This window comes from Cimex lectularius, unplaced genomic scaffold (genome assembly GCF_000648675.2).
Source record: "Cimex lectularius strain Harlan isolate CLEC.00 unplaced genomic scaffold, Clec_2.1 scaffold57, whole genome shotgun sequence".
Classification (NCBI taxonomy): domain Eukaryota; kingdom Metazoa; phylum Arthropoda; class Insecta; order Hemiptera; family Cimicidae; genus Cimex; species Cimex lectularius.
Genome location: NW_019392642.1, coordinates 502,275 through 646,453, shown reverse-complemented (window position 1 = coordinate 646,453; position 144,179 = coordinate 502,275). Strand labels below are relative to the sequence as shown.

General features: G+C 34.0%; 12 protein-coding genes and 2 long non-coding RNA genes across 20 annotated transcripts in view; 9 read left to right on the top strand and 5 right to left on the bottom strand.

The window, feature by feature from the left end:
- The window catches only part of LOC106661898, a 30,389-nt gene extending 28,616 nt beyond the window's left edge, over positions 1–1,773 (bottom strand). The window contains exon 1 of the mRNA XM_014385633.2: positions 1,588–1,773. Coding sequence (XP_014241119.1) covers positions 1,588–1,589 — 2 coding nt within the window. The 5' untranslated portion in view covers positions 1,590–1,773. The remainder of the gene's footprint in view (positions 1–1,587) is intronic.
- Positions 1–25,043, top strand: part of LOC106661899 (COMM domain-containing protein 4) — a 61,771-nt gene extending 36,728 nt beyond the window's left edge. For both annotated transcript variants that reach the window (XM_014385634.2, XM_014385635.2), the window contains exons 2-8: positions 19,435–19,471; positions 19,559–19,630; positions 19,701–19,766; positions 21,188–21,227; positions 24,364–24,442; positions 24,529–24,791; positions 24,866–25,043. In XM_014385634.2, coding sequence (XP_014241120.1) covers positions 19,469–19,471; positions 19,559–19,630; positions 19,701–19,766; positions 21,188–21,227; positions 24,364–24,442; positions 24,529–24,791; positions 24,866–24,912 — 570 coding nt within the window. In that variant the 5' untranslated portion in view covers positions 19,435–19,468 and the 3' untranslated portion in view covers positions 24,913–25,043. The remainder of the gene's footprint in view (positions 1–19,434; positions 19,472–19,558; positions 19,631–19,700; positions 19,767–21,187; positions 21,228–24,363; positions 24,443–24,528; positions 24,792–24,865) is intronic.
- On the bottom strand, positions 9,877–13,151 carry LOC106661900. Its single transcript, XM_014385636.2, has 2 exons — positions 12,893–13,151; positions 9,877–10,483 (listed from the first exon to the last, which is right to left on the bottom strand). The coding sequence occupies exons 1-2, from the start codon at positions 12,941–12,943 to the stop codon at positions 10,205–10,207; spliced, it is 330 nt and encodes a 109-aa protein (XP_014241122.1). The 5' UTR covers positions 12,944–13,151; the 3' UTR covers positions 9,877–10,204.
- Positions 25,044–27,930: 2,887 nt separating the features above from the next.
- LOC106661811 (integrator complex subunit 11) lies at positions 27,931–30,845 on the top strand. Its single transcript, XM_014385467.2, has 2 exons — positions 27,931–29,686; positions 30,359–30,845. Exons 1-2 carry the CDS (start codon positions 28,152–28,154, stop codon positions 30,615–30,617), a joined length of 1,794 nt encoding a protein of 597 aa, XP_014240953.1. The 5' UTR covers positions 27,931–28,151; the 3' UTR covers positions 30,618–30,845.
- Positions 30,846–32,307: 1,462 nt separating this feature from the next.
- On the bottom strand, positions 32,308–35,497 carry LOC106661813 (transmembrane emp24 domain-containing protein eca). Its single transcript, XM_014385469.2, has 5 exons — positions 35,151–35,497; positions 33,254–33,369; positions 33,028–33,132; positions 32,778–32,924; positions 32,308–32,716 (listed from the first exon to the last, which is right to left on the bottom strand). Exons 1-5 carry the CDS (start codon positions 35,293–35,295, stop codon positions 32,567–32,569), a joined length of 663 nt encoding a protein of 220 aa, XP_014240955.1. The 5' UTR covers positions 35,296–35,497; the 3' UTR covers positions 32,308–32,566.
- Positions 35,422–39,320, top strand: LOC106661812 (DDRGK domain-containing protein 1). Its single transcript, XM_014385468.1, has 6 exons — positions 35,422–35,903; positions 36,068–36,142; positions 38,408–38,529; positions 38,587–38,847; positions 38,931–39,036; positions 39,097–39,320. Exons 1-6 carry the CDS (start codon positions 35,819–35,821, stop codon positions 39,255–39,257), a joined length of 810 nt encoding a protein of 269 aa, XP_014240954.1. The 5' UTR covers positions 35,422–35,818; the 3' UTR covers positions 39,258–39,320.
- A 127-nt stretch (positions 39,321–39,447) lies between these two features.
- LOC106661810 (serine proteinase stubble) lies at positions 39,448–50,114 on the bottom strand. The gene is made up of 11 exons (XM_014385466.2): positions 50,005–50,114; positions 43,499–43,746; positions 43,242–43,302; positions 42,449–42,705; positions 42,027–42,354; positions 41,664–41,816; positions 41,402–41,599; positions 41,042–41,267; positions 40,701–40,978; positions 40,475–40,629; positions 39,448–40,189 (listed from the first exon to the last, which is right to left on the bottom strand). The coding sequence occupies exons 1-11, from the start codon at positions 50,090–50,092 to the stop codon at positions 40,022–40,024; spliced, it is 2,160 nt and encodes a 719-aa protein (XP_014240952.1). The 5' UTR covers positions 50,093–50,114; the 3' UTR covers positions 39,448–40,021.
- Positions 50,115–50,243: 129 nt separating this feature from the next.
- On the top strand, positions 50,244–64,762 carry LOC106661701 (serine protease hepsin-like). Of its 3 annotated transcripts, none has more exons than XM_024229772.1 (9): positions 50,244–50,321; positions 60,593–60,665; positions 61,758–61,981; positions 62,048–62,132; positions 62,209–62,356; positions 63,362–63,507; positions 64,068–64,178; positions 64,243–64,340; positions 64,533–64,762. In XM_024229772.1, the coding sequence occupies exons 2-9, from the start codon at positions 60,593–60,595 to the stop codon at positions 64,698–64,700; spliced, it is 1,053 nt and encodes a 350-aa protein (XP_024085540.1). In that variant the 5' UTR covers positions 50,244–50,321; the 3' UTR covers positions 64,701–64,762. The 3 variants fall into 3 exon arrangements, with proteins under 3 accessions (XP_024085540.1, XP_014240735.1, XP_024085536.1); XM_014385249.2 differs by lacking the exon at positions 50,244–50,321 and adding an exon at positions 52,130–52,246; XM_024229768.1 differs by lacking the exon at positions 50,244–50,321 and adding an exon at positions 57,338–57,487.
- Positions 64,763–65,150: 388 nt separating this feature from the next.
- Positions 65,151–87,828, top strand: LOC106662029 (proclotting enzyme-like). The gene is made up of 10 exons (XM_014385823.2): positions 65,151–65,201; positions 72,136–72,186; positions 79,094–79,407; positions 81,471–81,763; positions 81,831–81,958; positions 82,019–82,211; positions 85,266–85,445; positions 85,516–85,613; positions 85,712–85,851; positions 86,003–87,828. The coding sequence occupies exons 1-10, from the start codon at positions 65,168–65,170 to the stop codon at positions 86,156–86,158; spliced, it is 1,587 nt and encodes a 528-aa protein (XP_014241309.1). The 5' UTR covers positions 65,151–65,167; the 3' UTR covers positions 86,159–87,828.
- Positions 87,829–95,787: 7,959 nt separating this feature from the next.
- LOC106661969 (peroxidase-like) lies at positions 95,788–103,474 on the top strand. The gene is made up of 14 exons (XM_014385754.2): positions 95,788–95,994; positions 96,264–96,471; positions 96,552–96,743; positions 97,060–97,342; positions 97,455–97,663; positions 97,858–98,225; positions 98,291–98,477; positions 98,535–98,732; positions 98,795–98,942; positions 99,731–99,887; positions 100,523–100,693; positions 101,088–101,286; positions 103,030–103,135; positions 103,213–103,474. The coding sequence occupies exons 1-14, from the start codon at positions 95,827–95,829 to the stop codon at positions 103,295–103,297; spliced, it is 2,679 nt and encodes an 892-aa protein (XP_014241240.1). The 5' UTR covers positions 95,788–95,826; the 3' UTR covers positions 103,298–103,474.
- A 1,948-nt stretch (positions 103,475–105,422) lies between these two features.
- On the top strand, positions 105,423–107,242 carry LOC106661992. The gene is made up of 3 exons (XR_001339805.2): positions 105,423–105,633; positions 105,956–106,344; positions 106,873–107,242. It is a non-coding gene; the product is annotated as an uncharacterized LOC106661992 (long non-coding RNA).
- Positions 105,659–124,071, bottom strand: LOC106661991 (beta-Ala-His dipeptidase-like). Of its 3 annotated transcripts, none has more exons than XM_024229865.1 (5): positions 123,201–124,071; positions 114,771–114,881; positions 108,242–108,392; positions 106,792–107,626; positions 105,659–106,315 (listed from the first exon to the last, which is right to left on the bottom strand). In XM_024229865.1, exons 2-5 carry the CDS (start codon positions 114,775–114,777, stop codon positions 105,722–105,724), a joined length of 1,587 nt encoding a protein of 528 aa, XP_024085633.1. In that variant the 5' UTR covers positions 114,778–114,881; positions 123,201–124,071; the 3' UTR covers positions 105,659–105,721. The 3 variants fall into 3 exon arrangements, with proteins under 3 accessions (XP_024085633.1, XP_024085631.1, XP_014241268.1); XM_024229863.1 differs by lacking the exon at positions 123,201–124,071 and adding an exon at positions 121,823–121,926; XM_014385782.2 differs by lacking the exons at positions 114,771–114,881; positions 123,201–124,071 and adding an exon at positions 109,331–109,542 and having other exon boundaries at positions 105,660–106,315.
- LOC106661993 lies at positions 109,393–109,958 on the top strand. The gene is made up of 3 exons (XR_001339806.2): positions 109,393–109,482; positions 109,550–109,597; positions 109,666–109,958. It is a non-coding gene; the product is annotated as an uncharacterized LOC106661993 (long non-coding RNA).
- Positions 122,066–142,730, top strand: LOC106661868 (semaphorin-5B). Of its 2 annotated transcripts, none has more exons than XM_014385592.2 (16): positions 122,066–122,150; positions 129,318–129,413; positions 129,860–129,959; positions 132,854–133,061; positions 133,149–133,487; positions 133,600–133,799; positions 135,018–135,160; positions 135,235–135,376; positions 135,620–135,773; positions 135,857–136,070; positions 136,226–136,558; positions 136,618–136,781; positions 137,094–137,457; positions 140,149–140,301; positions 140,365–140,511; positions 142,181–142,730. In XM_014385592.2, the coding sequence occupies exons 2-16, from the start codon at positions 129,320–129,322 to the stop codon at positions 142,555–142,557; spliced, it is 3,132 nt and encodes a 1,043-aa protein (XP_014241078.1). In that variant the 5' UTR covers positions 122,066–122,150; positions 129,318–129,319; the 3' UTR covers positions 142,558–142,730. The 2 variants fall into 2 exon arrangements, with proteins under 2 accessions (XP_014241078.1, XP_024085624.1); XM_024229856.1 differs by having other exon boundaries at positions 142,178–142,730.
- The last annotated feature ends 1,449 nt before the right edge of the window (positions 142,731–144,179 follow it).

Sequence of the window (144,179 nt, the reverse complement as noted above, 5' to 3'; positions counted from 1 at the left end):
TGGTTGTTCTTTGCATAATTTTTGAATTTAGGAAATATTTGATTTTTGTAGCTCGGTCACGCAAAGGATATACTTAAGCCGATGAATGGGCATACAAAGACACTACTTCAGCTTAAACTATTTCTAGCCTAATGTTCTTTACATATGTGATTTATATATTGAGTAGATAACAAGGAAAATGAGATTGTTATCCCATTTATACATTTAATTGTGTAAAACGATTGATTTTTGGAATTAAAAATTCTCACTTACTGGGAGTAGGAACTATCTTTTTAAAAAGAAACAGAACTTTTACTACGATTGTTGTTTGTTTGTATTATTAAACAAAATATTTGTTTTGATTTCAATAAATATAACGTATTTAAATTTGAAACCGGACGTTGCAAAATATACCATCAGATCGACCGATGTTAAGGAATACTAAAGGAATTAACATACAGCTTCATATGCCCAGAGCATAAAACTGCTTTATTACACCTACACTATCGATTTATATATGTATTTTATTTTGCTTGTACAAAGTATGAATCTCTGAACGCGTTTAACATCAGCTTAAAGTTTTCTGAATTGATTTTGTACGAAATATTCTGAACAACAAAGCATAAATTAAAAATCGACGAAAAACGTCTACTTTTTAAAAAATATATTTGGTATATCTACAGTTTACATTGTTCGTGTATATATTGGAACAATTGGTGAAGCTGACAGTATGGAAGCCGAAACCGTTCAGTTGTGAAGTTGCAACAGGCACCTCCGGGATATTTTTCCCTTGAAAATCGATGAAAACTACTACTTTAAAAATAAAATTGGAATATATTTGGTATTTCTACAGTTTACAATGTACATGTCAAGATATTGGAACAATTTGTGAAGCCAACGGTGTAGAAGACATAGTCGAAACCGTCCGGTTGTGAAGTCCCAATTGGCGTCTCCGGGATATTTTTCACTTGAAAGTCGATAAAAACTAAAATTATTTTTGTTGTTCGATATGTTAGGACTTTCTAGTTTTCATTATTCATGGCATAATTAATGAAGCCAACGGTATCGAAGATATAGTCAAAAATATTGAGTTGTGAAGTTGCAACTTTAGTTTTTTCATATCAGTTTTTGAAGTTTTACAAAGCTTTTGTTCGAATGTGGGTGTGTTTATTACATACAACATTCAACAAATTAATGGAAAAAGAAAATAAATGAATTATAATTGAAATAATGATATGAAACATTTATTACTTTCCTCGACATAAATTCCTTTATTTTATCTATTTTGATAAAATTTGATTATTTATCGTATAAACCTACTTTTAATGTAAAAAATCTAGGCGAATGTTTAAAGACTGCTAGGCTTACACTCCTGAAAATTCTACAGTATGTGAATTACCATATACTATATGATTTAAAATTCATTCAGTTTTCTATGCCTTTATGTGTATATTTTTAGAATAGCGCATTTTAGAACCCGCAGCCGGGTAGAAAATTTTCAGTTTTCGTACGATTGACGTCGGACTCTCTCGAAACCAAAATTTTATCGTACAGATTACGTAGTGTCGTACTTTGTTTGTGTCATACAATTTTTTTATGAGTACTTACATGTCGATGGTTATTGGTAAGTGAGTAGGCTGGTACTGGCGGTCCTACTCGGGGGTTGTCCCATGATATAGGGACCAAAAGGGGGCGTAGCTCCTCCCTTCCCCCGCAAGAGGTGGGAGCTTTTAATATTTAGTTTTAACACATCTCAATTTAAATGGTTAAGTCAAAGACCTGACTGGACTGGCAGTGCCAAGTAAAAAAATAAATAAATAAAGACTTAAAAATTAGGTTTGTTTGAAACCCAATGGTAATACACAAATGGTCTTTTATGATATTCATGTTTTTTAATATGCACAACGTGGATATTTTGGAACGTCCGCATTGCTGAGTGTGCTTGTGAGTTTGACAGTTGGTTCGACTTATTTATCTTCAACGTTGCACTTCATTTTGATTAGTAGTTCTATCTGTTTAAATTGTTTAAATGAAGTCAGATGAAGTGTTGAATTGCTTTAAGGACGTTACATAAGCACATTGATTTTCATAATTTATAATTATATCGTAATCGTAAATGACACCCGACGGGTAGTTGAACGTTAAGCCTTCTCTATGACTGGAATAATTAATTAATCACATCATAAAACAACGCTAACAAACTCTGATTTTTAATTTTTTAAAGGAATGGTAAAACATATTGCCTACAGATGTAAAGATGAAATTTGGGTCTTCTGATAAACTTCATTGTCTTTTTAAACTGTTATTTTCGTATTATATATATATATATATGTGCGCGCGCGCGTGCGTTCTTGTGTTCTATGATCATTTAAATTAGAAAATGGTAGATGGTAGTATGTGTAAAATCTCTTAATTAGTTTGTATTACTGTTGTATGTAAAAACGTTAGTGCGTTCGTGTGTTCTATGATCATTTAAATTAGAAAATGGTAGATGATAGTATGTGTAAAATCTCTTAATTATTTTGTATTACTGTTGTATGTAAAAACGTTCAATTATTTTAAAATGTGAATTTAAAAAAGTCTTTTTTTCGTGTTAATGTTATAAACTATTATTGTATAATTAAATACTTTGTTTCATACTTTACTTCTTCATTGACTTTTGACAACTTCTAAGAAAATTAATGCCACAACCTTCCTTATTGTGTTGTTTAGTCGGAATTTAATTTAATGTTTTGCCTTAATGATGATATAAAATTTGTACCAAAAAGAGGCAAAATTCGCAAATGAAATCTGTAACGATCTAGGTTTTCTGTGTGTTTCTGACGTTAGATTTCTTCACCCGCATGGTTTGCTTTTTGTGATTACTTCCCTTTAGCGGATCGGGACTATGTTTTAATCGCACCCCATTACAGTACATTTCATATTTTTAACATGTTTCTTTTTATTTCAAACAGAGAATATGTTGACATTGCTGAAGATTTCTAACGCACAAAATCCATCTGTTTTCCGGTAAAGAAAACTAAAAAATACATATTTGAATATTTCATTCTTTGATTGGAGACATCTAAGAAAATAACGTATATCGGAAAACCAAATCTATTATTAGTATTTAGTTATTGTAAAAAAAACAATTATTGAGCACAGAAAAAACAACCTTGGACCTGGGTTTGGCCGTCGTACTCGTCGCTTATGTTGGCCCCAAATATGTTCGATTGAGTTCAAAACTGGAAGAATTCAATTCCAACCTCATTCAGGTAGTGATCCACAATACGTGCTCTTGCATTAGAAAAAATTCTATCACCGATGAGGGGGCAAATGGCACTACAATTATTCGATTATGTATTGTAAGTGCCTCTGGTAGTTAGAGATCTTCTTCGCACAACAACCAATTCGGTAAGGACGTCCAAGGAAATGCCACCCCAAAACAACAATGACCACCGTGGAATGCCTCCTGAGGATCCAACAACATGGTGCGTACCTTTCTTCTGAGCCACTCCATATGAAATTACGCCCATCTGAGATTTGAGGTCAACTCTCACCTCATCTGTAAAGAGAACTCGTCCCCAATCTTCCAATGTCGAATTCACATGTTCCTGTACTAATTGAAGACTGGTCATTTTGTGAGCTGTGCTTAAAAGAAGTTCACGAGCCGGGTGCCGTACCATGAGGTTATTTTCACTGAGCCTTCTGCTAATAGTCATGGAGGAAATCAAAACATTACAGACTTGTCTTATCAGATTTCTTATCTCATTTCCCGTAATGCTGCCATTTCGTAGAGCCTGAGGACGGATGAATCTCTCTCGTCTGTAGACCTAGGTCGACCCTGTCCTGGCCATCTAGTGTGAAGCCTTGTTTCACTGAAGTGCCGATGAACCCTTCCCATTGCAGAGTGATTTACACTCTACAGTGATGCGTTAAATTCGTCCATAAGTAATATTAAAAGTTGAGGTTTCTTCTGATGTTTTCCAAAATATATACATGGCCTATTCATTAATATCTTTAACTTATCATTCAGTAATATCTTAGTTTCTTCTATCTTTTTATAAAGCGTTCTGATGTTTTGCCTTATCAAAAGCAAATCAATTCGAAGATTCCTTCCCGTTTTGTGATCCTATTCGTCTGTACATATCCTAGAAACAATTTGGGGAGGGTATTCTGTGACTTGTTCAATCTGGTTTTAAAATTTGGACCCATCTTTGAGCATACGATTTCTGCGGCAATTTATTATTATTTTTTTTACATCTTCTGTTCAGTATTGATGGAAAATCTATTTAAAAGTGTTTTCGATTTGATTTTAAGACCGAACAACCGAGAGCCTTCTTGCTGACTTCCATTATCGCTGGCACATGCTGCCCTCTTACGCTTTTTCGGTCGTTCCTCACTGAATGCTACAACGCAGAACCACGTAACGCGCGTGAATGTACTGACCCAATAAAGTGATCAGTGTCGCTTAGTTCAATGTGACTCCATCCATCTGAACCAACCAAAACCACCACATTGTACCTTCTTAATAAATGAAGTTTTCCGGTACGTAGTTCGGAAGTTTGTGAACCTCGAGGTTCTTGCTTATTTCTTATGAGTCTTCTTTTGTTAGAGCGGTTCTGTCTTAAGTTTTGCGTTGTTTTCCTTGTTTATACTATCATTCGTTGATTGATCAAAACAGCGTGCCTCTATGCTTTACTGAATTATTTTTGTTAGTAATTTGTATGGTTTTCTTTCTCCAAGAGGTTGCACCATAGACAGGATTAATCATACTATCATATTATTCATCATGAGCTAGATGCAGATTGACAACTCCCCCCCCCACCAAGAAAGTGAAAGTACTCGTATAGTACAATATCACATTATAATACGCGCAGGCCAACTATCACCTACAACTATAGTATAATACGTTTACATGCATTTCACTTCTTCTTTCTGCTTTGAGTGTACAATCCAGTCAAGTTCGGTTCATTCCTTTTTTTCCGTGGTGGTTGTTGCTAGGGCTGATTGCAAAATAAAAGTGAGATAGATAGAAAAAACTGATGTTAATGTCAAGATCAACATTGCAGTTTTTATTTATTATGCTATCAATTCTTAAAATAGCTAAATAATAAAATCAATTTAATAGTATCTATTTTATACTACAAACTTAAAGAAATATTATCTGTAATACAACTAGAAAACTAATGTGGCGTTCCAGATAAAACAAATTTTGAGAAGAAGGCTTTGATGATGTCGTGACTTCACAAATTCCAGTAGGACTGTTAAAACGCAGGATTAACGTAACGCGACTTTTAACGGAAGTTTCATTTTAATCCTGATTCAATCGTTCATAAAATCTTAGTTAATTTTCAGTTTCAGAAATACTGTTCGCTTTAATTTTCTCATTCTCGGAAAAATTGTTTAAATTTCAGGCGTGGTTATACATAGCCGGCAAGACCTGCCCGTCGTGAAGGTCTTTTCAAGTTTCGTCATCGGCTGACATTCTATTTTCAATTGAAGAAAATTCAACATTGCCAATTATGTCCTATTTCGCCATTTATAAGTTTTAGGGTCGGTAAACTACATTGGTCATTGCCCGCCATCTGTTCCTGAGTTTTGCATTTCTTTTCTTATCTTTTGAACATTTTAAACCTACTAATTTCTTTTACTGATTCTCCAGCCAAGGTATGATGTCCAGGATCTCTCTTTTCTTTATACTATTTCGTGCCTCTCTGTACCTCAGGGCCTCGACAGTTGTGGATAAAATAACACAAATACACAGAAACAGATGAAAACGTGAGAGTCCTGTTAGCATTCACACTACCACAAAGTACTTCGATACTTCTCGAGGTAATTGGGGATAGGCCTCTCCATTCACGCTAATAAATTACCCCAGAGTACTCGATATTTTTCGGGGTAATTGGACGGGTAAGCCCCTTCATTCCAGCAAATAAATACATTCGTATCAATAAATAATACATATGCTTGCTGTAGCACCTCGAGGCCGCGCATAGGTCATTCGGGATGTTGCATTTCTTTCTTTGCAGACACTTCGCAGTCTGTTATTATTTGCTTTAACGCATTTATAAATCATATTGTTTTTATATAGAAACATAATTATTATTAAGAAATATAGGTATTATTTACTTTAATTTTAAGTGCATTAATTAATAGAAGTTACGATCGACTTTAAACATTTTTGAATAAACTCTTCACAAAAAGGAAATAAATTAGACCACTCAAGGTAAAAAATACTTAAAAAAAGGAGGAACCTGGAGCCATTAGCGCTATCTTTTGAATGTGCATTCCCTTACATTTGGCATTTTCTTATTCATTAATAAAGACTGTAAATAAATTACTTTTCATCGAGTCACGTAATATATTATAGATTGCACTTATTTATTCCGATTACTGCAATCCTCTTTCCTCGATAGCTGATTAAAGAAAACTATGGTATAATTTCATTCGTATGATTCACCTCATATAAAATCCGCTCCCAAACTGTATTCTTTAAATATCCACCGTCTTAAGAGGAAGTTATTTAGACGTTTGAAAGCAAATCACGATCCGGCACTTCGAATTTCTAACTCATAACGACAATCAAATATCTAGATGGCTAACCACCAGTTCTCTAAAAGTTTAACTAAATCGCATCGATTTCGATTAAGACGAATAAATTAGTTTACAGTCTAAAGACGGAACTCTAAACTTCTCACCTGGCATAGTGATTATTAGTGTTATTTGTATTCATGATTGGTTTAAATATTAATTAATTTAATGTGTATTTTCTGGGTCAGTCACCACCTTAAGACACGCGTATGTTTTAACGGATTATATGATTTATTATATATATTATATGATTCTATGACTTTTTTTATAAATATAAATAAATTCAATACAATAAAATATATACCATCACTCTCAAAACACGCTATATACTCAAAACTATCAGAATTATATGTAATGAAACAAACTTGTTTCTTCCAAAAATCGGAACAGGGGATACTCGCTGCCGAGGTCAAGTACGATTCTTATATCGGGTAGATCCTTTCATGCTCACTATATAGAGCCAAGGAGCCGCACCCTTCAATTAGGTGAGGCACATTGGGCAACCTTTCTTCGAACATAGGCGGGCTTTGGCCCAAAAGTATTTGTTAGTGTGACAACGCCGCAAGGCCTATTCTTAATCGGGTGAGGATGACTCCTCTTCTATGAGCCAGATACTCCGAGGGCCACCTATCGACAGTGCTCTTGATACTCGATCCTCCCCACCGACGCTACCACTTTCTTTTAATTTTGGAGATACAGTCCGGAAGATTGGACGTATTTAGCGGTCTCGTCCGCCTTTTAGTCTCAAGACCCAGACGGTAACCACGTTTTGCTGAGACGTATTCCCAGGGGACACGTCCGTGCTGAATTGGCTCGTTCCGCTGTACTTGTACTCGACCGCAGATGCCACTGTTTGGCAAAGTAGTCTCCGACGTTCAGGCAGGAGCCAATGCAAGCGCGATTTTCGGGCTGAAGGATAAGCCATGCAACCATAAAACAAGTCGAGCGAGTCAAACATTTCAAGAAGAATCCCTGTCCTGAAGCGACCGACCAACTTCAATAATGTTATCCTTACTTTCACCCCGACGTCGTCAATGTTTGGCTGCCTCTTTAACTTTTAAACGAACGTGAAGCCGAGGAAGCTCACCGACTCTACGTATCTTACCACGGCTCTTCCAGCCACAAGTTTATCGCTGATCAATCCTCCGATCTCTCCCACGTCTTTACATGAAAGGTTAAAAAGTTATAGTATAAAGTATATCAAAGTAATTATATAAGGTAGATATATTTATTTGTTTTTTTGTTAAATTTATTTTGTTAAATAAATGTAAAATTAATAATTTAGGGTTTATACCGTACAGTATACCGTAAAAATGTGTATTAGCTGATTCATACTTTTGTATATAGAGATTATTTTACCATAGAGAATAGTTGTAATTAAATTAAAAACTCTGAAATGTGATGAACAGCTTAACATTTTTTTCGGCAATAAATAATTGTTGCAATATCACTCGCTAAAAAGTACTTCAAACTTTTTCAGTTCTGGTTGTTATATTTGGTGTGGATATTTGTGAACGTTTCAAGTATCACGAATTGTTGCGATATTTTGTCGAATGATTGGCAAGCATCTGTATTTGAGGACTTGTTAAAAATATCTTGACTTTGACAACTGGTCTTAAGCTTTTGACACCGATGTTGATTTGAGGAGGCGCTTCGCCTCTAAAAAAGGGCTTCCGATCTACTTTCAAGATTACAATTGGAACGGAACTGTACACTGAGAATAAAATTTACCCTGTTCATCTGTTATACATATTAAAAGACTATAAGAATATTTCTTGGTTTCGTCTAGTATTAGAGCGTAATGTTAACTGCTTCAAAACTTTAGAATGTTTTCCATTTTTTTATTACTTAAATTTTTGAACGGTAGTTCAACTTGGAAAAGTAATAAAACATTGACCCGGTATGTATTAGTTTGTAAATAAATAGGCAAAAGCAAATCTAAATTTGTAACTATTATTGGAAATAAAAATATATCTATAATATAGCTAAAACAACAAAAACAAAAATTGTGTTTGCAAATTTAATTAATAATTAGTTTTGTGGTGTATTATTTGCCAGAATGATAAGAGATTCATTAATTAAAAAAAGACAGGAAAACTCTGTTAATTCTGACGAAACATGAGCTTTCGATACACGATTGGTAAACCGATTTTATTTCAGGATTATATATTATATTAAATTTTATTATAAGGGTTTTTTTTATACCTACTTTCCTAACTTCTGATAATCTTTGACAGAGTATGCTTAGCAAAATAATTATTTCAAAATGTTTCCAAAACTTATTGTTTTTAATAGTGGCAAAAATGAAATCATAAAGGTAATACAATTAAAGTGTATTTCTGAGGAAAAAAAACACACCAAAGGATGAAGATAAATGGTGCACGGGGCCGAGTTTTCTACGTTAACTCAATTTATGTGTTGTAGGATTTTTATATAAATCTTCAAAAAACCTGTCGTAGATAAAATTAGTCATTTTGTTAATATTTTATTTAAATAGTTCTAAAAATGTATTATAATTTATTTTATTATTTACACAACGGAACATCTCTTCTGATCACGTGGGTCGGAAAACAAGTAGAATTGATTATGTACATACATAAATTGGTGGATCTGATTATTTAGCAAATAAGTACGATTTGTTCTTCCAATTTCATTATGAGTAACGAATAATTCATTATGATTATTTTTAGGCGGGAGGTATGCATGGGCTGAAGTAAAAGGGGGGTTGGTAGCCCTTACTAATGAACCTGAGGGTCTTTAGGACTCGGAAAGGGAAATGATTGGAGCAATCAACCCAGCCTGGTCCAAAACTTTTACAACAAACCACTTTAATTAATTATCTCGATGTAATCGAATCGAGCAGGGAAACAGGAAATTGACATAAATGCTATTTGCGCCGGAGTCGTACGTTTAAAATGAGCGGACTAAGATTTTGCACGACAAGAAAGATCGGCAGCTCAATTACGACCCACTGATTTCTCACTTGCTCGGAAATAATTATCAGCTATTAAAAGTCCTGTGTCCTTAGGAAATGGCTCGGAAGCGAAAAACAAGTACAATGTAATTCCGAGACGAAAATAGTACCGGTTTTGTAGATTAAACGAAATTTTGCTTCTATGTGTTTATTTGTATTCTTTTTTGAGAGATTTGCATTCTTTCTTATAATGTTTCTTGTACAATTATCTCGGGTCAATCTAAGTGCATCGATGATGTTATAATTGGACTGCAGTTCGCTCGTTGAATCTAGAGTAGCCGTCTGAAATCGAAGAAAAAACACGAGGGTAACGAAAATCAATTTTTTTCATGAAACTATGTCTATAATAAGATTTTACATAGTGCTACTTTGATACAATCGTGATTATGATTCGGGATTGGCATAGAGGATGTAAATAAGAAATACTATATATATTTATTTTGGTTGTTAAATTTTGTTGAATTGTACTTATAAGTGATGATTTATTGTAAAAACTTTCAAAAATAAGGCGGGATAATAACGTATTGCAGTTTTTCAAATTGATGATAAATTAAAATGTTTATACTGCATTACAATGAAGCAAAATATTGAATCAGAAAATAATTTTAAACAATACATCCCATTATCAATAATTAATTTATTGTTTATTTCCTTAAAGGGTTAAATAATTAACACTGTCTATTCCTGTGGCCATTTTTTCCCTCTGACCCATAACGGTTGATCGAGCACGTCTCGTCTCTGGATCAGAAGATACTTCGGCTCCTGGGCGTAGAGTCTCGACGGTACCGGGGAGGACGAGCATGGGATCTGGATGTCACGTCCGCGGTGGGCCCAAAACGGAGGCGGTTGTTCTTCGGAGGAACCACCACGTCTACCACGAGTCGGCCAGAAGCCGGGTTCGGTTTCAGCTCCCAGGACGGCTCTCACGTCGCTACGTCTGTCTTCAGCGCCTATTCCCTGAAAATTTAACATTTCACATTTAGTCGAGAAAACTAGACTAGGATAATCAACTATATCCTATGATAGGATGAGATTTATTCATTTGGTCTATGGGATTATGGGAATCTGTAGTTTTCTTGGAGTAGTTGGACGTTAAACCCTCTTATACAGGGTGTTCGGCTACTCGTGTTACACACTTTTCCAGTAGATTCCACATTCAAAAAGGAACCAAAGTCCTAACTACGGTCCGAACCTCAGCAGTTTCGGAGTTATTCCTCTTTTTCTTATTTTTTAAGATTTTACGACCTTGCTTCAAATAAACCGTGATAACTTCAAAACTAAATGGATTTGAACAAATCCGTTGATACCATTGCAAACTAGGTTAAATTTCCAAAAGATATGAGCAATACTAAACCTGTAAACCTTCGTGAAAATAAGCGTTTTAGTAGCGAAAACTTTGAAAAAACCATTTTTTTTCAAAGTTGAAACACTTACTATGGTGATTCTAAACGACTATTTCCAAACCTAGAGACGAGCAAATTTCAGAAAAGTACTCCATTTAATATCCTTTTTTTTGCTTTTATAATTAACTTTTTTTGTAACTTTTTCAAAAATGAAGAAATCGATGAAGGAAAAAAAACCGTGGTTGAGGATGAGGTAAGTCGAAAATACATTACGGAGGGTCATTTCGAATCAAAATCAAAAATCGTTTAATAAATTCATTCAAAATTTCCTTAAGTTTTTTATTTTTTATTATTATTAATCTTTCCACCTTACCAATCCGTCAAACACGATTTTTCCTTTCCTTCGTCAATTTTTTCATCTATGAAAAGGAAATTAAAAAAGCAATTACACAACTAAAAAGCATATTAAACGTAGTACGTTTTCTGAAATTTGCTAGTCTCTAGGTTAGAAAATATTAGTTTAAAATCACCATAGTTAGTTTGTCAACATTGAACCAAAATTATTTTTCATAGTGCTGACTACTAAAACGCTTATTTTTCCAACTGTTACAAGTTTACTAGTAATCACATCTTATAGTAAATTTAACGTAGTTTTCAACGGTCTCAACGGATTTGTCCATAACGTTTTAGTTTTGGAGTTATCATTGTTTGAAGCAAGGTCGTGAAATTTTAAAAAATCAGAAAAAGTGGAATAACTACGTAACTGCTGAGGTTCGGACCATAGTTAATTAGGACTTTTGGGTTACATCCTGTATAATAATAATTACTTTATTTGACCTTTTTTAACTTTCAATGTTTTTAAGTCTGATATCTAGATATTAATAATGACGTTTAAACTTTTTTTTTTAATTTTACTAGTAGAGACATACTAATATTTTGATCTCCTTTGTTTCCTTTTACATTTCACCTTATATTATTGTTATTATATTACATCTTACATTCTCATTTTGTGGAAACATTTATTTGAACGAAGTACATAGCGGGAGAGGGCCCGTTCGAACGTTTAATTATTGGTCCGGTTAATTAACCTCTAACTTGGACAGTTGATTTAAGAAACTTTTCCCAATTTTGGCTGGAAAAGATTTTTAAAAATTAATGCGCGCCACCCTGTCAACTCGAATTGAACGCAATTTAAAGTCGGAAGTTTTTCAAATATATTTTGTCCCATGGTTGTATTTTATTCTCGCCGATTATTAACGCCAAAAGCTAATGGCTGTTTTACGGAAGAGTTGGGGGTCCTATATCTCTTTTTGTTTTTTTAATTTGTATGTTGTTTTTGACCGAATGGATAAAATTATTTTTAAACGTTTTTTTTATTGTTAACAAAAAATTAAAAGCTGAAAATTATGAAACCTGAATACTTTAGAAAATGGTGTTTCTGTTGGACCTCACGAGCCCAAAAGGGAAATGTGATGGAAATGTATAATAATACATTTCCGTCTGCCAATATTTAATTTTTTTACACTTATAATTTCAATAAATTACGACTTTCAATCTGATTATAAAATGTTGAAAATGAAATTAATCAATCTTATCTCTCTTTTTTTCGCCTTGCTTAAAACGTTTAATATCCAAGGTGATCGTGAGAAGAGTAAGTTAAAAATTTGAACTTCGTCACCTTTTTTTACCAAATGAATTTTGATTTAACAAGCTAGAAAATGTTGATGAGACGGAAGGGGGTGTAACATCAGAGGCAGTGAAGTGAGTTATAACGATAATCGATAATGATTGTGCGAATGAGTAAATTCACAAGGGAACAGATGAAATACGCCGTCCAATTATTAATTCCAGTTATTGAAAATATCATATCTGGTCTCGTTTCAACAGTTGCCCTAACAAAGATATATGACGAACATCGTGAACTTAAATAAATAAAGAACATTAAAACCATCTTCCATTTACTGTGGCAATATAATTTAATTTATCGATTGTCCCGATAGCATCTAACGTTAAGGACAGATACCTGTAAAGCTAGGGCAAGAAGGGCAAGTAGAAGTCCAGAGGCAAGAGACATATCGTACTAGGACTGAGGCTGAGCGATTTCTTCCCTCCCTTATGTAGCTGAAGACGAAGGTGGTGGGGTTCTTTCTACGTCCTAAGGGACTGCCCGTCGGGAAATCTCCGCTTCTGATTAAACAAAGAGCATAGAACACAGTAAGGTTAACTCGGTTTACCCAATCTGCCCTTTCATGTCTTAATTACCTGATTTTCTTCACAGAAACTAAAGTTGGTTCTGAGCTTTTAGCTTGAATTTTCTTCTTACACGGGTTCCCGAAATACTTCGCCTTGAGGTTTTGTAATACTCCATCTTGATTCGCTTCTAGTTAATCACATCGTGCATGATTTTTAACGATTGTGTTCCAATTTAAATAGAAACATGTCCTCAGGCCCAGTTCAATTTCAAAATTTCAAATATGAACCTACACATACTGACATATCGTTTTAAAAGATCTTTTACGCTGAAAACAATGGTGCAATCGGATTTTAAATTGGTCAAAAATGACAAAGATATGGCAAAAAGAAATCGGCGCGAAATTTCGACGAGGAGCTGAATATTTTACTGTATGTTCCCGAACATCCGAATTTTTCTCTTCGAAATGTTGGAAGGGTTTTAGGTTTATCAAAAAATAAAATTAGAGATGTACTCCGGACTTACAATTTTAAGCCGCATTGCTCTCGTCTTGTCCAGGGACTTCGGGACTATGATTACGACAGACTGGTAAATGTTGAAACTCCAACAAAAGCCATAAATATTGTAGTTTAATTAAATAAATAATAAAAATATACCAGTGATGGTGTTTGTGATGAGGATACTAGGGTTTGTGTCCCCCCCCCCAAAAAAAAATATATATAAAAAATTATATACTAGTGGGTATGGCTTATTTACTTAGATGAGTATTTTATTTTATGTATTTAATTTAAAGTTGTTAAGTACCTCTATAAAAAACATAATTAATAAGGCAAGGAAATAATGTCTTTTTTTCCTTTCTTTTTTAATCTTTTTCTTAGTGATTGCTTCCAAACACAGAAATCCCTGTAGTAACTTTATCAAAAAACGACAAGAATGTAGTGAGGTAGTTTGAATGAAATATCACAACTTTAACTAATTGATTTAGTGCTAGGAAACAACCAATATAAAACACAACACACTGAAAAATTAAAGAATTAAAGATAAACGCATTTCGATACATCAAACATCCAAAAATAGATAGTTTTTAAATATTTGTTTACGTGGTATTAAAAACTGTTTGTTTAATCGATAAGAGAAAGAAAATATTCCAATTGAATCGAACGAAGAAGAAAAAATAATCGGAAAATTGGAAATCATTAAGTATGGCCAGAGTATGGCGAAAAGAACATTTTAAAAACTGCATCATCAACAAGTCCGTAGTAGAGTTGGCCTTTTCTCTCGAATTTAATTCTTTTTTTTTCACGCGGTAGAAAAAATGTCAACCACACAAGAATCTAATTACCTTCTGACCAAACACACTTTCCAGCCCAGAAGGGCTTTGTGGTATCCGGTCATTCCTTTACACCCTTGTATATGGAAATTAGAATTATCGACAACAAAAACGAACATTTCTTAATAACATTAATATTGCGATTCGAACCCTCAAAAAATCAAAAAAAGCATAGATTACATTTACATAGATAATTCTGTTGTATATTAATTGTTAAAATTTGCCAGCCTGCGGTATCAGAAAAAAAATTGCATCTAATCTATGGGTTATTTTTCATTGTTCACAATTTAATAATCATATTATATAAATACGAGAAAAGATCACAGATGATCTTAGTAACAGGTTAATTTCTGATTGTATTTTTTAACGAGTAAATTGGAAATTTTAGTTCTGTTACAATCTTAAATTATTAACAACTGTCAAAAAAAGAAAAAAGCAGACCTTTTATAAGCAACAAATCCATTTAATCGTACCCCAACCTTAGTTGATACGGATCATTTGAAAAGATAGAAATTTATAGGATGAGGCGCTGGCTCGCTGGACATTCATTAGTGGCAGTTAATATTCTGCCATTTCGTGAATTACTGGAGTACATTAACATTTCAATCCAACTCCTTTTATTTTCCTATTTCAGGAATAATGACCTTACGTTGATGAACATATCTGGATATATGTAGAGCTAGTTTCGCTTCTTTTTTTAAGTATACGTGTTTTTGTTTTTTATTTGTTGTTTATTGTTATATTTGTTTTTTAGTTTTAATTTTTATATAAATTGCTTATGAATGTTATTGTGACAGTGTAAGAGAGCGCACTGGAGCTTGCGCTGGTTAGAAGAATACTGAAGCCTGTTTTTAGAGACCTAAGAAAGGTTTTTGTATTAGATTTTCACTAACTTCGTTTAGGTATGTCTAAATTCGAAGTACCATGGGACAGCAGGTGGGCACAAAGTTGTCACAGCGTATTACTTTACTCCAATTGATTTTTTTTAATGTTATTTTTTATTAAATTCACTAGTTTTCGTGGTCCGCTTGACCAATTAATATCATTCGATTAATTAAAGTTTTTAGTTGAGATAAAAAAGAGATTGAAAAATGGCAAAAAGGAGGGAAAATTCAAAAGGTGTGGTTGAGGTGGGAAGTTAGTATTCGAATGGGGATCGAAGTCACGAAAGCTCAAGTGGTTAGAGCAGCGGCGTGTTTAGCCGAAGATCGTGGGTTCGAATGCCGCTCGTGACACTGACTTTTTTATCTCAACTAAAAACCTTAATTAATGGAAAGTTATTTTTTATTTTACTCCCTAGAACGTTAAACATTATCTGTAACGGAGCGCAGCTAAAATTTTCTATTACAAATACATCTATAGAAAAGAAAAATTGATGAAGATGGTATCAATGATTGTTTTCAGTTGTTGCACCACTTTGTAATCATCAACGAAGTTGATTTGTCTTGTAGTTTAACAGATTAAAACTGTTTTTGAAGACACCTATCACAGCGTATCAAATGATTCGGAAAATACTTTCAAGCAGATAATATCGACAGATTCAAATGGATTCAAGACACAAACATCTCTATGAATTTACCACTTTAGAAAAGGAATATCTTATTGAGTTGTCTTGCGACAATACATTGAAAACAAAATTTAATAGCATGGAACTTTATGATTTTTGGATATGAGTAAAATAAGAATATCCACTGTTTAGTGGTAGTTCCATTTGCAAAGTCATATTTGTGCGAAGCTGATTTTTCGGCAGTCACGCTAATAAAAAAAGAGCAAAGTCTGGATCACGGTATGGTCTTGATGAAAAAACATCCGGCCCACTGAGAATTTGTACTTCTTTTCCTGGTCTATCTATTTTTCTATTTGCAGCCATATGAGCCGTATAACAACGTGTTAATAAATCTCTGCTTTACTATATCCTAAAATATTACCCTTTCATTTGTACCTCAGATTGTCAACTCAGAATGTACATAAAACATACAATACATATATATTTCAGAAAGATTTCATATATATTTCAGAGTTCGATATTACTCGGGGCAAGATCGAACCACTCGATTCCTCTAATAACATAACGTTTTCTTTATCGACTGGACCTGCATTTTGAGAAGACCACTATCCTTAAAAAAACTTGTAATTTCAACTTAACCAACCTCAGGTACTTCGAGACCTCGTAGTCGAAATCGTCGGAGTTTTTCGTCACGCTGTAATGTTAATACGAGAAATGGGATACTGCGCTGATGGTGGTCTTTATAAAGGCCGAAAGCTTGGCAAGTGATCACAGAGTTAACTTCTTTTTCTACCTGACCAGAAACCAGATCCCAAATACCCAAATAACGTATTTTTACTCTCCAGACGTCACACACACTCAAGAGTACTCGATATTCCATATTCCTTGGGGCGGGGTTAAAAACCCCTTCCTTTCAGGCTAATAAATCACATTCATTTCAGTAAATTAACGTAAAGACACAACATAAACCTGTTTAAAATTAATAGTTTCCTATAGCCCTGAAGTCGATCGCCGTGCCCCAAGACTACGCAAATGTCCGACGATATATTACAATATTTCCTATAAAATTCAAAACTTCTCCAATTGAAAATGTCCTCGACCGTAATTGTATTTTTACATAACGAGCACCTACTGGTTACACGTAGGTGCCCGTGCGTTATTCTTGAATGGCCTATGCGCAGTCTTGTCAGTACGGCCTTTTTCACTTTTCAATCTGTTTTCCGAGGTCCAGAGACCGACGTCTTTCTTAATCTGCAACAGTTTGGAAGGGTCATTTCTATTTTTACGAGCCTAGGGGTTTTTCCTTTCTCTTTTTTTGTATTTGAAAGTAATAGCTTTAAATCCGCTGGGCTACAGGTTGAGAAATTAATAATAATTAAAAATTCGTCCTTTGAGGTAAATAAAATCGCCTATGATGACCGCGCCATCAATCACAAAAAAACAGCAGGCTAGTAGTTCACGTTTCACAACACTTTCACACAAAACCAATATGACAGCACAAGAATAGCACTACACTTTATACAAGTATGAAATATTGGTTCAGTATTTATATTTACTCCTTAAATTCATTATATTTAGTGGCCCATTGACCAAATTATTTCTTTCAATTAATCTTTTTTATGTTAAGGTTTTGGATGAAATGAAAAAGTTAGTGCCACGAGCGGGATTCGAACCCACGACCTTCGGCATCTATGGAGCTAAAAGTCGTGGGTTCGCTCGTGGCACTAACTTTTTCATTTCAGCCAAAACCCTACATAAAAAAGATTAACTAATTGAAAAAAAATTATATTTACATCTTGAATTTTTATTTTTCCGATCAGCATGTTTTGTAATTTACCCAGGCCCTGAAGATGACCCGAATAAAGGTCGAAAAGTCCGTAAAAAATGAAAAAGGTGTTTTTCTAAACTAACTCATTTGAGCCTCGCAACTTCAACAAATGAAAAAATACAAAATAAATACCGTATTATTATGGGTTGATGAGAAAATTGTAAATTCGCATCGTTAATTTCCAGAACCGTTTAAAGTTGAAATTTTATTCATTTTGGAAAACTGAAATTGCAATTATGTCGATAATAAAACCATCTGATAGTAAAGTACAGAGGGAAGGTTTAAGGGTGTCTAACGAGGGTCCAAACCACATTACAATAATTTTTTGTAATTATTCTCAATTAAAATTCTAAGGGTTATGCCGAGATTAGAACCCAGGACCTCCAACGAGGCTAAATACGAGTAGAAAGCTCTAACCACACGGCCAATACGGAATTTTTGTTTGGAAAACGAAAGATTCGTTATCATTTGTAGAAAATAAAATACAATCATGCCTGAGTTATATTTTTGTTTTGATGCTATGCGTCTAGAATATTTTAGCATGCAAAGAATGTAGGCACTTAATGGATTATTCAGCGTAATTCTACCATTCTAATGTAATTCTGTTTTGATACGAAAAAAATTATATTGCCGTGGAATCCATTAGGTTTTATTCTTAATAGTCGTTCCTTTACAATGCTGGGAAACGTCTATGTGAAAATCGATGGCGTTTTAAAATAATTCCCCTCCATCCCTCTATTTTATTTGCTAATATTATGAAATGTAAATTAATAAAAGAGCAAAAAATTCCACCATATTGATTGTTTCTTTTTTTCGATAAAACAAAATTCTTCCCTTAATTTATCTCATTGTTTTTACCAATAAATATTTATTTCTGTTATGTTTTAAATTGGGAATATCAATAGTGGTAAACACGCTTAATCCTTAATCCAAAACAAGATAACGATTTTTCAATGTTTACTTTTTTACGGAATTTAAAATGTTTATTCAGTCTCATTTGAATTCTGAAGCAATAAACTGTTTGGTTTTCTTCTTTGTTTTCTTAATTTCAATTTTAAAAACTTAAAAAAGCCACTTAATGCTGAGGATGTTGTGCGTGGTGTGGCAATTATTGATGATGGACGGTCCAACGGGTTATTGCCATCGGAGTTCACTACGAAACACTGCGAGACGCCGTTAGACATTTTCAAGAAACTGTGTCCTACCGTAGAAGGCCCGGTTCTGGGCATCCTAGGGTAACAGAACCACAGAAATGACCGTTTTTGACATTGAGAATTTTGCAAAACCGGCACTTTACTATTGTTCAAGCGATTCATCAGCTTTAGGAAGTTCGAGGTGTCCAAATTTCTAAACGCACTGCTCGAAGAAGAAGGTCGAAAATCCTCCTTAAGGCAAGAGGAAGAAATACGCGATATTGAAATAATAAAACATCTAAAACAAATTTTATCTGTCCTTCATTTTTTTATATATATTTTCCTTAGCAAGTTACATTTTTTAAACTTTTTTAGACAAATACGCAATTATTAAACATTAAAAAACGAGAAACTTCGATTAATATATAAAAACATATACAAATCAAGTTATATTACAAGCGGGTGGTATTTTTTGCCTGTCGGTGTACATATTTCAAAGTTTCAATAATTTTAAATAATAAAAAGTTTATTACGCTTGTCTTGAAAAGCAATGATCGTATTGTTCTTGTGTTGTAGGTTTCTTGGAAATTTGTTTTAATTCTGGACGGAAATGGTAAGCACTCAATTCTCACATGATCTATGTACTTTTCACATTACATATTTGTATTTGTTTGAGATTATAATTAATTTTTTTCTCCAGAAATTCCGATTCTGCGGTGATGCCGATTGCCCGGATTGGCTTCTGATGCAAATCAACACGCTGTCAGCTCTTGTGAGACCCTTATAAAAATTGTCTTTTATTTACTTGACAATCCGCGACAAAAATATTGTTTTTGTTTCAGAGCGTGGATCATTTTGAAGAAATCTGTCTGGCAGTGGCCGAATCGTTGCAGGGGAACGACTTGGATGTAAGTAGTAATAAAAATTCTCTGTTTATTTTTCAACACGCAAATGATGCGTTTTTTTTTTAGCAAACTTAAATTTAATTATAGAGAAAATGAGAGAAGAACCTAAAAGTTTGTATGAATTATAGATTTATAACGTTGTAATAAGTCACCATTGATTTTTTTAGAAAAACGTTTTGGGTAATGTTTTTAATTGCGTAAATCATCGTGTATAAAAACGACCGTATTTATAGATTTTTTACAATTCTTAATATTCGAAAATAAAGATAAAAAGGCCGAAAATAAACCTTTTTGTCCATAACGAATACAGTAATACAGTGGCATTTGTCCTCTTTGCAATATTGAGTGGATACCCAATAATCAGTTGATCTAGAGTAGATCTAATCTAGATATATATCGACTGCCAAGGGTCGAAATTGAATAAAATACAAGATTTTGTGTGTGATTACACATTTTAAATTTGTTTAAGTTATAATCTCGGTTAGAAGGCACCTGCGTCCTTCTGAGGCAACTGCTTGCTTTATTCTACCCCACATGGAAACCACATCCAGCTAATAACATTATCTGCAAGTTATGTGGGGTAAGAAAGTAAACATTCCTCCTAAGAGACTTTTCAATTAGTGGAATCTACCACCATTATGTCAGAACACTGTTTAACCATCGTGTATCAACTACGATGGAGCGATTATTCAAGTTAATTTTCTTCATACCAGGAAAATTCTAACCGTTGTAAATCTCACTTTTTTTGTTAAAACGTGTAGAAATTCGTCTTGTCGCGATCATCGTTGCCTGTTGGGAAATCCGGCGAATCGTGGGCAGTTTCGTCCATCTCACCCCCTTCGACATAACGCCCAATGCAATCAAGCTTCTGTACATGCTTCGAATTGTGTACCTGCACCTGCAATCATGGCCAAATCAGACTCTCATTACCATTTATCCATTCTGGCTACCCGACTGTTTAATCGATCGCCGAATAAAACTCAATCCAATAGTAAGATTTATATGAAACCTTCAGTGGTGAGATATACTTGTGGCGAACCTCTTTTCAAAAAAAAAAAAAAATGTTCGCCTCTTCGTTGCATTTTTTTTTTTATTCTGTTGATAAATGTTAAAGTTGAAACAGTCTGCAGATGCTAGAACGATGCCATTTCCGAATATGAACACACTTATGTTTTAAAATTTTGGAGTAACTTTTTATCTCTTTTTGTCGCGAGCTGTCGAAATGTTCTTGGCATATCCAAAAACAGTATTCTACACTAATTAATCATGGTAAATCTATTAATTGCAATTTACATTTGATGTGTAAATAGTGTTACATGTTTGAACAGGTTCCGTGAATTTTCCCGTAACCATTTACTAATCAACATTTCATTAGATCGCCGGCCGACAGTTTTGATTTTAAGTCTGAAATATTGTTGTTTCAGTATGGCAGAATGAACGAGCTGGGAAAAGAAGCTAAGCTTGGTGAGTTTAATGGTGTAATTTTAAAATAGGAAATTATTCTATTAAAGGTACAAAGAAGAACTTTTAGGGGTATTTAAAGGCGTGCTCGCTTCTCTCTGCCGAACCCTCTCAAAAAATCTCCAAGAAAATAATCTTGTATAGAGAGCTGACGCACTTTGCTTTTAAAATTAAAAAGTTTACTTGAAAGGGGCGTTAAATTTATACTCAATTTTAATTGTGAAATAATTATTTATATGCAACCGCCTTGAAACTGTTGATGGTAGTTTACATCAATTAACATCCAATATCTATCAGTTATTCGTCTTAAATTTCTACATGTTTTAAAATTATCAATTATTTTCTTACTTATTAATTGTGAAAGAAGTATAAGCCTCTGCTTGAACGATTAAGGCCTCTCGTTTCTCAAAAAAAAAAAAAAAAAAAAAAAAAAAAATCTCAAAAAAAAAAAAAAAAAAAAAAAAAAAAAAACTTGCGTGCAAATAGTCTATCGACCTTAATTCCGGCTTTTAATTTCAGCTTTCGGCTTATAAGATTACATCAAAAATCTGGGGTTAGGTCAGTTTGAAAGAAAACATCCACAACGCTGTGAGATCACCAATTTTAATGGAGAAGTTTTGATATTTTACTAGGCCAAAAGTATTATTGTCCGAGCAGTTTCGCCAATAGGGGCCTAAAAAACGATTTTTTTACTTAATTAAAAAAAATTAATGTGGTTTACTGCTTTTTTTGTGCAAGTATTTCAAGGTTATTTATAGTTAATCTTTATGTAATGTATTGGTTGAAATGAAAAGGTTAGTGTCACGAGCGGGATTCGAACCCACGACCTTCGGCTAAATACGCCGCTGCTCTAACCACTTCAGCCAAAAACACTGAATTGCATATCTGACTCCAAAAGGATTTTATACAGAAGATAGTGCTCATACTGCACAGCCATCTTTACAGACTACTACCGATGAACTATTCCTTCCGTCTGTAAGGAAAGAGTGTTCAAAAAACTAGCAAGAGTCAGGAATCAACCCAGAGAGCACCTGACCACCTCCCTGACTACAACATTTACCAATCGATGACCTAGCAGTGACAACACCCCAAACAAATTTATAATGCTGGCGTAAATGTAAAATGTATCCAGTGTCCTTTTTAGATGGCCCAGCTGAATTTCTCTTGAAGCATTGACGCTATAAAAAAAATAAAAAATAAAATGGTGTGACACTGTAGGGCCGTACTTGAATTTGGATGTTGAACTAGGCCTGCATAATTTTCTCCAAAACAAAGGTAAAAATTTGCAACTAGACTAAAAATATAAAAACAAAAAAATACGTTTTTATATANTATTATATTATTATTTATATTTTTAATATTTTTTTATATTTTTAGTCTAGTTTCAAATTTTTACCTTTGTTTTGGAGAAAATTATACATAGTACCTCAGACTTAGTTCAACATCCAAATTCCAGTACGGCTCTACACTTCCTGTCACACCATTTTAAAGATTCTTTTACGCTGAAAACAATGGTGCAATCGGATTTGAAAGTGGTCAAAAATAACTTTATGGCTAATTTGGAAAAAAAAACAGTCATTTGGTTTGCTATTTATTAATCACATTTCATTTTCGAACTGCCGCCTTGCATTTGTAAAAATTTCTTCTTTTTAACCACTCTTCACCGGTGCTCAGAGCGATAGTCAGGGAAGATGGATTGATAAGCGTTTTCTATCCCTTGTCGCAGTTCTTCGATTGAGGTTGCTGGGTTATGATTGGTGTAGATACTGTTTTTTAAGTAGCCCTTTAGAAAATAGACAAGTGGAGTTAAATCGGGTGACCGAGGATGCCAACAGATCGGGCCATGAGGTCCCAACCACCTATCCTCCCGGAAGAGACGATACAAATAACGCCTCACCTGCAAAGAATTGTGTGCGGTGCATCCATCAAGCTGGAGAATCATTCTTTGTCGTTGACGCAGAGGAACATTATCTAATGGTGCTGGTAAAACCTCCCCCAAAAAATTGTATTATTATTTTCATAGAAATAAGGCCCAATTAATTTATTTCTGAGAAGTCCACACCAAACGTTGACTCTGTGAACCACCTGATGATGACAAGAGTACGAAATTCTCGAATTTAAGAACGTTAGACGCCCGTCATAATGAGTCATAAGAGCCCCGAAGATGAGTGCGATACGGCTTAAAATTGTAAATCCGGAATACATCTGTAAATTTATTTTTTTGACAAACCTAACATCCTTCCAACATTTCGGAAAGAGGAATTTGGATTTTCGCGAGCATACGAAAAATATACACCTCCTCATCGAAATTAAGCTGCCGGTTTCTTTTTGTTGTTGCCATAACTGTCATTTTTTGACCAATTTAAAATCCGATTGCACTATTGTTTTCAGCGTTCCTTTAAAATGGTGGGTCAGTATGTGTAGAGTCATATTTGAAATTGAACTGGGCCTTAGATACTCTGTATAATTTTTCTACAAAAAAAAGGTAAATATATGAAACTAGACTAAAAAATAATAAAAACTTTTTTTTTGCATAGCATCATTGGTTTAAGAGAAATTTAGTCCGCCCTGTATAAGATTTTTTTTAAGAAAATTGTTTCAACAGAGTATTCAATATTAACTGTATAAGTAAGGGTGTTTGTAGGTAGAGGAAATAATTTTTTTAAAGAAATACCTTTGAAACCTTTCCAGGACCTCATAGCGATGATAGCCCTAATTTTATCTTGTCATTATAAATTTTGATATTATATATGTATATGATTTTTTACTAATTAAATTTTGTTAATCATTGTTTGTTGCATCTCTGGATACAGGTACAAATTTTGTCAAAAAAAATGTGTTCTACTTGTATCAAGATTTTAACAAATTTGATAAATATCGCTTATGCTCGAATTATGATTAATCTTCATTTTCTTTTATGTGTGTACTATTATGGTGTCCGCGTTTGTTTATCTGTTATAAATCCAATTGGCTTAATAAAAATAAATGTTCTGTTATACAAATTTGTTATAACAAATCTTGTAACAGTACAAAATAAGCTTAAAGTACAGTAGTTCGATAGTAATGTTAGCTTTTAGAAAACTTTGACCTTTTTTATTGGAGGAGCACACAACTTATTATGTATTATGTGTTATTATAGATATGACTGATCTGAAAGCGTGTTTATCGGGGCTTTCGTTTACTCTGAGATCAGGAACAAAATACGGTGTCCCGTCACAGTATGTAGATTAAATTTATCTAAAATCCGTTAATGGAATAATCCGAAAAAGTCGTCTTGGTTGTAAATAAAACGAGTTGTTTTCAGCGAGCTTGGAGCCGAATTGGAACAGCTCGGCCTGGAACCCGAACACGCTGCAAGGCTTGTTTCCATCTATTCAAAATGCTACAGCGGGCTTCGTCAAGCTGCCCTCAAGTCTGTACTTCGGCGGCCGGCTCCTGAAGATTTATCGGCTACTTTAACCCCTGCAGGGTTGAAAGTGAGCTTCCGGCTCGCCGAATGGCCCGGCAACCCGAGCAACCGACTCGCCATTAACATGACTAAGCTGCAGGCCAATTTGTTACTTCAAGGTAGGCAGGCCGTCACGTTTCTTACAAAGCCTACATTCTCATTTTCTTCTCACTGTGATCATATCTGATTTCAGAATTGAAAACCGTCGCTGACAGAATGGATAAAATATCCGGAAAGTAAAATTTCCCCTTATCCCTCAATGGAGGATCAACAAAATTTCTAACTGTCACTTACTTTATATATTATTATTATTGTAAGTCTAAAATATACTGTTATAATTATGTCCCAATAAAATTATTTATTAAGTGTGATTAATTATTGTGTACGGATCTCGTGTAAAAAGGAACCCTACAATTGAATTGAATACTTCAACGAAGTCCGTATTTATGAAACGCCAGTACTTCGCCCTTTGAGTCAAGGATCTACCATCATCGGTTCTCTGTTTATGAACTCTTATTAAACTTAGGCTCTATTTATTTATTTAAAAACATACAATTACAAAAAAATCCTACAATAAACATCTTATTTGCACTACCATACAAGAAAAAGAACATATTCACTGAGGGGCAAATTTAACGGACCACTAAATTTATTTAGTTCAAAATTAAATTGATTATCTTTCAACATTAGTTACAGGTAATTAGGAGCTGTCGTAGTCAAAATAACCATTACATAATGTCTTGTTTACATCCTTAGTTTAGTGCTATCTTCAAATTTTTTTCCCTTCGTTGATTTCGTTTGATATTATTATTAATTTTTAAGTGCGTATTAACACGGCTAAGGTCATATCACGGCCTAACATTTAAACCTTCTATCTTAGATTAAGGTTTTGGTTTAAATAAAAAAGTCAGTGTCACAAGCGGGATTCGAACCCACGACCTTCGGCTAAATACGCCGCTGCTCTAACAACTTGAGCTATCGTGACCTCGATCCATTCGGACACAACTTCCCATCTCAACCCCACCTTTTGAATTTTCCCTCCTTTTTGCCTCCTGTTCGTCGAAGATCGTGGGTTCGAATCCCGCTCGTACCATTGACTTTTTTATCTCAACTAACAACCTTAATTAATTGTAATATATTAATTGGTAAGTGGACCACGAAATTAGTGAATTTAATAATTTAAAATGAAGTATACTTCACTAAAGCTCTCCGTCGCCATTTCATTTGTCGCCGAGAATCCAATCCGATTACACGACATTTGAAAAATGGGAAAAAGGAGGGAAAATTCAAAAAGTGTGGTTGAGATGGGAAGTTAGTGTCCGAGTAGATCGAGGTCACGATAGCTCAAGTGGTAGAGCAGCGGCGTATCTAGCCGAAGATCGTGGGTTCGAATCCCGCTCGTGCCATTGACTAATGTAGTGTAATTTCTTTTTTTAAATTTCTTATACGTCTAAAATTTAATGACATTTCAAGTTATTATTGAATTCTAAAAGAATTCAATAGACTTACAGACTTATATGTAAATATTATTATAAAAAACTTAAAATTAAAGAGAGCGCTAATGCTCTAGGACCCAAAAGTTCGTCTTTACAATGAAATCATCTCCACGCATAAAGCATGGAATGAGCATAATATTAGCATAATGATCTATCAAACTGAACCAACATTAATTTGACCTGGCTTGTAATCCTAGAGTATTAAGATATACATATCAAACTGTAAAGTGGTTGTCAAATGTAGTCAGAAACTTACAACTTAAAACTCATGAATATACAAATCAATAAAAACTTGCACGTTATACAAATTTTAGAAAAAGGATCGACGATCGGCTGGAACAAACCAGAAACGCAGACTTAATCCCTAAAAAGTACCGTTTTAAGGAAAAGTATACGGTCTAATTTCTGCCTGCGCGGTTAACGGTTGTTATCCTATTTTTTATGTCTTGTATGTTTAAAACTTAATCACATAACCAGTTCTTATTGTATGCCTGTTGTTATTAATACATACATGAACCTTTTCCATAGTGCCGACCAGATCCTAAAGTACAAGATGTTTTGGTAAAGCCTCTACCAACACAGACAATTCGGATTGGGACGTTGGCCTCAAATCGTATGCCCTTTTGAGCTGACTTATAGCAACAACCCGCCACCAGCAACTCAGGAGAATATGGTGCAGCGAGCGCCTGGAAGAGAACACTAATTGGAATGCTGTTAAGTTTACTGATGTGTCGTATTTCTGTCTGGATAGTTCAATGTCCCAGTTCGAGCTCCCAGTGCAGTTTGGAGGAAGCAGTGTAATGATCTGATTTACACCAGATGACGAACTGGACTTCATATTGTTGAAGGCAATCTCACCGCAGTCTGTTATGTCGAAGAAATTATCGATAAAACCCCTCAAACCAGGGATCTCGTTGGCAGGGATTTTCGATTTCTGGATGACAATGCCAGACACAGAAGCCCGAGTTGTTCGTCACTGTTTAGAAAACCTGGAAATTTCCCATCTCCCCATTCCCCCATTGTCTCCAGACCTAAATCCCATTGAACACATGTGGGATGCGTTGCGGAAAAGGCTTTTCGATCACCATCCCCAGCCAGTTGACCTGCAACAACTGAGTGCAGCTTTGCAACATCTATGGAGTGAAATTACTTATGAAATTAGTGGCATCCTTATTAACAGTATGCCTAACAGGTGCAGACGTTTTAGCAAACAAAGGACATTATACACAATCTCTAACTAATCATTACTTAACGATCACTAAATATTACACATTATACACGGTATTAATTGTTTTTAAAAAAATATTGTGTCTAATAAACAAAATTATAAAATTAAAACCTTATTTATTACCGTGTTATTTTTCAAAATTCCTTAATTAAATTTTCTTTCAGTAAAATCATAATAATTTCTAATAAATTTTAATGCAATAAAAGTAAAATACAAATGCTAGGGAAAGTAAATACTACGAAATTGGCAATATCGGTACTCAGGTTTAAGCAGTTCACATATCAAAAGTGGTTGAAGAATGGAAAAGTTTGAGGTTGGAAAAAAGAAACATGGATTTTTTTCTCACAAACTATAAATATAAAAACAGACAAACAGAAAATGTCTTTTTAAAAATCCATACTACATAATAAAAATTATAAATAAATAGTCATATTTCCTTTTCGATTGATTGAGAGTTTTGGTTTGTAAGAATGACGTTTTGGTGACGTCAGAGCGCTCAAGACAGTCTGTGGATTGACAACGACGACCATGGAGGGAGCTGTGACTTGTGAGTATGGATTGAGTCTTGAGAAGTGAACGAGGTGCCGAGCTGGTTACAACTTGTTGTTTTCCAGTTAGCCGTTTAAGATTTTGACAATTAATTAGAATGTCAGTCTATTTATTTGTCCTTGGTGATATCCTCAAGCCTTCGCGTCGTAGTTGAATTAATTCCTACTTAAATGTTTATATATTTCGTGTGTTCATAATCTGTAGACATGCCGAATATAAGAGTGATCCCTTTGGGTGCTGGGCAAGACGTCGGCCGTAGCTGCATCCTGGTTCAAATAGGAGGAAAGAACGTCATGTTGGACTGCGGCATGCACATGGGCTACAACGACGAGAGGCGATTCCCGGATTTCAGTTTCATAGCGAACGAAGGCCCTGTCACCAGCTTTATAGACTGTGTCATTATATCCCATTTTCATTTGGACCATTGCGGCGCTCTTCCTTACTTGACGGAAATGATCGGCTACACGGGCCCCATTTACATGACGCACCCCACAAAGGCGATCGCACCGATTCTGCTCGAAGACATGAGGAAGATAGCCGTGGAGAAGAAGGGCGAGGGGAACTTCTTCACGTCGCAGATGATAAAAGACTGCATGAAAAAAGTGACTGCTGTCACTCTGCACCAATCGCTCCTTGTTGACAACCAGTTGGAGATCAAAGCGTATTATGCAGGGCACGTCCTTGGTGCTGCCATGTTCAAAATATCAGTCGGTTCGCAGTCCATTGTGTACACTGGTGATTACAACATGACGCCAGACAGGCATTTGGGAGCGGCGTGGATTGACAAGTGTCGCCCGGATATTCTCATCACCGAATCCACCTATGCGACAACTATCCGAGATTCGAAACGCTGTAGAGAAAGAGACTTCCTTAAAAAAGTTACCGAGTGCATCGACAGGAACGGTAAAGTGCTCATTCCGGTTTTCGCCCTCGGGAGAGCTCAGGAACTTTGCATCCTCTTGGACACACATTGGGAAAGGATGAATTTGAAAACTCCTGTGTACTTTGCCGTTGGATTGACAGAAAAGGCCAACAACTATTATAAAATGTTCATCACTTGGACCAACCAGAACATTAAAAAAACGTTCGTCCAGAGGAATATGTTTGATTTTAAACATATTAAGCCCTTTGATAAATCGTACGCGGATACGCCTGGTGCTATGGTTGTCTTGGCTGCACCCGGGATGCTTCATGCAGGTCTGAGCTTGCAGCTTTTCAAAAAATGGGCCCCGAATGAGAACAATATGGTCATCATGCCTGGGTTTTGTGTCGTCGGCACTGTCGGTCACAAAATTCTAAATGGGGCGAAACAGATCGAATTCGAAAATAGAAATTTTGTCGATGTAAAACTAAGCGTCGAATACATGTCTTTCTCAGCCCATGCAGATGCTAAAGGGATTATGCAGCTCATAAATTACTGTGAACCAAAAAATGTACTTCTTGTTCATGGCGAATCCGCAAAAATGGAATTCCTCAAAGAGAAAATCAAGCGAGAATTTAATCTCGATTGTTATATGCCTGCGAATGGCGAATCATGCGTGATAAATACTCCTTATCGTATACCTGTAGACGTATCTCTCAATCTTCTGAAAAAAGAGAATGTAAAGTATAACAATCAACCTCCCAATCCGAAGCGCTCGAGAGTTATTCACGGAGTACTTGTCATGAAGGAATCTTCTTTTTCACTAATGGATGTTGACGAGGCTTGTAAAGAGGCTGGTATCAACCGTCATATCATAAGGTAATTCAGAATATCCTAAATTTTGTGTGTATTCATAATTTAATTAAATGTGAATATTTATAAGTCAAAAGGTAACAATTGGTTTTAAATTAATTAATTTAGGTATGTCCATATGAGTTTGAGTTTCTATGTTATGTTCTAGTATGTATGACAGTAAAACCCCTTTTAACTTAACTTGGCTTAACCGAAACGATTTTATTAAAAAAATGGTGCGTTATTGGGAAATGTAGCTGCTAATTATTGTTTTGGGATATCAACTATCTAAACTTCATTGCAATAATGAAATCAAAACTTCATGAATACAGTTGTAAAGTTTCAAACCGTAAGATGATGAAGCTAGCTAATCATGAAAAAATTAATCTCTTTCTCTGGTTTACATTTCGGATACATTATACTGTATTTCATTTTTCTATGTAAATTACACGGATCGGTGGTTTTAACTGGAAATTTTTTTTTTTTTTACCGCTTCCATGGATCATCCGAAAAATTGCACTATCCAAAACAGCTCCTCTCCCTTTAGTTCGGTTAAAAAGGATTCTACTGTATTTGCCCATAAGCAACACTTTGCTACTACCAAGAACTCTATGTGTAGAGTCATTTACTAAGCAAATTTGTTTTATTTTTAATTTTACACAAATTTAAGTCATATAATTTTTATATTTTATTTTACAGATTTACTTCCACGATTCGACTTGAAGATCCGAGCCCTCCATCGAAAACTGCAGAGAAACTGCATAAACTGTTTCAAGAAAAGTTAAAAGGCTGGAATATAATGTTCACAGACGGTTCGATTTCCATAGAATCCGTCCTTATTAAAGTCGAAGGTAGTGAAGACGAACAGAAAAACGTGTATGTTTCATGGACAAATCAAGACGAAGAACTTGGAAGTGCAATACTTGAAATCCTTCAGTCAATTGGGCAAGTTTCCTAGCAATCAACAAAAATTGGTCATTCGGACAAACCAAGTAGGCCAACCAAACTTCATAAAAGAAAAACTCTTATAGGTGACATAGAAGTTATTCCGATAGTTTCTAAGCCATAAATTCCCTTTGTAAATTTATTCTTCTTTTTCAAAGAAATTTTTATAGTTAATAAAAGGTATGAATCGTGTTTACTTTTATCTAAAATCTCATATAAATAAATCTGTTTATAGTGTTTACTTTCATTGTTTTACTTTTAGTTTAAATCCAGTTATTTAATTTGTACTTTGATACCAGTATCTCCCCCTCCTTCACTCAAAAGTACCGTTACTACTGTTCTAATCATTTGGTTTTACTCCATTTAAAGAGTTTGCTTTTAGATTTGGGAGTTCTCTTTCATAACAATTGCATCTTTGAGGACAACTTTCTCTAATTGTTAATAAAATTGTTTTTTTAATTACCGGTCGTTTAATAATTTTTGGATTTGTGAGGAGCAGTCAAGAATGAGGTAGTTTAGAAAAATTGTAGTGGCAAAAAAATGAAAAAGTGTTTTTCTAAACTACCTCATTCTTGACCGTTACTCACAAATCTATCGATTTATTAATAGAGCATATAGGAATCTTCGATTAAATAGAACAATAATGGAAACTCATAGTCCGGAGTATTTGGAGTATGATAGTTTGGTGTAGTCTCCCTTGTATAAGACTGCCGACATGGATCAAATACAAATTAGATCTCGTAAATATATTTCTGTTAAATCTAGACTTAGTTTCACATCATATGATGCAGCCCTTAAAGTTTTGAATTTAGTTTCGTTGGATTCACCTCGATCGGTTGCTTTTTTTTAATTTTTGCATTGTATCTTTTTAATGGACTTGTCGATGCTCCAAAAGATATCAGCTTTGTTTTAAACTGCCTAACCTTAATCTAAGGTTTTATGTTCCAACTTAAAGGACAAATTTGTTGTCTAAACGTGTCGTCAGAATAGCCGTCTATTAAAATGTTTAAAAATTGTGATCCATTTGGTGATAGTCTGCAAGTTTTCAAAAAGAAAATGTATAAATGTTTGAACAGCTAAGGGAGAATGTTATTATTTTAACTTATTTTTACTTTTAATTTTAAACTTTGATCTTTAATTTCATATTACATATTTTATGTTTTATTGTCTTGTATATATGTATTTAGCTTTATTTTATTATAATAGTAATTTAAATTTTTATTAACTTAAGGCATTTTTGTGATTATTATTTTTCTAAATTATAATAGAGAATATGAATTATGTAATTTGAGTGAGGCATGTTTTTGACGTTTTCTTCATCTAGTGACCATTTACCTGATCCTCACTCAAATAATTTTACTGTTCGATCTTCACACACATTTAAAATTATGTAATTGACTGCCCTATCCTGCGTTTTTTCCCTGTTTGGACTAATTTGATGGAAAAATAAATAAATGTCTTAATAGCATGATAGATATCTGGTTTTAGTTACAAAGCTTGTTTCCAGTTTTCTGATAATTGTTACAATCCAAAGAAGTTTGTAATTTGTGCATATTTCAAAAAAAGGTAACTTTATTGTCTTCGATCACCTAAGATGGCCCTACATGAGTTCTTTTTTTAAACAGCTGTATAAACTCATAATTTGGTAGTAAATTAACAGAATGGAAAAACTAGAAATAACTCACACTTTTTTCTCTTTTTTTAAATTTATTCAATATTAAACCACTTCTTAAATATACAAAAATTTTAGCCAATGATGTAAACGGAATAAGTTAATAAAAGTTCTGAAAACCATGCTTTTCTCTGCTTCTTAAAACACAAGGATGAAAAGTGTAACAAACCACTGGTTTCACGTGTTTTCACATTTAACAAATCAACTGAAGACAAATGTATTATCAAGTAATGAGGTAAAAGACAAAATGGGTTTAGAAAAAAAATGATATTAAATTAATTAGCAATGTTCTACACAAGTTTTTTAGCTTCAAAAAAGCGTTTTAAGTGCCTCATTTGCCAAACTCCCATTAGGATGAGCATTATCAACTGTGCAAAAGACCACCAAAATACTCTTTGGTTAGTACTTTCTGAAGTCAATCTGAATCTTTCTTCTCGATACTGAAATTTAAGACAAGAGTTAGTAAATGAAAATAAAATAAGGTAATCATTTTTTAATTACTCTTTGATAATTTTGTTCTTTTGTTATTGCTTCAACTTGATCCAACAGTTGTCTCATCCTTAACTGAAGATTTCCTAGTTTTTCCTTCTGCGCTATATTTGCATAATCGATCGTGTGTTCACCGACTTGAATATTCAAATGCACTCTCTGCAAAAAATAAATGGGTAAAGTTTAATTTAAAATTTGTTAAAAGAAAATAAATGAAATTGTATAAGTAAAAGAGCCAACGTTTTAATATAAACATAATTACCAATTGTGTCCCTCCAATCCACTTAGTGCTGTTTGAATATAAGCAAATTACATGCTCACCAGGGGTGTGTGAAGTGAAAGAAATTCTTCCTTCAGAACTGTACACCTAAAAAATAAAATACAATCCTTTATTTCTGTACAGTAAAAAAATAAAATAAAATAAATCTATTTTAATTAAATACAGAAAAGCAGTTTGTTGTTCATTTGAATAAACTGCATACACTTACTCTAGACAATATGACTTTAAGATCAGGATCTTTCACTTCGACGTGCATGCCAATCCCTGAGTTAGACTGCATGAAACCCCCTGTTCTTGGATCAAATACTTCTACTTTGTAATTCACTGGAAAATAACAATATGGATAATAGATAAATATTTATGAATGGGACTGTGGTCAGATTTTGACTCGTAGACTTTTTTTCATCTCCCATCCCCTTACATTATCCGTACGTACATAGTTTCTTTGGCTAAATCTATGGAAAGATAATGCACAAAAAATGTTTAATTGCTAGCTAAGTTTTCATGATCAAACATGTACAAATCAGATGAATATCAAATTAATTAAATTTTTAATTCTTTTAAACTTTCTAGCACGTCTGGAACAAATATTTTCAAATTTTACAGTTAACTTTTTATATAAAATTGTTATATCGATCTGGTTTGTATGAGATGGTAAAAGTTGACAATAATGCTAGTTTCAAATGAGGCAGTTAGTCGATCCAACTAGATGGAGTGAAGCCCCTTAGCAAACGATTGGGAATCACCCAAACCCTTTCGCACTCAAACAACTACATGGTTAGTATGCACGATCTTATCACCCCTGGTTGGCAAAATTAAAATTGACGAAGTTTGGAGGGAAGTGGGACGACAGTTAGAATTTTTTTTTAAACAATGGAAAACCCACACTTTTCTTCAATTAGGTTTCCTCATTTTTTGCTTATCCTCTTAGATTAGATTTGTAGGAGCCAGCCTTTTTATGACCAGAATTGGTCTATGGAGCATCTCCATTCTTTTATCTAAAGCTCCTCGTTAAGCTTAAGGCTTTTTACCAGACCCCAAAGCTTTTTCAAGGGTTCCCATGTGTATCCTTCAGGCCCTGGCTTTTCCTCTTCAAAGATTAAGTATCTCAGCCTACATAGGCTTCGAAGGAACATAGGACATGTTCCGTTGTTTTTCTTCTTGACAACATTTGAACAGGTTATTTCTGTCACTCCAAGTCTATACATACGCCACCGGAGTCTGCAATGTTCAGCCAACAGTCCAACTATTATTCTAGTCCTAGCACGTCCTAGATTTAATTAATTTATTTATTATGACCTTAAAATAGTTGACAGATTGGCAGGTAACGATTTTTTCCATCCAGCCATTATTCTTAAAGTAAGAGTAAAAAGTGGTCGATACTTAAACACTTTAAACAAATATGTAGGGCAGGCTGGGAGTATGGTGACAAAATTAAAATGGGTGAAGTTTGGAGGGAAGTGACAACAATAGTTGTAAGGAAGTGCCAGTTTCGTTATTTTGTAACAATGGAAAACCCACATTTTAATCCGTCTGGGTTTCCCCAGTTTTTGTTTCTCTTTTTCACAATAAGTACTCTCGCTTTCGCAGATACTGACATCATACTGAAAACTGAACAACCACTGTGAAGTGTTTTCACGGGTTGCCTAGTGTGAAACCATCCAAGTCTCGTTTAGTTGAGAGACAACCAGGCGGTGAATCAACTAAAACCGCATCGTGTGAAATTTATTCAAAAAAGAAATTTGAGAAATGTGTACTGTCATTAGTTTAGATTTGAATCGCTTAGCTGTCCCACTTTTTAAATGCTGACAAACGCATTTTTGAACTACTCAAATGTTTCAAAATCAAAGTTCCTTCAATACATTGAAAAAACGAAATAAAGGGCATACCAGAAACCTTTAACGAAAATATTTTTTAATTGTACATCCGTCGGTACATTGAAATGCAGCCTAATTTTAGAAATCTCAGTTTATCGGGGCACCATGTATCACGAATATCACACGCCAGTAAGAAATTTTACACTTGTTTGTTGGGACGGATAAATAAAAAACTTGACCATTTACGAGACAAAAACACTGAAAAATAAATGTCGAATATTTACATACCGACTACAGTAGTTTCATCGGGTATTTCTTCTATGAAACACTTCCTTTCCGTTTCTCCAATGTGAAAATACAAAGCGGAACTTCCATTAAGTACCATAAACAAAAATGGAAAACAAATATACAATTTTAACATTATTTCTCTCATTTTTATCAAATAAAGCGCAGTATAAAAATAAAGTCAAACTGACAAATCAACCTAGCATTGTACCAAAACTGGGTACACGTATAAAGTAAGTGTAAAAGTAACCTCTGCTTTCTGAAGTAACAGTTTCGTCAACACTTCATCAGCTCGATATATCGAATTTAATAATCACTTTTTATTTATTACAATAAAATTATTAAGCAAATCACATAAAATAAATGTACTTTTCTATTTAGGCGAATATAATTACAGCTTTGATTGATTTTAAACAGAAACAAAAAAATCTTTTGTAATACAAAGATTTTACCATAATTCTTTACTATTGTTATTAACATTTTTTTATTTATTAATAAGCTGTCATTTCAAGATTTTCTTTTGTATATCTAATAATTTAGAACTCTCCAACAGATTATTTTCAATTCAGATTCATATCCTTTACAACGTGGAGAAGTTTATAGTACGGTTTGTTCAGTTGCTTTGGTGTTATGGGAACTTATGAGAACTCAGTTTCCCTATTTTAAACGTCATGGACTTAACTGTAATTTTGGCTATTGTATCTGGTGTAGTTATTGTATTTCTTTTTTCATTTCTCTGGCATCGTAGCAAATCAAGTTAGTTAAAAAACAATTTTCTTAACATCTCATTACAAGATGGAAATATTGTATTTGACACCATTTAAAAGAGTCTCATTTAGAACAGTTCACAATCAAATTAAATAACATTTTGAATTAACTCTTTAATTTATTTGCACAGTTTGATTCGAATTTTTTTCCAGAAAGTGAGGCTGATGAAGATGAGGTGGTGCCAAGGCGAGCAGTCGACCCGAGAGCTAGAGCCAGGCTAAGAGCAGGTATTTTATGATTTTGTCTATTTAAAACGCCCCCAGAGGATATGGCATTTTCCGTAGGTGTATAAATTATAAATGGTTTTTATCCTCATCCTTGAAAAGGGGCTCTGTAAGATCGCATAATGCAATATGTAATAAATGGTATAAGACAGGGGAGCCTCTGGGTTTCCACTGGTTGGCTGCACACTCACCTGCAGGTATCCTTTCCGAGATACAGTAAAAGCATGGCAGAGGACCGTAACAAAAAACAAAAAAAAAAAAAATTATAATGGTTTTGACAGTTTTTTTCAATAAGTCAAAAAACTTCACTTCTTTTCTTTATATCACCTGGGCTACAGCATCCAGCGACCATAGAACTCCACTCGTTTCAAACGGTACAAGGATTCAAAACTGAATTTGAAACACAATCAAACATCATTTTATGGGAAATTCAACTCTCACGGACATAATAATTATGGATGGTGTTTAGTGTCTGTTAGTTAATGATTATTTGGAGGTCGTGAGATACGGTCTGGTGTGACATAGGTTTTAGAAAAACATGTTCTTTATCGTGCCAATGTTTCGATCTTTATTGAGATCATCTTCATGGCTCAAAGTGTTTGTTTTCTGTATAGATGTGTCATTCTTGTGTGGCGTGTTGACAGTGCATCTCACGATCGCCAAATAATCATTAACTAACGGTCACTAAATACGGTTATGACCAAGTTTAAATTTGTAAAATGAAATCCTAAGAAAGATTGAATTATTCCCAAGTAACATTCTGCCTGTCTGTACTAGGCTAAATAAACTAAAGGAACGGTTAAAAAATGTAAAATGTCCTGAAATTAGAAAATATGAAAAGGCAAAACTTTTTTGCCCCACCCCTTTTTCCATTTTCCACAGTTATCGATTTTGTATTCATATTATACATTCTGTTTGTTCATACTAGGCTTAATAAACAGTTTATAACAAAAGAAACTATTAACAAATGTCACGTGTTGTTTATAACAAAGTCCTGAAATTATAAAATGAGAAAAAGCCAAAACTGGGTGTTAAAAATGCTACTGAGGTAAACAAACATTTTTGTTTGGAAGAGGATTACAAAGTGTTGACATTAATAGAAAAGAATAATCCAGCAAACATAAAACAGTTTATTTTATAAAGGGGTAATTGAAAGACAACATGAAAACCTGCATTATTTTCCGGACAACCCAATACATATATATTTCTTTTTTCTCCTCTTCACCCTTTCTCGATGCATTTCAGGTTGTTTCACATATAAAAGATATAGAAATCAAAAGAGAGGTGAGAGAGAGAGAGAGAGAGAAAGCTGCAACAAAATTAACCATAACTAACCTAAAATATATAAATATAAATAATGTGTAAATAAATATGTAAAAACAAAAAAAAAATAAAAGAAAAAGAAAAGGCACAAATAAAATACAAACTATTGATAAGAACAAGTGAGTATATTTAAAAGTTGAATTACTGTACTAGAATGTATATATAATATTGCTATAAAAAATTTAATGAGTGGTCGGCAATAGGAGTCTAGCAGAGAAATGAGCTGGGATTCACTTAGCTTGGAAACATACTGGTACCACATGCAGAACTCAGCAAGTACAGGGCATATTGTCAAATAATGGAATTCGTCCTCTCTTGTATTTAAATTACAGACATCACTTGGGTAATTTCTCTCTCCATCCACGTGGCGTAGTCGAAATATAAAAGTTCTATCAATTTGAACAGTTGGCTTGCTTCTCTGTTTGCTACTCAGGAAATAACCTCGATTGAAAATTTAGTTTCTTATAAAATAAGAACCTGGACGACAAAATGTCACTAGTCTTAGCTTCTCCCCATTTGTCCAGCAACTCCCGATTTTAGTTGATAATGTGGAGAGTTGCCCCTTCCAAAGATGCAAGTCTGAAAAGTCCAGGTTATTTCTGTGGAGTCCTCCTCTCAACACTGAAGATGGCGAAAAAGCGCGATTGATAAAATCAGTGAGGATAGGCATATCAAGATGATCGGTTGCTAACAAACTACGTATTTGTATGAAATTGTGCCAAAGTATAACTGATATGATGGTTTTTGAACATTTATAATGTATAAACTAACCTCTGTTAAAAGTTCATTTATGTTCATAAAAATATTAATCAATTAAAATAAATTTATTCTAACTTTTCTAAATTTCAATTGAAATTTATTGTTTGTATCAACTGATCAAGAATTAATTGAAATTAAATGATTAAATGTATAAAAAATAACACTAAATGTAAATCTTAAATCTAGCTCAACAACGTGTAGTTGATCATGAAGAGGAAAAAGATGGTCTCGAACCTGAAAAAGAAAAAATGGGAGCGAAAAAGAGGGCTAAATTAGAAGCAAAAGCTGAAAAAAAAGCTCACAGAGAGGTATGACCATTGTTGTTTTATAGTTGTGAATTAATATTAAACAAAGTAATATCACAGCTTGAAGAGAGGGAAAGGGAAGCAAAAAAGAAAAAAAAAGAGCAAGCTGAAGAAGAAAGAAAAAGATTAGAAGAAAAGGAAAAAGAAGAAGAAAGACTTAAAGAAGAACAAGAGAAACGCGAAGAAGAAGAGAGATTGAAGAGGGAACACGAAGAATATTTGAAACTCAAGTCAGCATTCAGTGTGGAAGAAGAAGGATACGATGATGTAGACATCAGTGAAAATGTGAACCTTCTTCAAGAATTTATCTCATATATTGAGGTATATTTATTTCATATATTTCATGCTTAAACTATTACACTTTACAATCATGTGCTAAATGTTATTATTTTTTGCTAATACAGAATATGAAAGTCGTGACCTTTGAAGACTTGGGTGCAAAATTCAATATGAAATCTCAGTCTGTTATCGAAAGGGTTCAGGGTCTGCAAAATGAAGGCCGGTTAACTGGTAAAACATTCCTCATCGCATTGTTAAATCCATGTTTATTTTGATTTTTCCTTTTTACAGGAGTAGTCGATGATAGAGGAAAATTCATATACATAACCAGGAAGGAACTGGAATCAGTCGTTAAATTTATAAAGCAACGGGGCAGAGTTTCACTTACAGAACTTGTGGAAAACAGCCACCGACTTATTAATCTCACCCCAAACATTGAAGTGAAAACCTAAAATTATACGGTTTTGTTATGTTTTGCCGATCACAAATTGTAAATACAAATTTTGTCATAATAATTGTTTTACATTATTGTAACACCTTGTATGTTTGTTTTGATTTTGCATTGATTATACATAAATTGTATAAAAATCAGATTAAAAAAAAGGTCAGTCACACTGGAACTAAATTTTAAAGAAATTTGCATACTTTTCTAATGATTTATTGAAATCAAAAACAGTTGGAACAAAAAGTATCTAATAACATGTATTAATTAACAACAAACCATTAGAGAGAATAAAATATACAACATATATTATTAATACATTTTCTTTTGGGTCGGTACTTTTTCTTCATTGCCAAAGTTCTATTTGTTTTGTGACACACTGACTACACAAAATAAGTATTATTTACAAGGTAATAATAATTATAGTTTTGTACATTTTCAAATTCGTTTATGGTGTTCTTTCTTGCAGAACGTCACTATAAAGGTAAATAATTAAACAAACTATTAATACTAGATTTTGATAAACTTATTGAACAATTAAGATTGATATAATATCAATACTAGTATACAAAATGCAACATGGAGTATCACACAAACAAAAGTTTCAAAAATGAACAAAACTTCCTCCATTTCAACAGAACGAAGCAAGGAAGAATAAATAAATAAGATATTGATAATCCGAAGTAAAGCTCTTAAATAAAGATCGTTACGATTCAAGAGATATTCCGTTGTCGTATTAAAGCTGTCCTGGCTTTCAAATAATAATTTAAATTCTTACAGATTGTTTACACTTATTATTTGATTTATCCAACCGATGAAGGATGAGACTTTCACGTAAACACCTGGTACATCCATTCTTCCACAACCGAAACCCCATGAAACTAGACCAGCAAGTTCATAGAAGCCATCATCTTGGCACACCAAGGGGCCGCCTCCGTCTCCCTGAAAGCAAACTTAATGGTGAGGTTTGAGTGTATGGTCGGCGGGTGATGAACCTGTAATTTGGTCACTGAAGATGGCAAAAAACATCTCTCCAAGCTAGTCAGGATAGACCAAATTTTTAGGCTTTAGTAATAAAATTTGAATAAATGCTATGCAATTAAAGTTAAATAAAGGTAAAAGTACAAATACAGACTGAGTTGACATTATGAAAACATAATTTCTCTTTTTTGAATGATATTCCAAAATAAAACAAATAATATTGCTTTCAATTCAAAATTTATTTACCTGACAAGCATCATTTCCTTTTTCACCACCTGCACAAAAACTGCTTGCAGGCAAAATGAATATCTTTTCTGTAACTGCGTTAATTTTTCTAATGCATTCCATATCACTTACAATTGGAATTTCTGCTTCTCTTACTCTAAGTGGTATTGGACCAGCTAAAAAATATAAATAAAAAAATAATATGAATGTACGAATAATATTTGAAAAGTGTATTAAAGCTACCTACATTCTCCCATGTAACCATAGCCTGTTACAGTACATCTTTTTCCAGCTGCTTGCGATACTCCTCTTGCCGGAAGACATACTAAACAAACACCATCTCTAAGTTCCGCTTGCCCATGCAGTTTCAAGAGTGCGATATCATTGTCTAAGGTTTGTGAATTGTGATTATGGTGTATGTATGTGGTTGCTACTCTGAGCGTCTGAGCCCCTGCCGAACCGTATTTTCTTGTCAGATCATCATCACCGACTCTCACATAAATAGCATCTCCTGATCTCACAATGCTTTAAAATGTTTAAAAATTAGTTTTTTAATATTACAAAATGGATTTTTTTTTCATCACTTACTTTGTGACACAGTGGGCTGCTGTTAATACCCACTGGGTTCCGATAAGAGCCCCTCCACAAAGGTACTGATTTAACGAGTTGATTAGAGCTACTTGCCAGCACCATTCACTTGGCCCAGCATCTTCACCACCGACTACTCTCCCATTCCTTTCTGTACCTTTGACTCCACATACGTATTTCGAATACACTGGAGGTCTTGTAGCAGCAACCGTTCCACTCGGTGGGCCTTAAAGTTTAGAGAGAAGCTCATTAGTGGCTTAGCCAACTACATTTTAATTAGATAAAGATAAATATATTCACAAACATAATGAAATTGAAGTGACTCACAAATCACTAAGAATGAAAAATAAATTGTATTACCTATTGTCGAATGATGTGATGGAGGTCTGACCGTCGGATGGACGGGCCTATGTGACTGTTGAGACGTTAAAACAGTATCATTTCTCGATATGGTATTCTCATTATTATTTATACTTTCTCCTCGTGTTATTGATTTTGGTGCACAACACTGTGTCCCTGACTTCTTACATTTAAACAGCTCAGTCATCTCAGCATTTCCTTGAAAGAAGTTAATTGTATCAATAATATCAAAGAAGTGAGACGACCAGAAATTGTTACTTACTAAAGCACGTGAATGATAAGTATGAGACGATACACGAGCCTGGACAATCAGGTCTGTTGTCGGGAGGAGACGGTTTTGGAGTCGTTGTGGGCTGTGTCGGTCTAGGTTTTGGTTTTGTAACTGGTTGTCTTGTGTTGTCACAACAAACTGATCCTATACAATAAAATATAATGATTAATCCAATCATCAAAACTTTTTCTTTAATCCAGATGAGAATAAGTTTCATACTTTTAATACAAGTTTGTTCTAGAACCATTTAGATGATATTGAAATTCATAAATAGCCCAAGATTTATCTCAGAGCTAATTCTACATTGTTATTTAGTACTAATTGTTTTATAAAAATAAATAAACTTGCAAGTACCTCTTTGACAAGTAGAAGTGTGGGGGATAAGAACGGATGGTCTTTCACAAAATCCTGCCATTATGTTCACCAGGCAGAAACCAGGACAACGTGGGAGAGGTTGTTGGGTTGGAGCAGGTGTCGTCCTTCGAGTCGTCGTTGTAGTCGGTGGCTGCCTGGGAGGCGGCCTCTTTTGTGGTGATTCACCTCCTTCACTGCCACCGGAAGGAGGATTTGTTATACAGCAACTGTACTCCCCAGTGCAAGTCGCTTCTGTGTCTATATCATCACAAAAGAGTGCTAACAATCCATTAACACACTCACCCTGGCATTCATGCCCATTGTTTTGCTGGAAAGACAGATGGTTACTACATAATTATGTTTATGCAATTATATTGTGTAGATTTGAGAAGAAAATAATGTTGCCATTTATAGTTACTTACTTGTGGAGAACTTGTTTGTGGCGGCCTTGTCGTAGGAGCAGCAGTTGTCGTTAATGTGGTTGGCCGGTGTGTGAATCCGGAAGTAGTGTTTCGATTGTGAGGTGATGGAGCTTGAGCATTTGGAAAAGCGTCCCTTGTGACACAACATCTTAGTCCTTCTTTACAGAGGGGCCCAGTCGTGTTTTTATTGTGCGAAAGCACAGCTTCACAATAATCTGCAATCCTCTCGGCTACACAAACTCCAGGGCAGTTCTTGCCTATTGCATATTAGATTTGTTAATACATTTTTCAACTTTTGATGTACAATTGTATATTTATTTATTTATTTTATTTTTTTAAGAGTTTTTGCAAAAGTGGACATATCATCTCTCGGGGAGTGTTTTTGAAAAAAAAGCTCATTTTTAAGCATGTTGGGTTCGAATGCAGGGCCGCTGGATTCAAACGCAGGACCTTTACCTTACAGTGATGAGCGCTGTGTCATTGTCTAACCCGTTGTGACCACTGACCCCATGTTTACATATTATGCTAGACTATGTTGTGACAGGGATGCAGAAAGTATTTAATTACATTACATACAGGCTTATATAGCAATAAAGAATATAATATAAAGAATATAGTCATATAGCAATAACATTCACTTTACTAATAGTAAATAAAATAAATGCAATCTAAAATACATGCAATCTTTTATTCTAAAACTAAATAATAGTTTTCATTTTTGAATATTATTATATATTGATTACTTTGATGAACACTAAAAAACTCTAATATAATTTTGAAATAATTTCAATACCTGGATCCTGTTTGGTCATTGTGCTGGCAGCCACTTCTGGTTTCGGTTTGCCTGTTATTATCTATAAAAATATATATTTAATAATAATTATTATTATTTACTAATTAGATACGAAAAATTAATTTGTATTACACAATTAAATTAGTTAGAAATAATGACATCGCTTACTTTAAAATCTTTCTCTTTTTCAAATAGATTTAAAACATGTTCAAACACCATATAACACAAAAAACTGAGTACAACTTAAATTATTTAACCTGGGGTTTTTTTGTTGGTGGAGTGGTCGTATGTTGCATCGTAGTATGATGCTTACTTGGGCTGGTGGCTGTCGCTACTGTGGAAACTGTCGTGTTTGCTGGGGGTGTTTCTATGCAACACCTCATAGAAGGTGAAGGGCAAGGTACATCTTCCATCACCTCGTAACAAATTAGCGTCGCTAGGGTATGGACACAAACACCAGGACAATTTTTGCTCTCTGCGGTAGTTGTTATTGTATCCAGAAGTCCTGTTAGACACAACGGTTTTGTTTTAGTCTTTAAAAGTTTAAATAAAATTGACTAAAGAAATTGAATTGAAAACTATTCACAAACATAGAACGTTAATAGAAGGTATGTTGAAAAGTTGGCAATATGAGTCAGTTAGACGCTCGTGGAGTCTTTAAATTATATTTACTAGAACTTCTAATGCTAAAACTGCTGTATGGCATGCATGAGACCCTGGCGAGTAGGGCATATAGTAGGGCATACTAACATGCCCTTGGAATAAAGATAGACAAATTACTAGTAAAATTTGGTTTATAAGAACTTATAAGCTTTTCATGTTTTTTTTTAATTAATTTTTTCATAGATCCTATTTGAGGCTTGTTCCGCCTTCTCAGTAAATGTGTGGTGGTTAGCGACCGATAATTGATAATTATTCAGAAATCGTGAGATGCGGTCTGGTGTGATGTAGATTTCAGAAAAACATTTTCTTTATCGTGCCAACGTTTCGATCTTTATTGAGATCATCTTCAGGGCTCAAAGTGTTTGTCTTCTGTGTAATTGAGCCATTCTTGCATGTCGTGTTGTGTGAGGGTCAGACCGCACTCATGATTTCTGAATGATCTTCTCAGTAAATTTGTATTATGAATGTCAACAAACGAGGAAAGAACCTTGAAATGAATCTACCTAAAGAATAAAATAAAACCTTACTTAAAAATATTAATTGATAAAATAAAAGTTGGAAAAGCTTACAAAATTTTTATAATCCAGATGAGAAATATCCAACAAAAATTGAAGCAAGAAATAATAAAATTATTTCATTAATTCCATTCTTTATTTCTTTATAGATGAAACACAATTAAAGTCTTGTAAATAAATATATGAAAATTTATGTGTTCACAATTAGATTTAAAAATTAATTGGCACTAACAACTTGAAATGGTTTTTATGTTGGGTAGCAAGAAAAATGTATTTTTTTCTCACTTGCTATTCCATTAAGTACAATTTAAAAATTTGTCTGCGGGAATTATAAATTTAGTTAAACAAAAGCTATTTTTAACTTTGTAACAGACTGTATCTATACAATTCAATGAAAGGGGGAAATGCCAGGAAAATGCCAGGTATTTAGGTTAATTGGGATTTAATTTATCGATGTACCCTACTGACCTTTCACTTGTCAAATTAGGTTTAAACTCTAATTTCTTAATACGCTAAAATCATTGTAATGACATGATTGATTGATCAATTAACAACAATACTATAGATAAACTTAAAAGTTCAATTTTATCACACAGTAAACTAATTTTAGTTAAGTAACAGATGAATTATGTGTGAGTTAAAAACAATCAATTAATTTTAATATTTGAGAAATTAAGATTAATGAAGTGTTAAAAGTCTTATGATTGACGGGATTTTTAGCACACTTTCTTTCCTGCTGAGAAGCTTCCTTATTATCCTTTAGTTTGAAAAACGTTTCCTTTGTCTTTTAATAGATTTGACACACTTAAATTTTATTTCATAATTACAACTTTGTGATTTAGACTTCATGATTAGTACTACAGTGTTTAAATAAAAGGATCCCAACTTTTAGGGTAGAGAGTGGAGATTTGTTTCATATTTGCATGAGAGAGAAGAAGTTGGGATCCTAAAAAATAGTGCAGAAGAAAAGTCATAATTCACAGCGGATTGCCTTAAAATTGAGCAATGAGTACCTGACCATCTTTGTTTTCCTTATGATCTGGCAAATATATACATAGCTTTTGAGAGATAAAATTCATGATTGTTTAAATTGAAAAAAAAAAGATTGTTTGTAGAAAAAACAAGATTTCTGTTAATTTTATCAATTCATAGTATAAAAAGGCATCCCATCTATTTGAATTCAGGTCCGATCAAGACTGTTGCTTTTTTTCCCTAATAATTATGAGCTAGCACATGTCATGTAAAGTATATATGTGTATAATGTACAAATATAGTAAACAGTAATTTAAATTAAGAACCAAAATATAACAAAATTTGGCATAGATTGTGAAAATATTAGTGTATTAAAACTAAAATTATTATCTTAGTAACGAAAATAATGTGAATATATACAAAATTATTAATAATCAAAATAAGAAGATATATTAAATGATTTAAACAGTAAATTTGCAACACTATTAAATTATATAATAACCTAATTTTAAATAAAATATAAAGCTGCAAAATGAAATAAGTATTTTTGATTAATTAAAATGGGATTTTGGATAGAAATTTAAAAAAAATAATGGTAACATTTCTGGTAGAATTGATATATGCCTTGATAGTAACCATTCATGTACTGTTGTTGTTGTTGTTGTTGTACATGTACCATTGTTTGGTCAGTTAGTGGGTTGCATGTACAATTTGAATTTTCAATAATATGAAATTTGGTCAAATAATATCTAGTTCTTCCATTTCCTGTTAGTAGATACTCTCAGATGAGTTAGCTTGATGTCGATCTTTAAATTGTCTATGTTAACCGGCATAGGGTCACTTACTGGGTCTGTCTTCACTTGCCAGTTTTTTTTTTTTTAATTATTCTAACGCGTTTCGGCATTGCACCATCTTCAATGAGGAAGAGTTTCTGGCAAGATAATTATTTTAATTTAAATGCTGAAACATTTTTGGATAAATAAAAAAAGACTGCGAGTGGAGACAAACCCAATAAGTGACCCTATTCACCGACTTGCAGACGAAAACCCATCATCACCTTTAAATTGTCTAGCTTCTTCCTGTAATGTATTGTCAGAAAGTATTTCTTTGCCTCCCTTACTTTAGTGCTAGTATATAACTCCTCTTCCCATTTCTTCTCAGTCACCTCTTTCATTTTCTTCTTCAAGTAAGATCTTGGAGCAGTCCTATTCATAACTGCATTTTCATGTGCTGCTGCCTCCTTTGCCAATCCGTCTGCCATTTCATTATCTCTGGTCACTACGTGTGCCTAGGTCCACTCAATTCTTACTTTCCAGATGATTTGTTCAGGCATAGGCCAATGAATTTCTCTGTTCTTGATCTATTGATATTTTGCTTTCTTAATTAGTGCTGCATTGTGCTCTGATGAAATATGTTTCTGTTGGAGCCATATTGTTGCCTGAAGGATAGCAACCAGTTTTTTTTGTAGCTAGGGTTCGCAACAGAAGAGGTTATATCAACCCTCGGGGTGCCGGTGTTTTTGAAAAAAAAGCCCATTTGTTAGTATGTCGGGTTCGAATGCAGGCCGCTGGATTCGAACCCGGGTCCCTTTACCTTACAGTGATGAGCGCCGCCTAAACCGTTGCGGCCACCGACGCCCCATAGCAAATAGTTCAGCATTTTTGTTAGTGCAGCATAAACGTAATTTAAATTTCTTGCATTCTACAAGATTTGATCCTTGAAACACTATGAAAGCACGACCAATTCCTTCTTTTATTTTACTTCCATCCATATAAATTTATTGCATTCAGCAAAACGTCTAAAAATGGAACAGGAGCAAGAATTGTTAGTAAGTGAATCCGATTGGTGCTTAACTACGAAGGACGAGAGAGGGATGAAGTCTTGTGGGGTCCGTTTCGTCATCGGGGTGGCGCTCAACGACGATTGCTCATTTAAATCCGGACTCGTCCATCGATGAACGAACCAGCCCCAATCAACGCGCGGTTTAGGATGGAATGACCGAGTTGCTTATGCGGACTTGTGCTTGTGCGTATATAGTTGTAGTGTGAGAGTGTGGGTGAATGGTCCCGTTACGGGTACCCTTACGTCAGTCGGACCGTTACTGAGAGTCCCCGGGCGACCTTGCTGCAGGAGGGTCAACGCTCCACCCGAAACACGGTTAAGGCCGCTCGACGAGATCGCACATTGTCGTCTTTTCGACATTTTTCACCGTGGCTGGATTTAAAAAAAAAATAAAAGTCAAGTTCAAGTCCAAAAGTCGAAACTACACACATCGGTCTTTTTCCCCTTCGCCCATATGTAAAAGAAAGTTTTACAACCCTCTCGTAACATGCACTAAAGGTGGTGTTATTTATTCAGTTTGTCAGTTTCATATATACAAATATACAAATCGAATGGGTCTTCAGCAAAAGAAACGCTCGTCTTAAAACAGCATGCAACGAATACCATACAAATCGCATTAGCATGATACATGTCCGTTGAAGTTCATACTCCTTTGAAAACCGATACACAAAAAATTCAATCTGATCTAAAACATTGATTCGTTCAGGTCAAACACGGCTAAATTCTTGAATTGACTTCAGTGGCATGTTCTAACGAAATTACCGAAAGTGAGGATTGGAACTTTCAATTCTTTTCAAATTGCTAGCATTATTGTCACTGTATTTTCATAGGATTTGGAAGAAAACAGTCAAAAATTCATCGGTGTCTTTTTTTAAACATAGTTTGCACTTCAGGTCTGATCGAGTTAGATTAATGTAAAAGAATGGCTTAATGGACAAAAATCCGTCGAAGTCTACGAGGTGAACCCGCAGCCCTCATCCAGGTGATCCTGTTATCTCTGGTTTTGCCTGTTTCAGCTTTTCGCCTTCTTCAGGTCCGAGTACTCAGTAAAGTAAAAATTTATGCCATACATAAATTAATACGATAGAGTAGAGAGATAATTCTCTACCATTTGCCAAATAATGATAAATTAGGACATTTAAAAATACATCCCTATTGAGTGATGGGATTATGAGAAGATAATCATCATGTTAGAATAATGTTGACATTTTAATGAGTAGTTAATTTATTAAAATTATAGCATTTTAATACAGATTATTTTAAATTAAATTGATTTATAATTTTATTTAAAGGGTAGGTGAGATGAAAAATTAGTGTCACGAGCTTGACTCGAACCCATGTCCTCCGGCCTGAAATCCCTGTGCTCTAACCACTTGAGCTATCGTGACACGTTCTCTCAAAAATTATAAATCGATTTAAATCGTTACTTTGTTTAACTAGGACCGACTGAAACATTTAGATTTTAAATTCAGCGATTGAAAGCATCTTAAATTGAAAGATATAGATAAGAAATATTTAATCCAATAAAATTGAAAGCATTTTATAAATTTCAAAAAATTCTTTTTACACATTACATTATTATGTAAGCTTGATATGTTTTATTGACTATTGACCATCATAAAACGTATTAACTGTGATTCATATTCAAAATTTTAGACAACTTGGAACTATTTATAGTTAAATTTTGAATGGAATTGTATATAACGTTATATCACCGAATATCATTAAAATGAAGAGTACAATTCGAAAAGGCTTGTCACTGACTGGATGTATAAAACTTTTAAATTTAAACCTAGTTCTTTGAAGTATACCACCAAAATAATATTTCTGCAAGTACGATTTTTATTTACGATTTACGAATTTGAAATAAATCTGACTTTTAGACTGGAAGCAATTTGGTCGGTTTTTTTTAAATCTTAACTAATATAAACCAACAAATGATTGAAAATTAAACGAATAAGCTTTCATACAGCATTAAAGTTTCGGTTTTATGCGTATTTTGGTTATAATTGATGAGATACTCACATCCTGAAGCAGATCAAATACAATTGATACATTTTTAAAAATAAATTTGCTGAATCGGTAAATAAATCTATTTTAACCGGTTTTATCACAGGGTTAATGTTTGTAATTACATTATTAATTTGAAATCTGCTTCTAGGGTTTCAGAATTCAGAGTTTTTGCAACCCTCTGTTGGGTTTTAAACAATGGCAAATTGTCCAAGTACCAACAATGGAAATATTCCATTTCCGCTTTTCAACTTTTTTTAAGGCTTATTGAGCTTAACGGAGATGGCCGACAAGTTACCCAGAATGGTTTTACCCGCCCGCGTTTAACGCTAAAAAGTAATAATTTTTATTGCCAATAATGTCGATATAATTGACGATTTTACATATTGTATTACGATCAAAGATCTTGCTGGCAAAATAATGATAATTTTAAATAAACATAAGTTATAATCTGCAAAATAAGAAAGATTCATGAATAATAAAACACTTATGTAGTTATTATTATATCAAATTAATTAAAGGCTTGTTTTTTAATTTTTAATAACATTTCAGCTTTATATGTTAATATGAAGGTTGTTAATAAAGCTTTTTCGTACATTCGATTTTTGTGTCAAATTTATCGATTTTTATATAGAATGAATGAATAATCTTAATAAATCCAAGGGGAGATGAAGGCTGGGATGAACTACAGTTATCGAAAGTCATTAGATTTGACAATAAAATATTTTCTGCGGTCGAAACTTGTCGATCTGACACGGTACCTGATAAAAAGCTGGATGCAATACTTTCGCCATCCTGGCCCATCGCCCTTGCACCCAAAAGCACTGTAAGCCAAGCATAAAGGAGCATCTTGCCCACTAAGACGGTGGTTCAGCACTGACTGGCCACCTTGAGAGTAATCCCCCACTTCTTCACCAACATCGTCTTTAACACATTCGATCCTACTATCCTTTCCCCATCCGCCCCATCAGCCCTTATCTCGTTGGACTTACCTGAAGACGGATGGACGAATCCACCCGACGGTCTACCTGCTACTTTGTGATTACATGAATTTCTACAGTCTGTGACCCGTTTATCTGTAAGATATTTTAAGGTCTCCATACATCCCTGAGAGCAGAACAGTTATAACTTTTATTGTATTTATTTATTTTTTAATTTTTATGGTGTTCTCTTAATACTGTCGTGAAGGTGATGTGATAATGAACGTTTTAGTAACAGGGCCTGGCACAAGTGACAACCCTCAAAACCATTTTTTTATTTTTAGTGCCAATTTGGTGCAATTGCTAATTTAAGGTACCTAATGAAGTGCCTCATCCTGATACAACTCTATGTTAAAGTGTATTTTATCCGAAATGAGCTCACAAACTTGAAGCTTTTTGTAAAACTTTCAGTTTATTAATCTTCAAGTAAGGTATTGGTTGAAATAAAAAAGTCAGCGTCAAGAGTGGGATTCGAACCCACGACCTTCGGCTATGTTGGAATCCCGCTCGTGACGCTGACTTTTTATCTCAACTAATACCTTACTTAAAGATTAATTAATTGAAAGAATTTATTTGGTCAATCGGACCACGAAACCTAATGGATTTTTGTAAAAGTTGAACTTGAAACAATCCTTTATTTTTTTATTTATGTTAGTTTTATTATTTATTTAGGTTTAAGAAATAATATAAAAATAGTTCTTGAAATGATATAGGATGCCGAAACGTCGGAAAAATATATTTTTTTTAAACGCTTTCAACCCATTGAAAAAGCTATAGTTTGAAAAATGGAGAATCAGACCGAACGGTAGCAAGACTGAGGAAATATCGTTTATTCGACCCAGTCCACATATTCTCAATCATATCACAATAAATAGCTTGTTACCATAGGCTAAGATTGTTAAATACCTTGGAATCCAGACTTAATTATAGTTACCACATTGGAAAAAAAATGGTCAAAAGCATCGACCAGCTTTACTCGCTCTAATAAGCGTTCATGTATGGACAGTAAAAATAAAAAAACTTCCTTATGGATTATATATAGTACATTACGAACTTACGGCACTCCAATTTGGGGAAATATGTGTAAATCCAACTTTGCTAAGCTCCTGGTAGTAAAAAATGCAGCTTTGATTTATTGGCGACTTTGCAAGTTGGGCTCCGACGCACGAACCCCTAGCCGAAACTACCCACATCTGTAATGTTAAAATTTCGTTGAAATCGATCAAAAACAAGAAATTGGTGTACATAGCTCACACTACAATTGTAGTGTCACGAACGGGATTCGAACCCACGACCTTCGGCTAGATACGCCGCTACTCTACCACTTGAGCTATCATGACTCCGGTCAGTAACGAAATCCCGTTCGTGACACTGAGTTTTTATCTCAACTGAAAACCTTAATTAATTGAAAGAATTAAATTGGTCAAGCGGACCACGAAAACTAATGAATTTAATAAGTAAATTCAAGTTTGATGATGAGGAGGACGCAAGGAAGTAGGGTTTAGTATTCAGTGGTTACTGCTCCAATTTATTTATCCGGGGTCATCTTGGTACCCAAGGTTTGAAGATGATACGTGCGGCAGTTTTGTGATGGAATTAGCTTGTTATTTTGTGTAATAGAATTTGTGGTATATAGATTCTGTTATTCAGGGTAACCACATGTTTTTACACCGTCAACTTCCCGTGCTTGGTTCCGGCTCCAGACAGATCCCATAATGGCACTAGTTGCCTACTGCACCAGGCAATCCGGTGCCTAGCTCACAAAGGTTGCCGACATTTATAATAACTTGTTAAATCGTTTGAACCAATTGTTTCGTACCGCGAGTAAACGAAAGTAGCAGTTACCCTTTGGGTACCTGAACCCAGTATCCTGCCGCTACCCGCATTCTGGGGGAAATCATCGGCCCTTTAATAGCCGGACTGCCGTAGCGAGGTACAGTTCATGTTCAAGCTCTCCAGATTAGAACTCAAGACCTTTGTGGGTCTTCTTTCTTGCCGGCGTGATAGACCATTGCTCTCGGGCGTAAGTAAAACATCCTCACTTAGCATTCTTGCACCTCATCTTAACGAGCCCCAGTATTACATTTTGTTTTGTTAGATTCTTAAAGATTCCATTTACACTAATTTAATTCCCAGTGTAAATTGTTGAAAGCCCAGCACCAACAGTTTCTTCTTTCTCCTCATAGCATGGGGTCATTGTTGAAAATACCTATGTTGTATAGGTGTATATTCCAAGCATAGAGACCTATCACTTCCTCTGAGTTTAACCTGGTGTTTTTGGAGAAAACACATTTGCAAGTTGAATTCAAATTCCGCTGACCAGAAAGATAAGTCGCAGTATCATGTTTTAAACGTGCGGCCATTTTTTTACCCTTTAACTCTGTTTAGATCTCGAGTTTTTCCATTTCCTCCACTTGCCAGTTTGTTCATTGCCTACATTGCATACCACTTTTACCCTGTTTAGCTCTGTTGTTTTTCCATTTCCTACACCTGCCAGTTTGTCTGCATATTCATTACCAAAAAAATTGTGTCCTGGCACCCAAGACTGATATATTTTCACAAGTTTTGGTGTATTGAATACATTCACCGTCTATATTCATTCTACCCTGTTTAGCTGTAGAATTTGTCCATTTCTCTACATGCCAGTTTGTTTGCTCGTTCTTTGCTAAAAATACATGCCCCTATCACCCTGTTTAGCTCTGTTGTTTCCATTTCCTACACCTGCCAGTTTACCCGCTTATTCATTGCCAAAAATTAATTTGTGCCTGACACCCATGGCTGTTATGTTTTCACAGGTTTTGGTGGTATTGAATACATTCTCAGACTATATTGAAAGCGACAGTTTTTTGTAGGAATGCTTTTATGTCTGATTATATGAGGATTTTTTGACGTGTAACTTCTTTTCAGATTTTCTAGGGCCCAAGCATTAACTGATTATTTCAGCTTCAAAACCCGATGTGTACTTCCCGATGACGTGATTGCAGTATGATTTTCGGTTTACATTGAATATACCTGACCCTGATTTTTTGATTTTCTCTCGTTCTTCTCTTTTGTAACCTGTTAAAACTTTATAGGTTATTGCAAATATTGTATCCAAGGTGGTATAGTTTAGTCGTAGATAGGTTTATATGACTAAAAATTTTAGTGCTCATCCAATTTATTAATTTATGGAATCTTATGAGATTTATTAACTAGGTTAACGGTTAATTTGTTTATAAAAGCAGAACAGTTTTTTTTAAATCTTAGACAATTCTTTGTTCCTGTTTCAATTGTTAATTATATAAATCATATATACTTCCTTAAAAGAAACTTTTGTCCTTACTACCTTTAAGCGGGTGACGCGACTGTTGCAAAACAATTAAGTAAATCTACGGAGCTGTGAATGCGAGTCGACGTGATTATTCATTTCCTCTTTCTCTTGAAAAGAAGAAAGCTGCCATAACGGTCATCCGGATATATCGAGACAGATACGGTGTATGTTTTTAAACTTACGGAAAACCCCGAGAAAAAGTGAAACGTTCGTCATAAATTTTCTATTAGTCCGGTGGTGTTCAACAAATATGAAATAAGACCATAAAATAATAGAAGCTTTTGTTATATGTATATTGTGATGTAACTTGTTACGTATGATTATTTAGAGTTCGCGAGATACGATCTGGTGAGATGTAGGCTTAGAAAAATATTTTCTTTATCGACCCAAAGTTTCGATCTTTATTGAGGCTATTTATTATCTATATACTCTATGTAGATGTGTCACTGTTGTGTGACACATATCGAACACGACGCACAACAGTGACACATCTACAAAGGAAACACTCACTTTGAGCACTGAAGATGATCTCAATAAGGATCGAAACGTTCGTACGATAAATAAAATGTTTTTCTCAACCTTCATCATACCAGAACTCAACTTACAAACTGTAAATAATCATTAATTAACGGTCACTAAGTACTATACATTGTTGCATGTACATATGTTGGTTTAAAATTGCCTTTCGTATCCCTTGATTTAAAATATACAACGTTTTGGTTGCAATTAATTCAAACTCCATAGCTTGAACATGTCATTTGATATGGAATCTTTTGTATTATTTTTAATATATACCAAAATCTGCGATGAAACGAACCTTAAGTGTATTTCGTACCCATATATCTTTATATATATATATATATATATCTGTCTTCAACTTGATGTTGACTTTTTTTTTTAAATTATCAGTTCTGTTGACATCATTGTTTTATATCAGTAGCCTGAAACGCTCCAGATGTTTAGCAAAGAATAATAATATTAAATTGAAAGGAAAATCCATTTATGTTTACTGGTCTAATTGATCAATTTACTTATTTCAATTAATTATTCTTTTTATGTAAGGTTTTGGTTCAAATTTTATGCAGTAAGTTTTTTTTCCCGAGGGTATTTCAGCTACGAGGTTATTATATAAAAACCCTCAGGGTGCTGATTTTTTTGAAAAAAAGAAAAACATTTGTAAGTATGTCGGATTCGAATCCAGTACCCCCGCATTCGAACCCGGGACCTTAACGTTACAATGATGGACGCCTAAACCTTTGCGACCACCGACGCCCCTGAGCAGTAAGTTTAAACATTGACATTTTAATGACATGTCGAAATAATAATATAATGGAACGTAACTATAAATATCATTCCTATTAAACAAATAATTTAATCCCTAAACACATTTCCGAAAGATTTGTCAAATCATCATAAATCGAAGGTATGGTTTTCAAAAACCGATCATTTTCTTGCTAAATCTAACGAAAAAGTACCTTTTGTGTTGTATTGCTCGAACATAGGGATTTCGTGCTTACAATAATTGTCTAGAGTTATGAATTAAGATAGTATTATTCTCAAATCTTACAAGATGAATAGCTGCAATATATATATATATAAATTAAGTCAACTTCGCTGGTTGATTCCTTTTTAAAAACTTTANGTCACGAGCGGGATTCGAACCCATGACTTTAGGCTCAAAATGCCGCTGCTCTAACCACTTGAGCTATCGGTGTGGTTAGAGCAGTGGCTTATTAAGCCGAAGGTCGTGGGTTCGAATCCCGCTCGTGACACTTTTTCATCTCAACCAAGGCCTTACATAAAAAAGAATAATTAATTTAAAAAATATATATATATATTTACAGTTAATTTTGGTTATAGCTGTTACAGCCGTTTTGGCAATCTAAGGGGCCAACATGGCTTGAGTAAACAACATACATTGGAGTAATGGAATTTGTGAAGTTTTTTCCACGTTAACAATTTTAGTTTTCGATCTATACCATTGTTTAAAAAGTGAGATTTTGTTTAGTGCAATTAATGTTTCGAGCGCAGGCAGACCGGTACGTCCTGGGACTATCTAACTCCAAATATAGAATTGGTTTAATTTAAACTGGACAAAGGAATAGAATATTTTTGCAGAGGTATTGAAATCATAGGCAGTTATGCGAACACAGGGAACTGTGAAAGTGATTGGGATTAGATGGATATGATAGGGTTGAAAGACCTCTTGGAAGTCCTAACGGTCCTCGAGTTCTCTTCTCTTTCCGTAGCGTGGCCTCTTTGTCGCACCTCAGCACCAGTTACCGACAAATACACTTAAGCAACATTTTCAATGACATTAGGGAAATTCTTGTACTTTTGCCGACGTACTTGGTTATATTTTGAATTAATTTTATCCTTCTTTCATCGATGACATGGACAAAAGTACAGCTTTATGTTTATACGTGACCCAATTTCTTGTACAGCGGGAAAAAATCCTTAATTTCTCGATTTGTTGAATAATTTGCAATTTACTTTTTAAAAAGCAGTTAAAAGTCATAGTACAGTTAGGTTTTGTCACTGTGGCATCAGTATGCACCGACGGGCGATAATGCAAAACCGAATTTCAAGTCTTTTGATTTCTATCTGCGTTCAATCGGCCAGCACATTCCTCAGCTATATCAATTTTGCTTGTATGTACCATAATTACCATAATTCAAAAGAATACATTTTTAATCAAAGCTCTCCTTACACAATGAAGTGGAGTTTTAAAAAACTTATGTTAACTCGAGACAAAATCAAATTCCTTAAGATATTAAAAAAACTAAAACTAATTAATTTATCGTACATAGTTTGTATCTATCATGTGTTGAGATAGAATGTACTTATTAGCGTGAATGAGTAGCTGGAGAGAGCCGATTGCGGAATATTGAGTACCCCATCGACCCTCAATTAGGTTAGTTATAGAACTAACCTAACCTGTAAAGACAGGTAGAGGGTGCTGAGGAATATCGATACAATACTCCACCTCTAGACGAGTGAATTTTTCCCCCATCCGCCTCCCCGCCGTAGGTAAGGAAAACCCCATAACGGCAGACCAAATTAGTTTACATGTTTTGCAAATTTAGGGGATCTACGGTACCTACGGCTTCACTCGGCCTTGCCGTAAAAGGGGAGACCCAAGGAAAGCAGGGAAATAAAGATGAGTTAATAGGAAAGAATGTATTTAAGAATGAGTGAGAGTGTGAATCGATTTGGATCTAGGCACCGCATGCGTTCGGTGATGAATTGACCTGTTGACAGCCCAACCTCCATAGCTGGATGGATAAGACCGACGCCGGGCTGCCAACACCGAAGTGGGTGATTCTCGAGGCCTGCTGGTAATTTATGGTAAGTTCAAAAACTGGAATTGCCGGTGTACTACGAGAAGTTATAGGCTTAACTCTGCACATGTATGTACATATAACTATGGATTTGAGCTTATATAAGTACAAATCCAAAAAAAAGTGTTAACATGTTACACACTTCATTTAAAACCAAATCAAAGATATTATAGTTTAATTATTAAAATGAATTTAATAAAGAGCATTGTTAATCCAAATTTATTATTATCATTACTTCCAACCAGTTTTTGGGTGTGCAAAACTCCGGCGTACTCCGCCATTCACAAACCGACGAGGGATTTGAACGAAAACAGGACGATGAACTCATTTTCGGTTTATAACAGTTTTTTGTAGCTCGGTTTGACTTTTTTCCGTTTTTATCTTTCCGAGACTAGAAAGGCCGGCTGTAAACGTTCCTTATAAAATCTAGACGAGCTCTGCAGCCGGTCGGAGCAATTCAAATTAAGAATGAAAGATGAAGAATGAAGATGGTTGCATTCAGCTTTTCAGCGAACCGGAAATCGTTCGGCTCAGTTCGTATTTGTCCGCTGTTCATCGCTATTCAGGGGTGTTCCACCTTTGGGCACAGTGAGTACATCCGTCAAAACAAGAGGTCAGTACCTTCCACAATTTGAAATTATTCTTGTTTAACTGCATTTATTTTTCATTTTTTCTTTACAAATGCACATCCACGTTTTCTCTCTTCTGCCCTGTGCATTTTTTTACCGAGTTTTATTCTCTGTTTATGTACTTTTACTAGGTTAAGACCATTATCACTCATTGTTGCAAGCCGCAAAAGAAATTTGCAATGAAAAGTTTTAATTTCTTTAATAATTACTAAGATTCTCGTGAATGCATTTAAAGAACAAGTAGATTATTACAGTAAAATTAAAAATGCAATGTTACATATATAACTCAATACAACAAATATTGTGATATATTTCGTTGAGGTTCATTAATATTATGTACAAATTGAATGTGAAGTTTAAAATTATAATTTTGTTGAGATGCAGCATCAACGTGGAATACATTCCATTACTATTATTATTATTAACAATTACTAATTCCCGTTGGAGTATTTTGTCGTTTTAGTCTCCCCGTTCAGCGAAATATTTCTCTCTCTCTCTCTCTCTCTCTCTCTCTCTCTCTCTCTCTCTCTCTCTCTCTCTCTCTATCTATCTATCTATCTATCTATCTATCTATCTATCTATCTATATATCTACCTATTTATGAGATAGATAGGTACTATCTAACTTTATCTCTATTTACCTCTCTCATTCATGCACTATCTTTCTCCCCCCTCACTCTGTTTCATTTTAAATTTCCGAAATTTTTTCAATAACATTATATTCATTCTTTCTCTCTCTCTTTCTCATCCCTCTCTCTCTCCCCCCTCCTATTGACTATCTCGCGCTCTCTCACTCTCTTTTCCACTGACTCTCTCTCGCTCTCTCTTTCACTCACTCACTCGCTCCCCCTCTTTTTCTTCACTTTCTCAATTGTTCAAGGATTCAGAGTAATCTATCTTCAAACTATATTGTAGACGCGCACCCGATCCTCCCAAACCAACTACATTACTCAAGCAAACAACTAATTCATTATTTTTTTATTTTTATATAAAATTATCAAGGTCAATTAAACAAGAAGCCTGATTTTACACGTTCTTGCTAACACATTGGACTTTTTAGACGGAAATAATTTGTCTCGTGGTATAAGCAAAAGGTAAATAATGAAAGTTATTCAGATATCGTGAGATGCGGTCGGGTGTGATGTAGGTTCCAGAAAAACATTTTCTTTATCGTGCCAACGTTTCGATCTTTTATTGAGATCATCTTCAGGGCCTGGGATTTACAAACAATGTTTACATTTAACAATTACATTTAGGATATAAAATATATTTTATATTCAAACATAGGTTTTTCTGAAACCTGCATCACACCCGACCGCATCTCACGATATCTGAATAACTATCGATTAACGGTCACGAATCTCTACACACGTAAATAATGAAAATTTGTATTCTCCCCGTATTCAAATCCAGGATTTCAAATTCAATCAAATTTGATTAATTTTATAAGCCAAACAAAAATTAATAAAATCAAATGGGAAATAAAAGTTTCTAATCTTGCTTTATATCCATATGATAGCGAATACAAATTTAACCGATCCTAACTGTTGAGAGGAAAAGTCGCCAGTCGTACGGTGTTCCCAATTCTCTTGTACCGTTACAGCTTCTTAGCCTTTGGCTAAGTAGAATAGTACCTCTTTTTATAACAACTACAACCATTCGCCGTCCTGCTAATTTAACAACTTTTAAAAGATGCGAAATTAACATTTTTTGTAGCATTAAAACACGCGGCGGTTAATTAGTAAACGAAGTGTACTAAATGTCGGTTAAGAAAAGCCCCAAAGATCCAGAATTGTACAAAAAAATAAAAATAAAACGATTATTTGTTTTAATTGATATTGTGGAAACTTTCGCTTTTGCTATCTTTCTTGTAGTATTTAGAGCCGGTTTTGGATGGATTTGAACCAGTTGTATAATTTGAAGGATGCATTCAATATAGATTAAGACGAACTCCTTTTCATTTTATTTTGCTTGTTGTTGAATTCATCATGTGATGGGGGTATTTATTGAACTTCACAACCTCTTTCTTTGTTTTAGTTTTTATTGTCTATATGTATTTCCGGTCCATTTCCGGAATTCATTCGAGGGAGTATGTTCCGAGCTCCAACAAGCCTTGAAAAGGGGGTACCGGCAGTGGTCCGGAAATACTTATAGGCAATAAACAGTAAAACAAAGTGAAGTTCAATAAATACACCCATCACACGATGAATACGGATTAACTTAACTCGGACACAGGGCATTAAATGCGAAACTTTTCTCTAATAACTGAAATTTAAGAAAATAGAATGTCACCAACGTAACGATAATTATTTGAACTTACAGTACGTCGGTGGAAGATTAGAGAAAGTAATCTTTATGTAAGGGATTGGTTGTGATAAAAAAAAGTCAGTGTCACGAGCGGGATTCGAACCCACGACTCCTGGCTAAATACGCCGCTGTTCTAACACTTGAGCTATCGTGACTTCGATCGACTCGGACACTAACTTCCCATCTCAACCCAACCTTTCGAATTTTCCCTCCTTTTTACCATTTTTCAAATGTCAATGTGTTGAGACCAAATTGATCGGTAACGAGCAATTGTCAAGTAACAGGTTCCACACCCCTAACAATTTATCATATATAAATCATCATTTATCATAACCGTTTAGAGCTTGATAAAAAAAATCATTTAAATTATTATCACAACAGTCAAATAAATTAGTAATCAAACATAATTATTTTATATCATTTCAAGTAATTATTCTTTTTATCTATGGCCTTGGTATAGATGAAAAAGTCAGTGACACGAGCGGGATTCAAACCCACGACCTTCGGCTCAATGTGAAATTATGACAGCTCAAGTTAGAACAGCAGCGCATCGAGCCGAAGGTCGTTGGTTCAAATCCCGCTCGTGTCACTGACTTTTTCATCTCAACCAAGACTTTAGATAAAAGATCAAAATAAGTCCCGTACTGCACGCAGACGGCGGTAGTCGGGAATTTTCGATTCGTTAATACATACAATAATTTTACCGAAATGTTTAACCAAGTTTACTTGACAATAGACAAATATTGTACCACGCAACATCTCAAAGTGTGATTTTTGTTTCAGATGAGTCCTACCGCTTTGTTAATTATCATAGTTTCTGCTGTTTACAGTTCTGCACTTCCTCTCGTTGATCCTGGTATGTAATTGCACTAATTCAACTAAAAGTATTTCATTGTCACAGGTATACTCCGGTTGATGATCGGGTTTATTAGTGCTGCTGCTGTAAATTAGAAAATTCAACTATCTGTCGAGTTTTGACCATTTTGTTCTTAGGGGGGGGGGGCACTCTCAACACGATACACAAGAATGACACATCTACACGGAAAACAAACACTTTGAGCCCTGAAGATGATCTCAATAAAGGTCGAAACGTTGGCAGGATAAAGAAAATGTTTTCCTAAAACCTACACCACAGACTGCATCTCACGATCTCCAAATAATAATTACTTTTTAACTAATAATATTCTTAATTCATTAACTATTAACTATAATTATTATTCTCAAAATAATAAATTTAATACATACAATTATTATAATTCTATGATATTTTTCGGCATACTAATAACATAACGGGATCTTATATATCATAAAAGTGATATTTGGTCGTAACCGATAATTTTGGTTTGTCAGACACACTGAAGATGGCAAAATGCTAAACCCAGCGAGCTTAGGCAGACCAAAATGATCGGTAACGACCAATTGTCAAGTAACAGGTTCAACACACCGTGTGATGATATATAAATCATCATTTATCATAACCGTTTATAGCTTGATAAAAAAAAATTGTTTATTTTTCATACCACACAAAAAAAGTCCATTCCGTCACGTTTTATAAAAATGTACAATATTCAAATGTATATAATTAATATAAATTAAATTATTATCACAATAGTTAACTAAATTTGTAATCACACATAATTATTTTATATCATTTCAATTAATTATTCTTTTTATATAAGATCTTGGTTGAGATGAAAAACTCAGTGTCACGAGGGGATTCGAACCCACGACCTTCGGCTCAATGTGACATCATGACTGCTCAAGTGGTTAGAGCAGTGGCTCATTGAGCCGAAGGTCGTGGGTTCGAATCCCGCTCGTGTCACTGACTTTTTCATCCCAACCAAGACCTTTTATAAAAATAATAATTAATTGAAATAATAAATATGATCAATTGTGACCACTAAACATAAATGGATTTTCTATAATCTTGATATAATTATAATCATAGGGCTTTTTGTCATCTCTGGTGTAAAAACATGTGGAAATGGAGAGGGGTACTGCCTCCTCGGTACTGACTGTTCATTGGACAAGGATTTTATGGAAGATCGTACTGGACACTGTGGAGGACTGCGAGGGGCATTCACACCTTCTGCTCATTTCATCTGCTGTTCAGACAGCAAAAAGGGGAATGAGGTCGAAGGAAATATTATACATACCACAAACTTTTCAAAAGTGTGTATAACATTAGTTGCTTGAGGTTATTATTGTTTCGTTTTGTTTAAGATTAATTTTTTTCAGTATCCACCAGATATAGAAGCAGACATGACTACAGAAAACATAGAAACCACCACATTGTCGATGGATAACATCATTCTAGAGTCAGGTCAGAATGAGCCACATTGATTTAAATGGAAATGACCAAATATTGTCCAATTCAACCTCAATTTTTTGTGTTACAGAAACAACAGTCATTCAGGAGGGTGTCAAGTGTAACATGACAAACACATGTGACAGCACAATCGCATTTTCAATGGAAGGATCTCAGTTTTGCATGGGAAGTTATGTTGGTGCAGGATGGGTAGTTACTTCAGCCTCATGCGCAATGGAGTAATTTCCTTTTAATATCATCTAATACCTAACTTAAGACTTTAAGTACCTCAAGAAGATATATTTAATTAAAAATTAATTCTTCTCCTTCTTCTTTTAGTACTATTACTATATTTATGTTTACTTAATTTATTATTCTAAATGTTCTCTCTAAATGCTCTTAAAAAAAAAAGAAGGTTAAAAGTGAAATAGTGGATATATATTATGTAAAATCATATCACATCAATTAAGTACAGTTAAAGTTAGAACTAGCGACTCATTACAAGAATGCAAATTTTAAAAAAACTTGATGCAATCTAATATTGTAGTACACATTTTTGTTATCCAGCATGAGTATTTATTGGTGAAAAATGTAGGTATAATTTAAAAAAATATGTTATACTTATTATATAAACATAGAATATTGGATAAATTATATAGACATGGAATATTGGATATATAAACATAGAATATGTTTATATTATTATATAAACATCGAATATCACAGAATATTGTAACCTTATAATAAAAATTCTGGACAGGGTATCAGATAATTAATGGTAAATGAATATTTCTCCAATTGTATATTGTGTTTTGTTCCAAGATAAGAATACAGACACAATTTGTTTTTTTAGCCAAAGAATATATATTTCTATTTCTATTTTAATTACTGCAAGTTCATTATTTTATAATTATTGTGAATATATTTTTTAAGGTTTTCAATCTCCCATGTATATAACACCAACTTTTAATCTGGACAGCTCAATGCACCTCTTACTTTAATTCATCATAAACAGAATCTTATTTCTATTCAAGTCAGTGACAATAATTACAAGGTTTTTTTTTTTAATGTATGTTTGTAAAATTGTAGTCTGATAGTTGCCTTGTTCTGCCAGTTACATAATCAGTGAGAATAAGCCAACTATCAAACTAGGTTCATCCCCCCCCCACAAACAACAGGAGGATTTTCTCATAATTTAAAAATTTACATATCTAAAAGGAAATTAATTTTACTTATTGTTTCAGGATTTTTAGATTGGGGATGAAAAATGTCGGGGTAAATTTTATGGCAGAACCCAATATTTTAGAAAGCTTCGTGAAAACAATAATCGTGCATGAGAATTATAGGCCTACTGCTCCAAATCTACTTCTTCCAGAAATTAACAATCTTGGTAATTGGTATTTACAGTGTCATTCTATGTATATGTACCGCTACTAATTTTAAAATTTTTGCATTTTTTAAAAACATGAAAAATTTATTAATTCATACACCAAGTCAAGAAAGAGATTTAAGTATCTTTTTATTAGTACTTATATTTATTTTTTAAATTTTATGTTATTCTATTACAATAAGAATATATTTTTAATTTGACTACTCCTGCTGTTTATTCTGCATATTTATTCTAATGGAAAGCAGGCTGTAATAGAAGAATAACAAATCCATTTTATAACTAGGTACTAATTCCTTTTTTATTTTTCACTCTCAAATCAGAAAATTGAACTAATTTTTATATTTCCATTATAGCAAAACAAATATTCATTATTATTACTTTTAAAAGAATAAAACAGTTGATATAAAATAAATATATAAATACACGAGTACAATGCTGTAGTGATATTGTTAACAAGGCAGTGTAGTAAATGGCTTGATTATTTTTTTTGAACAATTTAATTGTTTTTATTTGTTCTCACTTGTTTCACTTTTTAACTAATGATCCACCACTTTGTTTAGGTTTAGTACAGCTTAAAAATGCAACAAGCAGATGCGCTCTTTGCCTTCCTACTAGAGGACAAGGATTTACAGGTCAAGTTTGTAAAACATTTCCCAACGAGAATACCTCAGGTAATAATTATTCGAAATATTATAAATATACATATTTTTTAAATAAAACTGAATATCTGTTTAGATACAAATTGTGAAGCAGAAGTTGAGAGCTTGCAGGGGACAGCCAAAGAAGAGTTTCTTACTCTACCGTGCAACGGAACGATGCAGTTGGATTATCAAGTGTGTACAATTTTGAATTTTGTCTTCATATAGTTACTCAGTTTCTTGAAAAATAAATAAATAAATAACTAATGATAATTGAAATAAAGAAATAAATCATTAGAGTAAGAAAGCAAAATATCTAAAGACAATTTGTTCATTTTGCTTGTTTTTTGTTTTCCTGAAAATTGGACTTTGCATTTTATTTTCCAGAGGGAAAAGTCAGAAAAAGGCAAACCACTTATTTGCGAAGGGTATTTAAGTGGTGTTGAGACAAGCGCAGGCATCGGAATGACAATATTTACCCAGCTGTCACTCTACTCTGATTGGCTAAGAGTGAATATGGAACCGAAGCCAACTCAACATTTTAGAACATCCTGAAACCAAAGAGAAACTTGTTTTTAACAGTGGTTGTATTTGTTGTTTTAATTTAACTGCTTGTAAAAAAATGTGATTTACATAGATATTTAATTTTTATGTGATGTGAAAGAATAGAGAAAATAAAAAAATTAACATTGATTGCAACATTTGTAAAATTCCCCTGACAAATGACATAATAGTGTAGATGAGAAAGATATAATGAGTGTGTAGGCTTTATATCAATATATATTCACAGAAGTATGAAAACAAATAATTAAACGTAAATGTAGGCATGTTTTTTTTTTCGTCCACAGTAAATAAACATTAAAAATGTTCTTGAAAAAGTCACTAGGATTATTTTTTATCACGAATATATATATTTTTGTTAGTTCACACAGAAATCTCTTCAGGAGTGGGAGGATGCACGAACGGCACCAACTCTCCCTTTCTAAATTAAATCCCAGTCAGTAATGCGCTCTCGGCGGGGTATGGACGTCTTTTTCACTTTCGGTGTTTTCGCCGGTAAGATTTTCCCTTAAAAGCCTCCTTTTATTTAAAAAAAAAAAAAAAAAAAAATCCAGACGTTTTCTGCGATGCGTACGATCGCAAAATTTACTGCTATATTATGAAGCTGGTCTACTTTGTGATACATTTGTCCCAAGCTCTATGATAAAGTTCCTCATACAGGAAAAAGATTAATTTCAAATTGTTAAAGCTTAACATGTTTTATCATTTTTAACGGAATTAATTTCAGTAGTGTTGTTTTCATCGAAAGTAGCATCACACAAATTATAATTTCTGATTGTAAACTTTAAAACCCTGTTAACATATATAAGCGTACAAGATCATGGTTTTTTCAAGTAACTGAAATTGGGGAAAATGATTGACCTTTTCCAGGATTCATAAACTCGCTATTTGGCTCACAACCAAAATCACGTACTGGGTGTGAATTTTCTTGCATTGGATGTAATTTTCTATCACAAGAAGAAAGACAATTTGTCTATATCATTTTGAACGATTTTATCGATTTGTTAACACTCAAAATATAATTTTTCTAACTAACTGGAAATTAATTTCATCGTTATCGCGCTCAAAGGTGATCAATGTTGATTTGTTGTCACGGAGGCAGACGATTTCGGTAGTTTCTTCTCGAGGACTGTCTCGGCGGATCTTCGGTGGTTGAGTTTGGGGTCCTTCGAGAAATGAAGTGAGCGGGGAAAGAAACTTTTTCGCCCACTCGGAATTGTTTTCACATTGCGGTCTTTTCGCTCCAAAGCTCAACGGTGTAAACAGATCACAGCTTATTGGGGGTGTTTTCGTTTATTTCGACGTTTACAAATTTTCTATAAATCTAGTCTCTATAATGTCTAGCCTGTTATTCAGCTTAGAAAATTTCACTTTACTTTTTACACGGGTTCTAAATTAAAGATAGAGAGAAATCGCCTACATTAGTAAAACAGTGTCAAAACTATCACAATAATAACTATTTGGAGATCATGAGGCACGGTCTGCTGTGACGTAGGTTTTAGAAAAGTATTTTCTTTATCATGCCAATATTTCGATTTTTATTAAGATCATCTTCAGAGCTCAAAGTGTTTTCCGTGTAGATGTATCATTCTTGTATGTCGTGTTAAGAGTGCCCCCCCCCATAAAAACGTAATAGTCAAAACTTGACAGATAGTTGAATTTTCTAATTTCCTTACAGCACTAATAATCCCCATCATCAACCGGAATATGCATGTGACAATGAAATACTTTTAGTTGAATTACATACCAGGATGTCGTGAGACTGCAACAGACACTTTGAGTCCTGAAGATGATCTCAATAAAAATCGAAACGTTGGCATGATAAAGAAAATGTTTTTCTAAAACCTACATCACACCAGACCGCATCTCACGATCTCCAAATAATCATTGGCTAACGGTCACTAAAAACCACACATATCACAATAATAATTATTAAATGACGTTAATTATTAATTTTATAATAAAATGAAATAGGCTAAGGTTCTAGATAAATTAAAATAATTTTCGCCTTCTCAGGTAACGATTAACGCGCAAGACAGTGTAGTACTTATTAAAATCTCCCTGCTTAGTTTTTCCTGCAGTGACTTGAATGCACTAGAAAAGGTTACCAACACGCTACCTTAGTTCTGGACACACTTTCACCTTTAGCCTTCCTGATAACGGTTATTTTGGGGCTTTTCACTCTCGCTAGAACGATTATCTCGATATAATATAATACAGAGTGTTTAATATATAAAAAAAAACCTAAAATGAATCTTACTTTTCATAAAGTGTCCCGGAAAAGAGCTTTCACTATATGCAATAGACGAGATTGCTCAGTTCACTTTCTTTGTGATTTCACTTTAAATATTTCGCACAAAAAAATAACAAAAGGGCAAAAAAATACGTGTGGTTCAAAAATTGATTTCCCTCTAAAATAAATGGTGTCGAAAAATTGTAATAAGTTTCAAATAAACTCTGGTTGTACTGATTACGCACGTTTCTGTGCATCGACTTAAAAACGGCTTATACATTCTTGGTGACGAAACCATGAGAAAAACCCCGCGTGAAGAAACAATGGCGACCTAGATTCATTTGTGTCAACAAATTTCAATACATTCCAAAATACATTAGTGTTAATAAATGAAATTAATTTTTTCTAATTCGTCATTTTAGTGCTTTCCTTCAAATATAATATTGATCGCATTTTTCTTCGTTCTGTTATAAGCATTGCATTTATTGTCTACTGAAGATGATACAAACCAAGGACTCCAAACAATTAATAACAACTTTTACTTTTTTCTTATGTCTTACTTTTAAGTTGCAAATCGTGTGGAAAAGGAATCATTCTCACGCATATTCCTGAAAAAATAATCGATTTCTTTCTTCCAACCTAAAGTCCCTGATGGTAGGACGTTTCCCATCGACTTTGTTGAACGACACAATAAGTCATTAAATATGCTCGTTGGTATAAACGGTTCATCTCGCCTAGTTACGATGAACTCAAATCGAGAAGAAAAGACTTTAATGAGGCCCACTCTCATTTCTACAAACCACATCTTAACAAAAACGATTCCAACACCTCTTTAGAAATTGAGAAGTTAAGCACATATCACTCTTGTACTCGAGAATACCGACGAAACGGTACAATATAGAAAATGTCTCCTTTGAAATTGTACATTGACATTGACACAACTACTACACAATGCACGATTCTAGATGGACTCTCTGTCTTTTCAAAATTATAGGGAAGAAAAAATTACGACAATTCTAAAAGAAGCGTTTTGGTCAGAATGAAATAAGGGCTTTTTGTCTGAAAACGAATCTATTATATTTCGAAAGGGATTAGAGAGCTTTTAATCTGCTTTACAATTGGAGAGAGAGCCCAATACGTACAAACGTTTTTGAAAAGTTGACGACAAAGGACAAGTATCACTAAGAAATACTGTGATTATTTCTTTTTCGTCAAAAATATTATCTTAGTTATTTCTCATAACAGAGACCGGATTTTTATGCAATTGCATAATTTGTTTGCCACCACGTCCCAGGAAGTCCGATCTATCCGAATCACGTATCTAGGAAGCCGTAGGTTAAATTTTATAGAGCATATTTTTAAATATTTGATGAATATCACATAAAATTTCATATTTGAACAGTATCGCATATTTGAATGATTTACACGGCATTTATCACACAAAATATTTAAAATATTGCATTACATTGGTACAAGTTGATGAAAAGTGACCGTAGGCAAAATTTCACGTTTAGTTACTTAACATTAATTACACTCAATTAGTAAAATATGTAATTTAATTATGTAAGTGAGAAAATATTTTTGTTAAATGTAAATAAATTCTAGGGGGCGTTGGTGGCCGCAATGGTAGGCGTTGACACGGCGCTCATCACTGTAAGGTAAAGGTCCCGGGTTCGAATCCAGCGGCCCTGCATTCGTACCCGACATAAGTACTTACAAATGGGCTTTTTTTAAAAAACACCGGCACCCCGAGGGTTGATGTAACCTCTGCTGTTGCTAACCCTCATAACAAAAAATCTATTCCGTTTAATTATCATATTTCTATTTAAAGTTACTAAGATAGTAAAAAAACTGGTTTACTGCATATCATTGCATATTTTAACGTATTAATACTTCTCTGAATATTATTATATATTTCAGGGCTTTCAATTGCATATTTTGGCAATCTTTACTGCATAAAAATCCGGTCTCGGCTCGTAACCATTAACTGAAGCGAACAAATGGAACATTTATTTAACAGTCAGGTTTTCTTTGACATAATTACATTATTTATGTTTTAAAATTTGTTGAAGTAGTGAGGAGCGGACAGAATTAAAGTATTTTAGAAAAACACTTTTTTAATTTTTTTTACCGATATTTCGACCTTTATTCGGGTCATCTTCAGTGCCTGGGTGAATTACAAAAAATCCGTTGATTTGAAAAAATACAATACAGATGTAAATAATATTAATTTCGAACTAATCATACTCATATAAAGTGTGGTGCAATTATTGTGGTGTCATGTTTGGTCTTGTGAAATTATTGTGGAAAGTGAATTTGTATTTTGCTGTTACTTTGAGTCAAATACAACTGTCTACGATCAAAAAGAATTTCCCAGATTTACCGCGTACCCCTCATCCTGTAACAATCATATAAAAACAGCACAAATTCAAGTTTCACAACAATTTCACATGAAACAAACACGACATCAGCAGAATAGCACCTCGCTTTATGTAAGTATGAAATACTTGGTTCAAAATTTACATTACTTATATCTGTATTGTACAATTATTTTTGCTAATCAACCAAGAGTTTTCTAATTCACCCAGGCCCTGAAGATGACCCGAATAAAGGTCGGAACGCCGGCAAAAAAATGAAAAAGGTGTTTTTCTAAAAATACTTCATTCCTGACGGTTCCTCACTATTTCAACAAAGTATTGCTTTGCGTTCGCTAAATAATACACATTTTTTATGTTATTATTCTGTTGTTGCCTGTTGGATTGAAATTGGCATTTTTTAGTCCACTCGTTCTCACAGTAGTTAATTATGAATTATTTTGTTTATATTTTGGTACATTTGGTAGGCATATTTAAAGGTGTTAACTATTATGTACTAATAAATTGTTTAAACTTAATTGTTAATAAAGTTATCGTAGAACAAAATAATGAGGGAAATGAATAGCCACAATACCAATGTGCACATTAGAACTTCAAGAAGAGATTTTATAACCAGGAAAAACCGATTTTCTGAATTAAACTTGAAATCATTAGATTTTGTCATTAGTAAAACAGGGTGCAATCTGTTTAACCTTCGTTGTTACACCACTGCAAACATTTTTTTCACAACAGAATCACCACCCCATGAAGAAAGCTATCAAATTTACGATAGCTTTCGTGACAAATTCAATTCACTCGTTTGGATTTAACATGAAAACAAGACTTAATTACTGGACTTGGGAGAGACTTTCTAGAAGATCTGAATTTCCACCCATGAAACCATCGACAAAATAAACCGTCATTTTATGAATTCCTCTACAATCAATAAAAACAATGGTACAAAGAATATGGTCGGATGATATGACATTTCGGATTTGTATATTTACATTTGATTAAATACCTTGAAAAGCCAGCGGTATGAACAATTTTTAAACAAATTTTTACGATTAGTTTGGCCAGCTATCCTCGTTATTTAAACCTGACGCTTTTCTCCATTTTATTCTGATAAACGAAAAATCGAGGATAAGCCAACTAAAATGACATCTACCTCGTAAAACCCAAGAGGAAATTCCACAATATTATTTTTATTAGCATGTTTAACTGCTTAACAACAATATTTTATTACATATATATAAAAACAAAGTTAACTAGGACATTACTTAATTAACTTATTAGTTATTGTTCATCTTTATTTACTGTACACTATGCACAATGAACAAGAAACAATACTCTCGGTGATCTTTGTTTTGCTTTCTGCCTTTTGCCCTTCTCAACTTTGCACTCTTCCTCACCAGTACTTACACAGTTTTATTTCTTTAGATCTATTCCTCTTTAAATATCAGTCATTGTAAAAGAGCTTAAAGCGAGAATAGGCGTATCAGTGATATTTTTTTTTTTACTAATTACTTTCAAAATCCAAAAAGTCAAAAGTCTTGCCCCAACCTTAATATCAATTTACTTGCAAGTTCATGCACATTTAGGGTATCGACTAAAGTTTACATGGTTAATCTATGTGGAGTTACAATCTTCATGGAGGTCATTAGACAGGTGAAGAAAGAAGAAGACTAATTGTTGGGTTCACCAAGCTTGCGGCAACTTATAGTGCATCAGGGCCTATTTATTAAAAATTAAAAAATATATAAGAAAATATAAATAATATGTAATTAGCAATTAACAAAATGAAATAATGTGCATACTTTCCCAAGCGTGCAGAAAACGATTTCACGAAGATTGTAACTCCACATAGATTATCTGCAGGTCGATCAACAAACATCATATTTTCATGGTTATTTCTTTTCAAGTGCCGTGGTGAGAAAGCTCTCTTGACTTTCAAATGGCTAACACTACGCTACGTAAATAAATAAATACATAAAATAAGATCAATATTAATAAATTTGCTTTGCTCAACAAATGTCCTTTGAGAAATATTTGACAGACCCAGGATTCGAAGTTAAACTCGTGGACCTTCTCTTGTGCTCGATTATTAAAATAAACGATCTGCCTGTAGTACCTAAACTATTTATTGTTCAACACACTCAATTTTTCTTTTTTAACAGTTAGTACTTTGTCATGATTTTGTTTTTAGCTGGGTAGCCGTGTGGAAGACCAGTGTAGCATTATAGCAACATTCCTAGTTTGTAATAGCTGTTATCACTTATCACTATGTTGATTATCTCAGTCTCTATGTCTTCTTGTTATTTCAAGTGACTAGAAAATTTTCATTGAACTCTTTGAAAAGTCTTGTAAACTGAATTACAGACTTCACGTTGTACTATTTCACCTTCTCAGGCAGTATGTGGATTGAATGCAGTTGCATGGTTCAAAAAGTTTACGAAAAAGTGCTTCCTCCGAATTTATTCGTCTCCCGCTCCTTCATCACAATAACCATCGTCAATCTTTTTTTCTTTCTTCTTCTTCAGCTTTTTGTAGAACTTGGATTTTTCACGTAGACCAGCTTTGAGAAATGATACAATGCTTGTAATTAATACAATTTCTTTTTCTCTGTCCTTTGCTTATAGTTCTGATACAAAAATCAACCTCTTCATAAAATCGATACTTTGTATTACATATTTTAAAATAACGTTTTTCATCATTCAATACAATAATCAGCTTTTTCTTTTAATGTTTCTCCATTAAATGGATTCAGTATTTTTATAAACCTGTATGTGTTGAAATTAATTTGTTATCGTTGCCTATTAACACTGAAATTACTTTTTTGCAGGATGTATACTTTATTCTCTTGCCATTGATGACAGCCGTTACCCATCTGAAGGTAAGGAAAACGTATCCACGTCAAATTTAATTAACCTTAGAACGTGGTTAACGCTAAAACTTAAATCTCTTTGAGGACTTTTTTAATTGTAATGCTTAATGGAATAATACTTATATATGTAGTGTACTTTGCAAAATACTTAATATGTACTGTAGATCAGCATTTACTATGTAATAGAGTCTTGTGGATAAGGGTTGGTCATAAAGTACCATGGTCATACAATGCTTTTGTATCAACGACTGCTTTCAACGATATAGTTCGTCTTTTTCGGGGTAGAAACGAATTCACTATTTTTTACATAATATATTTGACATTAACTCCAATAAATAATATGACTAGAATAAAATTAAGATGTTACATATACGTACATGGTGCGACAACGAGTTCTGGGAAGTTAGACAGGTACAAGCTGGCGTCCTACCAGGGAGAATTCTTGGTCCTATTCTTTATATTATTTATACTTCTGACGTACCTTGCACCCTAATACCGTCATCGCCACATACGCGGACGATACCACAATTTTGTCCTCTCCCTCGAATTCAAGCCACCTCCAAGATCCAAGAACACCTTGAGCTTATCGATACTGGGGCCAAAAATGGAGGACAAGACTGAATGAAGAAAAACACGAGTTCATAAAGCTCAGTGTACGTTCATACTGAGAAAACAGTCTCGCCCTCTATTGTACATTAACAACAGGGATACCGACTTCCATTCAAGTCATATACTTAGGATAACTAAACAGAAGACTTGGCCAACTACGAAGACGTCCAGGACCGAAATCCGTCTTGACCGTCAACACTAAACTAACCATATATAAGACTTTACCTCAACCACTTTGGACAAAGTGAGTTGAAATGTGAGGATCCGCCAAGCCTTCCAACATCAGCGCGTCCAATCCTTACTATCAAAAGTCCTCAGACAAATGGTCAAAGCTCCTTATTACGTAACTAACCTCACTACCCACAACAACCTCAACATTCCTTTTTTGGCAAATAATCTGATCCGATCCCGATTACAAAGTTTCACACCAACTTCTCGATCCATCCTAACCCCCTACTGCTCCAGTCCTCTTTACACATAATCATCCCGAGAACCCGCCACGTCGCCTTCCCGACGTTGGCGTCGGGATCTCCTTGCCCCTTAAATTCCTCGCACTGGCTTTTCACGGCATATCGCACACCAACAAGAAAAGTGACACAGGTCGAAAAATTATACAAACTTTATTATTTAGTCCGGCAAGTAAGTAATCGGGTGTGTGATGCTAAAGGAAAAATGATACAACGGTAGGTGGACTCTTAGCTGTTAGGCAGCACCAAGTGTGACTTTTGATTGGCGGGAACGTAATGTCGCCATTCTCGAAAAGTGTGTATCTCAGTTCTCTGTCAAGACATAATTTTAATTAATTTATCAGGAAAAGTGGCACATTTCGAGTTAGGCCAGTTTTTTCATGTTTAGTGAAGGATTTTATGCTGTACCAGAGACACATTTTTACATTACGAAAATCAATTGTATAAATATGTTTTACGTAAAAATTAATAAATTAATATAGGCCCTGATGATGACCTTAAAATAGATCGAAAGCTTGGTGCTAACAACTGAATATGATTTTTTCTTCAAGACTATACCTTGATCTAGTGTTCATGAATTATTTTAGTTTCATTTCCCTTATTTTACAAACATTCTTAATTATAAGATTTTTTCATACTTTTTTTTAACAGTGTTGTCTTTTAACTTTTACATTATTTTATAGTTTGAACGATTTTTTTAGTGTTTTAATTACAATATTTTTAATAATCAATAAAACCTTTATTTCAATAATTAATTGTATATTTTTAATAACTAATTAGCCCTGACTCCAGGGGAAAAGCACATTTGGGACAAAAATAACTTAGTTAAGATTACTGTAAGGATATTTATGGTCGTTTGTTAGGTTTGTATGTTGTCTCTTACTATCACAAAAAATTAATACTTCTACAGTCATTCATTGACTACCACTTACTGTATTTTAAATACTAATTAGCCCGGACTCCAGAAGGAAAGCACATTTGGGACAAAAATGATTTTAGTAAAGCCTTCTATATGGATATTTATGCTCGTTTGTTAGGTTTGTATGTTGTCTCTTACTATCACAAAAAATTAATACTTTTACAGTCATTCATTGGCCAATATATGCAAGAAAAGTTTCACAACTCAAAGAGAGGTAGTTTTTTAGAGGTAGTACAGATGGATTTTTAAAGTTTTGTGTTTTCGCTTAGGTCTTGGAGAAACGAAAGACAGTATTGATTGATCATGACAGTTTTTATTGCCAACAACCCAACGTCGTGTACTTAATACTTAAGGAAAAAAGTAAACTTCCATTTGTTTCTACTGTAAAATTATCTTTTGTTGAGTTGTGTCACTTTTCTTGCGGTTTGCGCGGGTGTGCGATATGCCCTCCGGGTGCAGCGCTGGCTTTAGTTTTTCCCCTGCGAGTGTTCGCTACAGCAGAGGTCATATCAACCCTCAGGGTGCCGGTGTTTTTGAAAAAAAAGCCCATTTGTATGTCGGGTTCGAATGTTGGGCCGCTGGATTCGAACCCGGGACCTTTACCTTACAGTGATGAGCGCCGTGTCTACGCCTAATCCGTTGCGGCCACTGACGACCCATTAGTGAAAAATGAAAAAAAAAAATTAAATCACATTGTAATATGTACAAATAATTTGAGGGTAATAATAATTTTATTTAAAAAATGTATTTGTAAAATGTATTTTTATATTTAATTATTACAGCAAATGTCACTTTTAGACATATATTTAAAAGTAGTGAAGATGGAGGTTTTTGTTATTTAACGTGTGTACAATTTGTTAAATTGCGATTACGTATCTACCCTGAAGAAGACAAAATATTTCGTCGAAGCTTGACGTTGATTCAAAAGTACAACCCTACTCTACTTTGTTTTATAATACTTAATGTAATAATTAATTATATTAACTAAAAAAATGAAATAATTATTATAATTTTGTATAACAGCTTGAAATAAGCTCACTCGTTAATACAATTATTTATAATTTTTGCGAAAATTAACATTTTAATCAATACTTCCATTTTAAAGATTTTATTAAACCTATATTTAATATTTATTTTATATATTTTAAGATTTTAATATTTTGTTTATTTTATATTCAAACGTTAACTTCGAATTTGAATTGTTCGCCTAACTCAAACCAGTTAATTTCTGGGTCTGCCAGCCATGACTCGCCTGTCATCCTCGTTTCTCTTTAAAACGCATGTCAGCATTTCATCATCCCTTAAACACAAAAGTCACTTATGCACAAAAGGTCTTTATTCCTATTTTAATATATAACTTTATATCTTGTTGCTCTATCTATTCATTCGAGATTTTGCTAGAAGGTATTCGAAGATACCAACATTCTCCGTGATCTTATCAGAGTATTTTGTGATCCGCGATTGTTATTACAAATGAAGCAATAAATTGGCAAATAAGGCAAATCGCCGCCCTGTACAATGTAGAAAATTAAAAAATGTTTGATTAATAATACAGAAACGTAAATAATGCATACAGTTTTATTAATTATTTTATTTCGTAAATAATTTATTGGTAGTCATTTTAAAGAATTGTAAGGATAAAATAACTGTAACGTGAAGAATTAAAAAAAATATCTATGAAACTATTATGTGATTTCTTCGTGTGATCTGATAAACTTATTGTTTGATAGTTACATATCATCCTGATCTGCCTATCGTTGATTTTTATTAATTCAGACGCGTTTCGGCACTTCGCCATTTTCAACGTCTGGGTTATAAATACGGTGTGATATCTACGATTCCAGATATCACTCAAACACAAAAGATGGCAAAATGCCGAAACGCGTCTGAATTGACAAAAATAAGCGAGGATAGACAGATATGGATGATAGGTAAATATAAAACAATAACTTGGAAAAAAGGATCTTGGGTAGTCATAACAGAACGACAAGGGGGGCGTCGGTGGCTGCAACGGTGTAGGCGTTGACACGGCGCTCATCACTGTAAGGTTAAGGTCCCGGGTTCGAATCCAGCGGCCCTGCATTCGAACCCGACATACTTACAAATAAATCATCAGGGTCTATTTATTTCAGGAAAATATCGCCGTTAGAACATATTGCATAGTTTAAAAAACAATTATATTTTTCTTATTTTAACTCGACGAGTGTTGAAATATATCTTGAGAATAAGAAACTGCATTTATAATAAAATTATTTAAAACTAGGTGAAGCTCAGTATCTAAACATTAACAGTATTGAATTAATTAAAAGCAATAAAGACAACATAATATTAAAATTTAAAAAAAACAACGACGTGGTAGAATAGGTTACCTAGGTGAAATATGCATATAAGTACATGCCTCTTTTTTAAAAATAAAATTACCTTTTTTTAATATTTATTTATAATTATTATAAAAAAAGAAGTATGTACTTATATGTATATTTTAACCGAGGTAACCTATACGACCACGTTGTTTTTTAAAATTTTATATTACCTAGGTCAAATTATGCATATAAGTAATGCCTCTTTTTTTTAAATAAAATTATCTTTTTTTATATTTATTTATAATTATCATAAAAAATAAGTAAGTACTTATATGTATATTTTAACCGAGGTAACCTATACGACCACGTTTTTTAAAAATTTTATATTATGGTGTTTTTATTGTTTTAATTAATTCCATACTGTTAATGTTTTGATACTGAGCTTCACCTAATTTTAAATAATTGTACTATAAATGCAGTTTCTTTTTCTCAAGATATATTTCAACACTCATCGAGTTCAAGTAAGAAAAATATAATTGATTTTTAATTTTGTTTTTTAAATTGTACAATATGTCCTAACTGCGATATTTTCCAAAAATAAATGGGCCCTGATGATGACGATATAATCGTTGAAAATTCAGCAAAAACTTAAAGAATTGTCGTTCTGTCCTCACCGAAGATCCTTTTTTCCAAGTTGTTCAACAGCAGGTCGATCCATCATCTCATCTTTAATAAAACAATAAATTTTTCTGTACTAGCCCTAAGCTCCTCTTCATCAAATGAATAACTCAGAAATACTGTAATAATGAACATAATTTCTAGCCAAGGACCTGTTTTCTTTATCACTCACTTGGACCAATAGCTTTTTTTCAGTAATCTCAGTGCTTTTCATCCTAATCAGTATACTAGAGGTAAAAGACGAGTGACAAAAAAAAAATAAAAATAAAAAAGAAGTTAAAAAAGAGTAACTAAAAATCGGTCTTCCTATTGTTGAAACTGCTGTCTTTTGTCTAATGTTCTGTGAAGATATATCTATGGAAATGTTGAAAAGCGTTAAGGTCAATAACATAAGCCTTGGGGAATCCCTGTCCGTACGTAACACTCACAAGAAATGGAGAAAGTGACCTCCACTCAATCCTTTGGCAGAGGAGATTCATCGTGACCTAGATTAAATATTGTGTAACCATGCTCCGTTATATAACATACAGTGCTGCAACTAATAATAATTAGTATTGGGAATAATTATGATTAAGTGAAATTTTCAAACTCTGGGCTTTCTGCCGATGGGAATATACCGAAGTCGATCTGTGTATAGTCTTTGGGAAAGCTCAATCATTTTTATTGACAATTCATACAGTTTTGGGAATATAAAAATATTATTTTTAAATACTTTTTATTGATGAGTTATTTACAAAGGTAGCAGAAAGTCTTCAAATATTTACAACAATCCTTTATAAGACGCAAGTTTATAATGTCAATTATCTTCATAAAACCATAGTATTGATAAATGTCCTTGTCAGCTAACTAATTTCTACACTTTAGACTTTTTTATTCTATTCAATTTCTAAGGCCAATCTTTAACCTTAATTATTTTCATGGTGTTACTTTTTCCTTTCTACGTTGGTCGGCTGGGTATTAGATGGACGACTGACCGACCGTGTAACGGCGGTCCGTTCGACTACCGTTTGCCTTTTTAACATAGACACCGGAAACGATTCTTCCCAAGAGAATTTCTATTTTGTAATAATGTTCACACGAGGAAGTTCTTATCATAATTATAAACAGCGTTGAGACTGCTTGTTATCCAATGGTCCACAACAGGGACATTATTCATCCAAGAGGACTGTGCGCCCAGTCATCCGGGAACATGGTTCTGAGTTGAATCTGCCTAAAAGAAACATTGTCCTTTTTAAATTGTGTAGTTTTGGTTCCGAAGTGGTGTTATAAAATGGAGAGGGAAAATGTGAAATTTTGGTTATTCTTCTGTTTTCTGTATAAACCCCTGGTTTAAAAGTTTATATATTTTAACTAATACAATTTCGAGGTTTAGGTTTTTTTAGTTTCCTTCTTATTTGTTTTTCTTTTGCGTCTAAAATGTTGCAAAGGTGTCTACTTTCACTCTCATATCCGGGTTTCAGCTTTCTCCACCTGACTCACGCAAGGTCACTTACTAACTTTACGTCATTCACGGTCACAGGACTTATGTCATTTATGCAAAGTACATTAATCCTCCACTAATTATAATCAATCATTCTTCTCCAGAAACGAAAATTGAGCAACCCCAGAAACATCAGAAACCTGTTTAACAACACCAACCGAATTGTTTGTGTCCAATGGGTGAATTGCACTTTTCACCTATAGTGTCACTGTTCTTTTTTTTTTATAATTCTATAAAAAATGGCAAAAACAATTTTCCTCAACTGTCAAAATTATTGGTATGAAGGAAAACTTAGACTTGTTTGAACTTGCCTTATGGTTATGGAACATTGCTCTTCCTACTGCTCTAAAATTTGCTAGTATTTTGTTCTGTGTCTTCTCTATTTATCCCATTTATCAAATCAAATATTTTAACTCATACCCTCAATCAACGCACTGTACCGTTGAACGTACATTTTCAGATGATTGGGGGATGCCGTGGTCGATGATGTCGATGAAAACTATGATGAACGGCCATTCGATACAGCGGAACGAAGGACGTGGGAGAAGGAGGGAAAGCAAAGTGTCTCCAGGGTTCGGCGATCCACCTGATATTTTGGATGGAATAGGCAAACAAAATTGGGATCCGGCAGGCGGCTATCCAGCGGATGAAGAAGGGAGGCACATCTCGTCCGACACTCTCAAAACCATTTCAGAAACACTAGGTGCCATCAACACCGTTGGACGATATCTTGTCAACTACACAAGAAGCGAACCTACCGTAGCCCCATTACCGGTACGTATGTGACAGGTCCTGTTTCACTAATCTAATATTTATTTACTAATAATCGTCGGCGGATCACATAGAAACCAACTTAACGTGTACTAGTTTTATTGTATGCCTTAATACTTAGTTATACCTTGTATAATCACACATTTTCTCTCTCACTCTCTCTTTCTTTCTCTCTCTCTCTCTCTCTCTCTCTCTCTCTCTCTCTCTCTCTCTCTCTCACTCACTCACTTACTCTCTCACCTTTGCTCACTCTCTCCCTCTCATTCACTCACTTTCTCTTTCTATCTCTCACTTTCTCTCTCTCCCTTTCTCTCTCTCACCCTCATTCACTCACTTTCACTCTCTCCCTCTCCCACCCCTCTCTCTCACTCACTCATTCACTCTCTCTCTCTCTCTCTCTCTCTCTCTCTTTCTCTCTCTTTCACTTTCACTCTCTCTCTTTCACTCTCACTCTCTCTCACACCCTCATTCACTCTCACTCTCTCTCACACCCTCATTCACTCTCACCCTCTCCCCTCTCTCTCTCTCTCTCACTCACTCAATCCCTTACACTCTCTCTCACCCTCGCTCACTCTCATTCACTCACTTTCACTCTCTCCCTCTCCATCTCCCTTCCCCTCTCACTTTCATTCTCTCTCTCATCCTCATTCACTCACTTTCACTATCTCCCTCTCCCAACCCCTCTCTTTATCTCTCACTCACTCACTCAATCCCTTACACTCTCTCTCACCCTCGCTCACTCTTATTCACTCTCTTTCCCTCTCCGCCCCCTCTCTCTTTCTTTCTCTTTCTACACTACACACACATATATAAAAATTAAGTGTAAACTGTTTGGGTTTTAATAGACAAGTGGGATTGTTTGTCATCTTGAATACACTGGATTGTTAAGGTCACAAGCAATGGAAGTAAAAGATGATTTAACATAAGTAGGATATTAAGGAGAGACAGCCGACTTTCCACAAACTAAAAGCCTGACTGGAACAGCAATGCTAATGAAGAAACCGCTGCCAGCACTAAAAAGCGCTGGATCAAAGCCCACTCCGGGCACTTACAAAAGGAAAGAGCGGACGTACTGGCGAAAGATGTGGCAGAAAGTTACTTTTGGATTTCGTTTTATGCCATACCTATATATCATCAATATGACTATTGTAATACATATAATAATAATAATAATATAATAATATGTAATATCTTACAATATGCTTCAAGTCTTCGATTATGGGAAGAAGAAGAATTGGAAAATAGCGAAAAAGGAACAGAAAGTTCCATGAGTTCACCAGCGATTAAATTCGGATATCAGTTAAAAATTATGAATTTGGTTTAATGATTTAAACATCAGATGTAAGGTGGCGCAAAAACAAACTTGTACCGTTTTGGTCTAACCCAGGAAGTAGTTATGCTAAAGCACCAGAAACCTGTCCTGTTCTCATGGGCCATCCTCAAACGACCATGGACCAGGTTAATATGAGGCGTCATACGGAAAGGAACTGGTACTAATGAACAATTTTGAGAATCAATTTAATAATTTTATAACAGATTTAGATTTTAAGAGGGGGTAAAGACAGGGTAAAAATGTAATTATAGTCTTGGATATTTATTATGTAGCGTGGTTATAAACGTGAACGTTAAACGTGAAGTTGAAACTATTATTTTAATCAAAAATTTGCATTGTGTAAATAATTATATAATAACTAATTTATGTCTATATGTATAAATGCAGGTTATGAAGCATGAAAATCAAAAATAAATAAACACACAAAAATGCCCGTGAGCATGAGAGAGTGGGGGGAGAAAACAATCCGTAACGTTATAAATAATTCAATATATTATGTTAAAAGTACATATTCAATATCTTTCCGGTAATACTATTACAAATAACAGTAGCAATACTGGTGAAATCTAGTAAGCGTTAAATGATTCATTGCTTTCACCATCACGAACAGTAATCAATCTTTCAACTGACGTTGGGTGTAATTAATTATGAATAGTTGTATACCGATTATAACTCTATTAGCTATACATATTCTTTAGAACAAATTCACTTTGTTGTTTGTTTATTTTTTTAGGAAAGGGGTACGGAAGACCTTCCCGGAGCTATTTATACAATATCAAAGAATGTTTTTGGGCGAAATGTAACGGATTCTATAGCCCCTCTAGTCAGGGTGCTGCCGCTTGGTAAGGTGACGAACAGTGGTGCAAACAATAGTGGCACCTCCTGCACTACACCAGCGGGAAGGCAAGGCGTGTGTGAGGATCTGAGCAATTGTCCTCAATTGCTGCTTGATCTCGTCAACTTAAGACAAAGCATCTGTTTCAAAGCTCTTTTTGTCCCTGGCGTCTGTTGTCCGACTTCGTCAGTGTAAGTGTCATATTTAATCCACTGTTTTAAAGTAATCAAAAATATTAGTAATATAAATATATTTTAGGAATATTGCTACTACAAAACAGCCGTTGATAATATCCACTACGAAATATCCCCCAGTTCCGGTCAATCCTGTTACACATAAACCGACGTATCAACATCTGAAACCCAGTTCCACTTATTTGAACGAAGGTAGCACTGAATTAATAAGATCATATTGTGTTTTTTTATTCTAGAAATTTTTTGACGTAGAATGTGGTGTACCTGACATTCCGAAATTTCGTGTGGTCGGAGGGGACGAATCTCTTCCCGGACGGTGGCCGTGGATGTCGGCAATTTTTCTCCACGGACCGAGAAGAACCGAATTTTGGTGTGGAGGAAGTCTCATATCCGACAGGCATGTTCTCACAGCAGCTCACTGTACTAAGGACACGAGGCAGAGGCCGTGAGTGAGATCCTTTATTCTTTTGTATCCTGTTTTAAACGTTTTTTGACATATTGTTTCTTAAATAAAAGCTTTTCTGCAAAGAATAAATAAGAAAGAAGATCATTTAAATAAGGTGATATTTTAAACTATGACTTTATTAAGGACATATCTTTTCTTCCTGTTAAAAGAATACATCCTGCTGGCCCAATTTGATCGAGTTAGTATGTACTATCTTGGCGTAATTATAACAATCTAAGAACACAACTAAGTATTAATACTATAAGAAATAAATATCTATAATCACACGCTTCTGTCTAACGTGTAACCCAAATTCTGTGAACAAGTCACGGTGCGTGTTGCGCATATATTAAGCAGTTTCGCCAATTTGTGTCACCTTCCGGTAGCTGTTTTGATTTTTACAGTTTCCTCTAAACACACGTTTAAGATTTTTTTTTGTGAATTTCCATCGTTCAAAGGCGGATTGAAATTGCGATTTCACGGTCCTTCGGCATTAAACGACATGGTCAGAAAGACCGAAACGGTCCAGTTTTGGTGCAATTCGGCTCTCGCTCGTTTTAGCACAGACTCAGCATCTTTAAAAGTTGAGAGTGACAGTGGGTATTCTTGGGAAGGAAACACACTTTTGCAAGGATAATTCAAAAAAAGGAAATCAGAAAAAGTAGCTTTCATTAGTTCAATCCGAAGAAAATGACTTTATTTGACAAAGATTGACAAAAAGTGTGACTGAATTGTACTTTCGTTTTCGTCCGGATGATGTCCTGATAAAAGTGACTGGAACTGAAGGGTTCATTCTCCATTCCTCTCACTTCTATCCGATAAACACTCAGTTTCTGTTTAGTAATTTATTGTATTTATCTATTTATATCTGCAAAGTTTGAAATTGCAAAAAAAATCGTTTATACAAAACCAGGAATGAACTTTGGCAGATTCTAAATGAGTATTTATTTGCGTGTACGTTTTAAATCATTAATAAATTCATAATTAATTTTAGAATGGTGTTCAAAAGGTAGAAAGAGTACTTTTTAAAATCTGATACCATTTCAATTAACTTTTATTTATTTATTTACGGGCAATAGCCCACTTTATTACAATAATCAGAAGAAAGGCAAAGAATCTTTAAAACATGCAAGCAGTAAAGTATTAAACATTGACAATAATAAAATAATAACATATGTATAATTTGTATACCAATATTTAATAATAAATAATATTTCGGATTTGACTAGTAAAAAAAATTAAATAATATTAATTAATTGTACATACATAAATACAGAACAACAATCTTCCAGCACATCCTGTATACATACACATGCATACATGTGCATACAGCAATATGTATGGGTTTTTGTGTAAGTTTTAAATCATTGATAAAACACATAATTCATTTTAGAATGGTGTTCAAAAGATAGAAAAAGTATTTTTTAATATCTGATACCATTTCAATTAACATTTGTTTATTTAATTAAGGGTAATAGCCCATTTTATTACAATTATTAAAGAAAATCAAAGAACATTTAAAACATGAAAAGCAGTAAAGTATTAAGCATTGTCAATAATAAAATAATAACATAAGTATAATTTGTATACAAATATTTGAATAAAAAATAATATTTTGGATTTGACTAGTAAAAAAAAAGTAAATAAGATTAATTTGTAGTTGTTTGTCAATTTTATTAATTAATACTTGTCCACATGCAACAATTCCCCCAAAATAAATAAAGTTTACGATTTTTTTAAATTTAGAAGTTTTTTATAAAGTTTTTAATTTAGAAAAAAAAGAACAAATATTGAAATGAATTATCACTAAACAATCGGTTTATTATTGAGATGAATTATACATGAAAAATATAAAGCCTTATTATAATAATTAGTAAGAATATAATGTACTAAATTTGCATAAATTAAAAATAATTTTCTTTTTTTTGTATAAACATCTTAAATTTAAATTAAAATAAAACGAGTAATATAAAAATTAAACAGACCCAACATCAACAAAATGTATTACAAATTGTAAATGTATTTGTAAGTTTTTCCATGGTGCTGACATTAGATATATTAAAATAATAAGAGTTCGTAAATAAAATGCCACTAAGTTTGAACAACATTATTATTTTTAATTCTTATCATTTTCTAATTTGGGCATATTCATTTAACTAAACTTAGAATACCAGTGCCAGAAAGGTATTGATAAAGTGCTAAGTTGATTGATTAAAATCAAATTACTTGTAAAATGTCATCTACTCATGCCCTTCCAGTCCATACTTTGCTTAAAGGGTTTTGTTACAACCCTTACTTCTTTATTCCTTTTTATAAATAATACTAAAAACAAACTAAAAAAATTATATTGTAATTTTTTTTAAATTACTTTTTTACAATTAAAAAATAAAATTTAATTCTCTTACAATCAGAATATAATTATAAATCAAAATTTAATTTTCCTCTTTAATAAACAAACAAAATAGATTTCCTTCTTTGAATGGGTATTTTTTTATGGCTCACCGTTGATAAATTCGTTCTCTTTTTTTGGCAGATGTTCACGGTACCGTGTTCTACATGGACTGCCCTCCTTTTATTTTTTTTTCTCATAGGTCCAGTACGGCAGCGTTGGTTGACTTTGTTGTTACGTAACAAATTAATTGTACATTCATACATACACAACAACAATCAACCAGCACATTCAGTATACATACACATATACAGACATGCATATACAGATACATTAGATGTACTAATTAGCTGTTGTTCTACAAGTTCCTCTCAAATGCCTCTTCAACTGACTTTCCACGTATTATTAATATCTATTCTGTTGGTTAGCATATTGAACAGATCCATCATCATGTATATAGGAGACCGGGAAAACTCATATTTTTAGTGATTTTCAGAAGGGTCATTTGTACTCAAGTATGTTGATTGGCAATAATATAAAACCATGCTCTCGATACAATGCCAACATTGGTTCACACAATTTCCTTTGACTTTAATAGAACAAAAATCAACATTATGATTTTATTTAAGTAATAATTTCTTAAACTGAAAATAGGAAATTTTCAGGTTCAGCGCTAGACAGTTTACGGTACGACTCGGTGATATAGACTTAAGGAGGGATGATGAACCATCTTCGCCTCAAACATTTCACGTTAGAGAAGTTAGAGCCCATCCAAAGTTTTCAAGGGTCGGGTTTTATAATGATATTGCAGTACTAGTACTTGACAAACCAGTGAGGCGGTCTAGGTAATTAAAACAACAAGTTTTGCCATAAGTATATTAGCATTTTACAAAATGTATTAATTGATGTTTTTAGATATGTGAAACCCTTATGCTTACCACCAGCCGGCTTGGCGAATGAACAATATGTTGGTAGGAGTCCGACTGTCGTGGGATGGGGTACAACATACTATGGTATTTATTATGTACTTATTAGACATATATTAATGTTTTAATTGAATTAATTAAATATGTAATTTTTTTTATCCATATTTCAATATGTTTATCTTTAGGTGGGAAGGAAAGTACAGTACAGAGGCAAGTGAATCTCCCTGTTTGGAGGAACGAAGAATGTGATAAAACATATTTTCAACCTATAAATGAAAATTTCATATGCGCTGGTTTAAAAGAAGGTGGAAAAGATGCTTGTCAGGTAAATTGTAAACATAATCAATACAATCAACTTACTCAAAGCTGTTCAATTTATTAAACAACCTGTATTAAAATACCACTCATAAATTGGAATGTAGCAGTATATTCGTAGTAGTATATTTAAAAATATTTATATAAACTATTGATTGCAGGGAGACTCAGGTGGACCACTGATGCTAAGAGAACAAGGAAAATGGATGCAAATAGGTATAGTTTCGTTTGGAAACAAATGTGGTGAACCTGGTTATCCAGGTGTGTATACAAGAGTGTCAAAATACATTGACTGGATAAATAAAAATATGGTTTGAATACATTAATGATAAATTTTACTTAAGAAAATAATAGTTTGAACACACAACTAGAGATTTACAAATGAATGGTTAATGAACTAGAATGAATAGTTGATAAAATGTATTCTTTCTCAAGAATAATGAGGAAATATTATATTCGATGTATTTATATAGATAAAAGAAAATTCAGCAAGCCAAATACAACTTGATACATTTTTGTTTCCTCCAGAGTGCCAAACAATAATATTGGGGAACGTTTTCAATCAAGAACAATTTAGATTAAGAAATAATACATTTTGTTTGTATTTGCTGGAAGAAAGTTAATAAATTATTTCGCTATGAAAAAATATTAAAATTTTTATTTGTGATTGTACAATATGCTGGTTCAATGACTAGGTTCATATGATGGAACTAACCGCCTGTTTTAAATTAAAATAAAACCAGTAATATAAAAATTAAACGGACCCAACATCAACAAAATGTATTACAAATTGTAAATGTATTTGTAAGTTTATTCCATGGTGCTGACGTTAGATAAATTAAAATAATAAGAGTTCCTAAATAAAATGTCATTAAGTTTGAACGTCATTATTATTTTTAATGCTTATCATTTTCTAATTGTGGCACATTCATTTAACTAAACTTAGAATACCAGTGCCAGAAAGGTATTGATAAAATGCTAAGTTGATTGATTAAAATCAAATTATTTGTAAAATGTCATCTACTCATGGCCTTTCATTCCATACTTTGCTTAAAGAGTTTTGTAACAATCCTTACTTCTTTATTCCTTTTTATAAACAATACTAAAAACAAACTTAAAAAAAATTATATTGTAAAATTCTGTTTTTAATGTAACAAATAAATCACATGTTGTTGAACACTCTTGTTCAATCGTTGGCCATTTACTTATTTTATGTTTATTTGTTAAGGGCAATAAATTTATAAATTTTGTCATTACTCTTCTTCCTCTGGATTCTTATTCTAGCTCTATTTTGCATCAAGATTTTATTTATTAATTTTTTGTTCCAATCAACTGTCACATTATTTTTAAGCCTAGACTTTGTCCAGTTTTATTTATAATTCTAGAATTATTTATGACTATTTTGATTATATATTTATTATTTATAAACAATTAAAGTAACATTAACTGATAGCTTTTGTGTTTTAAATTAAAATATCTCATTTTTGTAGAATACTTCTGTATTGCATGAGGTTAGTTATGACAATTTTTTTATACATATTATAACTTGTTATCAATGTATAATTTAATTTTTATGGTTGTAATTCATCATGTACATCACGCCTTAGAGTATTAACAAATTGAGTTTGTTCTTTGGTTATAGTGAAAATTTTGGTGACAACAAGCTTTAATCAAATAAAATCCATGACACCTGTATTTGTCTGAGAAAAAGCCCTGATTTATAAAAAGATATATTAATAGTTAGTTGACTTGTTCGCATTAACCAAAATCATAAAACTATACAAAAGAATAAATAATATTCATTTATGGAGAAAAAGAAATATTATTTAAAAAAGTATAAACTTCTGCTAAATGCAAAATGAAATATTATACAAACTTGTAAATATTGTGTCTATATTTGTAAAGTGATGAAGATAGCGAAGGTCAATAGTCAAATTGAGCTTTACAAAAGTGTGATAAATAAATGTTTTACCATTTGCTTTTATTATAGATTTATAAAGATAAGTATGTATATAATTTATTTGGAAAAATAACAATAAAACAAATGACTTTTACTTGGCTTTTCTTTGGTTATTTACATTCATTTTGCTGCTTCTGAATGAGGTGTGGCAACGAGTCCTCAATAATCAGACTAATACAATCCAGCAACCCACAAGAAAGCCTTTTTGGTCCCATCATTTATATCTTATACTGCTGACCTACCTGCCCATCATCACCACCTATATAGACGATACCGCAATTTTGTCCTATAAATTGAAGCTGTATCCGAGAGCCAAGAGCACCTTGAGCTTATCAATCTCTCATCTGTTGCAAAAAGAGGAGGACTTAATGAAGAAAAATGTACATTGAAGAAACAGTCTTGTTCTCCACTGTACATCAAAACAAAGAAATACTGACTTCCAATCAAGTCAAATACTTAGGACTATATGAGCAGACTGAGGTGCCTTCCCCACGCTTAAGAGACAACCGCTTAACAAAAGACTTGGACAATTAGGAAGACTTCTAGGACCGAAATCTGTCTTGACAGTCAACACTAAACTAACCTTGTACAAGACTTTACTGCGACCGCTTTGGATATATGGAGTTGAATTTTGCCAAACCTTCCAATCAAAATTCCTCAGTCAAGTTGTCAAAGACCCTTACTATGTCACTAACCTCCCTATCCACAAGGACCTCAACATGCTTTTTTGTCAACAAACTGATGCTGATATCAAAAATTTCACACCACTCGATCCATCCTTAACTTACTGATCAAACCCTCTCTATACATAACGATCCCAAGAACCCACCATGTAGCCTTACTTTTGTGTAATGCTCTTTTTCCCTAATTTAATATATGTTAGCTAGATAGATAGAGGATACTTTTAATTAACAAAGAAATAATTGACATAAGCATTACAACATGAATGGAAAATTACCTGCCAGAGGTTGTTGACCAAATAAATTATTATTCTTTATTATGATAACTGATGTTTTTTAATAGAATGTAGAAAAATAATAAGTAAAATAAAAATAAGAACCAACCAAGTCGCTTTAATTGATGATGGTCTCAAGACATCCTTGTTCTTTAATCCCCTCTAATAGCATGCTGAGTGCCAGAATTGGCTAGTTACTCACAGCATATGTCCTTTGGCTGCAGCACTGGCATTAGCAATTATTTGGAGATGTGAGATGCAGTCTGGTCTCACGATCTCCAAATAATCATTAATTAATGGCACTAAACACCACTCACTAATATATATCTAATATATATATTTCCTACTGTGGTCTGCGGGATCATCCCGCAGACCACAGGAGAAAATTTCACAATTTTACACTTGTAGTTATTGTGGAGAATTCATGTGATTTCGTGTCAAGTGAGTTGCCCAATTGAATTTTCCCTCATTGTCCCTAAATGATCTCATTTTCCCCCCTATTCTCTCTTTTATTTTATTTCTGCTTTTGATGTGTTTTCCTCGCATTTGCAAGTCACTATTGCAATTATTGTACCATTTTTGCCAAGTGGTTTAGCCTTGTTTTTCAATGCTTTGGCTTTCACGTTTTCCAGGAATGTTTTTACCTTTAGTTCGGTTTTTCTGTATGGTATAATGTATCAAAGAAAAAATGAACTACTTAAGTAATAATACTTCTCTAATGATTTCGGTATATTTATTATCCATTTCTAAGGTGTCCTATATTTATTGGTTTTGTTGATTGTGCTTTGTTGCAATGCTCACGTCCGTGTACCGTTTTTTCTAGTGAGTTGGTCTTATCGGTAATTTGTCTAAAAGGTTATTTGTAGCTTTTACTGCGATTTTTAGGACCAAGATCTTTTTCCCTAATTTAATGTATGATATATTACTTTTATTGATAAATGTGTACATAATTAACAAAGAAATAATTGACATAAGCATTACAACATGGATAGAAAATCCGCCTGGCGGAGGTTGTCCAAATAAATTACTCTTCTTTATAATTATAATGATTTTTTTAATATAATGTAAAAAAATAATAAATAAAATAGAAATATTTAAAATAAAACGAACTTGCTCACGTACTAACTAAAAATTCAGGGGAAACTTAAGCAAAAGAGGAAACACACTAGTATTTAACTAAAATTAAATAGAAAAGTAGCGTACGACATCTCCAAGCATGCCGGACATACCAAGATTTATCTAATCCATTGAATATTTGAAGGAATTTTCTCTTTCCAACACAACCGCACCAAAATATTAAAACCGTATCTCATTCAATATTTAACATTCGGCCAATATACGTCTTCAACAGCACGCGATTTGCAAAGATTACACTTGCCTAAATCTCCATAATGCTGACCTCACCGCGAATTTTAAAAAGCCATCGGAGCTCTGTCAGGTTAGATTCCTTGTAACAAATCTGTTAAAAAAGTTAAAAGTTTCCGTGTCATGACTTAAATTCTTTGTAAATTTTAATGTTTTCACTTGGCATTTCTAAACAATTCTCCCAATGGTGGGCATTGATTTTATTTAAAAGAGCAAATGAAATATTTCTCCAAGAGGTCCTTTAAAGTCAGGGATAGTTCAAGATCGTGCTTCCGGAGTTCATGCCGGTGAGCAAACAATGATATGTTGCTATTATTTACTTCTGTAATCCTAGAAAGTATAATGTATGTTTTAGGGGTGTCGATTGGTTTTTGGCTCGTGTGTATGTCCTTTGTTTATTTGCTTGTTAATTGTGCATGCGTTGTAACAGTAATAGTTCAAAAATTTTTCCTGCACCGTCATTTTAGTATAATACTCTCTTTAACCAACCTTAAAGTAGAATATATTTTTTTCCCATGACTGGCTACGATTAAGGTTTTCCAAGACGCTAATAAACCGAGGATTTTTCGACGGGATTTTTTTGTTAAAAGACATTCCTTCTGACAAACGGTTCGAATAGAAAATGCGAAACCAGTTTAATGGATTTATAAAATATGTATAAGGTTGTCGAGTTAATGTGCTCAGGTGAAGGCCGTTGGCGATACAAAATGACCGCCTTGAACATTGAGGATTCTTCCAAGAAATGATATCCCCTCTAAAATGGCAAATCAAACAATAAAAATTAAAAACCTTTTCGTTCTCGTTACTTACCTTTTATTATTATTGGTGTTTGATTTTATTATTATGTTTGTTTTTTTGTGCTAGGGTTCATATTAACAACGTAATCATAGGCTAAATCGTTTGCGAAATATTTTTTTAAAAGTAAAATATGTTAAATAGCACTAGTCCAGTCAAATGCTCTGTTTAAACTTGAATATACTATACAGTCAAAATCTGTATAACTTCGTCTTCGGGTCTGCAGGGTGATGAACCCGAAGCTTAGTCGTTTCCGATCTGTCGGATTCCCACCATCTTTAATAGTGGGTCGACAGACCGAAATAGCGAGGGTAGGCGGATTAAAATAATGGACAATGGCCAAACTATAAATCTTAGAATGTTATCACTAGAGAGCGGATTTTTATGTGTTTACATATTTTTTTAAAGCCCAAATATTGACATATTACAACTTTCTATTGATCTATTAATCTTGAAGCATGCTAATGTTAAATTTTCATATATTTTTGAGTAAATTAAATTTTTGACATATTTTCTTCATTTCACACGTTTTACTTTATTATGGAATATTTAATTATTTTAATTCGCGATTTGAATGATAGTATGGCATTAAAAGAAAGAAAGTAAAATCTTTTTTTTTACTTTAGAAGTAACCAATCTAAATTTCCAATAATCCAGCTCCAAACACCGTTAAAAGTAAATTATAGTAACAAAAATATTTGTAAAAGAAACAAGTCGCACAAAAATCCTTAACCTATTGAGATTTGTCAGCCTGTTCTGATTTGATGGAGAACACGGTTAGAGACGGTGAAATATTATCGCAAAAATTTCTACATAACAAAGATATAGCTATACAAAACATGATGCTGTTCCTTTTACATTAATTGAAAAGACCAAAAAATCTAATGGCAAAACATACACTCATCTAAATTTGGCATTCATTTCAGCATACTTCTACAATACCATGTGTATTGCGCTTGCGATAAAATACTGAACCAAACCAAAAACATATAAGATATTGAATTCGAAAGTAACATAATAAAGAAGGTGGAAGCTGTGCTGTTTAAATATCTTGGATTCAAAAAGCAAAAATATATCTTTGACATTTTGAAAGGGAAACAAACGAAACTTAAGAGCCCAAATGAAAATTTTATGTTTTAATTTTGCTCAAATAAAATCGGCAGATGTAGAACGCTCTATTAGTATAAATTAAATATATTTTAAGACCTGATTATCGCCATTTCGATTATGAAATTTTAAAATATTATGTCATTCCCAATACTTTAAGAAATGAAATTAGTTGCAATTTTTGTTTTGTTCTTTTTAATCGTACTAAATATATTTTGTTTATTTTTTTAATCTTTTTTCGTTTTATTTAAAAATAAATACCGATTATGAGACCAAAATAAAAACATTTATATACATATTTTCACTTTTTTAGTAAATAAAAATCCTCTCCCTAATCTTTGCGATATTCATCTCTTTTCTTGATTCAACTGCAGAAGTCTTATGCCTTGTGCGTTGAACTCTCTTCGGGAAAAGTGGATCATTGTTCCAATAGGTTTCCAATTCCAATTTCTAATTGTAAAGTTTACAATCTGATAAATCATAATATTTCTATAATAATTAATTATACTTTTTAATCCAAGGTTGAGATGAAAAAGCAAGTGTCACGAGCGTGATTCAAACCCACAACCTTCGGCTCGATACGCCGTTGGTCTGTGGAAGAGCGTGGGTTCGAATCCCGTTTATGGCACTTACTTTTTCAACCAAGACCTTAGATTAAAAAGAATAATTAAGTAAAATAATTAATACGGTCAATTATGACTACTGAATACATATGTGGATTAATAATTCTATAGTTTAGACCTATTCCTAATCCATATAAAATAATCCAGTTTTGATTACGCAGATGTTATTGAATGTACGCTTGCTGATTAAATGCATTTAATATAAGGAAAAAGAAATAGTTTTTCTGCTTTCGAAGGTCACATTTGATTGCAGAGGTGAATCATATAGAAGTGACAAAAGATCCTTAACATACATGTAGGTGCTAAATAAGTTTTCTTTTTTTTTTAATTTCAAGCACACAAAGGTTTCTTTTACATGCTTGTTTTGATAAACTTGAATAAATCGTAGCCGTGATCGAGTTTCAAATCAATACGGATTAACTTTCCTAACTACTACCCAAGGCCTTACTATTATACTTCATTTAGGAGAATACGAAGCAAGCGGATCTAAGATCAGGCAATAAACTGAAAGTGAAGTCGCGTTTAACTTTCAGGGATGTCTTCTCGGAAAGCTCTGAGTCGTGTTTTACTACGGGCATCCTGGTTGTGCACTCCGTCCGACTGAGAAAAACCCAGACGGGTAATTGTCGGGTTGTGACATAATTGATCGACCTCGCCAAAGACAAAACGCCTTACTCACCCCGACTATTGTTAGCTACGTGACTGGATCTAATTATTTACTAAGATAAGACATGTCAATCTTTCTATTGAATATTTAATATTAATTACTCAAGGGTAAATTGCTGCCGTCGAGTTGATTTAAACCCTTTTGCGGTTCTCTCAACTGCTATTGTATTGACATACTTCATAATTGAATTTCTCCATTTTTCTTGAAAAGTTGTTAAATGAAATCGAGGTCGTCGGTGGCCGCAACGGTTTAGGCGTTGACACGGCGCTCATCACTGTAAGGTAAAGGTCCCGGGTTCGAATCCAGCGGCCCTGCATTCGAACCTGACATACTTACAAATGGGCTTTTTTTTCAAAAAACACCGGCACCCCGAGGGTTGATATAACCTATGCTGTTGCGAACCCTCGTAAAAAAAAAACATGAAATCATGATATCCTTGCTATGCTAGAAATAGTTACAAGCGTTTGGGCCGAAAGTAGACACCTACTTAATTGAGACTACATGTGGTTAAAATCAACGATTGTTTTAAAATTTAATTCCGCCTTACACACCGCAAAAAATTAATGGAAGTAAATGTAACGCTAAGAATAATTTTCTAGAAAAAATATTGAATCTGAATGTACAATTTCAAAACCGTTATGGGAAGTGAACACAGACTGAACATGGTCGTACACGACGAAAGTTCGAGGAAAATTGCTTGCTTTATAAGATTTATGAACTTTAATATGCTTGATCTCTAATCAAGTTTGGACTACCTTTTAATATATCGCAGCATAAATATTTTCAGTTGTAATGTTTACAGTCAAACGCGTAAAGTTACAGAATTATTTACGTTAATCACCACACAAAAAAAAACTGTTAATCTAGGTAATAATTGTTTTCTAATATTTTCCATTTCTAATCATTTTTGGATAACTTTAACATATCGTAGCTATAAATATTTTCAGTGCTATTGTTTACAGTCAAACTCAAGATTCAGATGGATACACGTTAAAATCGCCCCAAAAAAAGCTGTTAATCGAGGTAATAATTATTTTCTAGTGCTCTCTTTTTAATTAATTTTGGACTACCCTTTAATAAATCCTTGCGTAATTATTTTCAGTGCTAATGTTTATAGTCAAATGCGTAAAGATTCAGAGGGATACAAGTTAAAATCGCCCAGACAAACTGTTAATGTACGTAATAATTATTTGTAATAATTTTTGGTTAGCCTATAATATATCGTAGAATAAATATTTTCAGTGCTAATGTTTATAATCAAACGCGTAAATAATCAAAGTTATTTACGTTAAAATCACCAAAAAATCTGTTAATCTAGGAAATAATTATTTCCTAGTGCTCTCTTTCTAATTAATTTTGGACAACCCTTTAATAAATCCTAGCATAAATATTTTCAGCGCTAATGTTTATAGTGAAACGCGTAAATATTCAGTTATTTACGTTAAACTCACCAAAAACATATCTGTTAATGTACGTAATAATTATTTTCTAATGCATTATATTTTTAATCAATTTTGTACTACCCTGAAATTTATTATGGCAAATATTTTCAGTGCTATTTTTTAAAATCAAACGCGTAAAGATTCAGATGGATACATGTTAAAATCGCCCAAACTGTTAATGTACGTAATAATTATTTTCTAATTTCTCCATTTCTAATAATTTTTGGCTAGCCTTTAACACATCGTAGCTATAAATATTTTCAGTTCTAATGTTTATAGTCAAACTCTTAAGATTCAGATGGATACGCGTTAAAATCGCCCCAAAAAAGCTGTTAATCCACGTAATAATTATTTTATATGTTTTTCTTCGCTCTGAATCTCGAATCTAATGAGAGACCGACCTTGCTATTTCCTTGATTTTATAATTTGCCTCTTATTCTTTTCGCTGACTGCAGAAGAGCCGGCTCTCGCTACTTACATTCGCCCGGATCTGGCCCCCACTTGAGGCGTCTCCTCGGTTGAAATTGAACTTTATCCACAAAAACTTTCCTGTGTCCATATATTAGAAGAAAGTGTGATCCTGTTAAAAAATGGAATTAATGGAAGATTAATGTGTGAATAAAAATGTACGTAAATTATGGCTTCATGGGCTGTAGTGAAATTTTTGGTGGTACTCTCAAAAGCAAACAAAATTAAATAATATTAGCATCATGTGATATGTAGTCGACTTTTGAATATATTGTATAAAGAAAAATGAACTATGAATTAAACAAATACAAAATTTATATAAATGAATATTTGCCTTTGAAATGGGAATGAACTGTTAGATTTTGAGAGCCGATTTAAAAAAAAATATGTAAGATTTTGGAGATAAACTAATGTTTTTAAACAATTTAACGTCTGACCATTGAAGGAAATAAATGAAAAATTTCAATAATACTATTTAGAATTGGAGTGCTGATTATTTGGCGAAGAATGAGGTAAGTTGGTGGGGGATTAGCGTGACCATGGGGGTTCATCTCATTCTTTTAGTCCTCATCTCAGATGGCAAGTATACCCTGAACACTAGAGATGTGGCACATTTTGCTTCTCCATTTGACGTTTTTCTGTTTGAGTGGAAGTGGTCAAAATGCGCAAGCTCATGTCGACTTGCTCCCTGAGCAATTGGAGCAGCAAAAGGTACAATTTAGACAGTCACAACTTCATTCTGAACTTCAGCAAATCCAGCATGCCAGTCAGGTCAGTAGTTTTCGTACGAACACAGCCACATTACTCTCGACGAATTTATTGTTATTATAATTATTACGTTTTACAAATTATACGACTTATTACAATTTATTTTCAATAAATCTAACATTCAATTAGTTCTATGAGGGAAAATAATAACAAAACTATTCGTTTTTGTGGTGTGCGTCGTAGAATACGACATATTTTTGCGTTAAATAAAATTTAAAATATCGTTAAATAAATTAAATTTAAAAATACACTATTTTCTTTCGTGTCGACAGGTGTCATCGGGGGATGCATTGCTTAGACTGCAACAGCAATCGTCTGACATCCAATCAGAGATCGAACGATTGCAACAAGAAATGCTCCGGCTGCAAAGAGATCTCCAAAGGAGATTAAATGGTGAAATATTTCAATTTCAGCCCGTCTTCGTAGAACCACTTCAAAACATTCAAAATGAATCTGAAAATCCTAAAAAAGTCGAAGAAGGTAGGAAGCGGCTAATGGGAGTGCTGATAACAACATTATTACATATTCACTTTAACATATGGACGTTTTTATGTAATTAGACGAAGGAGCTAGAGTTCAGGTTGCTAATCGTGAGCTAGTTTGTCAAACTGCAACAGGAGTCAGCGGGCTATGCCGGCCCCTGGTCAACTGTTTGGCATTTTATACAGACTTGCCTGAATTAAGGAAGCAGCCTTGCTCTCTAGGAAAGGAAGAACTTGGAGTATGCTGTCCTGCTAAGAATCGACCAGCACGTGAGAATCCCTCTCCCTCACACACACACTCTCTCTCTCTCTCTCTCTCACACACACACACACACACACACACACACACACACACACACACACACACACACACACACACACACACGCACACGCACACGCACACACACACACACACGAGACACACACACACACACACAATATAAATCATACATTCTTCATTATTATTGTTCTTATTTTTTTTAAAAATTATTTCAATTCAATACATTTTAAAATTAAGATCATGTCATGAATTAATTTGCACAAAGTTTAATTTGCAGCGATACTAATGAGCTAATAAATATTTCAGCCTTGGGACCGAAAAGTTCCGGCGTACTTCATTCCCCGCCCCCGCCGAACGTGCCTATACCTCCATTGACCCCAAGACAATTGAACGATGCCGGTCAAGTAGCGTTACAGGCAGTGAAAGAAAGGCTTTCTTTCCTCCACGAACTTTTCACTAAAAGAATAATAGTTCGACCTGGGTCGGCGGCGGCATCTCATCAAGAATTTTTTCCAACCACAAATCAGACGCTCGCTATTGGAGACGAAGCCCAGAAAAGTATAGAAGCGAGTACAGCATTAGTGAATGAGTAAATATTTTTATTTTACATTACGGAATATTTTTAAAGCCCACACTCTTCATGACTCGTTATGACAGTTACTCGTTATTGATTGATTATTTATTCAGTCGTTTTACTATAGATTCCACCTCTCACCCGACCAAGGGACTTTTGCCCTTCCGTCCTTCAGTTTATTGTCAACAGTACTGGCGGATACTTGTCCGAGATTTTCTAACTGTATTGCGACAAAATACAGAACAATGGATGGAACGTGTAACAATCTTGCCCGTCCAGATTGGGGCATGGCAGGCACCGCTTTGCAAAGAATATTGCCTCCGAAATACGCAGACGGTGAGACCCATGGTTTTGATACTTTTACCAGATTAATTATCCACTCGATTAATTTGAAAAAGCTTTCCTCATAATGCAACTTAATTTAAAACTTATTAAGCTTACTATATGGAAAATTGCTCGTTCTTTTCCATCGCCAAACATTAAGACGTTGTCCGAGTTTGTTTTGTAATTGTACTAATGCTTTTGAACAGGAGTCAATCTACCTAGAACGCTCGGATCTGACGGAGTGCTTCTCCCTAGTGCCAGATTGTTGAGCACTAGATTCGCTCAGGATGCAGATCGATCGTCGGACAATTACACAATGATGGTGATGCAGTGGGGGCAATTTCTCGATCACGACTTGGCGCACACGCCTATCAGCCGAGGAGAAGGTGGATCGGGAATATCATGTTGCAGAGATGGGAAATTGATCCCTGAACAATTTAGACACCCTGATTGCTTTCCAATAGAACTTCCACGTAGGGATCACATTTTTGCCCCATTTGGAGACAGGTGTATGGAATTTTCGAGATCTCTTCCAGCACCGCGGCCAGAATGTAATTTCGGCCCAAGAGAGCAGGTGCTAAAATAGCCCTATTCACTGATAGAGGATAATTAAAATATGTCGCGTTCACGATGTTACAGATGAATCAGATCACCGGATACTTAGATGGATCGAACATATACGGTTCCAATGATAATACAGCGAGGAGCTTAAGAACTTTTAGAGGAGGACAACTCAGGATTCAGAATATCCGAGGCCGTACGCTTTTACCTGATAATCCTGGGGAGTGTACGGACCAATCTAACACTGTAGCTTGTTTCCGGGCTGGTATGCTAATTAGCTTTTTTTAAGTGTATTTAATAATACCTACTACTTTTTCAACAGGCGATGGCCGGGTTAACGAACAAGTGGACCTTGCTTTAGTCCATACTGTATGGTTGAGAGAACATAATAGGATAGCAAACATTTTATCGCAAGTAAATCCTCAATGGAGCGATGAAGCTCTTTATCAAGAGGCGAGAAGAATTGTTATAGCAGAAATTCAACATATTACTTACAACGAGTTTCTTCCAATTATTCTAGGTTAGCTTTTAATAATGACGAACAACCGTAATCGGCTAATATATTTGAAACTCAATTTATAGGGCGAGATTATATGGATCGCAGTTCACTTTCGCCCAAAGACCGCGGATGGGCCAATCTTTACGATCCTAACTTAAACGGAGGGATCACTAATGTTTTTGCTACGGCAGCTTTTCGATATGGCCATAGCCAAATACAAAGTTTTTTGCAGTAAGTTCAAACATTAACATTGTATTGCCATTTTTCAATTAATTAATCTTTATATGAGGTATTGGTTGAAATAAAAAAGCCAGTTTCACGAGCAGGCTTCGAACACACGACCTTCCTTCGGCTAAATACGCCGCTGCTCTACCACTTGAGTGACGTATTTAACGTAATACCTTACATAAAGATTAATTAATAGAAAGAAGTTATTTGGACAATCGGACTACGAAATCTAATGGATTGTAATGACATATCGAAATAATAATATAATGGAACGTAACTATAAATATCATTCCCGTTACACAATAACTCCATCCCTAAACATATTTCCGCAAGATTTGTCAAATCACCATAAATCGAAGGTATGGTTTTAAAAAACACGACCATTTTCTTTCTAAATCTAACGGAAAAGTACCTTTTGTGTTGTATTGTTCGAACATAAGGATTTGCTAACAAGAATTATGTTTAGTTATGAATTATGATTGTATTATTCTCAAATCTTACAAAATGAATAGCTACAATATAAATACATCCATTTATGTTTTGTGGTCTAATTGACCAAATTCCTTCTTTCAATTAATTATTCTTTTTATGGAAGGTCTTGGTTGAGATGAAAAAGTTAGTGTCACGACGGGATTTGAACCCACGACCTTCGGCTCAATACGCCGCTGCTCAAACCACTTGAGCTATCGGTGTCTCCCGTCGTGACACTAATTTTTTCAACTCAACCAAGACCTTACATAAAAAGAATAATTGATTGAAAAAAATATATACACAGTTCATTTTGGTTATAGCGGTTACAGCCGTTTTGGCAATCTAAGGGCCAACATCGAATTGAGTAAACAGCATTTTGCCCCTTTCATGTTGTACCGTGAAGGAGTAATGGACGACTTGCTCCGAGGACTTTCAGCCCAAGCTAGTCAGAATGTTGACAGGTTTTTCTCAAACCAGGTAAGTTCGTTAAGGCCACACCGGAGGGGACAAGCTAGGTGACTAGTGACAAGGCGAGTCGCTTGGTGAGTCACCCAGGAAAACGAACATTGTAGAAAATTTGAGAACGGCCACACTAGTACATGGTTACATAGCGATTCACCTAGTAAACGAGCGGGTCTGTTTTCTTTTACCTGATGGGGTAGTGAATTCAGATCGTTTCATGATGGATGAGGTTATTTCTGAAGTTTTTAAAAGACCTACTCTATGGAATCCGAATGAGGATCTCCTCAAAAATCGTTACCACGTAAATATCCACACACCACCTTCCAACATTCTTCGCCGTGTGATGTCATGCACCCAACCCCTTGATTTATACTCTAATAAATCATATTATAGAAATAATTTTCTAGTTAATTTAGAGAAAGACATTTAGGGCACTTCCTTACACAAAGTACAAAACACTAGTAACGTCATCCTGGTGTGGCCACCTGTAACCTGCCACCAAGTAACCAGGCGATCACATTGTTACTAAACACCTACCTTGTCACCTCCGGTGTGACCTTAGCCTAGTTTTGCATCGCGATGTTACATCGTAAATATTTACATAAATTTATTTCGTTGAATCCATAGCATTCTAATTCCCCTTGTTCTAGTTAACTGATCATCTATTTCAAGGAGATTTAGACATTGGACTCGACCTCGTTGCTCTAAACATCCAAAGAGGAAGAGACCACGGTTTACCGCCTTATAACGACTGGCGAGAAGTATGTGGTCTTCCCAGGGCAAGAACGTGGGCGGATCTTGCCAGAGATATGGATCCTCAGGTGACAGCGTTTAATCAAAATTATCAATATAATTGTTTATAAGCATCTATCTGTATCACGTTTACTAGAAGTTGGTCGAAATGACAAACGAAAACGAAAGATACTTTATTATGTACAATGCATTTCTCTCTTTTCTTCTCTCCGTCTTTCTCTCTCTCTCTCTCTCTCTCTCTCTCTCTCCCTCTCCCTCTCCCTCTCCCTCACCCTCTCCCTCTCCCTCCCTCATTCTCTCTCTATCTATCTATCTAAGTATCTTTCTCTCTCTACATATCTATATACCCATCTATCTCTCTATCTATCTTTCTATCTATCTAACTATCCATCTATCTTTCTATCTCTCTTTTCTCTTTCTATTCTTAAAGCATTACAAAGTTGTTGTTTCTTTATTTTTCAGACCGTGAGAATTTTAAGTAATCTGTACACCAATGTGAATGAGATCGATCTCTTCATCGGTGCTGTCGCCGAACACCACAAGGAAGGCGCTATTCTCGGGCCGACATTAGTTTGCTTGGTAGGAGACCAGTTTGCAAGGCTGAGAAGAGCCGATAGATTTTTTTACGAAGAAGGCAACCAACCGTCTTCATTTTCTGCAAGTAAGTCACAACCCTGTATGTAGCACACCAATAAGGCTCACTTGTAACAATTAAAGCGCTTAGTACCCATCCTAGTTACTAATAAAATCATTCCTTCTCACCACAGCTTCCGACCCCATCATTCTACGGTTCAACAAGGCTAAAGGTTCTTCACAAAACCTCACAAACAATCCAGTTGAAATTGTTCGATAATAACCATCCTATATATTCCTTTCCACCAATTCAGCTTCCGTTCTCATCATTCCACGATCCATCTTTTCAGAGGCGTAGCCAATATCTCCTCTGCTCTAGAGAGTATTGCTTGGGTACATTCCTAGATGTAGCTCTGGCTTTGTGGCACTCGGGCATGCTGAAAAAACTTAAACGCCTCCTACCTACTCCTTATTATTTTATCCTGATATTCTACCTTTGTATAGATAAATATGCATATAATTTACTCAGAAAAATAACAATAAACCAAATGACTTTTAGTTGACTTTAGTCATTTTATTTACATTTATTTTGCTGAATAAGGTGTAGCAGCGAGCTTTCGGAAATTAGACCGATACAAGCCGGCGTCTCACAAGGGAACATTCTGGTCCCATCCTTTATACCATTTATACTGCTGACTTACCTATACCCCCTAATACCATCATAACCACAATTTTGTCCTGTTGGTACAAAAAGTGTAGGAAGAAAAATGTACTCAGTGTACATTCTTATTGAGAAAACAGTCTCGCCTTCCATTGTACATTAACAAAGAGATACCGACTTCTATTCAAGTCAAATACTTAGGACTATACCTAGAAAGCAGACTGACGTGGAATTACCATATAAGGCTTCATTAAGTCTTCTGTCTCTTGACAACAACTAAACAGAAGACTTGGACAATTACGAAGACTTCTATGACCGAAATCCTTTCGGTGGTTGTGATGTTGTTTAGGGTTTATAAGTCGGTCAGCAGTATAAATGTTGTAAAGGATGGGACCAGAATGTTCCCTTGTGAGACGCCGGCTTGTATCGATCTAATATCCAAGACGAAAGGCGTCTTGACCGTCAACACTAAACTAACCTTATACAAAACTTTACTGCGACCACTTTGGACAAACGGAGTGGAACTGTAGGGGAACTGCCAAGCCATCCAACATCCAGCGAATCCAATCCTTCCAATTAAAAGTTCTTAGACAAACCGTCAAAGCTTCGTACTACGTCGGTAACCTGTATTCACAGCGACCTCAACATCATTTTATCGACGAACTGGTCCGTTCCCGATTCCAAACGTTTCACACCAACCTCTCGATCCAACCTAATCTTAATGCTCCAGCATACTCTACACATACTCCCCTCCGATTCCAGCGCTGGAATTAATAACTGCTATGACTGTGTGAAAAAAGGTTAAGTAATCACGTTTGTAACATGTACAAATAAAATAATAATTTTTTTCTATTAGATTTTGTATTATTCTAAATAAGCGTGGAGTTGAAAAATGAGCCCTTTTAGATTCATAGCACAAGCATTATTAATTCATTATATTAGCTATCGGCTAAACCGATTGTGGGAGAAAAATCCTATCACCCACATCTATCTGTATTATTTTTTTTAAATAATATTTATTTGTATAATATCATACATTATGTAATGTTATGTTACATATTTACAAATCACTTTGACACAGTAAATGTCTTGAGGGGAGTTAACGACCTTTGTTGCTCTCTCTCCCAACCGTATTCAAATTAAAATTCACAACCTTACATCCTGTTCTAGAGCAACTTTCCGAGATAAAGAAAACGAGCTTAGCACGCATTATCTGCGATAATTCAGATAATATTGCGTTAATGCAACCGTTGGTTTTCATCCAACCTTCCTTCTTGTAAGTACATAAACTGTGCCCACATAAACGCTACTTAAGCCTCAGGCTATTTTATTAAATGTGATTTTTTTTCCCAGAAATCAACGCGTAGGATGCCAAAGTCCTTCGATTCCAGTCGTCGATCTCAGAGCGTGGAGAGATGAACGACCAGCAGTCAATTAGAACAGTCCATACTGACCCCGATTGAAACTTTTTTTTTATATTAATTTTTAGGCGCCTAAACTGTACAATATATTTAATGATTCACTCTAGGCCTGATATTTTAAATGCGAAGTGGACATAGTGTCAACCTTGTAATATTCGTGTTACTTGAAATAAAAATTTAACCAACAATAAAGATATTGTAGTTCAATTTGTTTCTAGCATTTAACAACACTTAATAACTTTTTATCATGGTATTCATTCGGAATTTAATTGGCGAACGCCTTCGTGTTTGAGTCCCGAAGAATAGTCGCTCTTCGCTGAGAAACTTGTTTTAAGTCGACAAATCAGTTGGTTAAGTTTATACAAATCTTCACTAAGTCGATTAATTTAAAATTTAAATGCAATACAGCTAAGCCCAGTGGGAGAACATGATGTCATCTGTTAGTATTAAAAGAACCCAACAACTCGACCAATATTTAAAAGTTTCTTCAAACCGCATTTCAATTGTTTTTATTTTTGATTGATGGAAGTTAATTATTTTCTATGTTTCTGAGGTAAAATTATCATTATTAAAAAATACTTCGTTATCCACTGATGAATCACTCAATGAATTGTCGGTTTCGCAAAGTTTTTGTTACTTTTGTCAAACACACAGGGATAAAATGATATTTATGTACGATGTGTGTGTTTATGGGCCACAATATTAGTATCTGGAGTCCGAAAAAAAAGTAAAAACATAATCAAATTAAAATAAATTTTAATTAATTATAATTTGTATCTAAGGTCTTGGTTGAAATGAAAAAGCTAGTGTCGCGAGCGGGATTCGAACCCACGGCTTTCCGCTAGAGGAGTTGGTGTCCAGAGGATCGAAGTCACGATAGCTCAAGTGGTTAGAACAGCGGCGTACAGGGCCGAAGGTCGTTGGTTCGAATCCCGTTCGTGACAAACTTTTTCATTTCAACCAATACCTTACATAAAGATTTATTGATCTCCATTAATTTTTTAATAAATAATCATTTAGAACATTCAGAGGAAACTCATGTGAAGAGTTGCACGACTCCACCACGTCATTGCAGACAGAGATTGCGACACATTTTCAACCAAACCTATATCTGACGAGACATAAGAACGAAGATTTACTGTAGTCAGTGTCTAATGTTCTTTTACTCACAATTTCGAAGGTGATGTTTAATTTTTTTTTTAACTTAACATCCTTTGCCAATTGGATGAGACTTCCAGCAAGACAATGTTAATTGTTAGTTATTATTACACCAATTGAAATTATGTTTAAAAAATACATAACCCGTAGTGAAGATATTCAGAACCTACCCATGAGGGCCAACACCAAGAAAGGTGTACTAAGATTTACTACTGTAAACGTGGAACTTAATTAACTTCACAACAACTATTAGCAACTAAAAATATCAAAATTAAGTAGGCAAAGGTCGTTGTGAACATCCACATTCTACTAGACATTTGAGAAATAAATAAAAAATTATATCGTATATATAGTTTCGTTTCATAAGCAATTTGCCACAGATATATTAATATCGGGAAATAATCAACACACAGAAAGATTGAAAAAAGTGAGAATATTGCAATCTTTAGTAGTAGTATATACAGAAAATATGAACCTATACACCCTACAGGTTGTACATGTAGATTCCGTATGAAACTAAATGAAGATCGATAGATTTAGACGCAGAGTTGGTCCTGCTATTTTAGAGTCTTATTTTTCAACAGGTGTGCCATGTCGTGTGGGTCTGTCCAAGGACTCCAGCCGAGAAAGCGCGAGCCCACCTTAAAGCACATCTGGTGTCGCCGCTCTCATCTCTATAAAAAGCGGTATAGCTTTTCTTTATCACCATCTTTAATTCAATCACGATATGTACCTGAGTTACGTGAAACTGGGACTGAAAAGATGTCCTGGTATGCACGTTGTCTGCTTCCTGAAGATTATGAACTTTTTTAGTCTAAAAGTTGAAACGACCTTTATCATAGTAACTGAAGGGAGGAGTGTCCTCTCGTTTTATCACGTTCTCATGCTCGTGTGTCGTATGTGTCGTAAGTGGTACGGTCAAATCGATGATTTTAGAAATGATCATGTTACATAATTACCAAAACAGCGAATGTAAAAACATATGTTGTACAAAACATTAAAAACGCCTACTTTTATGTTTTATCTCCCGAACAAAGTTCAGACTAACAGTTTTTATATTTAACAAAATTTAAGAAGGAGCTGACAAGGTTAATAATTTTGTGAAGCGAACAGTACGATGTGATGATATGTTGATCGATACTAAACCGAGTGTTATAAAATGGAGGCAGAAAACTAGGTCGTTGTTCATATGAAGGTAATCCAAAATAGATAAGTCATTTGTTTACACAAAGTTTTTATAATTATTATTGACAAACACTAAACAGTCCAATCTCCGTTTCCTATTATAAGACGTGCAACAAATCGAGAAACTGATTGCGTTCTTTAGTTTCTTCAGGTGTGTACGGTTGTGTTTTTTCTCTTACGTGCGACAAGTCATTTAGCATGCTTCTAATTTCTTTAGTTTGTAATTTTCTTTTGTTATATACCTTGGTATATTCTTTATGCGTGGTCGCTTTCTGCAGAATATTAATGAATATAATAATAGATTTAACGTTTCTCATAAAGTTTTTTCTCAGGGTAGGTTTGCCGATGTCGAGCATCGACGCCAAAGAGAGGTACACTGTGTCTTTTCCGACGATCAATTCTAAAACGGCCGGAAGTGGATTTGGCGTGAAATCGAAGGATTCCACTGCTAGCGTGTGAAATGACTTACAAACCGCCCTTTTGGCATATTTTAATAATTGGTTGTCACAGTCCATCACCCACGGTCTGGACCAATAGTCCATACTCAGTTTGCAGGATAAGTTGCTGCCCAACCTATCCCACTTCTTTCTCAGCAATCTGGACACCATTTCTTCTACTCTCGAAGGTGCCGTCTCAGACATGTACTTGACAGAAAACCGTGCAACAACTGTACCCGGAGTAAACAAATGACCCTACAAACAAAAATTAATATCACTCGAAGGTAACTTATAAGATAATAGGGTATTAAATAAAATACTAAAACATAAATTTCATAAAAAGAAATTCAAATATTTAGAAAAAACTTCAATAATTTTAGAATAAATTTGGTATGTTTTTCTGTTCACTTTTTGTATTCAGGTTATAATAAAAATAAAAAAATCAATGTTTTATGAACACACACACACACACACACACGATCAAATATAATAATACTGTTATCAATATATGGTATAATTAATTAACATTTTTATGTAAGGTTTTGGTTGAAATGAAAAAACTGGTATCACGAGCGGGATTCGAACCCAAGACCTTCGGGTTCGAATCCCGCTCGTGACACTAGCTTTTTCTTTTCAACCAAAACCTTACATAAAAATGTTAATTCATTGAAAGAAGTAATTTGGTCAATCAGACCACTAAATATAATGGATATGGTATAATTATGACTTACATGTTTCGGATATTCATTAATACTTTGTAGTTTAACTTCTGGTTTCCACATTTCTGGAAAATTATATACTTTTTGTTTCAGAATTGAAGACCTGTACCAATAACCCAATTCTGGTGTTAAATCACGAATGTACACCTTCTCCATTATCTTTTTGAACCGTTGTGGAAGCCTAAAAGGCTCGACGACATTCAAGTACGTGTAGACGCAATCTTTCTGAAGATCGTCCAACATCATCATCATATCACAATAAGCCTGCCTAGCGGGTCCTGTCTCACAGGTGCAATAGTTCGATCTTCCTTCAGATACTTCAATTACGAAATGGCAAGCGCCACGACAACCGTACACGATCCCGGCTGGTAAACTGGTTTTGCTTAAAGTTGTACACGTACAGAAGAAATCGACGTCAAGGAAAAAGTCGTGCTTTTGCTCTTTGACGAATTTTATTAACGCGACCGAGTCGTCTGCTTGATTGGCAGTCCAAACTAATTTAAAATTAATCGGCCACTGTAGTCCAACACTCGAGATCGTTCTCAGTGCCGACAGCCATGCTGCGAGAATGCCCCAATTTTCTGGTTTGTAACGAGGCGGAATGTATCTTCCGTCCATCAGAAGAGAGGCTTCCTTCAATTGGGGTTCTGCTATGTCGAAATTTCCTATAACACACAGCGTCCATTTTTTCGGTACTTGCTTAGTGTTCCATGCAAGTAGAGCATTTGGACAATCTTCTGGGCCGTAGAGAGATAAAGGATTCCCAGGCATCTTGACCTGTTCGGAGTAAAGGCCGACCCCTCGTAAAGTGTCAGCTAACCAATTCAGAAAATTTGTTCTTCCGGTCCTACAACAAATAGCAGCATACAAAAATTAAATAAGCGGAAAATACAATTTACATGTCTACGTCCAGTAGAATGTACGTGCAAAACAACTGAAAAATTAAAACCATGTAACCAAGCTGGTGGATAGGGCGGAAGAAACACAACACACATTTAGAGATGAAAATATTAATACGTAATAATAATAAAAAATGATATGAATTATAAACAAACATCCAATAAATATTTTCATTTACGTTATTACTGTAAAAATAACATTGAGGTCGGTTCATTTGATGATGTGAACAGCTTCTTTTGATTTTTTCTAAAATAGACTATTTCTTGACAAACATATTATGTAAACTACCTTCTTTCTATTAAGATTTGAAACGAAGAAATACAAACTAATATCAGAATACCTGGAGGGGGGTCGGTGGACACAACGGTTTAGGCGTCACTGAAAGGCAAAGGACCAGGGTTCGAATCCAGCGGCCCTGCATTCAAACCCGGCATACTTACAAGTGGGCTGTTTGTTCAGAAACACCGACACCCCGAGGGTTGATATGACTCTGCTGTTTGGCACCCCCCGGGGGTTGATAAACTTGCGAACGTTCTTTTAAAAAAAACAAGTTACTCCTTACTTGCAATCATTCATGAAAATTTCTTTTTTCTTCATTATTTCCCTAAAATACTCTTCGTATGTTTGAGAAGAAGCTTTCAAGTGATCTTTTATGCCTTTAACCCACGGATTTGTTTGCTGAGCGCTCCCTTTACTCGGCCTGGCTCCTTTGCCTGAAACCAATAAAAACAGAAAAAGATTATATAATTCGCGTGTTGGTTTAAGATATAATTAATATATTGGTTTTCTCAATATACATTAAGTCAACAACTAGTCAATTTATCATATATCATAAGTTATTATAACAATCTCAACAGAATAATAAATAACTGGGAGCTTCCTTTCCAGTGTACTACAGAACTAGAGCAAGTTGGGGTCTTTTTCTTTGGAGTCTTCTGATAGGTCGTCTTCAGGGCAGTTGGTGGCTCTCGAAGATTGGAAGGTTTGCATGATTGCTCATAAAATAGTTTAGACTGTAGATCGCTTTGACCATCCATTCTATGACAAGACGGATAGGGAAGATTCTATTCTGCGTTGTTTAAATTTTTTTGATGTGTGTACCAGCAGCTGAACGCCATGCACCACTTGTGCTGAGACGGCTTAAGACACGAGTCAAGCAGGTGTTTTAACGATCAAATTCGACACCAGATAGGAAACATGCTTACACACATTGGTTTGTTACCGCGTGAATGAATATATTTTTCTGTAGAAGTTGGATAATGGAATTTTGGCGGTGTCTTATTCCAGCATCGGTGTTGACGTAAAAAAGCAGAACTTCCGTCGGTATATTTTGTGTATATTCAGGAGATATAGATTGCGATAAAGGTTGTCTAACGAAAGCCCATTCCTCCTATGCACAACTTTTCAGAGTCATTTCATTACGGGCTCTCTAATACTTACAAGAAACACGACTTTATAATTGTCACTATTCAAGCCAGAGCGCGTCGATTGCTGCAGTTATTTGATTGTGTTGATTACAAATCTTTACTATTACAAATTGCAATACAATCGCAATACAAAAAAAATTATTGTCAATGACAGGGAAAATGAACCCAAGTATCAATTTATTCAACTAGTAGGCAAGTGTTTTGTAAGTCGATGTTAATCTTACCACGAACTGCAACACTGCCTTTAGAACTTTGCCTTCTAGATTGCCTCCTCGCGGATTGTCTTCTCGCGGATTGCCTCCTGGCGGATTGTTTCCTTGTCGATTGCTTCCTGACGGATTGCTTTCTCGTCGAGGGCCTTCCTTCTGCCATAATGGTAAATTTTGAATTTTGGAAAATTTACACACAATTTACTCAATTTTGTAATACAATTTCATTTTTAGTAAAACATATGTTATACCGAAGCCGATATTCGTTCTCCAAGAACAAAGGTAAAATGGTACTTTTTTATCGCAATACGTTTTACAAATGACCTTCTGAATTAAATGTTGAATTTTAGTACAGATTCTGCAATATTTTGAATGGTGAACAATCGCTTACTGATGAGTATTTGAATTTATAACAAAAAAAATCGTTGACAATTTAATCGTCCTTAATTAAAGAGGACGAAGTACACTGGGGTGAATGGGAGACGTCTGGAGAGTAAAACTCACTTATTAGCGAGAATGGAGTTGGTTCACCAATACATGGAACATCAAGTACTCTGAGGTAGTAAATAACACCAACTTGTATGCTTATGGTGATGTTTATACACTGATGGACAAATGAAGCGCACTATTCAATAAATTTAGTTTAAAATTAAAACCACTATCTTTCTATATTAGTTACAGGTAATTAGCAGCTTTCGTAGTCAAAATAAACAGTAATTAATGCTTTGTTTACTTCTTTTGTTTACTTTTGTACTGATTAATCCCATTTGCACAAAAAGTAGCATTATGCCCATCCTTTCTGCTACGGCTAAACGCCTTTCAGTTAATCTTTTTCCTTCGTTGATTTCATTTGATATTCTTATTCCTAAACCTTTTTCAATGACTCCAGGCAGGCATTTTAGTGCGTATGACAGTGTCAGCGACATAACATCATTAGAAGAAGGAAACAACCAGCGCGAAGTCACCAGGAATGTACATCACTCAAGGGTTCTTCGGCACTTCATATCAACAGGGCCTCACACTCGAAGGCCAGGACAGGCTCGACCTATGTCTACAGACGAGAAAGACGATAGATTCATAATTCATTACACTCGTAAGAAGAAGGCTCAATTAAAATGACCTCAGGGCACGACAGCCGGCTCGTGGGAGTCTTCTTAGCACGGCTCCGGAAATGGCCAGGCTTCAATTCACATGGGGACGTGTGATTTGGACATTGGAAGATTGGTGACGAGTTCTCTTAACAGTTGTGGTGAGAGTTGGCCTCAAATCATGGGCGTAATTTCATATGGAAAGGCTCAGGAGAAAGGGACGCCCCCATGCTGTATGGTGGTTAGTGATCATTCGAGGTGGCATTTCCTTGGACGCCCGCACCGAATTGGTTGTTGTGCGAGGAAGATCTCTAACTTCACACAGGTCAATGGAAGAACATGTAGTGCCGACATTTGCCCCACATCGGTGAGAAATTCTTACTAATGTTTGATAATGCCAGGATCCATAGACCAAATATTGTGACTTCTTGAATGAGGAATTGAGTCCTTAGATGTACATACAACATAATGAAATAAACTATTTCTATTTCAGATATTCAACATTATTGTTCTCTTATCTGAAAGAATTACATAATAGTTTAAGTCCTGCATTTTAATATTAAACAACAATCAAAAAAGGAGGGAAAATTTGAAAGGTAGGTTGAGATGGTGTCTGAGTGGATCGAAGTCACGATAGCTCAAGTGGTAGAGCAGTGGCGTATTTAGCCGAAGGTTGTGGGTTCGAATCCCGCTCGTGACACTAACTTTTTCATTTCAGCCAATACCTTACATAAAGATTAACTCTCTAGACTGTTAGAGGGATTCAGTATACATTTACTAATTCATAAACAAGGGATAGGAACACGTTACGATTTTTTACGTGTATGGTCAGGGCATTAGGATATAAGGACACATGTCAACCATCGTATATAACCATCGTTGATAGTTCCCCGAATTGAGAAAAACAGATGAAAACCTAGGGGGTCGAGCTCTCCAGATAAGGAAACCAGTCTTCATCGGGTTCAGCCAACCATTTCTTCCGTTTCTCGACTAACCATATGTTGATACAATATATTGTTATATACTAATAATATTTTATTTTTGTTTAGGCGGTACACAACAAATAATGAATTTTTTATTATGATTTAAATTAATATTTTACTCAGCGGTATTTTGAGATAATTAGTACAAATGCCTCAAAAACACGATTTAATCTGGTTAACGTTATTTTCCTTTAATTTCACGGTCTAACTTTAAGAATAATTTTCCCGCTTCGTGTTTTAAGAGAATAGATATGGCTTTGAACTAGATAGTGTAAGTTATTGACAATTTCTCTTTCATCCACCATTTCTAAAAATATAAATAAATCTAGCGTGAAGTTGCTCAGCTACGAGTAAAAATGTATCGTGTTTTCGTAATGAAAAATAATATTACCCAATTTTGTTCTTAATATATTGGAAAATAAGAAAGGGGATGGATGAGTACGAGTTTTGGTTGCCAGTAATGTTTTATGGATGAAGATTTGTCTTTTAAATTATAATGAAAATTTAATAATATGTAAAAATGCAAACTAACATCTATTATTGTTATTTTACCATTTTTTCGTTTTATTATATTTTTGTTACTTATTTATTTTTTACGAGGGTTCGCAACAGCAGAGGTTATACCAACCTTTGGCGTGCCGGTGTTTTTGAAAAAAAGGCCATTTGTATGTCGGCTTCGAATGCTGGGTATATTCCAACCCGGGAACTTTTCCTTGCAGGGTGAGCGCCGTGTCTACGCCTAAACCGTTGCGGCCACCGACGCCCCTTTTTATTATTTTAATTTTATTGTGTATTTTCAAATTATTATACACAATTTTTCCTAATGAAAAAGCAGTCAAAAGTCCTCTTGGCAGATGGGAGTTGACTATTCACCTATGGATCTGGCACATTTTCTTCACATGTTCGTAGCGGGAAGTACGTTATTATCTTACAAGTATATTGTCTTGATAAATAATATATTAATATCCACAACTGCAACCTGGATTGTGATTTTTTTTTAATCATTATATTTTAGATGGAAGAAATTGGCGTCACTTATTTCACTTCCCATTGGACAATTCTATGCAGGCACACCAGTAGATTTTTCTGATGTTAATCCAGCATTGTCATGGATCCTACGGACATCGAATGCAGGCTTACTCCATCACATTCAACAAAGTCATATTTAAGAGCAATTCAGTGTAATCCATATTGGCTTAATGAACCGCAATTTGTAGCAATATCCGAAATAGATAAGTATGTTTATTTTCTATTCCGAGAAAATGAAATTGAACACATCCATGAGAAGAGTAAAAAAAGTAAGTGACAAATTGAGTACATAAGTGATACAATAAATATTGTGTAATTGTATAACAGTAATATACATACTTATACATTAATAAAGTGAGATATCTTTGTGTGTGTGTGTGTGTGTGTGTGTGTGTGTGTGTGTGTGTGTGTGTGTGTGTGTGTGTGTGTGTGTGTGTGTTTTACAATACACTACATACACTTTTGGAAATAAAATTTATTGATCAGATTATCTATTCAAGAATAGCTAGAGTTTGTAAAAATGGTACAAGTGAAGGTACTCTTAAAGACAATTGGACAACACTCGTGAAGATCAGACTCAACTGTTCACTCTTGGATAATATCCGTTCTATGATGTTAATAGCTAGGGAGTTACATATTTAAAAGGCAGAGTCCATAGTGTGAAACTACATTTACCATACCTGAGTAAGTTTGTTTCTAATTTATATAATATATTTATAAAGATTAAACTTTACCCTTTAAATTAACAAGTCCACAGTGGTAACCTTAAAAATAAGTTTCTCCATGCAAAGTTCTCTGATTATCAAAACAAAAGCATTTTGGTTTTCTTAGTTTATAAATATGTATTTAAGAACAAGTGATTTCTTTTAAAAAAAATAATAATAATTAAAAAATTATCAAAAAATCTAAGAATCTGGGATGAATGTGAAAATTCATTAATGATTTTTTCTTTAGGTTGTTTTTTAATGATTTAATAACACAGTAGGTATATTTTCTGTAGACTTTCTTCAGTAACATGGACACAAAAATCATGTAAAAATAGATCAAAAGGAGATGGAGGCCCTAAAATCAATTTTTAAAATTGTAAAGTAAATAAAATAGTATTTATAAAGTGTGGGTGTTTTAAAGTATACAGAAATATAACTACTGTATAAAAAAATATTTTTATTTGTAAAACTAATTCCCTAAATCTTTCTTGTATATAAAATATTTCGCATTTTCACAATCAGCAGCTTTTGGGAGTACTTAACTTCAGAATAGGCCAACGGCAAGAAATAATTGTATTGTTTTAAAGAAAAATTATTAATGACAAATTAATGTCTTAACATTTCACTTTTTAATCGAGATTTTTGATTTCACATATTACCGTTACAATCATTGACTTGACAGTAAAAAATAATATTCAGAGACTTATAGAACAACAAAAAAATAAATCCATTGTACCAAATTGTTTACACACTGACTGTGGCAAAGTTATTTGTTAGCCTTTAAAAAAAATCATTCTTTATCATATACAGAAATACATGGACATTAACAATGCATGATTTTTTGCACATTATGTTAATACAGTTTATAGCAACAATACTTTTAGGATCTGCCATTTGTTTGTTCAATACAAGTGCTCTTGAAAAAACATTTAATAAACCTGTTAAATACCAAACAAAATTGTAAAGGACTATCATGGAAGTTATAAAAATGTGGCAAATCATAATCGAACTTGTACCAGTCAACATCCAATTGAACTGATTAATAATTTTAAATTGCTTGTAATATGACACTCCATTCTTTTATAAATGTGACAAAGTACCAGTTTATGAATTTCACAGCTCAGCCGATGCCAGCAGTGCCATGATATCATAATGAATTGGAAATTAGCACACAGTAGTTTGTCACTACAACAAGCAATCTTAATTATTATTATTATAAATTATTACAATGAATATTTAATCATGCAATCGTTTTTTACCTATTGGACAACCATCATAATTACCGTCATATTTTAATGAATTTACTTATCATATTTTCTTATTTCAATTTATATTTTACATATTACATGTAACAAGTGAAGGAACCATAAAAAAATTTCAGCAATCAGTACAAGGATTAAGAAAATTTGTGTTTAAGAAAAATATAAACCACTGTTACCTATTCATTTCAAAGAAAATACACACATTGAAATAATGCTCACTTAGTACATATTTGTTTAAAAATATACATATTTTTTTTAGTTTTTGCAAAGTTTATTGTAAATTAACTCAATTTGTTACAAAAGATTCTCTATACTTCATCAAAGATAGAAGTGTAATGAGGATTGGAAAAGTCCACTGTAGAAGATACAAAAATAGATTGGCTTGCCTTGCATCACTGCACTCTCATTGTGGTCGGTTCCAGATGACAACCACCTCTCTCTCGCATAGCATCAAGATGCTAGTCAGTGTCCAACAGGCAAATCTTTCTTCAATATATCTACAAATTATAAATATGAATCTCATAAACTAGGAAAAAAATGATAATAAACATAAGGTGAATTTTGTATTATTTAGTTATGTAGCTAATAATCAGACAAGAAAATGAATATGGCACACAATCAGCTCAGGGTGTGTGGGTCATGATACTGATTACCAATTTTGTGTTATGCATCAAACCTTTGGTATGTTTGATCCCACACTATTTTTATTAACAATCATCATCATAAATTCATTGTATAATGTTCTTATTGTGTTCAAACCAATCAGATTTATTTTTCTGATGTCTATTTTCGATTATTGACTGTTATGAAAAATGTAGTATTGTCTTCATTGCATTGAAAAAATGCAAGGTACCTAAAAAAGTCAACAGATTTTCAAAAAGAAATTAATAATATTATTATTGAGGAATTAATAACAATTATGTGTATTTAAAACTATTATAATTTTAAAAATAAAACTTATAAATTATAATAAAATGCTTTAATAATAAAAGGTTTTGAGATGATTTGCAACTATAATATCATACAATATTATATTTTATTAGATTTTAAAAATCAAGAATATTGTAATTGTCATTGTTGTTGGATATTTAGAAATGGATTTTGAACATGGATTAGTATTGATCCTTATCTTTAAAAAAAAACTTGCCAATTGAGGTTGAAGAAAGAAATACATAACATTGATAAACTCAAAATAGTGAATTTTATCATAAGGTTGAAAGTTCTGAAATATTCCCCTAGTGCTTTTCTTTGTCGTTTAACAGCACAACTTCAGTTGCTTCTTTATCAACCTCAAAGCCTTGTAAAGGGAATGTATGCAAAATAGGAAAAAGAGAGCTACAATAAAAAATACATTTGTCAATTGTTAAATTATATTGTTACATTTGTTTTCAAGGTAAAGTTTCTGTGAATTTGTAATATATAACGATCAAATGTGCCCAAGAAACAAATAAACAATTAAAGCAAACTAATTGCTTATGAGTATAACCATATGTTACCTAAATTGAAAAATGTACATAACACTTTGATTTTGTATTAATGAGATAGCATTAACCATCAATATAAACTACAAATATAATACATGAATTAATGCATTAATATCTGAATTATTATGATTTATTATGATTGAATGATGATAATTCACCAGATTTTTTATTTATTTTTTTAAAAATAATATAAAAAGCTACAGTTTTATCGTTATCTGGGCTTCACGCTGTTTCAAGAGGTTTTGTAAAAGTGATTCTCCTGGGGTAGTGAGATGGGGCAGCCACCCTCAAAGAGGACACACAGGCCAGGGTGCACCCAAGGGCTCTACCTACTAAATCCCCGTACATAGTTCACCTTAAGCAGAGCTCGTTTTTCAAGGATGTGGTTAAAACCCAATAACAGTTCAACACAGAAAAGTCCACATCTTCTACAGGTTAGGAGCTAACTTGTGCAGAGAGCTCCTATGTACCCCTGCACAGCCACCACGTGCACATGCATATACACACACACACACACACAAACTGTTCTCAATTTATTGCATCTTTCACAAAGAGAAGGGAGTTTGGCATTAGGTGTTCATTCACCATTTTAAATTAGACATATTTCCACTTTTAGACCGCATAACCTCTTTTTTTATCATTCTGGGAATGCTAGATATTGATAAATCTATAAAAATCTAGGTCGCGAAAGTCGTACATTATTTTTAAAAAAGGCTGCAAAAGTTTGCATGCAAAGTATAGAATGTTTAAAATGCCATGACCATCAAATGCAGGTTTAAAAATTGAGAGCCTTGTTAATGAAGTTAGGAAATTCCGTATAAGACGTCTCATACTGTTTTGAAGGTACGTGCATTTTTTCCTTCGTGGGATCAGGAAGCAGTGATTCATTTTCAGTAAGGTCCAAATGGTCTGATGATAAATGCAGAATTATTTATATGAACTTAAGAGGGTGCACGCTGTTGAGCCGAAAATACCCAGCGAAAAATTTTCCTTGTATCACGCACCTCAGAACCCAAAAAGAATAAATTGAGATCCTAACTTATCTCTCAATCAGCTTACAAACCACAACGTTTACGGCTTTATACGTTATCAAATCCATGCTCGTCTTTGTCCGGATATAAGTAAAGATTTAAGACTGAGGAAGAAGTAGAACAGATGTAAAAAATAAAAAATAAAACGTGTGGTGATTAGTGACGGTTAGTCGATGATTATTCGGAAATCGTGAGATGCGGTCTGGTGTGATGTAGGTTTCAGAAAAACATTTTCTATATTGTGCCAACGTTTCGATCTTTATTGAGATCATCTTCAGAGCCTGGGATTTACAAACAATGTTTACATTTAACAAACACATGTAGGATGTGGAAAAAGTGAATTTATACAATGCAAAAATCATATTTATATTCAATCAAATTACGCATATCAATACGCAGAAAACAAACACTTTGAGTGGGTAGAAATACTTTGATTGAATATCATTTTTTTTTTTTGCAATGCATAAATTCACAAAAATTTGGTTGTCTTAATCTTACGTACCATAATTTACTGTTTGTATTTGTTACTTGTGCAAGCAACTTTGCCTTCTAATTGTCTCTTTGCAAGTTGTTTTACGACTAATGACCTTCCTTCTGCAATATTGGGAATTGTAAATTTTGTAAGTTGCAATAAATATTTTTCTTGTTAGGACATAATAAAGCCTTTTAATTCGTACTTTTTTCATAATTTGTCCAATACAATATACAAGTTAATCCATTATATGTTTAGCGGTCACTATTTACCATACTAATTATTCCAATACAGCGCGTGACACAAGCTTTTTCATCTCAACCAAAACCTTAGATAAAAAAAATAATTAACTGGAAAAATATATAAAACTGCTTTTCATATTTTATATATATATATACTGAGTTTTAAAGTAAATTTTGCAAATTTCTGAGTAGCTTACCGAAAATTATAGTTTATTGAAAAATTACTTTTTTATGTCTACTTGTATACTATAACACACTGATCTGATATAACGATCAGATTGGATTTGATAATTAAGGGTTATGTCAAAGAGTCGGACACATCCTTACGAAAACCCAGGAAAAAAGAAAACTTTGGCTAGACTGAGGATAGGGCATTGTCGATTGACGCATGGTCTCTTGATGTACCGGGAGCCTGCTCCAGTGTGTCCAGATTGCGGCGAAATAATCACTGTTAAACATGTTTTAATAACATGCAAAAAATACACAGACCTAAGAAATAGGTTCAAACTCGCAAATAATTTAAAAACAATACTAGGTGACAATTTTAGTAACATCGAGAAAATATTTGGCTTCTTCTATGAATCCTGCCTAATAAACAAAACATAATGTTTCACATTCAAATGTTATTTAGAAAGCCGGAAGAAAGCCTTTGAAAATGTAATAAAAATTTTGCAAGTTTGCTGCTGTCAATAGAAAAATGTAATGCACGCAGAAAAATTGTTTATTTCACATCCGTGTAAAGACTCAGACACAAAATAGCCGTTTCCCAGCTGGCAAAGCAAAATTCACGTGTTAAAGTGAAAATTTATTCCCTCATTTAGTTTAATTCAGCTTTAAATATTGATCTCGTTTTAATAACTTTTTACATCATGTTTAAGAGAGAGAGAGAGAGAGAGAGAATATTACAAATTAGCTGATAGCCTCCGATCTCGCTGATTGTCTCAGTGCAGTATACATTACATACAATTGGTTCGGAAGCTCTGCACAATTTCATTTATAGCATATTGGTTTAAACAAAAAACCAAAAACATAACATATCTGACTGCGAATGCTGATTTGGGTTTCACCTAATAACATCCAACTTTTTATGCCAATTTTCTCGTATATCGCATTAAACACTAATTGATGAGACTATACTCAAAGACAAAAAAACCGTATACTTGTATTTTGTTTTTCATTTTAAAATATATATGTATTTTTATCGTTATATGAATTACAATATACTTTTTTTAATGTAAACCAAATAAAACGAGATATTCATGAGTAAAAATTATTTAATTGTGATGGTTTGAAAAAAAAAAATTAATCAAAACACCATTCATGGTTTAAAATTTAACTAACAATATATGCTTGTACTGTTTTATTAATAAAATTTGTAAATACATAAGCTTGGTTCGAAGGGCCGGTAAGGTTCGAACCCTGGACCCCGCAATGATGGTCGCCGTGACAACGCCTTCAGTTCACGTCACGTGGCAAACACGGCGCAGACAATAGTTTTCATTAAACGAAAACTCATTACAGTCGCCGACAGACAAACTGGAGAGTTGAATACAAACGTACCTATCTACTTTGTTTAAAGTAAACACGTTTAAAAACTTTTCGGTTCAAGAATTAGGTGTGGTAGCAATTTTGCTTGAAGAAGAAGAAGGAAAGAACTTGGATGGTAAGGAAGTAGGGCAAAAAGGATAAGAAGATTTGTTGTACATCCAATGAATTCAAAAAGAAAAAGATGATAATTCTTCACGCTCTAAAGACCTAGTGGACAATGAAGACAAATTTATGTCCTCGAATCAATACGATTAATTTTTCGTTGTACATCAGTACAATATGAAAAATAGTCGCTAACGCCACAGACGCACCAGCTCAGACAAAATAATTCATACTAATACCAGTTCAGTATAGTCATACCAGCACGTAACGCGTCCGCATGTACCAGCTAAGACCAAAAAATGTTACGTACGTTATCTACATGAGTATTCACTTCTACAGGAATTCAGCGGAACATGGACGTAGACACGCGCCAGGAACGGCCAGTATTGTCGTACAGAATATTCGAATTATGCTGCCACGTTTCTGTCCTTGACTGTAGCATAGTAAGGATAGGGATAAAAGAGGTGGCCACAAGTCCTTCTGCACCTCGACCTAATAACTTACTGGCTTGCTTCGTGTTATTAATCAACCTCCATAGCCTTGCCAGCGGCTTCTTATTGTACGATCTTTCTTGTGGCTTTTCCTGTTCTACTTGCAAGAATCTGCACCTACATAAACCTTCACAAAAACGTAAAATGTGTTTTGCTGTCCTCCTCTTCCTGGGAGTATCTGTACAGTGTTTCTTCGGTCTGTACTCCTATCCGGTGCTTTGCTAAGTGGCAGTCCAACCAGAATCCTGGTTCGGTTGCGGTTCCCTTCCAGTAATTCCTTTGTAAGTTTTTCGTAATTTTAGTGCTTCTCCTTCCTTCGAGTGCCTCATGTCATGGTATTGTTCCATCAGGTGTTGGACTCCTTAAGGATCCATTTTAAGATGTATCCTCTTTTGTGGCAGGATTCTAAGCCACAGTAGGGTTCAGGACCTAAAAGGTCCATTGGCTCCTTCTTTGGCCGACATGTCAATGTTTGCCTCTATGCCCCAGTGCCCAGGGGCCCACGCCAGCGTTAGGTCATTAGTGTCGCTGACTTCCTCAGGGCCTCCATGCACATCCAAGCACTCTTTGCCTTCACCTCTCATGAGGTTAGGTCCTTTAGAGCTGCTGGCTCAGAGAAGATGGCTATCTTCCATGAATGTATTCCTAGCCTTTTTATATCCTTGGGGCAAGGCGCGCAGTGTTCAATCGCTATGACTTCAGACTGGAAAACTGTAGCACATTTACCTAGGTTTAAGTTCGGTCATTGGATTCATCCCGAAGACTCCAGCCCCCGTGCCCTTGTCGGTTTTGGAGCCGTCAGTGTACCATTTTTAACATGCTTAAGGATAAATAAAATGGGTAAGTGCGTTTCATTCAACTTTCTAGTTTGTCTGCCGGCGTCTGTAGTGAGTCGTCGTGGTGTGAAAACTTGTGTCTGTGCTATATCTGCCACGTTACGTGCTGCACACGCTACATGCTGGTATATACGAATCGACCTGTTGTGGCCGACATTCCTAATACAATCGTTGTAAAAAAAAAAATCGTTAAAAGCAATTCCGCAGTTTTATACCATACTTGGTTTCAGGTAAATAGGTTTTAGTTACGTTCTGGAGACTGTTAGTCTGTTTTTCATCGATGAGTTAAAGTTTCGTCCAGTACTTTTGTCAAGTAGCATCTGTTTAAGTCTCGTATCGTTCGTAAAATGTGACAGTAGGTGAAACCCAACTTTTCTCTGTTTTCCGTACACGCAGACAGATCTGTAAAGGTGACATGGACTGGTTTTTCATAGTCTAATCCATTCTGTTATATGTAGATGAAATATCTGCAGTTTCCGAAACAATTATAGGATCACGATCATTGCAAAGAATTACTCCATCCGCGGAATAAAAGTTAGATAAGATTGGCCCAAGCAAACTGCCCTGCTGTACTCCCGCAGTCAGAGAGAAGTAATCCGGAGTAATCTGATCCTTTTATCATTTTTTATAAACTTAAAAGTTTCCGATTGTTGTTGAAGGTCTTCCGCGGGGTCTGTTTACATAGGTCTTATCTCCAGAAGAAAACTTTCAAAACAGAAAACGAATCGAACGTTATTTCAATAGAATTCCCTTCACCGAAAACCTGATTAATATTCCGATCAGCTCGAAATCAGGATCACCGAAGTTTGAACTTACAAAACGTACCATGCGAAAGTCACGTGTTTCAATTGTTTAAAATAAAACTAACATGTGACTGTCTACTTGGATAGAAAGAAAACATTGTTAAAAAGAAAATCAACAAGTGTTTAATATTGTTTGAAAATATTTTGCAGGAAATCAACCGGTCAATCCTCTATAATCTCATTTGGGACAGCCAGATAAATTGGGTTTTATTAAATTATACAACTGCTGTCACAACTCACGCTAAATAATTGCAAAACGGGTACATAGTAAACATAATCAAAACGTAGAAAAGTAATTTCTCCGCTAATTGACTTTTTTCCTGACTGCCAAAAGATGGCCAAAATGTATTTGAAAATGACTGAAAAATCCAGTTAGGTAGAGTTGACAAAAGAAGAGAAAAAAGTGGTACAACTCGCCTACATGTTTACCTGGGGGGCTTTGGTGCTTCGGCGGCTTGGGCTTGGCCCCTCTTCCAGTCTTCGGCTGTGTGGCGCCACCCGGTGCCGTTGACCAGCACTAGACGCGCCTTCAGAGGCGTTACTGAAGGTTGAATTCCTGTTTCTCCAGTTGGCTTTACGGAACGGTTTCGGCTCGTGACATCTGTGCGGGGTTTTAAGTTTATTTTCGTCACCTTCAGTGAAATCTTCGATCGATCCTGCCCGATCGGCTTCTTTTTGTGTATACAATATGCTGCGATAAGAAAGATTCCGTTTAAAAATCGGATAAAATGGATTGATTGTTATGCCAAATATTTCGGTAAGAATATTCAATTTTATCATTATTTATCTTTAAGAAACCGATAATATTGTTCCCAACCTGAGATAAACTCTTGCTGTTTAAACAACCTATGAGTACGGTTTGTACGTTTTTTGTTTGTTTTTCTCCCCTGTCTGTGCAACGGGATTTTAATTCACCTAGACGGCCTGCTCTTATTTATCTTTGCCTAATAAAACTATCTCATTTAAATAATACAGCATTACTCCTCGTAATGAAAAAAAATAAGCAAACTACATATTCGTAAACAGTTAAGACCTTAGTTGTTTATAACCTTATTCCAGTGTAATTGTAAGCTCGTGTGTGCGAAACTGCGAAACCTGTGGACGGTTGGAGAGGCGAGCCCGTTTTTATTTTCCCTAACCATCCCTGATCTGTGGGTGTAATTTAGAACAAACAGCAGCGTGTAAATACGTAGTATTCCGATGGTAAAAAAAGTTTTTTCTTTTTTTTTTAAGTGGAGGTCGGAGCTTTACGCCGATCCACCCACGTCCGAAAATGAACAAATTTCAAGAAAGCGCAAGCCTTCTCGAAGATGTGATCAGGCTTCGGCCGCTGCTGCACCACCGCAAACTCACAGACTAAATTGCCAGTGATCATATAATTTGAAATTTATGTCGTAATTTAAAATCTGACCTGAATAAAAGAAATTTCTCTAGATTAAATTGTATATTTTAAAAAAAATGAATACGCGAATTTGACAGAGACCTAAGGGTTTTGAAAATGTATTTCTCGTGATTTACACGGTTAACAAATTTAATATAAACTTCTATTTAAAACATAAATTAATGCTTCAACTATAATTTTTTTCTGAATTGATTTTTGTGCGCACGAGTTCTTATTTTATATTACAACTGTATGACTACTAGAAAAAACGTCGTTATATCTCAATTGCCGAAGGAGACGCTTCTTCAGTCAGGTCGGCCGTGATCCGACTTCTTACCACTTTTTCTGCTTTTTCAGCTGGCCGTTCTGGTTCCTCGCCTTTTCTGCTTTCTTCTTTTTTTCCGAGGACGATGCCCGGTTACCTACCTGTAAAATGTGGAGGAGCGCCGACCTTCCACAACAGGCTTTTGACATTTGTCGTCTCGCACGAGTGATGTGCCATCCAGCTGTTTCTGTGTGGCTTTTTTTTCTTTAATAATCATACTAAGCACATACGGTTGGCACGTGCCTTACGACCAACGCGATTTTGCAGAGAATTTACGCCCGGACTGATCCCGAGGCTGGAACTTTTTATCGGTCTGCCGTGCCGGCCCACACGTACTTTGTCTTCCAAGACGCAGAACCGGACCGACTGACTGCTTATAGTCGTGGTATCCTGTAGTAAAAAAGCAGTAGTAGTTCACTGGGGCGTGCGTATTTGGTCGTCAGTAATGCAGTATCCATATTGTATAGTACTTATGTACAATACATACAGGGTGAATTTAACTTCAGTTCCACCCCCTATATATTTTTTTATTGGGACATTTTTGGGAAGACTCCTCCAATTAAAAATCAGTTAAAACAGTAACGTTTTCGAATTTTTTCGATATTTTGGATATTTCACTTCTTTTCAAAAGTTTTTTTTACATTTTGGGTACATTTTATGGATCGATGGGTATCTGAGATCCAGTAGAAATAATAGTCGAATACATCAGTACTCAAACTTACAACTATCACCTCCACCGGCTGGTGAAAATCTAAAACCAGGTAAAACACGTACTTTTACAATTTTTTTTAGGTATTTCATTACTTTTCAAAAGTTTTTTGTATTTTGGGTACAATTTCTGGAGGGATTGGTATCTGAGATCTAGTAGAAATAGTCGAATACTTCAAAACTCTAACTCGCAACTGACACCTCCACCGGTAGCTCAAAAACCAATTGAAACACCTACTTTTTCGAATTTTCTCAAGGCTTAGATTTTTCACTGGTTGTTTTTTTTTTTTTTTTTTTTTTTTTTTTTTTTTTTTTTTTTTTTTTTTTTTTTTTTTTTTTCAATTTGGGCACAATTTCTGGAGCGATTGCTATCTGAGATCTAGTGCAAATAGTCGAATACACCATAACTCTAATGTGCAACTAACACCTCCACCGGTAGCTAAAAACTAAAAACCAGTTAAAATATCTACTTTTTTCGATAATTTAGACGTTTCGCCAATTTTAATTTTATATATATAAAATTTTTATTTTTTGTTTACTTTCTCGTAAACGAAAAAGTTTTTATTTAACTCTTAAAGACAGCAGGATACGAATAAAAGCTTAAATATTTCCAATAGTAAGATAGCAACTGTTCTGTGTTATTCACTAAAAAAACTATTTCCAAATATTGTTTTTCGCAAAAAAGAAACAATTTTCTCAAATAACGCAGGCTAACAGGACACTCTGGATGTAGGTCATTAAAGCGCAATTCACCCTGGTGCAAATTTCTCTCTACAAATATAAATTCAAAAGAATTAATGTTTGACAAACAAACGTAAATAAAAATTGTTGACGCTTTTGATTAATCCTAAAAACAATTATTGAAACAATTTAATCCAAGGTTATCATTTCCTAAAAAACCCATCAAACTAAAGTTTAATTTTTAAATTTTTCGTTTTACTGTATATCGTAAAAATGTCTCGTACAACATCGTCATTACAAGAAAAATTGGTTCTCCTGTTTGAAAACTGGGCCGAAATTTTTGTGAATTTTTTTCTTTCGATACCATAAACAGTTAATTTATTTTTTTAAATTTTAAACAGATAAATTGGTTGAAGAAAATTTCGTTATATCGAAAAACTGTGTTCTGAAATAGTTTCTTGTGAACAACTTGAGAACATGTATGGTGATGAGTGACCGTTAATCGATATTTATTTAGAAATCGTGAGATGCGGTCTGGTATGATGTAGGTTTCAGAAAAACATTTTCTTTATCGTGCCAACGTTTCGATCTCTATTGAGATCATCTTCAGGGCCTGGGATTTAATGAATTATAGAAAATGTCTTTTCTATACCGACATCCTTCTCCACCCCTTCAAAATCCAACGTATATAAACACAAAATAGCAAAATCTCACTGGCACTCTCGACACGACACGCAAGAATGGCACAATTACACAGAAGACAAACACTTTGAGTGAGTAGAAATACTTTGATTGAATATATAAAAAATATATTTTGCATTGTATAAATTCACTTTTCCACATCCAAAATGTAATTGTTATATGTAAACAATGTTTGTAAATCCCAGGCCCTGAAGATGATCTCAATAAAGATCGAAACGTTGGCACGATAAAGAAAATGTTTTTCTGAAACCTACATCACACCAGACCGCATCTCACGATTTCTAAATAAATAAAAAACATGAGAACAGTTGCTCCAAATCAAAAACCGTTTGCACCGTTGAATCCATCTTCAAAAACCTTTAAAAAATGTACTCTATCGATTATGGATACTAGGAAGTGGGTGTTTTTGCCCCCAAGGACTGCACCCCTCTAACTTATCTAAAGACACGATGTTTTCATATATCATTGATAAGTATTTGCCATTAAAAAAAAAGTTAAGCTTCTATAAGTATCCCGCTATCGTGGAAGTTAGATCATTTTGGCCCTTGAGAAACTAGGCAAAAATTAAAAGTTTATCGGCTTTTTTTTCCGAAAAACCCCCCATAAAAAATAAATAAAGGGTGGAATAGAAATTAAACTCACTCTGTATAAAAGAAGCCTAGAAGTGGTCATTTGTAAAAGAAGAACGTTATTTTGAAATTTAAGTTTATATGAATGCAACATTAAGACTTTTTAAAGTAAACTTTATTGCGATTAATTAGTCGGTTCCAGTTGCGACAGTAGATCTTCAAATACGGAGAGGAGTCCCCCCCGGTAAGCCCAGGCCTGGCTTCCACATCGCTATTTTATACAGGGTGTCCCTTATTACATGGCCCGGTTGAATTTCTCTTGAACCAACGAGGCTATCAAAAAAAAAATTTTAATATATTTTAGTCAAGTTTCAAATTTTCAACCTTTATTGGTAGAAAAATTATACAGGGTACCTCAGGCCCAAGGATTTTTTACGTTGAAAACAATGGTGCAATTGGATTTTACATTGGTCAACAAAGTTATGGCAAAAAGTTTTTTTTTTCTTTTTTTTTTTTTAATTGGTTTGCTATTTATTAATCATATTTCATGTTCGAACTGCCTGCCTTGTGTAAAGATGCAAAGAATTGTTCTTTTTGACCACTCTTCACCGGTGCTCAGAGCGATAGAGTCACGGGAGATGGATTGACAAGCATTTGCTATCCTTTGCGCAGTTCTTCGATTGAGGTTGCTAGTTATGATTGGTGTAGACACTGTTTTTTAAGTGGCCCCACAGAAAATAGTCACGTGGAGTTAAATTGGTGACCGAGGAACCAATAGATCGGGACATGAGGTCCTATCCACCTATCTTCCCGGAAGAGACGATACAAATAACGCCTCACCTGCAAAGAATTGTGTGCGGTGCATCCATCAAGCTGGAGAATCATTCTTTGTCGTTGTTGCAGAGGAACATCATCTAATGGTGCAGGTAAAACCTCCCTCAAAAAAATGGAAGAACTGAGCAGCATTTAAATTATTTTCGTAGAAATAAGGCCCAATTAATTTATTAACCGGCAATCCACACTAGACGTGAACCATCTGATGTCATAGAAAATTCCAGCGGTTTATTTTGACATTAGAGGTGAACTTAGATTTATCAGTCCCTAGGATGTACGGAAGAACGTTTTCCTCATTCCCAAATTTGTGCAAGGCACCATAGACGCCTATCATAATCAGAGTCCAGAAGTCCTAGGACAAGATGAGAGCTATACTATCACTAATTTTAGTTTCTGAAATACCTAAAACCCTTCCAACACTTTGGAGAGAGGAATTCGGATTTCCTCGTACAAACATTAAAATATTCAGCTCCTCGTCGAAATCACGCTGCCAATTTCTTGGTGATGGAACAGCAACTGATCCGTAGCTCCTCATATTGCTGGCAATACGAATAAACGTTTTGTGGTTTACTCTGGGGCGATCAGGAAATTTCTGGAATTGCTGGACTGGACGACGCGCAATACCACTATCAATAAAGCAGTCGTACATATCAACTCGTTGTTGATAGGAAAAATGTGATGTTCTGTTCATTTTGAATTGAATACTGAACGTAAAATTTATTTACTTCCAGGAATTAAAATTTGCTCTCATAATGCGAGTTTGACTAACAATGACAGAATGTAAACAATAAAGGCAATTCATGTTTACTGTAGTGAAAAAGCAAATTATTGGAATTAAAAAAGAAACAAACGAAATGCGTTTTTCAAACATTTTGCCATAACTTAAGTCATTTTTTGACCAATTTAAAATCCGATTACCATTATTTTCAGCATAAAAAATCCTTTAAACTGGTGTTTAAGGAAGTATAGGGTCGTGTTTGAAATTTTGAAATTGAATTGCCTGAGGTACCCTGTATAATTTTTCTCCAAGAAAAGGTAAACATTTGAAACTAGACTAAAAAATATTATACACTTAGCTATAGCTTCATTGGTTCAAGAGAAATTCAGCCATGTTTTATACGGGTTGCCATGGTAGTCGTTGGAGATTACTTTTCCGACTTCGACTATTCTAGATCAAAGTTGATCACTTTTCACAGATCCACCATGATTTGTCTAGTTATGATTTGCTAAATTCACTAGTTTCGTGGTCCGCTTGACCAATTAATGTCTTACAATTAATTAAGGTTTTCAGTTGAGATAAAAAAGTCAATGGCAAGAGCGGGATTCGAACCCACGATCTTCGGCTTGACCACTTGAAAAACGGCAAAAAGGAGGGAAAATTCAAAAGGTGTGGTTGAGATGGGAGGTTGGTGTCCGAGTGGATCGAAGTCTCGATAGCTCAAGTGGTAGAGCAGCGGCGTATCAAGCCGAAGATCGTGGGTTCGAATCCCCCTCGTGTCATTGACTTTTTTATCTCAACTGAAAACCTTAATTAATTGTAAGTTATGATTTGTATAGTTTACAAACAATGAGAACGGAGTTACTAGCAGTGGTCCAAATTTCGAGGCTTTACCTCCAGATATGATAAATAACAGACAAGTAAAGCAGTTTTTTTTACGAGGGTTCGCAAGAGCAGAGGTTTATATCAACCCTCGATGTTTTTTGGAAAAAAAAGTCCATTTGTAAGGATGCAGGGCCGCTGGATTCGAACCAGGAACCTTTACCTTACAGTGACGAGCGCCGTGTCAACGCGTAAACCGTTGCGGCCACCGACCCCCCCCCCCAAAGCGTTATTCGATTAACAATAACAGCTTGTGAAGTTTAGAAGAAACCGAAGTTGTATAAATAAAATCTTGCGCAGTTTTTGTATCTGATTAATTTTTCAAAATGAATTTTCCATACATATTCACTTGACATTTTTCTGTTAGTCTGCTTGCTGATAGTCTTGAATAAAGACAATTTTTTCAAAGTGAATGCATGGTCAAATAGAAGCAAATCATTCATGCCGAGCTTCGGTGACTGTTTCAGCGCAATCAATCCCTACCATTTTTCACTACATTAAATTATCCATATTAATACATTAACTGGGCACTTCCAATCCGACAGACATGAATGACACATCTACACGGAAAATAAGCACTTTGAGTACTGAAGATGATCTCAATAAAGATCGAAACGTTGGCAGGATTAAGAAAATGTTTTTCTAAAATCTACGTCCCACCAGACTGGATCTTACGATCTCCAAATAATCATTAATACATCTTCAATGCAAATGTATTACTTTAATCATTATTTATCTCCAACGATGAAACACTTCAATAAACATGATGATATCACAAATGTTTGTGAATATTCACAATTGGTTTGTAGGCTTTTAATTTCAATTTCAACCCATCTGGAATAGATTCCTATGCCAACTGTTCCAGTATGCCGTGTACCTGTTGACAGATTTCCGCCTGGATATTTGCAGGTTGGTAATCTCGTGGGTCTACAACCCATAAGTAGCATTTACAGCTCACGTTTTTCTTCTCTCATTACAATTGAGTCGATCTGTTTGTTTTCGTCGTCGGGTTAGGAGCTTTAAAACATGTAAGCTCCAATCTGACCGAGTAATGTCAATTACATTTATCTTATAACTATAAATTTACGTAAACATTTTAAAATGATAAATATAATGTTTTGTAGTGATGCTTCCTGCTTTGCTGACGTTGTTGTTACTGCTTCCAAACGCAGTTCTTACGAAAGGACAAAGTACTGATCCAAGGGAGATTTCTTTCGAAGGTAATTTAAATGATATTATTTCACTATTTATCTGATTATTGGTAGTTTATCAGACGAATAATATTCACGTTATATAATTTGTACGAAGAAATCAGTTAATCGATTATGTAAAGTAAATTATAAATGACCACGTATTACAATTACATTGTTACATTTCATATTTAGAAGGAAAAAAAAGGATGAAAGTTTGTACACACTTTCTTGTAAATGCATACTTCTTAGCTGCTACTCAATCGTTGAGAAACAGAACATTGAGCATGATGTAGATTCGTAAAATATTATATGCAGAATAAAGAAAAATTAATTCTCTCTTAACATTTTCTTCTTGAAGATTAAGTAAAATTCTTGATGGTCGGATTCATAATATCAAAAATGCCAATTTTAATACAAGTAACCTACAACAGAATATCTTCGATTTTTCTAGCTAATAAATACTTTCTTTACAGATCTGCTGTTAAATGGCAATTATTTTACGGAATCTGGTGTTACAAATTACACCCAGATGTTGATCGACATATCGAGAAATCAAATCGTGGTTGGTGCAAGGTAAAAAAAACCGCTACATATGTATTTCTCTATCTTTTGTAACAGATACCCCGCCCCGCCGACGTGTTATCGTTCATGAAGACGTATCGTAATTGTTTTTTTGTTTTTTCGCTAAATGAAGTAGGATTAACCATAACACTATATTTATTTATTATTTCGAAATATTTTTATCTTATCTTATGGAGCACTAAATCTTTAAATAATTCAATATTGACTGCCAAGCTAATTAAATAAATATGAGTGTCTGTAGAATTATTTATTATAGTACAATTTCTATCAGGTTTTCATCAAGCGAGATATTTAGTAGAAAGTAGCTAACGTTTTTATACAAGCAAAAAGAATAGAACAAAATGAAAACATTTCTAGATTCTTTTTTTTTCAAATTCAGTAAATAAACCTCGGATTTTTTCAACTTGCATTAATTTGGATATAAATATCGTTCATTGATATATCTTACAATATATGTTAGACTAAAAAATATAAAAAATAAGGTTTGTGTAAGTATTAGGTATATAAGGTAGGCTTCTTAATAAAATGTGTTTTTATAAAAACTATAGATTTTGATGAAGGGTATAAATTCCAGAAATGTCTAAATAAATTAAAATAAACACCCAAAAAATGTATAGCTTATTACATTATAATGAAATCAGGAGTACGTTAATTGCGGCCTGCTTGACGCCACCTTGTCCTTGTGTCCTTTTCGCAGGATCGTTACAAGACCGATTTGAAACAAGTAGGATACATCGAAGAAAAACACAGACTATATAGTAAAATAGTCCCAACAATTCTACTAAAGCTGTTATCATTGACAATTTTAATATGAAATATTAAATTATTGTATGGTTCAAAAACCAGGACTGTTATTGAACATTTTTTTTTTTAAATCACGTGTATTTACGCTCCACATGTACGACACACTGATACATGCTTCCGGACCTGTGAATTAATTTAATATATGTATACATAAGAAAATTATGAATATTATACCCAAAAATCCTTTTAAAAAATAACAGAAAATTCTGTTTTTTAATGCTCCGAACATTACTGAAAACGAGACACTTGCTTAATATAATCGACTTGACTGAAGCAAAACAGAAAAGTTCACCGTTAAAATAGTCTCATTTATAAAAAAAAGTACAACATAATAGGCTCTCATAACTTATTACATTATAATAATTATAGTAATTTTCACGTATTTATTATACGTATTGCAAAATCTTTTGGATGGTCTTCGTTAAAACGATCGTTATACCAACGAGAGGAAACGATAAGAAATCTAAGAATACAAATAATACAAAGTAATAATAATAACAATACTAAGTATAAAGATGTATAACTATACACTAAGCATTTTTTTTTTCAAATAATCAGAATAGAATCGAATCACAGATTTTTCTTTAAGGAAATGTTAACTAAATTGTACAAATTAATTAAGAATAGCATCTTAACTAATAATGTGCCACGCAAGACCTACTAGTGGAATATCAACAGTAGCATTTTATAAACACAATTTTCGTTTATAGATCAGATAAGACCGGCAGAAACTAATAATAAAGATACAAAACATTTTTGAGTATGGTCGATTGAATTTGAAAAGTGAAAATTTGCTGTAGAATTTTTCGAAGTACTCATTAACTGCAAATCTTTCTCAGTTCTTATCGCGCTTTATTTATCTGGAAGTTTTGACCAAGTCATCTGTCGACTGGTTTGATTTCTCTTATAAATAAAATAATTTTATCTTGTAGGTCGTTATACCAACGTCGTAACGGCGAAAAATTTAACAAATTAAATTAAGGTTTCGTTTTTATTCGCACAATTGAACTTTCTAGATTTGTCATTTTTGTTTTCAGTCTTTTAGAATGGCCCGTCGAGAAAAACAGATGAAAGCCGAGGGGGTCGAGCCCCCAAATAAGGAAACCAGTCCCATCGAGTTCAGCCAACCTTTCTAATCCAACCATATGTTACTAACTTATTATAAATACTATATTATATTGTTTATGCGGTACACCACAAATAATGCAAGTTTTGAGTAGTCATTATAATTTAAATGAGTCGTATTTTTAAACTTCGCACTATTGCTCAGATATATTTAGCAGCAATTAAACTTAAAACATGTGCTAGTATATTTTTTTAATATACGATTTTAGTTCTTACTAGTTTCTATGTAACTTTGAAAATAATTTTCCCATTTCCCATTATAGGAGGCGAAATGTTCGCAGGATTGTAAAATATGTAAAACGTGATGATGTCTGCGTATCAGTAGTTTCATCGTCTTCGAACATGTTGGTCGTCCTTTATTCCCTGGTTTTGTCTGTCAGACGAATTTCTGCATTACACCATACAAAGAGGATGGTCTGGTGGCATATGATCGTGTTTTAAAGTAGCGAAAGTCCGAAACCCGTCTGACAGACTTAAACCATCGCGAATAGGCAAACCAGGATGACCGGAGAGATCGACATGTTCTATGTTCATACTGCTAAAGTTGATAACAAAGTTTTCTCGTTCATCCATCCGCCCATACCAAAAAAGAAAGCCCTTCATTGCATTATTTAAAACGTAATTTTGATTCACTCGACAGTAAGAACAATGCCTGAATTGGCGTGAGATCTAATAAAAATTGAATATTCAGAAATTAATTTCGTATTTTGCCATGAGTGACCACTTCCTGCACTTCTTCACCAAAATACATATTTTATGTAGAAAATTGCATAAAATTTAAAAAAAACACACATTCATCTTTGCAAGTTTTGAAGTGTAAGATTTGTGGGCAACAATGACTAACAGCCAATATTAATTACTTGTGTTTCGTTTTTAAATTTTTATTAATTTGTATCCCGTATTTGGGTCATTCTAAATAAAGAACCCATTTGAAAATGTATAATTTGTGTTTGTAGGGACAGCTTATTCAGATTGAGCCTTGAGAGGCTGGACAAACTGGAAAAAGCTTCATGGTTAGCTTCAGCAGAAAAAGTCGCTCTTTGTAACGATAAAGGGCAAACAGAGGACCACTGTCACAATTACATAAAAGTTCTCTTGACAAATGGGAGAAGACTATTCACCTGCGGCACTGGTGCATTTTCTCCACAATGTTCGTGGAGGGAGGTATGTTATTAACTATCACGATAAATTGTAATTTTAATTTACATGGAAGAAACTGTTTTTAAATGATTTTTTTTTAATGTATTTTAGATGGAGGAAGTGAATAGGGTCACATCATGGGTCCGAGGGATTGCCAAATGTCCTTACAACCCTCGTGCCAATGTCACATCACTTCTTTCACTTCCGACTGGGCAGTTTTTTGCAGGAACACCTGTAGATTTTTCTGGTGCCGATCCAGCTATTGTCATGGATCCTATGGACACTGGATACAGGCTTGATCCATCAAATTCAAGAATGTTGTATTTAAGAACAAATCAATACAATTCAAATTGGCTGAACGAACCACAATTTGTAGCGACATTTGAAACTGACGCATTTGTTTATTTTCTATTCAGAGAAAGTGCAGTTGAGTACATCAATTGTGGAAAAGTAAGTGACTTAAAATCTAATTTTAAATTCTTTGCAATATGGCATATTATTATTAAATTAATGTAATAGTTCAGGAAACTGAGGAAATTTATGTCACTTTTGTTTTGGTTAGATTATCTATTCGAGAATAGCCAGAGTCTGTAAAAATGATACAGGCGGTCAAGTTATGCTTAGAGACAATTGGACCACATTCGTGAAGGCTAGACTCAACTGTTCACTTCCTGGAGAATACCCATTTTACTATGATAATATTCAGGGAGCTACATACTTAAGAGACAGAGGCCTATTGTATGCTACCTTTACCACACCAGAGTAAGTTTTTTCTTTTTATTTTTCTAAATATTAAACTAACCTTTGAAATAAAATCACTTTTTACATAACAAGACTCCACTATTAAAGCTTAAAATGAAGCACAGAGTAAACTTAAAGTATTTTTCGCCTTTGTGTATTCATAAGTTTCTCATTTTGCTTGGTGGTTGCGATTTAACAAAAAGTGGACTGTATGCAACTTCAGCATTTCAGATTTTTTTGTGTACAAAATTAAACTTAAATTAATTTAGGAAAACTAAGGTAACACCAAAATACTGTAATGTAAAAAAAATATATATTAAAAACATCAATAATAAATGATTATTTGGAGATTGTATAAATCCCAGGCATTGAAGATGATCTCATTGAAGATCGAAACGTTGGAACGATAAAGAAAATGTTTTTCTAAACTTACATCACACCAGACCACATCTCACGATATACAAATAATCATTAATTAACGGTCACGAAACACCACACTGAATAATAATAAAAGATTGGAAGGATATTTGATTATTCTGACTTTCTTTAGAAAATGGATGGAAATAGTGAATATACATTGAAATTTGAGTCTTGGTTTTATAAGAACATTTATACATAATTCATTTCAAGAAAACATCTACATCAGGAAATGTGCTTGTTTTCATATATTTATGTATATATACAGATATTTTTAATGTGACATACTTCTGATTTTTTTACATCAAATTCGAGATAACCCTGATAGTTTTATCAGTGAATAATGCTTGAAGATTGAACTGAATCAGAATAGTGAATTAACACTTGAAATAGTGAATATACATAGAAAATTGAGTCTTGGTTTTATAAGAACACATATACAGTTCATTTCAAGAAAACATCTACTTCATGAAATATGCTTGTTTTCAGTATATGTTTATGTATACAGATATTTTTAATGTGACATACTTCTGATTTTTTTACATCAAATTCGAGGTAACCCTGATAATTTTATCAGTGGATTATGCTTTTTGTATGTTTGTTTTAAAGTTGATATCTTTAAAAAGAAAATTTCGGCTATTAGTAGCAAAAAGTGATAATCTTCATATATCATCAATCACATATCATCAATCTTCATTTATGAATCAAATTACGATTCCATCTACATAATTCATTTGTTTGAAAAGTCATATAACAGTAATGAATATAATTGTTCAAATATATTTAAAAGCATACCTTACATATTGTCTGTACTGTTTACAGCAACAGCATTCCAGGATCAGCTATTTGTTTGTTCAATACAAGTGCTATTGAAGAGGCATTTGATGGTCCTTTTAAATACCAAGCAAGTGCAGGTTCAGCTTGGGAGAGGAAAAATGTGCCAAATCATCATAGCACATGTACAGGTTGGTTGTTGTTAAATTTAGTTAACGTTTGTAATTTCCAAGTTGTTTTTACATAAATTGTATTATTTTTTCAGGTAACCAAACCGGTTTAGATTCTACAAGATACCAGCTTATGGATTTGGCAGTTCAACCAATGTCGACAGAGCCTCTATACCATAGCGAACTAGAAACTTTGACACACATAGTAGTCGATACAATATCAACAAAAATTAACAAGTAATGTATATCTATAAAAAATTATAATAAACCATTTTATAATTTATAACATGTTTTAAATTGTTGCAAATATTATAATACGTACTTGTTAAATCATATATTGTAAAATTAAGTTCCTGTTTTATATCTCTGCTATAACCAGATTTTAAAACATAATTTGCTTTTAATTTTTATTCCATATTGATTGTGATTTAAAACAAATATTATGACTTATTGGTAACTTTTATTATTTATATGTTGTAGCAAAGTCGATGTATTGTATGTAGCAACTAATGAAGGGGTCATAAAGAAAATCTCAGTACTCCCAAGAACTTTGAAAACTTGTGTTTTAGAAATATGGAAACCATTACCTCCAAATTCACTTTCAAAGAAAATCCATGCGTTACAACTAAGCCTAGTTAGTATTTTTCTACAAATACACGTATATTTTTGCTTAGGTTTTGCAAAATATAGTTTAAATTAACTTTACTTGTTACATAGGATTCTCTGTATGTAAGTACTGATGAAGGTGTTATGAGGATTTGGAAAGAACACTGTAGAAGATACAAAAATAGATTGGCTTGCCTTGCATCAATGGACCCTCATTGCGGTTGGCATGAACACAAAGAACTTTGTATGTTAGCTCCGGATAACAATCCTCTCTCTCGAGCATGGCATCAAGATGCTAATCAGTGTCCGACATTAGTACATCCAGGTATACAATTGAGTATGGGTTTTCTATAATTAGATAATATTTCTATGTAAATGTTAAAATTCTAATTCAATCAATACAAGAATTGATTTGTACAGATGTTATCCTCGATTAGAATAATTTAAATGACAGGCAGGCGTGTTATATTTTGTTTTTAGTTGATGGAGGTTGGACTGCGTGGTCTTCATTTTCTCCGTGTGAACATTCCAATGGGGATACGTGTCTATGTTCTACAAGGACATGTGGTAACCCTTCACCTTCTAATGGTGGCAAACCTTGCAATGGGTTTTCTATCAAAGTAACCAACTGCACAGTTCATGGTGGTTGGACGGCATGGTCTGTTTGGTCGGCTTGCTCTCAGACTTGTGGTATGGCAGTAAAAACTAGGAGAAGATCGTGTGGTAATCCAGCTCCTCAGCATGGTGGGAGAGTGTGCATAGGCCAAGATCGATCAGAAATGTACTGCCATTCTAATCCACCCTGCCCTACTGGTAATTGTCTTCAGCTGGCTGTTGATATTGACATTGTGTTTAATGGAAATTGCTTTCAGCATCAACCCCAGTTCTTGATGGTGGCTGGTCATCCTGGGGTCCGTGGGGAGAGTGTTCTGCAAAATGTGGAGGAGGGTATAGATTTAGGTACAGAACATGTTCAAATCCACCGCCACAACTGCCTGGAGGGCTTGACTGTCAAGGATGCCATATAGATTATCAGGTATTTATTTTCTAAAAATATTTTATTTTACAACACCTAAATTAACATTGTAAAAGGAAACCATCCACTAAACTCATTAAATTGTGACAGTTTGTACCAAACTACATTATAGTACTCTGTCAAGTCTCAAGTTGGCAGCAAAATGTACACCCAGATAGATTTTGTATAAATGTTTACCTAGTTTACACAACTTTCATTGAAGTAAATAATGAAGCCTATATGAAAAACGTATCTTACTAATGTCTAAGTAAACCAAGTAAACGTTCACTGAGAAACTATGCAATAGAACTTAGTATTTGTTAACAATTTCAGGAATGTAATTCAAGTCCTTGCTTCGATAGTAGACGTCTTTCATCATGGACACAATGGATTCCACTAAGTAATGGGACAGAAAGAAGATTCCGATTTTCCTGCAAAGCTCCAGTACCAGATTCATCATTGATAAAAGTGGGATTATTTAAAACTGATGATAGATATTGCTCTCGTGACGGGATATGCACAAAATCGGAAAGATTAGACGTGGATGAAGTATGGTCAGAATGGTCCGCTTGGTCTCCTTGTTCCGCAGGTTGTGGTACCGGGCAGCAATCAAGGGTGAGAACGTGTGAAGGACCCCATGGGGAATGCACTGGACCTACTCAAATTACTAAACTATGTAATCTACAGCCATGTAAAGGTGGGTTGGTATATGTTTTCTAATTATGTTTCAAAAAATTGTTTAATCTAAATTTACACTTAAAATAAGCTTAACTGTTGAATATATTGAAATAACCTCTATCTCAAAAAAATAAATATCCAAAAATTGTTTTATTTTTCTTATTTCTTATTTTTTCTTCTTATTTTCTAAATGTTTTAGAGAAATGTTCAATAATTCAGCATCCTGTACCATTTTCTAGTAACTTTATGATTTATTTCTGGAAAATATTTTAATTTTGCATTATTTTTATTATTCAGAAATCGTGAGATGCGGTCTGGTGTGATGTAGGTTTCAGAAAAACATTTTCTTTATCGTGCCAACGTTTCGATCTTTATTGAGATCATCTTCAGGGCTCAAAGTGTTTGTCTTCTCTGTAATTGTGCCATTCTTGCATATCGTCACTCTCAACACAAACACTTTGTGCCCTGACGATGATCTCAATAAAGATCGAAACATTGGCACAATAAAGAAAATGTTTTTCTGAAACCTACATCACACCAGACCGCATCTCACGATTTCTGAATAATTATCGATTAACGGTCACTAATCACCACACATTATTTTTGTAAACGTCTCTTCTTCTTTTTGTTGGGCCCAACCCTGAATTTGGAAAACCGAAAACAAGGTCCCAGGGGGTTTTTTATGATAGGACCTGACTACAATTGTTTAATTTAATGATCAGGCCCCTTTTTTTGATATTCAATTCATACCAAAGTAAGTACAGACCAAAATAGTAATTAAATTTAAATCTTTTATTACAATTTATTTTCAAATAAGATTACAATTTCTTTTATTAATTATTATTTTTAATTTAAAGAATCTTTTACTCTATAATAAAACCTATTTCAGTATCTACAAACATTAATTTTAAAATCGAATTTAATTCTCGTTTTATAAAGAAAAGTAAAGGAAATTATTATTGTTGTTATTATTATTAATTTTTGACCACCAATTAGAAAATACAATTAATATTTTAACATAATTTTTGAAATCAAATGCTATCTATTAGTTTTCTTTATAAAAATATATTTTTTGTGACAACCTTTTTTTAAATTAAAATACAATTATTATTTTTAGTTTTTTGACGTCAAAATATAAAATTTACTCACTTGAATTGTGTGCACACCAAATTTTTCTTTATTACAAATAGACAGCTCTTATCCCATGGAGCACAGAAAGGGAATTGTTTTTTTGACTTAGAAAAATAGCCCTTTCCTAGCCCCTACTCTTTTCACTGTGAGATGTGGGTGGAGGAGCATGACGGTACATTCAAATCGAAACGTGACATTTTGATTTATATATAATATTTATAGTAATATTTTTTTAAATAAAATAATTATAATACTATTAAGTAATTAAGAAAAAATAATGTAAAATTATTTTCCAGAAATAAACCTTGTACTTGAAAATGATCTAGGATACTGAATGAATGTACATATTTGAATATCTCAAAACACCTTAAAACAAAGGTCTAGAAATAAGAAAAATTAAACAATCCATAAAAAGAAAAAATTCATATCAATAAAAATAAAAATTATTCTTAATAAAAGTTAAAAACATTGTTCCATCAATGTTATCATTATCAATTATCATACTGAACACTATTGTAACATGGCTGCCTCAGAGACCCCCTAAACCCGGAGGCGAAGGCCCAACATGGCCTGAAGGTCAAAAGCCACAAATTGTAATAGATCTTTCCAACATGCTTTTGTCACATACAAAACAATTTTGTTTAAACTCCAAAACGTAAATCAATATAAAAAATGCTCACTGCCACTTACAAAAGAAACCAAAATGGATTTTCTGAATCAAACAATTTTTGCACAAGCTGATCAAGATTATAAAAAACTGGAGGTCCGTCCTTCTCCAGAACAGTACAGAAGATAGCTAGAACCTTCCACTGTCAAGAATGGTCTTACGATGCCTGAGGGTTGTATAAGTGCACGATACTATTGAAATGAATTTTTTCCAAGTTTTTTTGCAAAGACGTTTGAGAAGAAAAATTAGTGTCTCAAGCGGGATTCGAACCCATGACCTTCGGCTCGGAAATTTGTTTGTGACAATAATTTTTCTTTTCAACCGACTTTGCAAAAAAAAGTTGAAATAATTAATAGTAAAGCAATAACAAATTAAATAAAAAATACATTTTCATACTTCTTATATTAACTATAATTTGAACAAATCTGGGGGTGCTCATCACTATAAGCTAAAGATCCTGGGATCAAATCCATTGGCCCTGTATTCGAACCTGACAAACTTACCAATGGGCTATTTTTTTCTCTCAAAAATGCCAGCTCCCTTCGGGTTCATATAACCTTGGAGTTGAAATACCCTTGAATTAAAGAGAAAAAGATGAACAAATAAGCATTAACTAAGAAAAATAACATTTCATTTAATTATGTTGATAAATACACTTGTATTTAACATGGCCAGTTGAAATTACACTAAACTTGAAAAGATCAATTTTAAAAATATTGTTATAAATAACAGAAATTACTTTCTCTCTCTCTCTCTCTCTCTCTCTCTCTCTCTCTCTCTCTCTCTCTCTCTCTCCCTCTTTCTTTCTTTCTTTCTTTCTTTCTTTCTTTCTTTCTCTCATTTAATATTTCAAAAGATCTGAATTGTAGCCCATTTTTCCCCAGTTTCAATATTTTTCTTGGAAATTTTCAGGTGAATGGAGTTGCTGGAGTGAATGGTCACCTTGTACATCAAGCTGTGGATTAGGTACAAGACAACGGACTCGTGTATGCATTGGAGAAGATAAAAATAGCTGTGATGGTAAATCTGTAGCCCATCAAGACTGCAATGTGTCACCTTGCTTAAGTAAGAAATTAAATTAAAAATTGCATTTTATATTTTTGTGTACTCAACACATTTTTCTTTTAGCTTCTGAAGGTTGGTATGAATGGAGTATTTGGTCAGAATGTGATTCATCTGGCCATCAGACAAGAACACGAACGTGTTCCACAACCAGTCCTGGATGTATAGGGCCTGATATTGATTCCCGACTTTGTGTTGATGCCATAACTTCAGGTAATATTATTACAACTTATCCTCATTTAATCTTCCACCGATTATCATAAATACAAAAGTTTACTTGACTTTTTAAATGCTAGCTTTCATTAATTTCACTGTGTACGGTCTACCACAAATGTTCTAGTAAATTCTGTATAATTAGCTGCATCATTATATATTTCAAACATTGGTGATAATTATAGTATTAGATAAAACATTTCTGGATTATAATATTGATAAAAACTTAGGGTCTGGAGATTAAAAAGTAAATTAATAATATACATTGTGATATTAGCATCCAAATGATTGTTCAGTATACATATATTTATAACCTTTTGGTCGTACATACACACTGTCTATAAAAAAAACATCGGCCATCTGGTTTTTGCACAAAATATGGCCAACATTGAAAATGCATATTTTCTCAGCCTTTTAAGTCATAGACCTGCACTAGGTCTCTAAAAAAATTTAGAAAATTTTATGCTGAACAAGATGGGTTTTTTAAATGTTTTCCTAGCTCTAGTCGTACATCAGTAAATTCAAAAATTCGGGAACATGTTAATTTCTGCACTTTTTACAAAAACTTCAAATTGAGCTGGGGAGCCAGGAAATCACCCTGGAGCGGAGCCCTTAGAAAGGAAAATGTAATAAACTTTCAATTGGTCACCTTCTACTTAGCTCTATTTCTCAACCGTTCACGAGCTAATTCCCGATTTTTGGGCAAAATACATAGTTTTTTTTTATGTGCTCGTGGAAAAGACCGATCACTCTTTTTCCCGATTTTACCATATATAAACCTATTTTTTCAATTCGTTATTTGAAGCCTATTTCAAATACCTGTGAAATGGGAACAGCCAGAAGCATTTCACATCCAAAAGGTCAAAGTAAGAATTGTCGCATCCCTGTTCACTTTTTTTTAAATCCTCGGAACAAAATTTGTAGAGCGTCAAATTTGTGAAAAAATGACAGTTAAAATTTATCCACTCTTCAAAATAGGGAGAGAGTGATCGGTTTCTCCATGAGCATGTAAAAAACCATGTTTTTGCCCAAAAATCGTGAATAACTCAAAAACGGTTGAGAAATCGGGCAAAGTGGAATTTGACTAATTGAAAGCTTATTAAAATTTCCTATCGATGGATGCAGGGTGCTGCTCCAGGACAATTTCCTGGCTCCATAGCTTAATTTGAAGTTTTCGTAAAAAAAGCAAAAATGTTCCCAAATTTTTGAATTTGCAGATGAATGACTGAAGCTAGGAAAATAGTGCAGAGTGTAGCTTAAAAAGCTGAGAAAATATGCACTTCCAAAGCAGGGATTTTTTTTATGAAAAACTGGTGCATGGTTGGTAATTTATTTTATTATTTATTTATTTTATGGGAAATGTAGTTTTAGGTAAAATTAATATTAAGTATGCTTTAGGTTTTCTTGTAAGAGATTCTGTGATGTAATATTATTATATTATGTGTAATATTATTTTTATGTATTACATATTTATCATTACAAATATCAGTGGTTCCCAATGCTCTTCAACAAAACAAATATTTTTAAAAAGTTACATCTTTTTTTTTTTTTAAATTGGCATACTATTAAAATCAGATCTAAAATGCTAATTATTGTTTCTGGGATCTTTACAGTACTTGTTGGCATTAGCTTTATTTTGTACATTTAAAAAAAATTAATGTTTCAGAAGCGAGTGGTTTGGGGATTGGCACTGCTATCGGATGTTTATTGGTAGGGTTGTTGTTGGGATTTATATCATTCCTCATCTTTAAGAAGTTTCTTGAACGAAGATCAACTAATCGACTTCCATCATCACCTCACTATATATCCTCAAAACAGAATCCTTATGTGACCGTACCCCTAAAAGAAACCCCTCGCACATCGCCCAAAAGAGCTCCTTCATTTAATAGACAAAACTCAAATGGTTCTTCAAGACTGTTTAAAGGCACGATGGGAGGCAATGGTTTGCCAGTCGAATATGAGACTGCTACTATTAAAAGGAACTCACATTCACTTGTTAACGGTAACCTCAGGACAGACCTTACTGAACAGGATAAATTCTTTTAACAAACTGTGTGATAACATGTAAAGTATGAGGATGTTTGTTGCCTACTCAAGTAATAGGCGGTAATAGGCAAATGTGCCTAATGAATTGTTTGTTGTAATAGACTTATAAGGTTAATTATATCTTTATTATTGACAAAATAAACAACCGTAGGGAAATTACTTCCAATAATAAAGTATTTAGTTCTTACTTCTTATTGATTCACATACAAGCTTTGATTTTAATTATTTTGTTGAGCTGGCTTCAACCAAATTCAATTGTTTGTGATAGAAACGAAAATGTTAAAAATTTAAAAAATGTTACGACTGATATTTGGGGAAGGGGGGACTTAACATTAACCAAGTGCCAAATTCTGTAGATTTTGTACTAATAATTTAATATTTTCGTGAAGAAATGCCAGTTTATTTTTTACAAAAGCTTTGTCATTCTAATTGTAAAAAATAAGAGAAAATTGTACAAAATTATTTTTAGCTTTACTTCATTATATATTTATTTATAAATATATGAATAAATCTGGCTCATATTGAGCCACATATTTTCTTTAAACTATTATTTTACTGTAAATATGTACAAATATATTTTGTTATTAAACTTTGGTTTCTTTGTTACCAGTGTTTACGACCACACTAATTGAATTTAATCAAATAAAAGTAAGGCGATGGGTTGGAAAGAAATAATCTTCAGAAAAGTTCATAATAGTTGCCCAGACATCCACTTTTGAATTTATTAAACAATAAAAAAACTGTCAAACCACTTTATATAAAAAGATGGTTTATATTAGACTGAAACATGTCTGACAAAATAAATATATATTGTGGAAAAGACTATTTATTTCCAACCGATCATGTTATTTTGCAGTTCCACAAAATCAGGACACCATCAAAAAATCAAAAGTAGATTAAAAATGTTTATTTATAATATCTACAGCCTCCTATCAAATTGCTTTGAAAAAAGTTAATGTTGAAAACACATTTTAAAAACAGGTATTTACTTGGAAATAACAAGAAATTAGAAATGTAGGCAAATGACATATGAAACAAATATTTTCAATGAAAGAAAATTAACTGGAAAACAAATTCTTGCCAGTTGTTGATAATTGTTTACAATTTTCTATTAAATATTTGATATTGGGTGAATAGGTATACGCCTGCAGGCAGGACAAGCAATCAGCTTTTATTTTAGACACTACTTATTAGGCTGATTCAGCCTTATCAAATGAGATATTGTCTTTCAAATTAAATTTCCCAATTTAAAACTACAAAACATTGTTAACGAGAATTGCCAAACCCTCCCCAAAAAATTTTAAAAATGCATTTATGGAGGATACTCGCGAAGTTATCAGGGTGGGGAAATCTGTCAGAAGTTACCCATTGTCTCATTTCAGCCATATTTTAGACACTGCTTATTACGTTGATTCATCCTTAACAAACAAAATATTGTCTTCAAATAAAATAGAAAGAAGTAATTAGAATACCCAACCCCCTCAAAAAAATAAAAAAACATAAATGTATATATGAATCCACTCTTGAAGTTATAAGGGTGGGGAAATCTGTCAGAAGTTACCCATTGTCTCATTTCAGCCTTAGTTTAGACACTGCTTATTACGCTGATTTAGCCTTATCAA

Coding starts and splice junctions, on each gene's coding strand:
- LOC106661900 (XM_014385636.2), bottom strand. CDS start 12,943: ATGTCTCTTGCCTCTGGACTTCTACTTGCCCTTCTTGCCCTAGCTTTA. Junction 10,484..12,892: donor TTCTTGCCCTAGCTTTACAG/GTATCTGTCCTT, acceptor TTAAATTTTCAG/GGAATAGGCGCTGAAGACAG.
- LOC106661811 (XM_014385467.2), top strand. CDS start 28,152: ATGCCGAATATAAGAGTGATCCCTTTGGGTGCTGGGCAAGACGTCGGC. Junction 29,687..30,358: donor ATCAACCGTCATATCATAAG/GTAATTCAGAAT, acceptor TTTATTTTACAG/ATTTACTTCCACGATTCGAC.
- LOC106661813 (XM_014385469.2), bottom strand. CDS start 35,295: ATGAGAGAAATAATGTTAAAATTGTATATTTGTTTTCCATTTTTGTTT. Junction 32,925..33,027: donor GGATTGGAGGGACACAATTG/GTAATTATGTTT, acceptor TATTTTTTGCAG/AGAGTGCATTTGAATATTCA. Junction 32,717..32,777: donor AAGAACAAAATTATCAAAGA/GTAATTAAAAAA, acceptor CTTAAATTTCAG/TATCGAGAAGAAAGATTCAG.
- LOC106661812 (XM_014385468.1), top strand. CDS start 35,819: ATGGACTTAACTGTAATTTTGGCTATTGTATCTGGTGTAGTTATTGTA. Junction 36,143..38,407: donor TAGAGCCAGGCTAAGAGCAG/GTATTTTATGAT, acceptor TCTTAAATCTAG/CTCAACAACGTGTAGTTGAT. Junction 39,037..39,096: donor AAATGAAGGCCGGTTAACTG/GTAAAACATTCC, acceptor TCCTTTTTACAG/GAGTAGTCGATGATAGAGGA.
- LOC106661810 (XM_014385466.2), bottom strand. CDS start 50,092: ATGCTCCTTTATGCTTGGCTTACAGTGCTTTTGGGTGCAAGGGCGATG. Junction 41,600..41,663: donor CTTATCATTCACGTGCTTTA/GTAAGTAACAAT, acceptor ACTTCTTTCAAG/GAAATGCTGAGATGACTGAG. Junction 40,979..41,041: donor GCAGCCCACTGTGTCACAAA/GTAAGTGATGAA, acceptor AACATTTTAAAG/CATTGTGAGATCAGGAGATG.
- LOC106661701 (XM_014385249.2), top strand. CDS start 52,166: ATGTTCAAGCTCTCCAGATTAGAACTCAAGACCTTTGTGGGTCTTCTT. Junction 61,982..62,047: donor ATACCACAAACTTTTCAAAA/GTGTGTATAACA, acceptor AATTTTTTTCAG/TATCCACCAGATATAGAAGC. Junction 64,179..64,242: donor TCCCAACGAGAATACCTCAG/GTAATAATTATT, acceptor ATATCTGTTTAG/ATACAAATTGTGAAGCAGAA.
- LOC106662029 (XM_014385823.2), top strand. CDS start 65,168: ATGGACGTCTTTTTCACTTTCGGTGTTTTCGCCG. Junction 72,187..79,093: donor CAGCCGTTACCCATCTGAAG/GTAAGGAAAACG, acceptor GTACATTTTCAG/ATGATTGGGGGATGCCGTGG. Junction 85,852..86,002: donor GTGGAAAAGATGCTTGTCAG/GTAAATTGTAAA, acceptor TATTGATTGCAG/GGAGACTCAGGTGGACCACT.
- LOC106661969 (XM_014385754.2), top strand. CDS start 95,827: ATGTGGCACATTTTGCTTCTCCATTTGACGTTTTTCTGTTTGAGTGGA. Junction 96,744..97,059: donor TGCTAAGAATCGACCAGCAC/GTGAGAATCCCT, acceptor TAAATATTTCAG/CCTTGGGACCGAAAAGTTCC. Junction 98,478..98,534: donor TGTAGCTTGTTTCCGGGCTG/GTATGCTAATTA, acceptor CTTTTTCAACAG/GCGATGGCCGGGTTAACGAA.
- LOC106661991 (XM_014385782.2), bottom strand. CDS start 109,478: ATGGCAGAAGGAAGGCCCTCGACGAGAAAGCAATCCGTCAGGAAGCAA. Junction 108,393..109,330: donor AGGCAGTGTTGCAGTTCGTG/GTAAGATTAACA, acceptor TATTGGTTTCAG/GCAAAGGAGCCAGGCCGAGT. Junction 107,627..108,241: donor ATTTTCATGAATGATTGCAA/GTAAGGAGTAAC, acceptor TATTTGTTGTAG/GACCGGAAGAACAAATTTTC.
- LOC106661868 (XM_024229856.1), top strand. CDS start 129,320: ATGCTTCCTGCTTTGCTGACGTTGTTGTTACTGCTTCCAAACGCAGTT. Junction 133,062..133,148: donor CACAATGTTCGTGGAGGGAG/GTATGTTATTAA, acceptor AATGTATTTTAG/ATGGAGGAAGTGAATAGGGT. Junction 133,488..133,599: donor AGTACATCAATTGTGGAAAA/GTAAGTGACTTA, acceptor TGTTTTGGTTAG/ATTATCTATTCGAGAATAGC.